Source organism: Micromys minutus (genome assembly GCF_963924665.1).
Source record: "Micromys minutus genome assembly, chromosome: 19".
NCBI lineage: Eukaryota > Metazoa > Chordata > Mammalia > Rodentia > Muridae > Micromys > Micromys minutus.
The window spans coordinates 15,892,383-15,998,835 of NC_137954.1; the positions used below are offsets into that span (position 1 = coordinate 15,892,383).

A 106,453-nucleotide genomic window follows, 5' to 3' on the forward strand; every position below is an offset into this window, starting at 1 on the left:
TACTTAAGTGACGCTAAAAATTTCACCAGAGAATTCCTACAGCTGATAAACAACTTTATCAAAGTAGCTGAATATAAAGTTAACTCAAACAAATCAGCAGCCTTCCTCTACTCAAACAACTAAACAAGCTAAGAAAGAAATTGGAGAATCGACACCCTTCACAACAATCACAAATAATTTAACATACCTTGATGTAACCCTAACCAAACAAGTGAAAGATCTGTATGACAAGAACTCTGAGTCCTTTTCCGATCAAGCTTTGGAAGGAGAAACACACATGTAGCCTCCGCTATGGACGGGGTTCCTAGGAGGTTGGCAGGAGCAAGCTGTTAGCTGATGATTAGAGCAGAAGATTCTTCACCCAGCCATTGGGTGTGCATTTTCCATCAGCAGGGCTAAGGTGGGCAGGAGAAGAAAGAGAGCAGCTGGGAGCAGCTGGGGCAGTTTTCAGCTTGGCAAAGCTATCCAGGAGAAATGGGCAAATTGAAAGTGAGGCCAGAGGCAGCCAGTCTCGGAGCTAAACAGGGAGGGATCAGCGCAGGCCACCCTCCAGGAATGAGGTGAAGGACCCTAGGGGCTTTTGCCAACCTTACACCCACCCACCTCAGGTCAGGGCTAAGCCACGTTCCATTCTCACTTACAGGAACATTCTTGAGTAGAAAATTCTCAGAATGTACTGACTGATGCTTGCTAGGCAATAGATTTAAAGGTCAAAATGCTTAGCCAATAAGTTTGAACTATAATCTTGCTGATGTAACCTGTGCCCCTAAAGAAAGTATAAAAACTGTTTGTAATGTAATAGTCACATGGGGTCACCTCGAAGGACTGAGGGTCGACCCGATGTGCCAGAAAATAAACCTCTTGTTTTTGTATCAAAAAAAAAAAAAAAAAAAAAAAAAGAACTCTGAGTCATTCTCACATGTTATGGTCTAACACAAATTTAACAGAATTTGTGTAAACTTATAATTTCCACCAATTCAGTCTCAGTGTTTAGAGTTTCATCATGGAGTGAGTAACTGATCATGTAGCAAGCGGCCTCCTGACAACTGTGCATCTGCTTTTTATTAGGGGAACAGGAAATAATTAGGAACAGTTCTTAAAACACAATCTAAGAGCAACTGGTTTCCAGTTGCTGCTATAACTCTCAGGATGTCCACAGGACTGCACTGGAAGATACAATGTCTTACTTTTGTAGCCTCTAAAAGTAGCTATGATCCTTAAGGCTTTTCCTTTCTTTTCTTTCTCCTTTCTTTTCTTTTCCTTTTCTTTTCTTTCTTTTCATTTTGAAGTGTTAATGGCAGCACTTCCCCACAATCCCATCTCTCTTTCTAACCCGGTTATCTTCATCTTACCCCCTAAGGACTTAGTAAATCCCTTTATTGTAAGTGCAGCTGATAAACAACTTTTATTTCACCCATAGTCATAATTTCTCATGCCATAATCCCCCATCTTGATCAGTGGCCTTGTGGATTCTTATATGGATATGGTTAGGGACCATGTTTGTACCTACCAAAGACCATGAGCCAAGAGCAAATAAGTAAATAAAACATGAAGGATATAGGAGGAGATGACAATGGATAGACTAGAAGAAATTGTAGTTTTAATAACAGTAGTGGGAACATACAAAGTGGTGTGTTGGACAAAATTGTACAAGGCAAAAACAGCCCCTATTTGCTATTCTTAGTTCAAGTATAAGCATGTGTGTGCATGCACACACACACACACACACACACACACACACACACACACATATGGAGAGAGAGGGGGGGGAAGAGAAAGAAAACCTCCAGGATTCTACTGTAGCAAAACAAACCAAGCAAATGACATATTGTTTCTAAAGCTTTTCTATGGGTGGGAAATAGTCCAAATTTCTCTCCTCTAACTCACATCTTTTAACATGTCTGAAAATTCTCCCTGAAAACTCACACACCAGGGTGAGTGCAGGGAGAGTTGGCAGGCTGACAAACTCAGCTACTCCCCAGGCCCAGATCTAGGGCCTTGAGGCCACCCTAACATCTACCCCATCCATGAGCTGCTGGAACACATGAAGCCAGTCCTGAAGATCCAAAGCTGCAGGATCTCCATGATACAGAGAAACAACAGGGGGAGGCCTTGGACCAGACTGATGAGTCATTGCAACAAGCATTTGCAAGTAAAGACGTGTAGACAAAAAGAGGTGTGTGTGGCACACCGTGACACATTAAAGCTTCTACGATGAGGTAGCTTGTCCTTTTTTTATTTTTATTTTATGGGGGGGGGGGTTGCAGTGGTGAATGGCAGATATGAAGGGATCAGGGGATGAGTGGAATTGGGGTGTATGATGTGAAATTCACTAAGAATCAAGAGAAAGGGTTTTAATGTTTTTCCCTGAAAATTTCTAAAAGGATGAATGTAAGTTGCAACATTTGCTGCTCTTGCTAAGAAAAAAAAAAAAAAAAAGACTAGTAGTGATTCAAACATGCTCTCTTCATAAAAGTTTATACATGTTGGTTTAGGCTGGTTGAGAGATCACATGGAGCTGGCAAGATGGCTCAGTGGGTAAAGGCACTCAGTACCAAGCCTGACAGCCTGAGTTCAATGCCCAGACTCCACATAGTAAAAGGAGAGAATAGACATGCGCAGATGTCTCCTGTGCATGCGTACACACAAATGTGTGCATGGGCTCTCTCTCTCTCTCTCTCTCTCTCTCTCTCTCTCTCTCTCTCTCTCTCTCACACACACACACACACACACACACACACACACACACACACACGAACACACAATACATTGTAATCAAATTTTACAGGAAATATTGCCTTCAGTGCTGCAGGGCTCAGAGGGAAGGTTGAGAAGCCACCACCTGCACTCCCTGTCTGTCTAGCTGAGTGAGATTTCTTGGCTAATACTCCATGCAAAATGGCCGTTTGGAAAGTAAATCTCCCTGGTGCCTTACAATCAACTTTTCTCATCTTTTTAAACTTATCTATTGGGAAATCACTGTGAAAACATATTTCACGGAAATGATAATCAGATCCAGTCAATACCACATGGAAAGATATAATAGCCCAAAGTAAATTATTCATTTCCCGGCCTTTTAAAAAGTGTGCTGAAGGCGCCTTTGACAGCTGCCTCTGACTGTGAACCTCAGTTCTTCCACTGCACTGGGGCATGCTAGAATCTCTACCACTCCTGCAGTGTGGTAGCTGCTCCTGCTTGCCCCTTCCTCTCCTGTCTCTATCTGTGGTTGCTTTCTTATTTTGGTTTTGCTGGTGAGACTTCCTCAAGCAACTTCCTTCCCCTTCTCCTTGCTGTGGCAATAGTAACTAGGATACCAAACTCGTTAGAATTTTCAGCAAAATGAGGTTAAAGAGAATTCTAATGAAGGACTCTCTCATGAGTAAAGTATGTGAGGCTTAGGACAATAGTGACATTGTGCATGTGACTGGGGGCTCTGTCTGGGACCTGTGGCTCTCTGGCACCTATTTGACTATTTTGGGGCTATTTTCAATCTATTTTCTATTTTAGTTCTGAATAGGTTAGTATGAGATAATTGTACTTTGACAAAACGAAACATGGCTATATTTACAAAGTGCCATATCTCAAAATGGTATAAAAGAGGTATTCTCAGCTCTAGAATCAAACCTCTCACCAAAGCCATGCCCCTTCTAACACATATATGTTTCCACATAAAACCAGGGCTGTGAACTATATAGTCCAGTAGGCTAGAACTTAGCATGTGTGAGAATCCCCATCTTTCCATGTTTTTTCTAGGGTATAGCCAAGCTCCCAGTAGTAGTTAATAGCAGATCATCTATAAAATGAAATACTGTGTAACTACAATCCATAAATTATGCATTCATTCATTCATTCATTCATTCATGCATGCGTACATACATACATACATACATACATACATACATACATAATACATATATAGAGAGAGTGGCTATAAACTGATCACTGTCATAGCTGGAGGCAGGAGAATTGATAGAAAATGTTTCCTTTTGGTTCCTCAGGAAAAACAGTCTGAAATACATCTCACAGGGCCTCACAGGACATCCCAGCAGAATCTAGCACATTACTCTCTGGTAGTTATAATTCTAAGTGTGACTGTGGCAGGATCTAAAGTCACCTAGAAGAGAAGCCTCTGAAAACACTTGTGAGGGTTCCAAAGATTGGGTTAACTGATTTGGGGAAGGTGGACCCTAAGAGTAGACAGTACTGTTCCATGGGCCGGGTCTTGGATTGTATGAAAAGGGGAATGTGACCTGGGCCCAAGATATATGTCCCTTTGCATTCCAGATACAGAAGCAATGTGACCAACTTCATACCGCTTCTATCTTCACGCCATGATAGAATATCGTCATCTACCTTCAAGTATCTTCAGACCATGAGCTGAGGTGAATCTTTCTGCCCTGGAGTTGCTCTGTCAGAATTTCTGTCACTGTAAAGACAAGAGTAACTAAGGCACCCTAGCATTTTCTCAGTCCATCCTGACCTTTCTGTCATCTTTCTTCCTCCAGTATCATCCTCCTGGTTCCTGGTCCTGCATCCAGCAGCCCATTATTCTACACAAAAGCCTTTGGCTTGGGTTTTGCTTTGCAGAACAACAAAACCAAAACACCATCAAGCAAGCATGTGGTACATAGATCCGTATTATCCATTGAAACCACAGGGCAAGACCCATAGGCATCAATGGACCACAGAGCAGCCACTTGCCTCTGGACAGCATGATTTTGAGAAGGATACAATCCAATTGTTTAAGTTACTCTTCATGAGAGCTTTTGTAGCCTGAAGCAAGTGTGATTGTTTTTTTTTTTTTTTTTATGTTTGTTTTTTTAATGATACACAGATCCATCAAAATCTATTGGGGCATGTTTGTTCCCCCAGAAGTGAAGGCCACAGACCGGCTTCTCTACATGTGTGTGAAACTCGGAGCTAAAAGTCACACAGATTCTGGTGACACGGTTCCAGACTGCAGGATTGCTGATATCAGAGAGGAGATTTGGAGCAGTGGAGGAAAGAAGAGCCACACAGCTCTTTTGTACATTTTACACCCCGCAATTTTTAACTTCTTATAACAACCTGAAACATTTTCATTTGAAGAGACTAAAAAAAACTTGCAGAAACCCTGGGACAGTTAAGCATATGCTGTTTTCTGTCATTTGTAAGAACATAAAACCAGTATAAACAAGGATCCATTAGAAACTTGACAAACTCTATTGTCAAACTGCCCAAACAGCCTCAGAGAGACCACCATAGGTCCCACTGCTCAAAACCAATCACAAGTGTGCTGAGAGAAGGAGGAATCTAAGAGCTCTGATTCAGTTGCTGTGACCAGGGCCCCAAACACTTAGAAGTCCCTCCAAAATCCAACTCAAATAAGCTCCATAAGTTTAAAGAATAGCACCAGAACATTATTTGCTTTATAAGCACAGTTTCAAAACAGGCTGGTCCACTGCCCTCCTGTCCATTTTTAGCACTTTAGATAGTTAGAAAGCACTGGCGTTCCCCCCAGTGGGCAAGTACTAAGGGGAGAAGGCTGCATGCTGAATCAACCTCAGCATACAGGCTGGTGAGAAAGAGCCAGGGACAGAAGGGAGGGCGATGCAGAAAACAGGCAGGATGCTGTGGCATTAGGCCACTTGGTACATGAGTCAGTCAGAGCACATAACTGTACCATCATTGTGTGCTCCGGTTAGAGATGACACGGAGAAGTAAGGTGGATTCAGCTGGGGGGGGGGTGGGGGGGATAAAAGGCTGATGACAGTTCTGAGCAATGCCACTGGGATCTCGAATGACAGTTGTGCAGGGTGGGGAGGGACGGCAGAAGTAGAACCTAAGGAAAACACTAAAAGGATCCTATGTTGCTATGGTCAGCATCTATGTAGCAGCTCAACCTGACATCTGCCCAGAAGTACAGAGGCAAAACTTCAGGGTTATTTATTGTAAAAAAAAAATCTGTCACACTCACCACATGCTATGTGCTTTAAATTCATATTGCATCTAATTCTCCCCAAATTCCTGTGAGGAGGAAAAACATTTTATTTGTGAAGAAGCAAAGTAGACAAAGAGATAGATGAATGTGAGCTACCCGGCCTCTGTAGAACTCCACTCTAGCTGCCATAACAGAATGGTACAAACTGGGAAGATTGTTTTCTGCCATTTTGGAGGCTGAAAGACAGAACAAAGTGTTGGCAGCCTTGGTATCTGCAGAGGCTTCTCTGATGCCTCAGAGAGGGCCACCATCCTGCTGTGTCCTCAGATGGCCTCTCTACTGTGTCCTCATGGAAAGTCACCATCTTGCTGTGTCCACATAAAGCCACCGTCTTTTTGCGTACTCATAGAAAGTCATTTCTGGCCTCTTCTCCTCCTCTTTTAAAGACACCCAGTCTCATCAGATTAGGGTCCTATCCTGGTGACCTCGATGCATGGTTATCATCTCCTTGCAGGTCCTATTAACAAACCCACTCACATTAGGGGCTGGAGCTTCATGCATTTGAAGAGGAAGCTATTCAGGAAGCAACTCCCATGATGAAATGGAACAAGTACAAGCAGGTGTGACTGACTGCTTTTACTCCTTTGTTTTAATACACCTTTCATTGAGGTGAGTTTTAACTTATGGCTAAGTTTGAGATCATTTGTTGTAATTTATACATGTGTGCACACATGTGGACATCAGGCACCTTCCACAATCACTCTCCACTTTAATCACTGATGGAGTGGATGTCCATGAAGGATGTTTTGGTATGACCAAGCCAGATCAGTCAGTCAATAGGTCTCAGAGAAGGGAGTGAAGATTGAAAAGAAAAAGACCATCAGACAACACTATAATATGACTCCAGCCAGTGCTGACGCTGAAGTGGGTTTATTTTTCTTCAGTCTGCTTTTATACCTTTCTAGATACATACAAAGAATATTATCAGTCCTAAGGTGTGAACAAAGTAGTTAAAGAACAAAGAAAGCATAAACAGAGGTCCCATGATTATTGTATCCAGAGTCTTAACAAGACCCACCAAGATAGGGCTTCCTAGTCCTAGCCCAACGTCAAATTCCTGCCAAATTCCTAGAAATGGGCCCCAAAGCTGTCCACATTGGTGAGCCCTCAATCCACTGATTCATCTGGTCTAGATAGCCAGCTTATCCTGGGGATCCCCATCTCTGTCTCCATAGTGTTGGCATTGCAAATGGGCCACCACTTTCATGTGGGATCTTTACTTTCCAGTGACCAGTGCTTTATCTGTTCTTCCAGCTCCCCAATCCTAAGTGACATCTTACATATGCTCGTCCACCCATCCCCCATTGCTATGAAGAATGTGGCACTGCACAGGACTCTTACCCTTGCTCTCCCCCAGATCAGCAAGAGCTGACACTGGCAGATTTTATGGCAGCCAGAACCACTATAGATATGATGCCTACACCCAAAAGACTTAATCTCAAGCTCCCTCCACCATAAACGATGCTGGGGCTCCTACCTGGGCCAATTCCCTTCTTCCATCCCCTGTTCTGGAGCCTGGGAACTCAGCTCTTGCAGACACATTTCCCCATGTTTTTCTCTATTCCTTCCATCTTGGGTAGGCTTCCTATTGTGATAAAGCACCATGACCAAAATCAACCTGGGGATAAAAGGGTTAATTTCAGCTCACAACTCTCAGATCAGCCTTTGTCACTGAGGGAAGTCAAGGCAGGAAACTGAGACAGAAACTGGCAGAAGAATCCATGAAGGAACCTTCTAATGGCTTTCTCAGACTGCTTGTTTTTTACGCAATTCAGAATCATCTGCCCAGGGAGAGTTAGCGCCACCCACAGCAGGCAGGGTCTTCCCATATCAATCCTCAGTCAAGAAGATGCTCTACAGACTTGCCTTCAGGTATTCTGACTAGGGTATGTCTCCTTCCCAGGTAACTCTAGATTGTGTCATAATGACAATGACAACAATAAAAAGACAAGACAGAAAAAAAAAAAAAAAACCAAAAAACAAGCTGGACATTCTTTGGACAGTGACACCATGACTCTAATTCACTTCAGAAAGATTCGTGGTGGCTAGATGATCCACTTTTTGTCTTCTGAGCCCTCCGGTATCCTGAATAACCAGTTCCCTACCTTCAGTGCCCTCTGCCTTAAACATTCTGCCTCTTTCTCTTTTCCTGGTCATTCTTTTCTCTATGCTGACCTTCTCCCTAATTGTTATGATTGGCTGAGAAGCCGGGGCACTTGGAAACCTACCACGGAGCTCATGGCGGATGCTAAAAGCTGGAGAACTTCAAGGTACAGCTTTTCCCCAGGGACTATAAGGTGCTGTGTTGACCCTTACACTCCACGGGGTGGCATCTTGATTTTCCACATTGTTAGCAACCTTTACCTGATGTGTTCACTGTAGATGGCTCACCTGTGTCTCAGCTGGAGCTTTGAACACTATAAAGCCTAGAGATACCTTTACTATGTTTTTCCCAGCATCGACTGCAACAAAAAGCTATGAGTGGATTTCCCAAATTACCATGTCTTATTTTCTCTTTACTTTTAGTTTTTTTCTTGTTGATGTTGTTAGCTTTTTGTTTTATGATTGTTGCTGGTTTCATTTGTTTGTTTATATATCCCAGGCTGGCCTCAAACTCATTATGCAGTGGAGGATGACCCTAAACTTCTGATTCTTCTGTCTCTATCTCCTGAGTGGGGCCATAGGTTTATGTCAGTCTGGGAATGGAACCCAGGGCTTCAGGCAGCCTAGGCAAGCACTTTACCAATTGTGCTAAGTGCCGTCCTCCAAGTCGTTTTCCAAAATCTCTCTCGTCTGTATAAAATAGCTAGGGGGAAAGAAGTGTGTATTCACAAGGAGTTTTCAGCAGCCTGTAAAGATTGGGCTAACCTACTGAGAGAGGAGAGAAAGAAAAAGCTGAGACTTAACAAAGGCGACATGCCTGTTCATTCCAGTTACTGCTCATCTGCATACATGTGAAGTCCATGCAAGTGGATTCCCAAGCCTGCTGTGTAAGCACTTCATCTCTGGTCTGGCTCTACGACTAAGCATTGCCTTTACCTCCGAAGGCAGGCAGCATAGAATGGTTCACAGTCCTGTGTGCCCAGGTCTCCAGAACTGCAACAGCTCTGAGTTAAATATTCTGTCAGCCTGGCAAGGAGCCATTTGCCTGTCCATACTGCAGAAACAGGGGAGCAACTTCCAGGCAGTAAAAGGGAACCTGACAGTTCCTATCTTTCCTGCACTATGTAATAAATTACTTCACTCAGAGAAGTATCACGAGATGACCTGGCAGCTAAGTTGGGGGAAGTAACTCCTAAAAAGAAAAAGAATCCTGTTAGACACGGAGCTTTTCTTGGGAGCCACAGAGCTGTCCCTTGCTGTCTGGGAATAACGGTATCGGCATCTCAAACAAAGGCAACTTCTCAGAATTTAACAGTCTGGGGATTCTTAACTAGATTTGGTTTTCATGGGGGAAAGGCATAAATTTAAAAGGGGGGCTAGGGCCTCTGAAGAAAGTCACAGTAGTAAAGAAGCTCACTATTCAAATCAGAGAATCCAGGCTGTCAAGCAACTCAGCTCTGCCTCCCAAACCCAATGGGCACACAGCAGTCTCCAAGATCTGGGATTTTCCCACAATGTGCCAGCAACCCCAGAGGTCCTGGTGAATGCTGGGGCCAGCTTTTAGATCTTGAAAGGTAAGGTACAAAGAAAAAAATGGAAGCAGGAGGCTAAAGAGATGTCTTGGTAGTTGAGAGTACTTGTTCTTCTTGCAAAGGACCTGGGTTCAATCCCAGGACTCATATGGCTCACAACTATAAGTAACCCCAGTTCCAGGAAACCCAACAGGTATGCGTGTGGTACATATACATGCTGCCAAAGCACTCCTATATCTAAAGTAAAATAAATCTCTATTTCTTAAAAAAAGTGGAAGAGAAGCTTCACTCAAAACTTAAAAGCAACATCATAACATCTTCAAGGTACGCGAGATAGGTTCCAAAACACACTTTCTGAGACAAAGATGTTAAGAATAAAGAGTCACTTGTGTTGGGAAATTGTTTAAAGGCAAAAAAAAAAAAAAAAAAGAAAAAAAAAAAAAAAAAAAAAACCCTCATGAAGAGAATAGTACTACCATGCAGGGGAAAAAAATATCTATCCAAAAAGGGGGGTGGGGTGGACTTGGATGTCATAGCATCAGATAAAGATGACTGACGGTGGTGGTGCCTGCCTGTAATAAAAGCACTTGGGCAGCTCAGGCAGAAGAGTTCTGAGTTCCAGTACATCTGGATTATACAGCAAGATTCTGTCTCAAAATGCCTAAAACGAAACCAAAAGCATTGCCTAAGTCTCTGATTCACGTCTCCTAAGCAGGGAGCTGTAAGATAGACTTCTACCTTAACGCTTACTTCTCCTTTGTCTTAGCGTTCTTTTGCTTGAGGAGACACCATGACCACAAAAAAAAAAAAAAAAAAAAAAAAAAAAAAAAAAAAAAAAAGCTTTCTCTTTTCTCTTATAAGAGAAAACATTTAAATGGAGACTTGCTTACGGTATCAGAGGTTTAGAACATTATCATCCTGGTTAGGAGCATGCCACCATGTAGGTAGACATGGGGCTGGAGAAGTAGCTAAGAATTTACATTCAGATCTCCAGACAGCAGGAAGAAAGAGCCATTGAGCCCTGCTTGGGTGTTTGAAACCTAAAAGCCCAACCACAGTGATGCACTTCCTCCAACAAGGCCACAGCTCCTAGTCCTTCTCAAGCAGTGCTACTTCCCGAGAACTAAGCATTCAAATATATGATCCTCTGGGGCCATTCTTGTTCAAACCACAACACTGTTCCTCACCCAACTTGTGCCTTTTGGTGTTGTCTTTCTTCAGCGGAATCTTGGGCACTCAGACTTAGTCCAGGAAAGAGTGTTTCTTTGAGGTATTCATAGCACATCCCAGACGTGCTTGCTGATTTCGATCCCAATGAAATCGATAAATGCTCCAACACATAATGACTCCTGATAAAACTTCAGTCACGTAGAAATTTCTCTACAGCCAACCCGATACCATATATGGTAAACTGTCCCCTTTCATGGTGGCTATTTACCTTCTGTGGGCTGGATAACATTTTTTTTTCCGAATGCTGACTTTCAATGTTTCAATCAAAATAGCCATGTTTTTAAGCTAGACCCCACAAAAATGTTTTTGATCTTCTAAATTTTGTTCTTGACTTTAATGTTTTATCTTGTATATGGAAAAAGGATAGGAAGAGTATACCTCAATATCCAAGCAAACTTCCTAAAGCACGGATTGCTTGGGCCATGCTTCTGTTAGTAATCCACAAAACTAAGGAAGTGTTTTTACCCAGACCCTGCTCTGGTCACAGTAGAGCTCAAGCTCACTGAGGAGAATTCTGTGACCAGACCACACATTTTGCAGTTCCCACCCCTGTTGCAATAAATATTAAAAAAAAAAAAAAAAAAAAAAGCAGCACCCGGTTCCCGTGGGAACTGCTCCGTGCTCCTGTGCTTACCGCCCTGTGCTCCCGTGCGTACTGCCCCATGCTTTCCCAGCTGCCTGTGACTCAGACCGTCCTCGAGCGCCTCCAGAATGGCACCCGCCACACCGCTTTCACTCACAATTCTCTTGGCAGGTTGTTACCACACCAGGCTCACACATCCCAATTCCAACCCTGCTACCACACTTTCTCTTGAACTCAACAAAGTGGCCACACGAATGAACACACCACACGATACTTCTGATCTAACTGATAAGACATAATTTTCCCATCTAGACAACACAAAATCCTGTACACACCCATCCCTTTAAAATATTTGTAACAACCTGTATTCTATGTGTAGGGGAAAAAAATCTTAACATCTGCTTGCATGGTTGCTCCTTCTGCTTCTCCTTCTCAATTCTCCCTTCCTTTCTAAAACTTTGTTTCTGCCCATCCTTTCTTCTCATCCAACCACAGGCCTCGCTTTATTCTGGACCTGCCTTCCTGCATAAAGATGTCATCTTCACACCCCTGACTGGTGGATGGCTGGGGAGACAGCTGCAGTAATACCTACAACTGCTTGCAAGGTACAAGGCATGTGGCTTTGTTACTCTTCGTACCAGTAGGTGACATGGCCTTCTCTCCATCTTCATCTGAGATGCCTTTGTGATTTGCTTTGGACAGTAGAATCTGGCGGAAGGGCCCCAGAGTGACGGCTAGGCTGAGGCCTCAGGAAGCCTTGGAAATTCTATTCTATATTCATAGAGACCTAAGCCTCTGGGTAAGGAAGACCAGGTTATTCTACCAGTCATACAGAAAAGCACCAATTTGCCTGGCTGACACCAAGCTAAGACAGTATGGTGTGGTCATGTCAGGCCATGCATCCCATCCAAGGCCAGTCAGTTTCTATAGAGAAGAGCTTGGCTTTCTCTGCTCTGTCCTGCATGTGGGTCAATGAGGACATTACTGATCGTGGTGGCTATTTTTAATTGTCAACTTGACTAGATGTGTAATTACCTAAAACCCAAATGGCCCAGCATACCCGTGAAGAATGTTTGTTTGTTTGTTTTATTAGTTAAATCATTTGAAGTGGGAATACTCAGTTCAAATTCAGACCTTTGAGGTGGAACATTCGCCTTTAATCCATATCTTTTCAGGTAGGAAGATAACCTTTAATCTGGACCATAGCTTTGCTGGCAACCTATATAAAGTACACGGAAGAAGTAAATTTGCTCTCTTAGCCTGCATGCTCTCACCTTGAGTGCATTCCTTCACTGACATTAGAGCCTACTTCTTTGGGATTCTGATGTGTCCTGAAGGCCAGTTGAGACATGTAACCTCATAGACTGAACAATGACTGTATTCTTGGAACTTCCACTAATCCTATAAGACTGGCATACAGCCATTGCTGGATTATCCAGACCACATCTTAAATGCCAGTCTAATAAAAAATATATATGATATATATATATATATTATTTATACATAATAATACATATATGCTCTATTTTTCTAGAGAACCCTGACTAATACAGATTACAGGTTTTGGTACCAGGATGTTTCTGGAGCAACAGATATATAAGAATGAATTTTTTAAAAGTATCTGGCATAGTCTTTCCAGTTTGCCAGCACTTAAAGTTCCTGAAGCCTCTCCAGTTACTGAAGTCTCTCCCAGAGTCTCAGAGAGTGCTGAAAGCCCATGGTGTGAACTATTTTATAAATATTTACAAATGCATTTGATTATCCTGATTCACCAGTTATTGAGAGACAACATATTTGCTGACTTTACATATAAAACTTTTGATGTTTTGTGGAAAAATTTTTTAAAAAATGATGACGCTAGTCAATCACATCTCTGGATAAATTGGCAAAGAAAAAGAATGAGCTCTTTGATAAAATTAACCAACTTCTAGCATCTCAGAATACACTGAAGGATAAAATTGTCCACTTCCAGATGCTTGTAAACACTAAAGGTTTCTGGGTGTGTTCTGGAAGAGAATCTTCTCTCTAATAGCCACAGTGCTCATTTTGTAAAAAATCAAACCAAAGCCCTCATTGTAAAGTTGGCTAAATTTACAGAGAAAATTCCAGTCTTATCTGGTGTCAGCATTTAAAGTGGATTTTAAGGGTATGGAATTATGGTGAAAGGAACATGATACTGGATCAGGCTGAGGTTATTGATATGGACCCATTGAGTGGAGATTCTAGATTTAATATGGAAGCTCACACAGGGGGGAAAATGTCAAACGTCTATTTGTTTGAATGGTTGGCTAAAGCATTTGTCAAAAGATGACCTACTGAAAAGGAGTTAGAGATGCCTGATATCCCTTGGCTTCCTGTTGATGAAGGGATTTTAAGGCTCAGGGAAATTGAGATGTTAGAGTGGGTCTAATCCTCCTTGATGGGAAGGCCTCGAAGACATGCCCTTAACTAATCCTATAAAACACAAGATGGAGAGAGGGGCACCAGCACATTAAAGAGTTTTGCTGTTGCCCCTTTTTTTGTGCAAAGCCTTAAGGTTAAAGATGCTACTGCTCAGTTGGATGGATTAAATGCAGTGGTTTTAATTTGGCCCTAAAGTAAGCAGGGTCCAGGTGGCAGAGCTGAACCGAAGGCAAGGCCATTGCCGTTATTGTGAGGGGCAGCATGACAAAGCAATGTCAGCACAAGGCAGAGTTAATTTATTGACGGCATGACTTATATGGACCTTTGGTTCTGGCTAATCAATCATGGTGTTTGCAGGTGTGAAAGAGATAAAAAACACTGGTGCATTTTTTGTCTAACCTGTATAAGCAGAAAAATTATCAAGCATATGAAAGAAAGGCCAAATTGAATCAAGGCAAAAGGGAATCTCAGCTTGTGAATCAATTTCCAGATTTTAGCCAGTTTTCAGACCCAGAACACCTTGAATGAAGGTGTGGCTAGGTTTTCCCCAACGAAGGACCTAGATAAATGCCTAATAGTTTTAAGATTGGCCTTTCCCCAGCCCTGTCCTAGAGGAACATTTTACAAAAGTAACTGTACACTGGGGGAAAGTAAATAATCAATTTTTTTGGGGCATCTATTGGATTCTAACTCTTAATTGATGCTGATTCTGGAAGACCCCCCCCCCCCAAAAAAAAAAAAAACATGTGTCTCTCCATCCAGTTAAAAATAGGGGCATATAGATGTCAGGTGATTAGTGGAGTTTTGGCTGAATTCCAACTTGCAGTAGGACCAGTGGGTCTCTGAACTCATTCTGTGGTTATTTCCCCAGTCCCAGAATATATAATCAGGATAGATATTATTAGAAATTGGCAGAATTCTCGCATTGGTTCACTGATCTATGGACTGATGGCTATTATAGTTGGAATGGATAAATGGAAGCCTTTAGAGTTGCCTCGGCCAGGAAAAAATAATGAAACAACAAGACAGCTTAATATTCCTAGAAGAACTAAAGAAATTAGTGCCATTATCAAGGACTCCAGAGATGGAAATTTAGTTTAAAGGGATTTTTATTGTCTCTTACACAAAAATATCATACTGGTTTACTATATTGATGACATTGTGTTGGTTGGACCAAGTGAGTAGGAGGTAGCAACCACTTTGGATGTGTTAATAAGATACATGTTCCAACCACATCTCCCTTTAGCTCTCCTATCTGACCAGTGTAGAAGACACATGGATTATGAAGGATAACTGTTGCCTATCAAGATCTCAATCAAGTAGTGACTTGGATTGCAGCTGCTGTACCAAACGTGGTGTTCTTACCTGAACAGATTAACACATCACCTGGCACATGGTATGCAGCTATTGATCTAGCAAATGCCTTTATCTCAGTACCTGTCCATAAAGACAACCAGAAGCAATTTGCTTTCAATTGACAAGCTCAACAATATACATTTATGGTTTTACCTCAAGGATATATTCACTTTCCAGCTCTGTGTTACAGTTTAGTTAAAAGATCTTGCTTATCTCTTACACAGAAATATCACATTGATACACTATATGGATGTCATTATGCTGATTGGACTAAGAGAGCAGGAAATAGCAACCACTTTGGACTTGTTCAGAATACATGTGTGCATCAAAGGATGGAAATAAATCCAACCAAAATTCAAGAGCCTTTTTCCTCATGAAATTCTTAGGAATCCAGTAGTTTGGAGTACACAGAGTTATTCCTTCTAAGATGAAGAATAAGTTATTGTACTTGGCCCTTCCCATCACCAAGAAAGAAGCACAATCTTTATGGGGCCTATTTGAATTCTGGAGATAGTACATTCCTCTCTTAGGTGTGTTACTCTGGCCATATACCAAGTGACTTGGAAAGCTGCTAGCTTTGGGTAGAGCCTGGAACAAGAGAAGGCTCTTTAATACATCCAGGATGCTGTGTAAACTGCTCTACCACTTGGAACAATTTGACCCGGCAGACCTGATGGTTTCAGTGTCATACAAAGATGCTGTTTGGGTACTTCTTCAGGCCTCCATAGGTGAATGAGAGAAGATACCTTTAGGACATTGGAGCAAGGCTCTACCCTATCTGCTAAGGGTGACAATGACTATTCTCACTTTGACAAACAGCTTTTGACCTGCTACTGGGCTTTAGTAGAAACTGGACATTTGACAATGGATCATTAAGTTACCACACTACTTGATCTGCCCATCATGTGCTGAGTATTATCTGACAACCCACCAAATCATAAACTAGGGTGTGCACAGCAGCAATCCATTATCAAATGAAAATATATGCTTTGAAGGAGCATCCAATATATGGTATGGCCACTCCTATAGCCAAGATCCATAAATCCAGAAATTAAGCTGTGAAAAGGATCCACATGTATCCCCCCACCATCACCCTTAGTGTTTAACTTCCTGTTCCTGTGACCTTAAGTTCTGCTGGCCTGGAAGTTTTAGTTCCAGAGTGAGGAGCATTCCTGTTAGGAGCCACAACAAACATTCCATTAAACTAGAAACTCAAATTTCTCCCTGGCCACTTTGGACTTCTAATGCTCTTAAATTAACATGCTAAGAAAGGAATAACAGTGTTAAAATGGTGGTTGATCCAAATAGATCACCAAGGGGAAATTGGATTGCTTCTCCACAATGGAGGTAAGAAAGATTATGTCTGGAATGCAGGAGATCCTTTAGGGTGCTTTTCAGGGCTGTATCTCCTGTGATTAAAGTCAATGGGAAACTACAAAGACATAATCTTGGCAGGGTGACAAAGGCCACATTCCCTTCAAGAATGAAAGTATGGGTCCCTTCTCCAGGAAAGGAACCTAGACTCTTCTAATGGTGGCATTTGTGCATCTGAGTTTGAGAAGATTGTAATTCTGGATACTGACATCTGCTCTTGTCTTTGTTGGGTGGGTGTTTTGTTCCTTGGTTTCTGTGGTCTTCTCTGGTTCTTAGGAGAGTGTGGTTGCCCTGTGCTACCTGATAAGAAATTCTTCTGAGATCCTGATAGGTGTCTGGGTTCCAGATAAAATATGTTTCAAGAAGCTTACCCTTAGGAATGGGGCTGGGTTAGGAAAAGGGGTTGGGGTGGTTTGCAGGGAGGAAGAAAGTAGAATGTCCTATCAGGATAAGTTTAGTCCCCTAGTTATGGGACCATAGAGTGGGAAGAAGCCACAGTAGGTAGTCTGCTACAGAGCTGGGGTTGGAAAATGGTGGATTAGCGAATGCGACATGTCCACTTGAACAACTGAGGATTATAGTTGCCATGAGTGCTGCTGTCATATTTTGTTAAGAATGTTGTTAATGTAACTTTTATTCTTCAAATGGAATTGCCACCTCCAAGGTTAACTGCCTCAGTCTACTGACATAGGCCTAGTCCTGGAGGCTTCTAGCCTCTCTGCAATCTTATCTAGGCCTAGAATGTTTTCAGCCTCTGAGACTTATTGCTGAACATGTTCACGCTTTCTAGTTCTTTCTGGGCTCTGGGTGGCTGGATCAACTCACCTGGTCTGGCTCAAAACTCTTCTCCAAGCTGGCTGATTCAAACTGGCTTCTTTTAGCTTCTCACTGAATTGCCTTGCTTGGCCTCAAACTAACTCTAGCAATATGTTCAAATATCTGGCCCCTTCTTATTTTCGGATTCATTCTGTCTTTACTTGTGTTCTAGCTTTAACCTGTCTCTGTAAAACTCTTCCATAAAACTTCCTCTGAGTCCCATGAACTGATTGACAGAACTGACTAGAACTCTAGACCTGCATGCCCTGTCTCCTGAGTGCTAGGATTAAAGACATATAGCACCATGCCCGGACCTAAGCTTTTCTGTACCTGAAAATTGTTCTATACCACAATGGCCTTCACCTCAGAGGTCTATTTGCCTATGTCCCCTGAGATTAAAGGTATGTCCTTCCAGTTGGATCACACAGACCTATAAGGTTTTTGGCTGTGACTTCTTGTCAAAGTAGCTATGCTCTGAATTAAAATTCCTCTATAGAATATGTTTGTATGGATATTTATTATGTAATGTAACATTGCTTAAGAGAATATAAGTGCCCTTCTCTAGAAGATCACATGGGCCTTTCCCTCTACACTTCCTCCCCCCAACTCATCATTTTACCACAGCCGCCAACACTAGCAAGCATTCTCTAGGAACCAACAGGCCACATCAGACAGGGCTAACTGTAGGTTAGGCTACTGTAGGTAGCTAACTGTAGATCTCACTGCTCCCTTTACTCCCCCAAATCCAACCCTCTAGTCTCATCTCTAGCTCTGCAGCGGACCACAAGAAGGCCTTCCTTACCCCCCTGTTCCAATATCCATTACATCACACAGATCTTCCCCTCATAAGCTTCCCTTCCCCAACTCACTGCTTTATCCTAGCCCTCAACCCCAGCAGGCATTCCCTTGGGATAGCAGGACAGTGTCGTCTAGCCAAGCCTGACAGAGAAGCAAGTAGTCCAGTGAAGCAGTTAGATGAGCTTCAGATTATCACCCTCTCTCCATTCCTTCAAGTCCAACCTACTATTTTCATCCCCAGCTCTGTAGCAGACCACCTCCTGTGACCCCTCCTCAGTCTCTGGACTCATTCCTAGGAGAATAAACAGATCCAGATGGGACATCTGCTTTTCTCCCTCTGTGGACCACCTCAGCTCCTCCTTCTACCCCAGCCCAATTCCTAAGGGTAAACTCCTTGAGACAAATTTTATCTGAAACCTCCTGTGGCCACACCTATCTCAGAAGAATTCCTTACCAGGCAACACAGAGCAACCACTCTCCCCTAAGAATCAGAGAAGACAACAAAAACCAAGGAACAAAACACTCATCCAACAAAGACAATGCCAGATATTAGCACCTAGAATTATAATCTTTTCTAACCCAGATGCCTAAATGCTACCATTAAAAGACATCAATAACAGTCAGGACAATATGTCTCTACTAGAGCTCAGCCACTTCATCACAGCAGGCTCTGTGTATTGGAACATAGCTAAAGACAGGGAAGGAAGGAAGGAGGGAGGGAAGGAAGGAAGGAAGGAGGGAGGGAGGGAAGGAAGGAAGAAAGGAAGGAAGGAAGGAAGGAAGGAGGGAGGGAGGAAGAAAGGAAGGAAGAAGAAAGGAAGGAAGGAGGGAAGGAAGGAAGGAAGGAGGGAAGGAAGGAAGGAAGGAAGAAGAAAGGAAAAGAAAGAGAGGGAGAGAGAGAGAAAGAAAAGCTTAAAATAGCCTTTGTGAGTTTGATAAAGGTCTTTAAAGAGGAAATTATAAAATCCCTTTAAGAAATCTATGAATGCACAAACAGTGAGGGGAATGAATAAAACAAAAAGATGAAAGTAGAAATAGAATTAATACAGAGAATCCAATCTAAGGGAAGTCTGGAAATGAAAAACACGGGGGCTAGAACAGGAATCTCAGAGCAAGTTTCTCCAGCAGAACGTAAGAGATGGAGGAGAGTCTTGGAATTTGAAAACATGATAGAAGAAATGGAATACCTTGGTAACAAAGAAAATTTTGAGTCTAAAAATTTGTGGCATGAAGCATCCAGGAAATATGGGATAGTGTAAAAAGTCCAAATCTAAGAGTAATAGGAATAGAAGAAGGAGAAGAAACACAGGTCAAAGGCACAAAATTTATTTTTGGCAAAATCATAGAAGAAAATTCCCCTAATCTAAAGAGGGATCTGCTTATCAAGGTAGATTTAGCATACAAAACAACAAATAGATTGAACGAGAAAAGAAATTCCCCTCAGCACATAATAATCAAAACATTAAACATACAGAACAAAGACAAAATGCTAAAAGCTGCAAGGGGGAAAGGCCAAGTAACATATAAAAGCAGGTCTGTTAGAATTACACTTCTCAGTGGAGGCTCTGAAAGCCACAAGGTTCTACAAGATGTTCTATAGATTCTATGAGACCACAGGTGCCAGCCCAGACTATTATACCCAGCAAAACATTCAGTCACAGTAGATGAAGAAAACAGACATCCGATAATAAAACCAAGAGTAAGCAATATCTACTTATAAACCCAACTCTCTAGGAGGTGAAAAAAGGAAAACTCTAACCTAAAGAGATTAACTACACCAAAAAAAAAAAAAAAAAAACCCATAAGGAATAAATAATAATCTAAGACCAGATTAAGAGAGAAAACACAGACAGACAAACAGACACACACACCCCACTACCATCACAACAAAGTAAGAGGAATTAACACTGTTCATTAATATCTCTCAATATTAAGAGGGCTTAATCTCCAATAAAAAAGACACATACTAACAAAACAAATGTGGAAACAGGATCCATCTTTCTGTTGCATCCAAGAAATGCACCTTAACATCAAGAATAGACATCACTTCAGGGTAAGCACATAAAAAAGGATATTCTAAGCAAATGGTCCTAAGAAGCAAGCTGGTATAACCACTGTAGTATCTGACAAAATAGACCCTACACCAAAACTAATCAGAAGAAATGGGGAAGGAAAAAAATCATCAAAAAAAATTCAACAAAATTACATTTCAATTCATAACATCTAGGCACCAAACACAAAAGCTCCAAAGTTTGTCAGAGAAATGCTACTAAAGCTTTATTGACCCTCACACATTTAGAGTGGGAGATTTCAATACCCTACTCTTGCCAATATACAGGTCGTCCAAACACAAACTACACAGAGAAATCCTGGGGCTAACTGACTAATTAGTTAGTCCAAATGAGCATTACAGGTAGATACAGAACATTTCTTCCAAACACAGAAGAATATACCTTCTCAGCACCTCATGGAACTCTCTCCAAAACTGATCACACTCTAAAAAAGTCTCAACAAATACACTAAAGTTGAAATAACACCAAGAGGAGTTAGAGAACACCTAAACCACAGGACCCTCTAAAGCAACGTGATGGAAGCTTGTACGAACTCACAGAGCATGCACAAGGCCTGCATGAGTCTGCACCAGGTCCTCTGGATATATATTTTGGCTTTCAGTTTAGTGTTTTTATGGGATGGCCTCAGTGTGTGAATGAATGAGTTTCTGACTATTTTTCTTTCTCTGGGGATCTTTTTCTTCTTTTTGCTGGCTTGTTTTTTTTTTTTTTTTTTTTTTTTTTTTTGTTTGTTTGTTTGTTTTTGTCCAGTTCCAATGTTAGTTTTTGTTTTGTCTTACTATATTTATTTTAGTATTAAAAATATTTTCAAAATAAAGAAGCGATATTAGTGGGTATCACATTTAAGTTGAGATAGAAAAGAATGTTCCCTCAAGAGACACTATCACTATTCAAAATTTATAATACATTTGCAGTCGTACGAATGAAAGTTCTATCACGGTAGGTATAATTATGACTGGGTTAAATATATAATGCATTTGTTATTGTCTATGGAATAGTTATATCATGTTAGTCATAATTATAACCTGGTTACTATGTTCATTGGGAAACTAAGCATGACATAAGGAGATAAGGTTGTGTGTCAACTTGACAAAGAGTGGATTGGTGATGGCTGTTCATGTTTATCAGTTTGGCTACATCTAGAAGTAATCAAAACCCAAATGGCTGTGCACACTTGTAGAGGATTTTTTTTCCCTCGATTGAATCATTTGAAGTGGGAAGACCCACTTCTAATCCAGATCTTTGAGGTGGAAGATTCACCTTTAATCCATATATTTTTAGGTGGGAAGATAATATTTAATCTGGGCCATAGCTTCTGTTTTAGCCTACATAAAGGATATGGAAGAAGGCAGCCCTTTCTCTCTTTGCCTGCTAGTTCTCACACTCTCTAGCAAGTTCATTCTTTCACCAGCATTAGACCCTACGTGTTCTGGATTCCAGCATCTACAGGAGACCAGATGAAACATCCAGCCTCATGAACTGAACCACTACTGGATTCTTGGACCTTCCATTGGTAGAAAGCCATTGTTAAACTAGCTAAACCACAGTCTGTAAGCTACTCTAATAAATCTCTTTTGGATGGATGGATAGATAGATGGATAGATAGATAGATAGATAGATAGATAGATAGATAGATAGATAGATAAACAGACGGACAGACAGACAGATACTTATTCCCTAAATTCTGTTCATCTAGAGAACTCTATTACATTGTTTTAAGTGGTTTGCTGCATAATAGAATCCTAACTAAATACAAGCCTTACATACAAATGATTAAATTGTGTAAAGATACACAGAATTAACATATTAAAGATAAAATACTTGATCCAGAAAAGCATGATTTTAATATATAAATATAACAGATCAAAGATTAATGATGGCCCACTATAGAGATACTACCCTAATACCCATGCTTTCTTTTTTGGTGGCAATGACTCAAAATATGATCCTAGACTAGCATTATCAACAATTTATCAGAACCTGTTAGGCATGTGAGTTTTTGATTTCCTACTAAATGAGAAACTAAATGAGAGATGTAGTCCAGTATTCCATATGTCAGCACATCATATAGGAAATTCTGGTGCATGCTATAGTTTGTGAGCCTCTGTTCTATATAGCAAGAAAACTACTGACATTTAGTAATCATATGCGTCTCCCTAGATGAAGATTAGGTAAGAAGTCAGGGAAGTTGACAACTACATTCTGGCCAATAAGAACTATATAGTGCTGGAAAATAGGACATCTTTTCACTACATGCTGGCAGGAATTCAAATGTGACGACTAGAGCCCTGGAATCCCTCTTAGGGCATGAAATGATCTTGAGGACTGAACCCATGCATGTCTGAACAACAAAGGAGTCTGGGACACTGGCTCTATAGGGAGTTGTCACATTAGCTGTGGACTGACTGACTCTAATGCTGTTTTATTTGCCTGTTACCTCAAGTATTGTCTCACATAGTTAAGATGAGAGCCTATTGTTCCTTGTTAATTAAGTTAGTCTCTATTCCCCTTACTTCCTGAGATATTCTTTAATATAGGAATATTTTATTTTCTGTACTTGACACAAGTTATATGTTAGTATTTTTGTTGTTTCTCTAGTTTTATATTAACTGTGTCTATACTTGACCTTAAATTTTATACGGGCAGTTTGTTTCCCTTATCACTGAATAACCCAGTATCTGAAACTCTTCTGTCCTTACAAGAGAGGTTCAATGCATATCTGCCAAGTCCACTGGACAGATGGAAGGGTAAATACAGTCAAGGCAAATTTTGTCCATGTTCTAAACCCTAATAAACTGAAGAAGCTTCCAAATAACCCTTTTGTTCCGAAACCCCCCACTACCCACATCACACTTCCATTCTACATTTTACTCTGAACACGAGACAACAGTAACAGTAACTAGCAAGTTTAGATGCCTTAAAATATGTTTAGGACAAACTGCAATGAAGCAGAGGCTACCTACAATGATGGTTTTCTTTAAACTCTCAGCTTCATCAGAGAAGAAAAGTCTAAGAAACTGTGAGAGCCAACATAGCCTAAAGAGACAAGGAAGCAGGACAAGATGGATCCTGGCCCAGAAAGTAATATTAGGCAAAACTCATGACCTTTGGCAGAAACTACAAAGTTTAGGCAATAATTCTCATGTAGTCTGAACCGGCTCATCATGACAAGTGTTTACCATTAATGATGGTATGATCCTAGACTAGCATTATCAGCAGTATGTTGTCAAAAGGGAAACGGTGGGAATGCCCTCTGTGGGGCAGAGAGGGAACAAATGAATCTCAACAGTACACTTGTTCAGCTAGTTTAAAACTGTCCTCAAAATATAGTTTACTGGGGCAGGTGAGATGGCTCAGTGGCTAAAGATACCTGTCACTAAGCCTGACCACCTGAGTTTAATATCCCTGAACCCACATAGAAGGAAAGAACCAACTCCCATAATTTGTCCTTTAACCTCATTCATACCATGGAATGAATATGTGCTCACACATACCAATTAACAAACAAGTGTAAAAAAAATGGGTTTGCTGACAACAGTAGGGTACCACAGACTATGACATAATTACCTTGTATAAGCATATATTCTCATAAAGACCAATGTATGATGAAACCCATTTCACAAATACCGTAAGTTCTATTTCCCCAAGTCCTGAGGGCACGTGCCTAAACATTTCCTCTAAATTAAATGTATTTGATCCAGTCATTTACATAACATGAATCAATTTCTATGCGCCAGCCAGGGACTGAATTTCAGTGACTCTGTAAGCAAAATTCCCAGAGTCAAAATTTGGAGGGAAGAGGAGGCTTGCACCTGTCCACTGAAGCTTAAGCATGTGCTATTCTAAAATATGTCATATCTCCACGTTGGCATCACATGTAATCAGTCGACAACTAAAGACAACAGGGCTTCACATCTAACTAGAAGGAAGAATTAGTTACAAGGAGGGTAACAGATAGTACCTATTGTTAAGAACAGATAAATCATCCATCAAAGGCTAAGAGCATTTCATGAGTGTGTTTGACACATCCCAGGTGCCAATATAGCAAAGGCCAAGTAAACCCCTTTTCTATGCTAAGAGAACACTTTCAATTAGCAAAAGTGTGTCATAGATCCCTCTAACTACACCCATTGTAAATTTCCATAATTTGTGATTTAGCTGCTGAGCCAATTCTCCAGCCTCCTGTAACTTATATTTTGGCAGGACACAGCATTTTCTTTACATGCTATCATCCTAAAAAAAAAAAAAAAAAAAAAATGGTACCACCGTCTGTCAAACTAAAACTCCTGCTTTTTTAAAAAATAGTAATGTGGTAACTCATACAGAACGACATTGGTATCATACTTTTGAAGACACCTTCCTGCAAAGGGTATGTTCATTGAGTTTGACTTCTCAAGTCTGAATGTCAATGGGAAGTACTCAAACTAAACAACCACACAGAGAAAGACCAAAGTGTAATGGACCAAGTGTACCCTGCTACCACAATTTAAAATGCTGAAATTGTACCTAGTCCCCAATATAACAGCATGATAAGGTTATGAGGTAAATTAGTCATAACGGTGGGATCCTTGTGAATGAGTGTGTGGTCTTATAAAAGACGCCAGAGATTTCTCTTTGCTTGTGAGGAGACACCATGAGGACATTCACACTCAGATGCCAGATCTGGAGCACTTGACTTTGGGCTTTCTGAAGCTTCTACAACTAAAAGAAGTAGGGTCTTTTTTTTTCTAAGATTTCTTTTTATTTATGAGTACACTGCCGATGTTTTCAGACACACATTAGAAGAATGCATCAGATCCCATTACAGATGCTTGGAAGTGGCCATGTGGTTGCTGGGAATTGAACTCAGGACCTTTGGAAGAGCAGTCAGTGTTCTTAACCACTGAGCTGTCCCTCCAGCCCGAGATGTAGAGTCTTGAGTCAACCGACTCATGGTGTTTTGTTACAAACGATGGTGCTTGTTGTTATTGTAGCCCAAGCTGACCAAGCCACAGGGAAGTATTTACATCTGCGATTTTGTTGTAGTGTGTGGTTTATTCTTGAAAGTTCAGCTGAGACCCAAACACATTCTGTCCTTCTTACCTACTCTGTGTAGACCATTTTTATACTCTCTCATGAAAGGCAAAAAATTTTCCTAATTCCATTATTCTACAGCTACCTATGTGTGCTATGGCACCCAGCTTTTCCATGGGTGCTGGGGATCCCAGAATGCATAAACAAGCATTTTATCTGCTACACAATCTCCTGAGCCTTTAATAATTAAGTCTTTAATAAGATGACTAAGGCGTGTTTGATAACTGTTCCTGGTTGTCGGTTTGATTACACCTGGGATGAACCTCAGAAATGGAGGGCTCACCTGTGATCCAGATCTTGAGGCTCCTTGACATGGGATGATGCATCTTTTGATCTAGATCTTGAGGCATAGTGGCCTTGAAAAGCATAGGCCCAGGCAAGATAGTATACATTTTTAATCCCGGGATACTAAGGCAAGCAGATCTCTTGAGTGCAAGGCCAGCCTGAGACAGAGCAAGTTCCAAATCCAGACATAGCAGTACACACCTTTACTGTGGTCCATACCTTCTTCTGGAGGCCTTCATTAGGGCAATGGAAGAAGGCCTTCTTCTTCACCTGCTTGCACTTACTGGCCGGCACAGCTGTTGGAACCTACTTCTTCAGGTTTCCAGTTTATACAGAAGACCAGCTGAATCACCTACCCTCATGGGACTGAGCAAGTACTTGATTCTTGGACTTCCCAACCACAGTTGCCCATTGTTGGGTTAGTTGGACAGCAGACTGTAAGTCAGTTTAATACTTTCTTTTAATATATAGAAACATGCCATAAATTCTGTGACTCAGGAGAACCCTGACTAATACAGTGTGTCTCAGGTAAGACCAGAGATTAAAGCAAATTTTAGAAGAAAGTGGGGGAATAGTCATTGTTACCTTAGGCTGTCTTCTTGATGCAGAGTAACCCAAGACAAGAGAACCTCAACTTAGGAATTGAATAAATCTGGTTGGCCTGTGGTCATGTGGTTCATGAGACAATTTCTTAATTGCTGATTAATGTAGGATGGTCCATCCCATTGTTGGGTGTGCCATCTCTAGGCAGGTGGGCATGGGCTATATGAGAAAGATAGTTGAACAAGCCAGTAAGAGTGGCAAGTCAGTAAGCAACATTCCTCATGGATTCTCCTCTCAAACTCCTGCCTTAAGTTTCTTTCTTGGTTTTCCTTGATCATGGACTATAACCTATAAGCAGAAATAAATCCCCCTTTCCGCAGAATGTAAATAACTTGCTTTTGATTTTACAGGAACCCAGTTGAGAGACTTTGAATTTTTAAAGACATTATATGCACACACACACACACACACACACACACTGTAGCTGTCTTCAGATACAGCAGAAGAGGGCATTGGATCCCATTACAGATGGCTGTGAACTACCATGTGGTTGCTGGGAATTGAACTCAGGATCCCTGGAAGAGTAGTCAGTGTTCGTAACCACTGAGCCATCTCTCTAGCCTGAGACTGAATTTTTAAAGACACCTTGAACTTTTAAAGTGTTGAACTTTTAAAGAACTGTGCATTTTAAAACGGGACCATTTTTTTAAAGATTTATTTATTTTATTTACATGAGTACACTGTAGCTGTCTTCAGACACACCAGAAGAGAGCATCAGATCTCATTACCGATTGTTGTGAGGCACCACATCGTTGCTGGGATTTAAACTCATGGCCTCTAGAAGAGCAGTCAGTACTATTAACTGCTGAGCCATCTCTCCAGCCCAAGGACTATGTTTTATACAGTGTTATTAATATTAGATCTTGTAGTCAAACAAAACGTTATGGTTTAAAGTGCTATGTTTATGTATCAAAATTGACAAAGGGAGAATATCATAGTTAGCTCACAACTGAAGAGTTGCCTAGATCAGTTTGGCCTGTGTCTGTAAGGCTTTTACTTAATTATTAATTAGTGTTGGAGGGCCCACTACACTGTGGACAGTGCTATTCCTAGGCAGGTGGGCCTGGGCTATATGAGAGGTAACTGAACAAGAGACCAACAGCCCTTCAGTCAGCAGCATCCTCTGTGGTTTCTGCCTTGGCTTCCCTTACTAAATGGCTATAACCTATACATGGAAATAAACCCTTTCCTCCCCAAGTTGGTTTTGTCCATGATGTTGATCACACCGACAGAAGGCAAACTAGGACAGAAGTTAATTCTACAGGTTCTGGGAGAAAATTTCCAGGGAGAAAGGAAGAACTGGAGTGAAGACCCACTGGTAGATATACACACTGTACAACTGAGAAATGTTCAAGAGGCCAGGAAGCGTGAAGCAGAGGGTATGAGAACTCAGGAGGAGGAGAGGTGATAGGGCTTGTGGGCCATGGCCAACACTGCCTTTTATTCTGCATAAAGCAGGTAGTGGGAGTGTTAAGTAGAGGAGAGCCGTGATCTAACTGTTCTGAGATTTATTCTGGCCACTGCGTTGAGAATAGAATTGCTGTGTGGCCAAGACAAAAGGAGAAAAAACCTGTTAAGGAGTAATTATAGGTGAGAGATGCCGCCGCCGGCCAAAATAGTATGAACGGTGGAAGGCAGATTCTGGATTTTGGATATGGGATATGGGATATAAGCAACAGAAAGGAGCCAAGAATGATGCCAGGGCTTCATTCCCAGAGGTTACCACACTAGAGTTATCATGAACTGAGGGCAGGGAATAATGGCTTAAGAATGCAAAGAGAGGCCAGCTCCAAAGACATATATCATAAATGTAACATTATATGGACTGAACAGGATATATATGTGTATGTATATAGAAACATCTATATAACCTATACCTTATATGTACACACATGTACTTACCTTATATATGTATATAAGATGTGTCTGTGTGTGTCTATGTGTGTGTGTGTGTATATATATATATATATATATATATATATATATATATATATATATATATATATATATATATATACACACACATATACACATACACATACATATACACAAACAAAGGTAACATCAATTAAAGAAGCCATGGATGTGGAAAAGAGCAAGATGAAGCTACATATATGGAAGACTTGGAGAGAGAAAAGGGAAGGAAGAAATGGTGTAATTATATTATAATTTCAAAAATTTTTTTGAAGAATGCAAATAGCAAGACATGAGCAAAAAATACAAATGTGGTTGCCTGGCAACCTTCCATTGGCACTTTTTGGTAAGACAGAGCAAGCACAAGGAGAGTGGGTGTCTGTGAACTGAAAGAAACTCTGAGTTCAGCAGAGGGGCACATTTCAGATATGCTCACCGCTTCTTTCCAGCACTCCTGATGTAACAGCAACACTGCAACAAGAAAAATTTCTGTGGCTAAAAGTGTTTAAAAGAATTAGACTCTGAACATGAAAAACTTCCAAAACTGCTTAAAATTATTTGCCTATTCTTGTCTTTCTTATATATTGCCCAAAAATAAAGTTTATGAGTTTAAAAGTCTATACAAAAAATATAGACGTTTATCAATAAACATAATCTTGGTGACAAGAACCCATGCCACAGTTGAAAGACAGTTAACATTTTCTTGATACAAAAATAGCCATTTAACTGGATACAAAGTTAAGGTAATACCTACTGTCTTAGCTAGGATTTTACTGCTGTGAACAGACACCATGACCAAGGCAACTCTTATAAGGACAACATTTAATTGGGGATGCTTACAGGTTCAGAGTTCAGTCCATTATCTTCAAGGCAGGAGCATGGTAATATCTGGGCAGGTATTGTACAGGAGGAGCTGAGAGTTCTACTTCTTATCCCAAAGTCAAACAGAAGACTGACTTTTAGGCATCTAGGATGAGGGTCTTAAAGCCTATGCCCACAGTGACACACCTACTCCAATAAGGCCACACTTCCAAATAGTGCCATTTCCCAGGTCAAGCATATTCAAACCACAACACCTACTACACCCTGTCACCTCCAGAGGGTCAGTGTGTGCACCGGATATGGGTCTTTTTTATTTCACCCTCAAAACAATCCTGTGATGCCACTGCCATAATTTCCCCCTTGAGGAAATTTTAGACATCTTCTGTATGTTCTATATGATCTTTATACTTTAAAAAATGTCAGTTGTTATTTAATATAAAAATAACATATATCGAAGGTTTGGTTTCAAACCACCCTATTAAAATTAATATTGCATAAAGCAAATTCCACACTTTTCTTTTTAATTTCCAAGTGCAAGTTAAGAGTCATGTTTACACAATGAGTATGTCAATTCACTGTTTCTAAAAATAAAAAATGGCATAGCTTTAGTGGTTAATCTTAATAGATGTGATTTAAAATGAATACTAGGCATGGCCATGAGGAAGTCTCTAGATTAGGTTAGCTGAGTTGAAAAGACCTACCCTAAATGTGGGCTGCTCCTTTCTCTGGGCCAGGGCCCTAGACTGAATATAAAGGATACCGCGAGCTGAGCACCTTTGTTCATCTCTCTCTGCTTCCTGACTGTGACTATAACACAACCTGCCACATGCTCCTGCCCCCTTCAGACCACTTCTCTGATATTCTAGACTGAACCTTCCAGCTGTGAACCAAAATAAACCTCCCTCCCTTGAGTTGCATTGGCCAGGTTTTTTTTCTTTTCTCTCACAGAAAGCCAAGTAATTGGTATAATACATTAATTTCAAAGTAGTTCATTGTTCAAAATCGCTGATCGACATTGGAGTCTTTATCGAGTAGGAATCTTTTTGCTGGTAGATGCTGGAGGCTAATGACTGGTAAGTTGGTTGCTGAACATTGGGTGGATACAGAAATTTCTTCAAATAAGATGTTAGTAAAATCTGGAAAATATTAACTTTTCTTTCCCAAACTACTTCTGTAACCTGTGAGGTTGTTTGATAGCATTTCTTTGTTGACTCTTCCAAATGACCCAGATTGGCCTTGAACTGCAGAATAGCTAAGGGTAACATTGAACCCCTGATTGTCCTGTCATCTTTCAAGTGCTGGAATTACTACAGGAGAGTGCCACCACACCTGGATGTATGTCTGTATAATTGTATATTATAATTATAAATGTATAATATATTTTATATGACATACAGAAATATAAAACAAGTATAAAACTACATATGTAATTTAACTACATATACTTTTTACAAAGTAAAAGCCAATATTGCCAAACCCTCTCACTGCTTTCCCAACTGAGGTTAGATAATATTCAAGTGTGTTATCACTCCAGCATAGCTCTCAACATCTTCACCATGAACAAGCTTTTTAAATTGTTTTGTTTAATTTAATTTATTCACTTTACAGCCAGATCCCTGCCCCCACTCCCAGTCACCCCCTCCAATCCCTCCCCCACCAGGATAAACTTCTTGGGATAAATCTCTTGAGACTATTTTCTTTGCCCATTTGTAAGAAACAACTCATCCATTATACTCATAAGATTGTAGTAGCTCAGTTCCATTTCCAGGCTCTAGGTTTTGCTATTTCCAATATACCTGTAGTGATTTCCTTCCTGAAAGTTCAACTGCCTCAATGCTGTCTGTGAGGACTTTGCTCATACTGGTGGAATAAATTCACACTAATACTGATTTTCTCTTCACTGGCTCTTTATTTTACACCTAATAACTTACTGCTTCATCATGTTAACACTGAAAATGTCATCAAAATTGATAAGTACAGTTTGTGTCTCTGACACAGAATTATTATAATTCATTTTGGATTTGGAGGAAATTTTAGTTCTTATTGATTTGAGTAATCCATTATGGATTTACTGGGTACAAATGTTTTTAAAAATATAAATATATACTACCAATGTATTTTTATGTATAACATTATGAATGCATAAACCATATATCTGTCACTTGTAATTAAAATCACATTCAAAGTTAAAATCAAGGGATTTTAAAATTCTTTTTTCGGATGGATCAAATTTCTGTGAATTTAACAACTATATGTGTAGACATGAATAGAAGACATGGTAAACATGGACATACTTACTCCCTTCATAAATAAATAGAAATGAAATACCCATGGTATTCCTATTATTCCTAAGAGAAATGCATGTGTATTCAGCAGGTTTGTGGCTCTTTATTTTCATGTTTGTGTGCCATAGAGTAGCAAAATATAGCAACCTTGCTTTACTCTTATTGTATAAACTTTACAATAAATAAGCATAGAGGGGTTTCGGTTGCTATTGCCTAGATCCATCAGTGTAATTACTGTCTATGTATTTGGTATGTTTCTTAAATAGTAAAACTAGAAATCGAAATTATTCCTAGATGTATGGCTACAGAATAGCTGTTGTGTTAGCAGACATGAAAGCACCAGGAGCCTCTGCTTATCTTCATCTGCGGCTGTTATTACAGGCAGTGGTGAGGGCTCCGATGTAGGTGCTGGGAACCGAGGCTGAGCACACACCCTTACTGCTCCTCTCTGGCCTGAAGCAAAGCAAACTCCCGGGAAGTTCAAACATTTCTCCTGCAGCTTCTCCACTTTGCCCTTGTAGAACTGAAGAGAGGTCGAGTCTTACTGTGTGTCTTGGCTAGGAGACTCCTGGACTGGTTCCATTGTACCTACTGCTTAGCTGTTTGGTGCAAGAAGCCTAGCGTTCAGCCTTTCCTGGCTTTTCTATGCTGTCCTCCCTACACTTAACAATGTCTAGGTTTTGATTTAAAGCAGGAGATGCAGCATTAAGTCTTCCTTTCCCTATGATACCTTCAGGGTATGGTTTCAATGTTGCTGTGTCTCAGGGACTGGTGAGGCTGGAGGAGAGAAGGATACAGGGGAACAGCTGCTCTCTGAAACAGTCTAAATACAATGTTTATTGATTGAGTTGACCAATATAAATAAGTTCATGACACCCCCCCCCAAAAAAAAACTCTGATGGTCACATCACAGATCATGGTTGTAGTTTATCATAACAGATAAGATAATAATGAAAAAGTTGGAAATACTGTGAGAATTACCAAAATGTGACCCATAGTCAAAGACTGAGCTGTTGGAAAGATAACATGGATACATTTGCTCCATATGGGGTTGCCACACACACACACACACACACACACACACACACACACACCTTCAACTTGAGGGATCTTCAAAGCTCAGTAAAATAGGTGTAGTACACTGAGAAAGCCTTGGAATTCCTGACCTTTCAGAATTCTGAGAACAAAATCCTTAGTGAGGGTCTTCCCTGTCCCTTCCCATCTGTCACCCCATATCTGGATGCTCTCTCTACTTAAGTCAGCCTCTCCTGTCTTCAATGGTTTTCCTCCCCTCTGCTCAGACCAAAAAACAGAGAACGGCTAAATTAGGGCTAAAGGGGATATTAAGGCTAAAAGGACAAAGAAAACCTTGCTCCTGGCTTTGAGGTACTTACAGACTATGGGTTAGAAAATTGTATGAAGGCTGGAGAGATGGCTCAGTGGTTAAGAGCACTACTGACTGCTCTTCCAGAGGTCCTGAGTTCAAATCCCAGCAACCACATGGTGGCTCACAACCATCTGTAATGGGATTGGATGCCCTCTTCTGAAGATAGCAACAGTGTACTCATATAAATAAATAAATAAAAAGAAAGATTGTAGTCATCTGAGAGGAGGAAACCTCAGTGGAGAAGATACCCTCTTAAGACTGGGCTGTGGGCAAGCCTTTAGAGCATCTTAATTGGTGATTGATGCTGGAGGACCCAGTCTATTGTAGGTGGTTCCCATCCCTAGGGTGCTGGTCCTCAGTTCTATAAGAAAGCAGGCTGAGTAAGCCATGAGGAGCAAGCCAGTAAGCAGCACTCCTCCATGGCCTCTGTATCAGATCCTGCCTCCAGGTTTCGCCCTGTTTGAGCTCTTGTCCCGACATCCTCAGTGAGGAACCACAATGTGAAAGTGTAAGTCCAATAAACCGTCTCCTCCTGAACTTCTTGGTCATTTTTTTTTTTTTCAGCAATAGAAACTCTAAGAGAGAATCTTTCCAGTACGACTCCCTGGCTGTAGCGACCCACTTAGGGAGTGTTTCAGCTACAGCTTTTCACATCTTGTATGATGTAGGCCACGAGAGCATATGGTATTTATTTAATCTTGAACTAAAGATGGTAGACCAGGTTATATAAAAGTTCTGAAGATGATTCAGTTCCAGCTTCCTGTGAAAAGCACAAGAAATTCTGACACACAGTTACAAAGGCATTCTACTGGTCCAGCTTAAAGCCTCAGCTAAAAACCAAAATGCTTAACACCATGCCATAGACTATAGAGGAGACAGTAACATTTACAGAGCATCAGACAGTAATGTATTTGCAGGTTTGGTCCATGAACAGTCTAATCCAAAGGATCATAGATCTGTTAGAAAGGCTGTTTCTTACCTTCATTCATATTTAAGAATTTATGTGCCTAAGGGCCTCTTATCTTAAAAGGACCTCAGAACTGGGGGTGTATCTGTTCCAACCAATAGCTTGTGATTGAACAAACTTTTTTACACATTTGTTCCCTTGTTTGGGAGTGAGGTCATGTGCCAACAGTAAATGTGGCAGTCAGGGGACGAGTCTGTGGAGTCAACTGTCTCTTTCCACTACTTGGACTCTGAGGTTTGAATTAGGCTCATGACAGCAGGTGCTTTTGCAGGCCAGACTTTCTCGTGAGAAGTGTTTGGATCTGATTCCCAAATGTGAGGTCCTTATACAGAAGAGGCATAGCTCTCAACATCTGGTTGTTAAGAAGCTTCTCAGAAGAGGAGACATTGTAGTTTACACAGCATATATAAACACATGCATCAAATCACTGCCATTTTGGACACACTTCCTTTACAGAATATATCAAACAACAGAACATAAAAAAAATTAAGCAGATTAAGAAAGATCTGCACAGAAAAGGGGCATTTACCCTCAAGACTCTGTGTTTGAGGTTCTTACTCTCACTTGCAGGAAAGTGGGCAGATTAAAACCATTTCTTTTCAGTTCTAGGAATGTTTTTCACAGCACGGTGACTAGAATTAGTAATAATGTAACATACACTGCAGAGAAAGTCTTAACTTCTCACCACATTTTTTTTTAAAAAAAGAAGAATGTTGGGTAATGAAAATGTTAACAGCTCATTGAATCAATTCACACAGTTTATATACACAATCTTTATTTGTCGGTCATACCCTCAAATATGGGGGGAAATCCCAAAAAAACATATAATGCTTTACAACTTTATCATCAACGGAAATAAAGTTTCAAAGTAGAAATAGAACAAAAATGAATTTCTCCCTTATTAGAACTAGACCTCTGAACCCGTAAGCCGGCTCCAACTGAATGTTTGCCCTTGTGAGAGTTGTCACGACTGTGTTGTTCCTTCACAGCGATACAATCCAAACAAAGACACTGACTATTTGATGTTTTATTTATATACTGAAAGAAATCTCCACTATTCTTAAACATTCTCTGGTGTTTCTGAAATACATCCTGTGATAAATTGCAGTTCACATTGATTGATATAAAGCACCAGTTCTCCAATCCAAGTAAGCAATCGATGTGGACTCAGCTCTCGGCTTTATTTCAGGAAATATGGAGAAAGCCTGAGACAAGAACCTCTCCCTCTCTTCTTCTCTCTCTCCCTCCCTCCCCTCTCTCTCTTTCTCCCTCCCTCCCTCCTTCTCTCTCTCCCTCCTCCCTCTCCCTCCCTCCCTCCTTCTCTCTCTCCCTCCTCCCTCCCTTCTCTCTCTCCCTCCCTCCTTTCTCTCTCTCCCTCTCTCTCCTCCCTCTTTCTCTGTCTCTCTCTCTCCCTCCCTCCTTTCTCTCTCTCCCTCTCTCTCCTCCCCCTCTCTCTCTCTCTCTCTCTCTCTCTCTCTCTCTCTCTCTCTCTCTCTCTCTCTCTCTCTCTCCCTATGATTACTACTAGCTGTGGGTATTTGACTACCAGCTTCAGACAGAACAGCATGGTCAGAAGCGGAGGCATGTACAGGATTATAAAACGGGAGACCTGTTATCATTGCAACATCTCAGGGTCACTAACACTGTTTGCTCATGGCTTTCTAGAAAACAGTACCACTTTCTTTGGCTTCTTTCCAGATGTCTTAGCAAAGGGACCGGGTGGAGGAAGAGAAGCATGTCGTAAACAACTGTCTTATGTGGCTGGTGAAATGAAAATTCATTTAATGAACAGGAAAGCTGACTGGGAAATAGCCACCCCCTACTTCACCCTGGTCTTTCCAGTGCCCACCAGAAACGCAGCCGTGTGTAAGCCATGCCCGGCAGCGGAGTTGCAGACAGGAACTCTGAACTCTCGGACTTCCTGCTCGGTGCCAAGTCCTTTCTGAACCTGTTACACAGCTGTCCTCGCTACTTGTTCTCTTTCCCCTGCAAGAATTGCCTTGGAGATTGACTATAATATCATCCAAAATACTCATCCTTTCTTTCTCTGTGTGAATTACATTTCCTCTTCCATGATATTAGACTTGCTCTTGCGTTGTATGTCCCTGTCTAGTGGAACTCAGAAGTGACCATGTGATTTCCTTTGGCCAATGATGTGTCAATTCTACATATAAGCTTAAGAGGCCGATTATATCATTTATCTTTTTCCCTTCAAGAAATTAATAATGTCTTAGACAAAGGCAAGATCCACTGGCCTGGATTTCATTATGAGAGCAGCAAAGAAGAGAATTACCTACGTGACAGATATGTTGGGTAAGAAATAAACCGGTAACATGAGTTGTGGAATACTTATGTAATTCGTTATTGCATTATAGCCTAGGGTGACAAATTTGACCCTTGTTTCATGGGTCTTTTCTCAATTTACTCCCTGCTTTGGGGTTGCAAAGCTCCTAGTAGCTTCTTCAAAGGAAGTTTATGATCAGCAAGACCTTGATGTCTGAAAGTAACAGAATGTTGGACTTGAGACAATACCTGAAATCATTGGCTATTTTCTCCCATTTTCCAATGCTTCTATTAAAAACTCCAGCTCTGGGCAGGGCGGGGGATACATATCTTCTTCTGACTTTTATAACTCTATAGGTACACACACACAGAAATACACATAATTAAAAATAAATCTTTTGGGGGGAAAAGTAAGATTGAGCTGGAGAGATCACTTAGTATTAAGAACACGTGCTCCCTTGCAAAGAACCGGGGTTCAGTCACTAGCACTCACACGGTGACTCACAACTGTCTCTAACCCCAGTTTCAGGGGATCTAAAGCTCTCTTCTCACCTCTAGAAGAGGCACTATATACACATACTGAATTTATATACACACAGATAAAACATTCATACACATAACATAAAAATAAACAAAATTTAAAACCAATTAAATAAGGAAGAACTGGGCACTACAGTGGCCCAGTGGTGATCTGTATGCGTGACCAGGACTTTACAACTGGACATCACTGAAGGGAACCGGGAGGTGTCCTTCTCTCACAACAGAGGGAGTATGTCCACTGCCAGTACTTTACTAGCTGAATTCATACCTTTCAAGGGACTGCTCCTTACCCATCCTTGTGTGCTCCTTTCCTGAATCTGGGAGCGGTTTGAAGGTGTGGCCTCCAGTTCCTTTTACAAGCTCAAGCACTGGCTTCCCACTCTGCCGGGGATCTGCTGTGTCTTTCCTCCATCCCCTTCCAATCTTCCAAATGAGAGAAATTATCTCACGGGCTCTTATTACCTTTCCTGCTCCCCTGTTAATGGGAGTGGGGTTTGCATTATCTTCTAATTGACAGTGTAACTAATTAACACCAACTTAATGGCTTAAAAACTAAAATGTTTTTTACTTAAAGTCCTGGAGGGTTGAAGTTCAAAATTCATCTCATCAAGCTAAAACCAAGATAGTAGTAGGTGGGTCTGCCCACCTACTGGAAGTTCTACCAGACACTGTTTCTATTGGCTTTTCTAGCCCTTGGAAACTGTCTGAATTTCTTAGTTCATGGCCTCATGCTTCATCTCCAATGCCAGCAGGAGAACAAATCCTGATTTTTCTTAACTCCCACTCCTCTTTTTCTTTGTAAGGATCGATGTGATTGTCCAGCCACACATCCCAGGGGAATTGTCTATCTCAAAAAGTCCTTACTTAATCATATCTACAAAAATACTTTCTACCAGATAACATAAATATTTAGAAGTTTCAGCAATTAGGACATGGTCGTCTGTGAGAAACATTCCAGTGTCAGTGTCTGAGGCAGTCACAGTGACCTTGTCCTTGGAAAGTGTTCTGCAGACTCTAAGAGTAAGCTGATGTGGGAGGCGGCTGAATGGCTGGTTCTCTCCTTTGAGGAAGATGGAGCAAGCAGAGAGACAAGGCGCAGCAGACAGTACATACATGTCCATTAATAATAACCTGAACCCTGGGGCACTGGAACCCTTTTCTTTTGGATCAACATTTGTAGATTGCTGCTGCTGCTGCTGCTGCTGCTGCTGCTGCTGCTGCTTATGGGGCCATGAGGATCCTTGTCTCCTAGCTGCTCTGAAGAAAGCTTACGTAGTTTAAAAGATACCCAAACTCCCTGTGGAACTCTCCGGTTTCTTACTTCGTTTTTCTTCATGGATAGATGAGGTTTTTGAAGCCTTGGGTTTGTACAACTGTATCTTCAGGGAGACCACTGCTCTGCCTCACACAAGGTCAGAAAAAGCAGAGCAAAAGCACGTAATCAATCACTTTGCTTGACCAGGAGCCCAAATCATTAGTGTCCTGATCCCAATTATAGAGACTCTTCTCACATTTATTTCTAATATAAATATACGAAGAGCACAGAAGTCACGATAGGAATAACCTATTCCTCAATAAAGCCCTCAAGCCCTTCATGAGATTATGACTGGTCCCCAGAAATGTTATTATAAACCCCACTAGTGCTTGGGGAAGAAGCTAACAGTTAAAAATGAGAAGACCATGAACAAAAGTGGAAAAAGAAGTATGGGACATGAAACTATGTGTTTTTAAAAGACGTACATGTAAAGATTCTGAAAACCATGCATTACTGAGTAACTCGGTGCTGTGAGCCAGCAGATGAGGATGAGACAAGATGGAGTGAGGCAACACATTTTTTTTTTTTTTTAAAGCGACTTAGAAGGCTAGAGACCTGGCTCGATGATTATGAGCGTTTCCTGCTCCTGCAGAGGACCTGGCCCCACACAATGCTCCACGTCTCCTGTCGTTCGAGTTCTAAGAAATCCTGTGCCTTCCCTGAACCTCCCCAGACACCAGGCACACATGCAGTGCATACACGTACATGCAAGAAAAAGAACCATATGCATAAATTATTTTTTAAAAATCTTTTTTAGAAAAATCATTTATAGCTCCAAGTTCTAAACTCAGATCTTAATTCTCGAGTTCACAGTCGGGTCGTCTACAAGTATTTGCACAGAGAGAAGAGGAAACTGAAGCCTAAAGTCCTTGGCCATGAGCCCACAATTTGAAAGCCCAGTAGCTAGAAGACAGCTTAAAGAAAAAGAGCTTCACTATTTCTAGAATAGGTTGACTGTTTCTCAAAAAGGTGGGACTAGTCTGGCCATAGAAAATGTGAAACACCTTAGTATGATTGCAGATATTCTATAAAAATACCCCTTCCATTCGTTTAAAAAGGATTTGCTAAACTCTTCCTATGTGCTAGCACCATGCTAGGCACGAGGGATATGATGAATAAGGCATGTGTGTGTGCTGGCTGCCCACACAGAGTTCAGAGTTACTAGACATTAGAAAACGTAACCATGGCAGGGGCTCTGATGGGAATAGACTTCAGGCACCTAAGCCAAAGTAAACTGCTGGTTGGCAAGAAGCCAGGGGATGGATTTTTAGGTAGGGGCGTCTCTCTGTCAACAACACCACTCAAAACTCAACTGAAGAGCAGGGACTCCTACAGCCAAAATGGAGGAAGAACTTGGGAAGAGGGTTGCAAGGAGCCTGCTTACTTTGCTAGGAAAAGTGACAGGATCTCTTGGAGGTCTTTCGTCTGCTTCTACCATCAAGCAGGGGGAAAGTCACAGGGCTCACTTGAGAAGACAGAGTCTCAGTTACTATGGTTCCTCCAAGTCATGGGATCACTTTGCTTGCTTCTCAAAGCAAGCTTTCCTTTCCCCAACTCCTGCTGCATTTATGGGCAGAGCTTGGTGCACACAAGTGAAGAGCACAGACTCTGCAGATAGACTGTCACTTGCCAACTCTCAAGATCCAGACATACTTCCTCTGTGACCTCTGGTCCTTCATCTGTAAAGTATTCCCAATATTAATATTTTCTTTCACTCCACTGTTATGACAAGCAAACGAGATAATACATTTACAAGTGTCTGGAGCAGCAGCCGGCACAAAGGAAACATTCAGTAAGTCTTTGTTACCATTACTGTTTTTAATTGCCAACCACTAGCCTTTTAAACATTTTCAAGGATAACGGACCATTTCACTTTAGTTAAGGCATTGTTCTCAGTTGGAGAAGCGTCGGAGGAGGCAATAGTGCCTGCACATTACCATCTGAAATAATACTTGAAATAATACTGCAAAGCAACCAGAATCTTGCTGATCACTTCTGCAGTTCTGGCTCTGAGACATGAGAAGTCCAAAACACTTCAGTGAGGGCTTATCTTTCACATTTTATGGGATGGAAACAAAACTTCTAAATATAACCAGCTGTGTCAAAATCAGGTCCCCAAGAAGGCAACGCCTTGGGAGAGCCAACAGGATTCTGGCTGCAATACAGAAACCATGGATGTGCCCAGGTCAGGCATGATCCGTCTGAAGGAGACCTGCTGTGTGTACCAAATGGCCAGAAGGTTCAAGTTTTAGTTGCATTCATTCAACAAATATTTGAGCATCACCTATGTTATTAGCCGCTCTTTAAGAAATGAAAGATACAGTAGGAACTGTGGAGTAGTGTATCCGGGAGAACGCAAACAATAAACAATAACTGAATTAACACAGAGAATGCTGGGAAACAAGGGCACTATGAAGAAAAAGAAAGCCAAGTGTTGCGTAGCTACTGAAACACAGCCTCCAAGAGCTGGGAGCTGCTCATAAGATTCAGGAGGCTAAAGAAACATAAGGCTTGAGGAACTCAGAAATTTCTAAGATTCGCAGGGCCGCTCCACAAGGTTCTATAAGCAGTGAACAGGTATGGGGGTGTCTAAAGCTGCAGCTGTCAGCCACATTGGGGTGCTTCTGATGATGCAGTTGCCTTCTGGTTACTCCTATAAGTGCTTGCTTTCTCTCCCCCCTCTGTCTCTCTGTCTCTGTCTTTCTCTCTCTGTGATGAATATTTGTTCACAGACAAAAATATCTAAAAACTAGATTCCCCTCCCAGGGAAAGTCATATAACAGTGGGAAAGGGAGATAGGGAGAGAATACAGCAGAAGGGTGGAGATGGGAGGAAAGAAGGAGGCAAGAGTTAGCTCCCTACAGTAAGTGCAAGGATCTCTCGGTGGAACACAAGCCCAAACCCTGAGGATAAAGAGAGAATATTCTACTTAACAGCTAACAGGCATATCCAGGCATGACGGGTATTCCTGGTTGTCAACTTGGAATGAACTACAATCTGGAAATAGAGGGCACACCTGTGATCCAGATCTTGAGGCTGGAAGACAGGCTTCTGACCCAGATCTTGAAATGGGATGACACACACTTTTGATCCAGATTTTGAGGCCCATGCAAGGTAGTATAAGCCTTTAATCCTAGGAAATAGAGGCAACCAGATTTTGAGTTCAAGGCCAGCACTGGTCAGAGCAAGCTCCAAATCCAGGCACGGTGGTACACATCTTTAATCTTGGTCACACCTTCTGCTGGAGGCCTATATAAGGATGATGAAAAAAGGAAGGCTTTCTTCTTCACCTGCTTGCACTTACTGGCCGGCACAGCTGTTGGAACCTACTTCTTCAGGATTCCAGTTTATACAGAAGACCAGCTGAATCACCAACCCTCGTGAGACTGAGCAACTACTAGATTCTTGGATTCCCATTGTTGGATTAGTTGGGCTGCAGACTAGTCATGCTAACAATTTCCTTTAATGTATAGAGACATTCCATAAGTTCTGTGACTCTAGAGAACCCTGACCAATACACCAAGGTCCAAATAAAATTAACAGAAATCACCACGTTATATGATGATGGCCCTGGTTGGGTGAAGAGCACATGCTTATCTCCTTGGTTAGGCCAAGGGACATGCTGTGTGTGCCCAGAGAATTCTCAGAATAGGATGCTGAACCACATCACTCAGTAGCATCTTTCTCGGGATTGCTTCCATTTTCCAGTCTTTCTTGTTTTTCCTTAAGAAACCTAATTTCACTTTGTTAACTCCTTTGTTATGGCTCACATCCATGTGAGACAACAAATTCAAGGCTCATGTTCAATCTGCTGACCACTGATCATCTTAGTTCTCTGGGTTGAGCCAGCCAGCACCAAGAAAGGCCTTATTATTCTCAAAGATTTGTCTACATTAGGATGGTGGGTTTGAATAAGAATGACCCCCCCCCAGGGGGGTGGAGAGTTAGCTCAGCAGCTTTAAGAGCACTGACTGCTATTCCATAGGTCCTGAGTTCAATTCCCAGCAACCACATGGTGCTCACAACCATCTGTAATAGGATCCGATGGCCTCTTTTGGTGTCACTGAAGACAGTGACAGTGTGCTCCCAAACATGAAATAAATAAATCTTAGAGAAAAAAAAAAAATGGGCCCCATAGACTCATTTGAATGGTCACAGGAGTGGCACTATTAGGAGGTGTGGCCTTGTTGAGGTAGGTATGGCCTTTTGGAGGAAGTGTGTTACTAGGGGTGAGCTTTGAGGTTTCAGAAGCCTAGGCAAGGCCCTGTGTCTCTCTCTTCCAGCTGCCTGAGGATCTAGATGTAGAAGTCTTTTGTTCCTTTTCCAGCACCATATCTGCCTGCATGCAGCTATGCCTCTAGCCAGGATAATGGACTAAATCTCTAAACCTATAAGCCAGCCCCAATGAAATGTGTTTTTTTTTTTTTTTTTTTTTTTTTTTTTTAATAAGAGCAGAACACAGGGAATTAATCTGGTTGAGGATTTAGCTCCAGAAAAAAAAGGAACTGGAACAACAAATTCACTGTAAAGAGCAGAAAAATAGTACTAAAGCTGTAAGAAGAGAAAGATGTCAAGGGCTTTTGATATTCCTGGGGTTTTTACCTCTAATTCTCAATCATCTCACCTCTTTCTCCTGTGTGTGTGTGTGTGTGTGTGTGTGTGTGTAATGCCGTAGGATCGTGGAGGATCAGGGCTCAGACTATCCCAGCACAGATAGAGGAGAATCTAGTTGTTGACGAGTAGGGTTAAAAGGCAAACTGGTAAAAGAAGAGGGAAGAGTGTGTTTAGAAGAGTCAAACAGCATCAAATGCTAGGATGGTCTTGTAAATGCCAAGAAGCAAAACCACATAGAGAGGAAGAATGGGACAGTTCAGAGCCACTGCAAACGGAAAGGGACGGTAAGAGACAGGTGGAACTCTGAGAAAGGCTGAAGGAGGAAGTTTCTATATTTTTTGTATTGGCCACACATACTGTGTACTCTAAGTGCCAAGGTCAAAGGACAACTTGTGGGAGCTGGTTCTCACCATTTATCATGTGGGTTCTGGCAACTGGCCTTAGATTATCCGGCTTGGTGGCAAGGGCCTTATCCATCTCATCAGTGCCACAAGAGTCTTTTTAAAGCGAGGAAGAGGTGTTAGCATGCTAACAGTTCTGGTTAGAAAAGAGAGGAAAATGAAGCTACTCCTCAGTGCAGTGTCTGTGGGAAAGCAGGAACAGATAGGACACACAGAATGAAGGCAAACTCAGTGTTAAAAAAAAAAAAAAAAAAAGTCAGTAAGGGCCGGAGTCTAGCAGGAACAAAACTATAGGAAGAGGGCTGAACGGCTCAGCAACCAAAAAGGCGAAGAGCTGGTGGTTAGGGGCAACTCAGAGAGCGGTTGCGGTAGCTTTGGGGCTACGGAAGTCACAGTCAAGTCCCAGGGTACAAAAGGTGCAAGTTGCGCCGCTGCAGCATGCCACCACTGCAGAAAAGGCCACACAGGATGTCGCAGGCAGGTAGGGTGAGGGTGTATTTCAAGTGTTAACAGCATCATGGGCCAGAGCGGATCATTTCTCTGGCCTCAGAGGGAGGACAACGTACCCAGGGGCCTCTGGCTATCCGCAAAGCGGAGCCGCATCCCGTGTGCCACGTGTGCCACACCTTTCTTCCCAGCCAAGAACCAGCTCGGCCCCGTGCAGATAGTTCTCGGGAGACTCCCCCGGCTGGCGTCTGCAACCTTCCAGCGCTGTCCGAGGGGCCCTGGGCCCTTGCGGAGCGTCAAAGTTCCCGGGCGGTCTGCTTCCGCCGCGGGATCAGACCGCTTGGGGGTTTCCAGCAAGTCCCCGCCACCCCGGGAATCCCCCCAATCTGGCCACACACAAACCCCGCTTCCTCCAAACCCCCTCAGCCGGCGTCCGAAGCCTCCACCCGCCACAGCGAGGCTTGGCTTGGTTCCTCCAGCCCGGGTCTCAGCCCGCCTACACCTGCCTTCCCAGACCCAGCCCTTCGCAGTCTCCGAAAGAAGACGAAGGCGCTCGGTAGGTTCCGCTAGCAGCGCGGGGGGCGGGGCCTCTCGAGCGGCTCCGGGTCGAGCTCGGCTGTTTCCGTGAGTGGCCGCTGCGCACTCGGCACTGGGCGGCGCTGGCTGGCTCCCTGGCTGCGGCTCCTCAGTCGGCGGCGGCTGCTGCTGCCTGTGGCCCGGGCGGCTGGGAGAAGCGGAGTGTTGGTGAGTGACGCGGCGGAGGTGTAGTTTGACGCGGTGTGTTACGTGGGGGAGAGAATAAAACTCCAGCGAGATCCGGGCCGCGAACGAAAGCAGTGACGGAGGAGCTTGTACCACCGGTAAGAGGAGCAGGAGGAGGAGGCAGGAGCCGGAGAGAGCCGGGGGGACGGAGGGGGGCCGGGGAGGCGCCGGACACCCGCGCTCGGGGCCTTCCCCTCGCAGGAGGGGCCGCGGTAAAGATGGAGCCTCCGCCCGAGCCCCACAACACCGCCGCCGCTCGCAGCGAACAAAGAATAATGGCGGCGGACTGGAGCCAGCGGCGGCCGGGCGGCAGCGACTCTGCCTGCAGCCAGCGGCGGCGCTCATGGCGGGGGGCGGCCGGGGCGGGGTGCGAGCGAGCGGGCGGCCGGCCGCGGCAAGCTGGCGCCCGCGTTCCCGCCGCCGGGCCGGGCCGGGCGCGGAGCCGGAGCGGAGCGGAGCCGCCCCGGGGGAGGCCGCCCGCCCGCCGCCGCCGCCGCCCCCCGTTCCTCGCCGCAGCCGCTCGCCCGCTCGCTCGCTCCGGCTGTGCCGGGCTGGCCGCCCGGGCCGCCGCCGCCTGGGTGCCCGTGGGGGGTGGAGGAGGAGGAGGAAGAAGAAGGAGACAGTTGAGGGCAGAGGAGGTGAAGGTGCTGCCGCCTTCGCGGCGGTGCCGGCTCGGCGAGCCGCAACGTCCGACCCGCTTTCCTCTCCGCTCTTTGTGCAATAAAAGTTCGAAACCCAAGGTTTTCTCTGGTGCTGTATTTTATTCTTGCCCCTCTCCCCTGCTCCCACGCGGTTGGAGAAAATGCTGTTTTCTGCCCTAGGCTGTTTTAAGGGTTTGGGGTTTTTTGTTTTGCTTTTTCTTTCTTTCTTTCTTTCTTTTTTTTCCCACTGTTTCCCTCACCCATCGGTTTTGAAGATGAAGAACGACTCAGTAGTCATGGAAATACATTTCTTTTGGGAAGGAAAGAGGTGCTAAGAAAACATCTTTGTAATAGCATTTTGCAGAAACTGTTGGGATCTTGTAAAAGGGAAGCTGGTGTTTGAAAACAGTTTCGGTTTTAACCCTTTCCAATGAGATAATAATCACTTGAGGTCAATTATTCTGAAACCTTCTTAGAAACGAATATTAGGGAAGCTGCTTTCCATTTTATATCATTTGAGGGGAGGCAGTCCTGCCAAGGTTTTTTGAGTCATCCGAATCGCCCCTTAGCCTTACTCACTACAATGCTTCTCACACACTTCTGGCTCAACTAATGGAGAATTGATATAATTCTCACTCTGAAAATAGTCACTGAAACTATCCAATATCCATTATATATTGCAGTGGGTAACCAGACTGAGGTTGACAACAGTTTAAGCCAGCAGGGGTTGTGGCGGTCCCTTTTTTCCTTTCACCTAGAACATCTCTCTGCAAAGGGGACTGTTAAAAGTCATTGACACCTTAAAGATCGAAAGACGTTTTAAAAGGGCATTGCAGTGTGACCTATTTAAACCTGCCATATCAAAGTTAAGAGTTTGATTCAAAGTTAAGCAGCTGTTTGCTTCACGGCTGCCTTCTAAAGACCTAGCACAAAATACCTTTGGGCCATCTGTTGAAATCTTGTACCCCCATGGATCATTTTCCAATTGAAAAGCAAATCCCCCACATTTTAGTTGATTTGAAAGGTGCACAGATTTTTGGGTTTTGGTTGTTGGGGTTTTTTTTGGGGGGGGTTGGTTGTTTTTAAACAACCAGTTACTGTACAATTGAATTGTGATTAGTTCATACAAGGCTTTTAGGAATAAATATTGATTGGTAGTAGAACCATTGTGTTTGATTTTTCTGTGTGTCAGGACTGTGAAACTTGACAGTTACATTGCTAGTCTTTAGCACTTCAACTTGCCCATTGTCAAGAAAATGAAGATGCAGTAGAAGTGTTTCCATAGGATGGAGAAGACGATTTTATTTCCACACAGTGAAGAGGTTGTACGTGGTAATGATGACGATAAAACAGTTTTTTCAAAAGATTTCCTACAAGCCAATAGAGATGATACTTGAAGATGATTCTTCCCTTGTGTGAATAAAAAAAAAATTCTTTATGTGTCCTCTCATCAGTGTTGACCAAAAGATACTTTATTTAAATTTTATTTATGGGATCTTTTATGGAGAATCAAATTGATTCTCAGCAATTGCAAATGAAACTTGGAGCACTTTTTGTGTGCATTAATTTTCAAGCATTGATCTGGAACCTGGCGATGACTCTGTCTTGCAGAGGTCAGTGAGTTATAGTACCACGCACTTCCCTCTGCGTCCTCCTTTCTGTCTTTCAGTTAGTTACTTCTTGATGGACCTGCATTTGGAAAGCTAAAGAATTATTTAAAATAACTTACCTAATGGATACTAAATGTTTCTTTTGGAATTTAAAACTAGTTTTAAACACTTTTGAACACAATTTCACACAAGGGCCTGAAGAAACAGACCTAATTCATAATACTCTTTTTTTCTGCTTTCAGACACTCATTCATCAGCTCTGTAATTAAAGATTTTAGTTTTCTTAGAGAAGAGTAGTTTTGCCGCTCGTAAAGCACTTGATCTTGTTTGTGAGTATGTTGTTTGGTTTTTTTTTTTTTTTTAATCCCATACACCTTTTTTTTCTTAAGCAGTGGAAAACATTGTTTACCTGTGATAATGTTTACACAAACAAGTAGGTTGGCAGATACAGCCATGTAAATTCACCTCTTACACATTCATGTGAATATCTTTCTTGCTGTATTACTTCTAATGGTAGCTTCATTATTTGGAATAGGTAGAGCTCAAATCTGAGCTTAAGATTATGATATCAGAAAATAGATAATTACAGCAGTTTATTCCTCATGCATGTGTGAACTTGACTGCCCTGCTGAACACTTGACAGTAGTCACTGGTGAATATTTAACACAGTGAAGGAGCATCTGTTTGGGAAACCATGGTGTGGGTTTGAATCCTAGTCACATGCCTGCATTTGGGGAGTTTTGTCACCATGGGATACTGCTTTCTCTGCTTCAGTTTCTTCATTTGTAAAGTTAAAATAATAGCATATACTCCTGGAGGTTTTAAGATAAATAGAAAGTACTTTTTCTAAGGTGGGTTTAGCTGTTCATCTTAGCTTTTACCTTTTACCTTTCGAGCTTTCTGTGGGTGTCATAATTTCCCAAAACTTACTGTGTTTAATACAGTTGGCCAGAAAGACCAACAAATCCAATGATGAGTTTTACTGTCTTTACACTCAAGGGACCATTAGAAAATAATCAAAGGAAAGAGAACATTCTTAGTGAGCTGGAAAGGAGTCCGTATTTTGAGATTTTTTTAAAAATTTCAAATGGCTATAGTACAAAATGTAAGATATAGTAAAATATCCTATATTCTGTGCCATCCAGTGTTGCCCAATGTTTTCAGAAATGCTCTGTCCATATACAAGTAAACACATGTATCTCCCTCTATACCAATAATAGCATCCTGTTCTCCTTTACCTATTTGACACTCATTTCCCAGGCTACTTAGAGTGACTCAGCAGTTGGTTTGCATAAGCATGTAGAGACCGTTGTAGAAAGATCTTTAAATTGTATATGTTTATGTGAATGTTTGAATGTATGAATGGGCACAGTGTCTGTGTAGGAGCCTAAGATGGTCAGAAGAGGACATTGGCTCCCCTGGAACTGCAGTTGTGAGCCAATGTTAGAATTTAACCACTGTGCTGTTTCTCCAACCTGGACCTTTAAAAGAAGAATGTATATAGTGATATATTTAAATTTATTAACCTTTAGTAAGCTGTTCTATTTCTAGGTCATGCACGACCTTTTAAATTGTAATGCCAACAAGCTTGGTATTAGTTTATTACTTTAATACCAGCACTTGGGGTAAAGGCTGCTGGATCTCTGAATTCTAGGCAAGTTTTGTCGATTAAAGTAAGTTCCAGCAAGGGCTGAATAGTGAAACCTAATCTCAAACACAAACTTTACTTAAGTAACACTCATTTGAGTAAAAAGCAATGGAATAGTTTATGAGAGGAAGGTGAGGTTTAATTTAAACTGCCTTATTTTTAGCTCTACTTTATAAAAGCTTTAGTTAAAAGATTGAAAATTGAGATGTATACCAGGACAAGCAAGCTATGAGTTTAGACGGACTGAATGCTTCATTAAAATTCTTACCATCCTGAACTTTCAATTGCTACTTTGACCAAAAAAGTATTGGAAGTTTTCTCTACTGGTTAAAGAAAAAAAAGAATGTTTAGTTTAGTCCAGTGTTTTGTTTTCTTTAAAATGGAGACTGGTTCTTTTCTTTTTATTTTGGTTGTTTGAGGGGGGTCTTATATAGTCTAGACTATCCTAGAACGCATTATGTAGCTTAGGCTGACCTCAGACTTGAAGTCATTCTGCCTTAGCTTGTAGCCTTTTGTGAACTAGTATTACAGTACTTAAAATTTTTTTTTCTTGGTGCGATTAATCAGTGAGTTTTGTGTTTCTTGCCTCAATAGAAAACAATTAGATTGACGCACATCTATCTGTCTCCCGGGAATCACACTGTAGCGCTTCCTTTTTTAATTGTTGAAAGCCCCTAGTCATCTGAACTATGTAAACTGCATTTCAACCCCAGCACTGAACACATCTCAGTAGCTCTGTTTCCTTCTTGGCTCTTCAAAGCAGCTTAAAGCTATAGTAGGTTTTAAATATACACAATACAGATTTTCTAAACTGCATCTCACTGTTTTCTTTTAGTTATTAATTAAAGCTGTCAGGATAGAGTTAATTGTATGGTTAAAGGCTTAAGTTAAGAATGACAGTGTTCTGGGTCATGCAGGCTTTAGACTACTCTTACTGTTCCTTGGAGGTTTCTTAGTATTATAAAATATTAACATGATACTTTTACCTGCTGCATAATTAAGGTGTACACAAAGTGTTTGTATAGATTTGGTAAGAATAGGGTACATGTTTGAAGTTTATAAAGGCAGGTGACTTGTGGACATTTGCAACCTATCAGTAAGGTAGATGGTTTCTAGGTGTCTTTGGGTCTTCCTACAGTTTAATAATTTGTTTGAATTTGTTTTTGTTTTATTTTTGTTTTCCTGATTGGGCTTCTCTGTGTAGCCCTAGCTGTCCTGAAACTTGAGAACAAGCTGGCCTTGAACTCTGAGATCCACCTGTTTCTGCTTCCCAGATGTTAGGATTAAAGGCATGGCTGATGTAGAATAATTGTTTTATATACACAGATGCTAAGTTTATTTTAACAAATAAAGTAAGTGTAAACTTACTTCATCTTTAAATGTTAAGTCTTAAAGTTCAAATGAAGATAGCCATTCCATTTAGTTTTCCCTGTCACTCAAAATGTATTTCTTCCCTTAATATGTGCACACTCTTGTTTTAGGTTCTGCTTTTGTTTAGCTTATGTTCTCTTTTCTTAATTCTTCCAGACAAGTTCATTTAAAATATATTTTATTATATTTTGTCTAGATTTTTGATTATCTATTAGATTACCTAAATTGTCTTTGGTATTCTCCTTCATTTTAGGAGATAAACTTATATATAATTTCTGCACATATTAGATAGTCTAGCCATGATTAATTGTCTGGAACTAAGTACTTAACTCTTAAGGCTATTTACATAATACCAAAGCAGTAGTTGGGACTGGTCATATGGCTCAGTGGAGCACTTGCCTATTATGAACGAGGCCCTGGGTTTGATCAAAGCAAGGTTTGTTGAGGTGATCTAGAGGACTGATAGTGAATTTTTTTCTAAAAGGAGAAAAGATTGATACTTGGTTCAAGAAGAGTGAACTGAGTGGGAAGATAAAATAACTACTTATTGTTTATGGAGTAAAGGGTGTATCTTAGTGTTGTCTTATGCCAGTAGTGATGGAAGTGTCTTTCCCAAACCATTAATGGATCCTTTTTGAAACTAAGATTTATTCAATCAGTTTTAGTTGTATTCTAATAACCTGGTTATTTACATGCGAGAATCTGGTTGTAATTATGATATAGATCTAACAAACAGTGTTTAATTCAGCCAGGATATAACGAAATATTTTCCAGAAATTTATTCCTGCTTGTTTTAGCAATTGGCGAAAAGAGACTTGAAAAGTCTTTTATTTTTCATCACCAAAGCGATAATTATTGCTTATTTGAAGCATTTTTATTCTTCTTAGGGTTTTTCTTTTTTGTGTGATTTTGTTTATTTGTTTTGAGACAGAAAGAAGTCTTCCCTTGTGAATTGGCTGTCCTGAACTACTTTGTGGACCAGGTTGGCCGTAGACTCAAGATATCTACCTACCTCAGCCTTTTGTACTAGGGTTAAAAGTGGTATCATTTTATTGAATCAATAGAAGCCTGTAGTTTGCTGCAAATAATAATAGTGATATCCTGCTGTTGTGTGTTTCAATTTATCAACCTACTTTGTTCATGGACCATTTTAATGATCATCAATTTATAGTTGGTAAAATAATCACCAGAAAATTAATTCAGGTAGTTATGAAAATAATTCCTGGGTTATTGAAGATGTTTAAATGCTATAAGTAAAAAAGCCCAAATATGTCTCCTAGCCACAAAGAATTTGCAGCACCACACTGTAGGGTATGTGATGCAAGGACACGGCTCTGCCGTCACAAAGACCTGTAGAGTTTAGAAGAGGAAGTAATGCACATGGGGATCTTGATGGACAGGTAGCATTTAAATGGAGTACTGAAATGTTGTATAGGTAGAAGTAAAAAGAGTCTACAACCAAAGGAGGACACTGAAGGAGAATGAACTGGGCATGTGCACAAATCGGTAAAGAGAATGTTAGATTAGCTACAGAGTGACATTCTAAGGAATCCTGAATATGAATCTTCATGGCACAAGTTTCAAATTTTATATGAGAAGCAAATATGTGTGTATTACACATATATAAACACACACACATATGAACAATACAATGACTGTCTTAGAATGTAATTTTTGTACTTCCAGTGTATTGTATTATAAAGGACACCATAGCTTTTCAATCAACCTTTTAAAAATGTTATTATATATAATCTCCCCACTTGGTAGGTACAGTTTTATGACTTTTAATGTTTTTTTGCCAGTTTTGCATCTACTGCCAAGGTCAGCCCTGGGACATATTCACCACCTCAGAAAAAAACCAACACTCCTTAAGCTTCCCACACAGCAGCCCAAGACAACTACTTATCTGCTCTGTGCTTTATTAGTTTGTTTTTGAACATTTCATATGAATAAAAGCACACAGTGTGTTAGCATCATGGCGAATTTCTTAGCATAATGTTTCAAAGTTCACCCATATAGTATTTATCAGTATTAATTTATGTTGCCAAATAATAGTCATATTATACTCAATGCTTTACTTATTAATTCATGAACACTGAACTTTTTGACTGAGTTATGCTGATATAAACATTTTTATTTCTCTTATATACATACCAGGAAAGAGAGTGTGGGGTTGTGTGCTACCTCTGTCACAGCTGCTTTAAGGATCTGCCAGGTCATTTTCTAGCTACTGCACATATTTTATAATCAGTGTATCAGGGGCTTAATGTCTCCATGTCCTCGCTAATACTTGGTATAGTCTGTCTTTTCCGTTATGTTCTTTCTTGTCTTGATGGTTTTGATTTGTATTTTCCTAACGGTATGGGCACCTTTTCAAATGTGCTTATTGGTCCTTTATATATTTTTGAAAATTGTATTTATTTGGATCCTTTGCCTTGCCTGGTACATGATTTATATTTTTCTCTCCCATTTATCAATTGTCATTTCATTTTTTTTTTGTTTGTTTGTTTGGGTTTTTTTTTCCAGACAAGTTCTCATTATATAGCTCTGGCTGGCTTTGAACTTGCTCTATAGACCATGCTTACCTCAAATTTACAGAGATCTGCCTGCTTTAATCTCCTAAATTCTAGGATTAAAAGTATGCCATCACGCTTGAGGTGTGAAATTTTTCATTTTTATTTCTGGTTCATCAGTTTTATTTTTCTTCTGTTGCTTGTACCTTTAGAATTTTTTTTCTAAATGTCACATTTTTTTCTCAAGTTACTGAAAATCCAGCAAACAATAGCATTGCTTAATGAAAAACAGGTAAATGAATGGATGCAAAACTATGTTCCACTTCCTTCTCCATTAATCTAGGTCCTTATGCTCTTTTTGGAGTGACTTAGGTAAGAAAGTGAAGATAAAAAAACCCAAGAAGTGGCAATTTTGAATATAACATAATAATTGGCTAAAATTTTTAGTAAATTTATGATGTCAGAGTAAGTATAGTGTATTACATAAACTACTTGGGAAATTTATATAGAGAGACATCTATAGACGTGAGGAAAATTTCAGTGCATTTGTTTGTTTGAAGAAGACTAAACTGGTCCTGTGGAGTGTAAATGATGTACTCGCTGTTATAGGAGAGTGCTTGTTTTTTTGTCCCATTCTATCTGGAAAAAGTCTTCAAGGATCTTGTTTTATTAATAACTCCTAAAGTTTGTCTCCAAGCAGTATCAACTTTAGTTTATAAATAGCTCACTTGGAGGAAATATTCTAGTATAGGTCATGGAAAATGCCTTAATTTTCTTAATCAGATCTTTATTAGTAGAGAGTTCATGCTCCCACCCCCAATTTCTTATATCCCAGTCATTTCCAAATGGATGTGCATGCTTTTCAACAACTTACCAAATAGTAATGCTTGTTTAGAGGGAATGTTTATAGATGCCCAGGTCATAACTATTAATTTGTCTCCTTTGATACAATATTTCATCTCTAACTGGATAGTAAACTAGGACATTCTTACATGTTTTAATCTGCTACTTCCTGGTCACCCATTGTGCAGGAAACACAGAACATTTCTTTAGTAATTTATTCTTTTTAGGGCCATAATTTTGACAGGAAGGGTTAGCAGTGGTATCTTTTAGAGTTGTACAGATTAGAGGAAGCAGACAAAATAAGTTTACTGTAATTGTTGATTTTTCTTTCCCTGAGACAGGGTTTCTCTGTGTAGACCTGGCCTTGAACTCAGAGATGAGTCTGCCTTTACCCCCTGAGTGCTGGGATTTAGGTGTGTGCCACCAAGCCCAGCTTAATTGCAGGTTTTGTTCTTTTAATAAAGAGGAAGCTTACTTTTTGTAGCTTAAAAAAGTCTTCTGTGCTTTGGATTTTCATTAATCTTTATGTTTTACACAGTGTATCTTCCTCTAAAGCCTAAGCATAGTGCTGAGGTTGTGTTGATCAAAATAACTTCTTGAGAAGTCAGTGTCACGGTAGTAAAGAAGTATGTCTCCGTAGAAGGTTGGACTTCATGTTGATTATTTCAAGACCAAAACACTGAACTTAAAATAAATTGTCTCTCAAAACTGTACATAAGAAAAAATATTCTGTCTGATACTATAGTAGTGGATGCATGGCATTACATATTTGTCCAGATTCAGTGTGTAGTATCAAGAATAAACCATGATGTGAACAAATAAATAAACACAATAAAAATATATAAAGTTTGTATCATTGTCTACATTCTATTTATCAGCTTTATAGAATATCCATGGTCTATTTAAAATGTAGCCTGCTATATCTTTCATTTTTTTCATTTGCTGACTGTCTGGTAAGCAGCATATTAAAATGACTTGCATATTTCTCTTCTGTAGTTTCATTGTTGACTATAAAGACAGTTCTCTGCTTTTATAATATTGAAGACAGTGAGGGTAGCCCTGAAGCCTATAAATTCCTTACAGACCTCACAACATCTCTAGTTGTCTGGTTAAAGCCAGAATGTGAGTTCTCTACCCTTTACCCATCTTGCAGTCCCACCTGAGGGAGCTGAGTTTTCATTGTTCCATATTTGACTTGTAAATATTTCATCAAGAATTTCAAGACTAAGTTCAAAATCACTAACACTGCTGCTTAAACTTATAGACCTCTTAAAAAAACCCACCACCAACAAAATCAAAACGAGTAGGCATTCAGTGTCCATTGAATGTAGTCTCACACAGTCATTTAGGATTTGCTGACCACCTCAGAAAACTAAATATTTAACTGCAGGTCATACATAGCTTTGGGGTCCTTACATTTTGAGTATTGAACTAGTTTATAATGCAGAACTTAAAACTGCTTCCCTCTCTTTCGGTTGAAAACTACTTTATAAAATTAACTACTTGTTGAAGGTATGTAGTACTTTTTATTTTTAAAAAATGAGTTTCTGGGGCTGAAGAGATGGTTCATCAGCTAAGAGTACTGGATGCTCTTCCAGTTCACAACTGTCTGTAATGAGATCTGTGTCCTCTTCTGGCAAGTACCATATATACACACAAAACACTCATATATAAATAAAAATTTTTAAATGAGCTTCAAGATCCATTTGTAGCACTTTACATGTAGACATTGCCTAAAAGGGTCGGCTTTCCTAAAAGGCTCAGTGTAAAGAGCTGTGTGAGGTGGGTGTTAGTAAAGAAAGTTCACTGGAACGAGGTGGGATAAAAATGTTGCCAGAAAAGTGCTGTGGTTTGTTGGGTAAATATGCTTGCTGCTGGGCTTGATGGCCTGAGTTCAGTCCCAGGAACCTGCATGGTAGAAGGTAAGAGTCCACTACAGAAGCCCTCTGAGCAGCATACTTACACATGCACGTGGTAGATAAGACACTAGTACCATCATTAAAGATGACTACATAGTGCTGTAGAGTTGCAGTTGCTTACCAGGTACCAGAAAGCTTGTTTTTAGAATCACGTGTAGTCTCACCTTAAAGAAAATGTTTCCAGTACTGTAAACACAAGACAAAAAACTTGGATTTGATGTTTGACAGCTAGCTTGTTGAAAGAAACTATATACGAGATAGTCATGTCTTTTAAGTTACACAGTGTTTATATAAATCTCATAACATCTTGCTAGCTTACTCTTGCTGAATATTTGCTTGAGAACTGTCTTTTTCTTAAGCTGTTCTACATGTTAAACTGGTTAACACTGGCATTCCAATAACCTGGTAGTTACAAAACTACAGTAAACCATCAAATACTGAAATACACTTTCTCTGGTTAAGCAAACAAAGCAGGGGATTTAGTCAATACACTGCAGTGTTGCTATTTTCTGTCTTCATTTGGAGTAGTAGTTCACACTGGTGTTTATTTTTGGCATACATTGTCAATGAAAGGGTAAAGACTGAAAAGTCTCCCTTTGCATCTGGAATTTACTTTGTGCAACACGTGTTTGGGTACCTGCAGAGGCAAGAAGAATGTGATTTCCTGAAGCAGGGTTAGAGGTAGTTGTGAACCAACCGCCTGATGTGGGTGCTGGGACCTAAGTTTGATCGCTGAAGAGTAACAAAGACCTGTAACTGATGAGTTGTCTCTCCAGCCACTAGAGTTAATTTTAGTTATTACATTACAGTCACCTTCATATTACGTGTCTTGCCTTTGTTATCTAGAGAAGAAACTCTTTTTTTTAAAGATTTATTTATTTATTATATATGAGTATACTATAGCTATCTTCAGACACACCAGAAGAGGGCATCAGATCTCATCCCAGATGGTTGTGAGCCACCATGTGGTTGCTGGGAATTGAACTCAGGACCTCTGGAAGAGCAGTTGGTGCTCTTAACCACTGAGCCATCTCTCCAGCCCCCGAGAAGAAACTCTTAAGTGTAGATTCATTCTCTGTTTGAAAAGGGTCTTAATTAGGACTCAGAAAATTTGAGAAGAGAATTTAATAAACTTGATATAGATAGCATTTAGTTTACCTCATTGTCTGTCTTGTTCTTTCAAAATATACGTACAACACTTCCATTTTGTTAGAACATAATCAGTCTGACTTAATCTCAGGTTAAGACAGTTGAAGTTAATAAGTATTAAGTTGGGTATGTTTGTAAGTTAGCATACATATGATGACTGAATACTCCGTTTTCTTACCTGGTTTCAATGAAGGGATGCCATATTTACCACCAGGAGACTATTAGTCTCAGAAACTTGGAACATTGCTCAGTTTCTTTTGAAAACATACATTTCAGATCTGATAGATTAGACATGCAAAATGTCTAATGGCAAATGTTTCAAGGTGAACAAGAAAGAACTGCAAGGGGACAAGGCAGAGGCGTACAGCTGTGAAACATCTGTCACACAGAACCTGAGCTTTTGCCTCTCGTCAGTGACACTTCAGAAAAGGAGCATATATCAGAGGTGAAAGGATGAGCTGACAATGCTTTAAACTTCACAAAACTCAAAATAAGTACAAAAGAACTAGAAACCATTGTACCCCATGTAAGGCTGGTTATACTTCTGCAGAACATGTTTGCGTGTGTGTGTGTGTGTGTGTGTGTGTACATACATGTAGGTGCCTGTTGAAGCCAGAGGTGTCAGGTCCTTTGGAGCTGGGGATAGCTGAGTGTGAGCTGCTTGCTAGACACATGGCTGCTGGAAAACAAGCAGTCCTATGAGTGAGCTACATACACTCTGACTGCTGACTCATCTCCCTACCCAGTCAGTTGTTAAATTATGTGCTCAAATATACGCCTTTTGCTGAAGTTGCCCTAGAAACTTGAGTTCTGTTTATGTGGTTTCTTTAAATCCTTGGAATTTTAAGAGTTGAGGATGAGTTATGATCTAATTCCTACACTGAAAAATCTTTTCCTCATTTTTAACAAGTTATTTCCATTCTAACAAACAGCACATGTTCCATTAGTTAGAAAAGCATTTCTTTGAAATCTTATCTCACTTTAAAAGAATTAAATTTGAGTTTAAGGGCTTTAATAGCCAGGTTATAAGGAGATTTGATTTGTTTTGTTTTAAGATTTATTTCATTTTTAAGTATGTATGCAGGTGTAAGGCTGGGCATGTTTGTGCAGGTGCTAACAGAAGCCAGGAGATAGCCTTGGATCCAGGGGTTGGAGTTTCAGTTTATTGTGAGTTATTATTCCACTGCCTCCGGTGGGTGCTGGGAACTAAACTTAGGTACTCTGCAGGAACAGTATGTTCTGCAGAAAAAGTAGACACTGTTGACAATATCCAGCCCCCTGAACATAGATTTATTTCTCAAAAACTTGTAGAGTGTTGAAGATCTTAAAGACTGAGGTTCTTAAGAAATTCAGAATATTTTAGGAAAAAGAAGCAGAGGTATACAATCTTCTTTCACTTAGTGATTGTGAAAGTGGCAGTTTGGCTTTCTTTGGTAAGCTTTAATTTGCAGTTTGATGGCAATTTGTGTTAACTTTGTGTAGACAGATAGGGAGCCAGTGCTGCCAAATTTATTTCCGGTCCAGCACACTTCTGTGTTTGTGCTACTTACGGGAATTTAAATGCTAGCCTGTTAGACAGGTTCACTCGTCACCCTTCAGAATACTGGATAATATGCCACAAATAATATTGCCACTATTTATACTTGGCTAATTTTCCTACACACTTCCACCCTCTGATGTAGCATTTTATTTGCCTGTTTTCTTGTTCTGTTCCTGCACAGCAGAATGCAAGTTCTATAAAAGAAAGTTGTTTACAGTTTCACCCAATAACTTGAACAGTGCCTAGCATATAGAAGCATAATGCATATAATGTAAACTGATCAAATTTAAGCCTATTGTTAGTAAAGTATATTAATAAAATTATTTTGTTGTGAATTAGCCCATTGCAATTTTAAAATTCTAAGTCCAGTAACTTCAAGAGTTATGGTTTTAAAAATATACTTATGTACGTGGTGGGGGTGGTAGTGATGGCGGTTAGACTTTGTGGTGTCCATTTGGCTTTCTCTTTCTACAGTTCACGGGCTTCCTGGGATTAAAAGTCAGGCTGCCAGGATTGCATGGCAAAGCACCGTTACCTGCTGAGCTGTTGCCTCAGTACCAGGGACTAGTTTTTTGTTCAGGAACTCACAAATTGTTTCTGATAGGTAATTCTGTACCTGGATATGACACTGGGTTAGAAAAACTGAAGACCCTTCACATGGTGCTTCACAGTCTGTTCTTTCCACACTAGGAGACAAACAGGTGACATGAATGTGCCTACTTCAAACGTCAGCTCAGGCCAACTGGAAAGATGGTGTTGTAAGAAAGGAGAAGAGCAGGAGTGTTGGAATGGAGTCCAAGAACCTTCTCACCTGTCGTAGTTCTTACCAGCACTGTCTTCCTGGGAAAGACACTATTTATACCATTGCCCATTTGGTTGGCATCCATTTAAGCTAAAAGCTAACCATTTAAGACTGATTCCTGCCCCAAATAAGGGTCAGTAGTCACCACAATGAAGAGGTAATAAGATGCCAGCAGTTCAGTTGAGGACTTGTTGCTATTGGAAATAACCATAGTCTCCAATGATAGTAGTTCTCTAATGAGAATAGTATCTAGTTGCAGGGAGGGGATGTGAAAATCATAGCCCTGTTTTGACTGTCTGCAGCTATGACTACTTAAATTTTTCTGTTCTCTTATTATGGTTTAGAATTTCTATTTTCTGAACCAAAAACTCTAAAGGCAAGTAGTCTCAGGCTGTTCTCAATAGAAACAAGGGCTATGACCCATCTGTAGACTACCTTTGATCAAATGGTAGAGTGAAATTATGTGTGGATGGCAGCATAAGTATAAATAAGTAAATTAACAAAAATTTGAAGTGGTGTGGCTTGGAATAAAGTCTTTTAAAATGATCGTGTATATTTTATCTGCAAAGGAGTATTAAGGTGTTCATTTAACTTTGTTCCACATGCCATTTTCATTCAAGTCAAAGATGTAGATAAGTTTTGGGATAGCCAATTTGTTTCAGTTGTTTTTGTTTTGTTTTTTTTTTAACATTATGTTTTTATTAAATTTTTTTACTATAACAGGTATGATAATTTTGTAAGTTTTTATAACTAGGTTTTTTGTGGTTTTTTTCTTTATTTGCAAATACAGAGTGAACAGTGCAACCAAAATAAGTACTTTTACTTTAAAAACAAAAATGTGATGGGGCTGGAGAGAGAGCTCAGTAGTTAAGAGCAGTGGCTGCTCTTCCAGAGGACCCAGGTTCAATTCCCATCACCTATATGGCAGCTCACAACTGTAACTCCAGTTCCAGGGGATCTGACACTCTCACACAGGCATACATGTAGTGAAAACACTAATGCATATGAAAATAAGTAATTTTTTTAGGTGAGGTTTGAGAAAATGTTAGTGGGTCTCTCCAAATCACAGTTGAAATAGAATTTTGGTTCATAGCTCAGAAATATTCATGATTTTTGATATTGGTGAGTATTTCTTAAACTATACAAACACTCTTGAATCCCTAAAAGCAAAATAGTCTCCAACTAGTAATGATATTAAAGTATGCAAAAAGAATACCAAATGATGAGACTTGCCATCTTATAAAAGATTTTGTAGATATTTCCAGCTTAGTGTTTAATTCCCCAAATCCTTTTTATGGCCACACTTTGTTTTTTAATTATAAATGAGATTCTTCTGTATGTAATGTCATTATATTGTAGGCAGAGGTTTCTTTTTACTGCATTAATTCTTTTCATATCCTTTCTAAAAGTAATGTTTCTAGTTTTGAGGTATTAAAATCTATACCAGATACCTTTGAACTACTTTTTTTGTAAACTATTGTGAGTTTCATATTGATTCATAGTTGCGTTTTGCATGATATTGTGGTGGTCTTGGCAGTTACTTCTCCCAGTGCCTCAGGAGCTTTATAACTGTTCTAAATAACCATGTTGTCAAGTCTGGTGATCCTTTTTGCTTTGTCATCTATGTTTTATGGATACTGATATTTCTAACTTTTTATATTAATTTCTGAAATGGCATTTTATCTTCAACTTAAAGTATTATAAATAATGACTTGTTAAATAAGGATGAATGTCTATTTTGATTAGTTTTAGAGTCGTTTGGTAAAGCATTGAAATTTCTCTGGTATATGAGAGATAAGTATAGATATCACTCATGATAAATTCATTTTTGTCTGGTAATATGTAGGCACTGAGCTATAAGAGGCACACACTAGAAGTATTCCCCTTTTTCTTGTCCCCAAAATTATTTAGAAATGATTGCTTCCCCAGTTATCTGAAAACTTCCTAAAATCTGCATATAACTACTGCACCTAAGAGCTCTTGTCTCTTGATTCTTGCTGCTGTGAGGTGCTGGAACACTGCACAGATATGCAAAACCAGGTCCAAAGGTGCTAGAGTCCAACATTGACCTACCCATTCTTTGTGTGTGTGCATGTAGTGTCGTGTTGAGTGAGGAGTGAACACCATGACCTTCTTGGTGTTTGAAGTCTCTGATTAGGCTCTGGCTTTTTTTATTAGTTTTTTTTTTTTTTTTTTTTTACCTCTGTGGCCCCCCTATGTGGGCTTTTGATTTGCCCTGTCACCAGTTACATGCTAGGGAGCAGCTTACAGTTGCTCTTCTTGCTTTGACAGGATGAAATACCTAGAGGGATCTGAAGCCAGAATCTCAGACCTGACTTCACTCCTGCTTTCTCCGTCCTTTCTGAACCTAACTGGTACAGCTTGGGAAAATCAGCTTTGATGCCACCTTTGGCCTCCTCAGTAGTAAAGGACCAATCAAGAGAGGGACCATTCCTTATTTCCTATTAGGAAGAAACACCCAAAGAAGACTTTGTATTTTTTTTTCTTTTTTTGTTGTTGTTGTTATTTGATGTTACTAGAGTTTATAGCTAAGCAGATTTGAGCAAGTTGAGTAAAAGGTCAGCTGCATTCTGTTTTAACTAGATCACTAAGTACATTACTAACCCAACCCAAGTAGCCTATTTATATAACTTGAAATTTGCCTTTAAAGTAACGCAAGTACAAAGCACTGTAGTGCTTGTAACGCTCTTCCATATTATTGTAGGTAACTAAATGACCATGGAATCTGGAGCAGACAACCAGCAGAGTGGAGATGCTGCTGTAACAGAAGCTGAAAATCAACAAATGACAGTTCAAGCCCAGCCACAGATTGCCACATTAGCCCAGGTATAAAACACATGGAGAGTTTGCAACTCTCTTCTAGGAGTAATACGTTTCCAAGAGAATTTAATTTTTAATAAAACTATACATAGAATGAGCTTTAGGATGGAAATTTTCTTAAGAATATCAGAATTCCTGTTCAGTATTAGCATTAGCTTATGTTTAAAAATGAAAGTAATGATTAATTAACATATTAGTAAAATGTATCATTAAACATTAATATAGTATGTGTAGTGACATGATTCAGAAATAATTACTTTTTTATTAATAAATGAATTGGCCCTTTCAAGACAATGACAGCTGCCTTGTTTTTTATTTGGTTTTTTTAATTATTATTTTTGTTTTAAATACCACACAGTCTTATTTTGGGACCTGGAGGTGCAGATGATTTGGAAGCCTTAGTTTATATATTCTAATACTAACAAGCAGAATAAACAAAGCAGTCGATGTGTGAGTCAGTCCTAAGGGCAATAGCAGAGTTCTTTCCTGAGCATTTGAAAGCCATTCATCTGGTTTAAGTGTCCTGTCCTTAAGGCTGTCTTCTCTGTGTTGGCTTTACTGCTCTCATCTGTTTTTCTTTATTAACATCTTTGCTTAAATATTAGTGAAAACAGTGCTTAAGAAAAAAACCAAGTAAATATTAAACCTGCTATGGTAAGAATGTGGTATTTCCTTCTCCCATTTTTGGATCCAGAATGTCACTGTGTAGCCCTGGGTGGCCTCAATTTCACAGTGATCCACCTTTCTTTGGATTAAAGATGTGTAGTACCACACCTGGCTGTTTTCCTCTTTAAAGTGAAGGCTCCCAAAGAAAACTAATCCTGGCAGAGCTTTGCTTTGCTTATCTTCAGTTTCTTCAGGAGTTAAAAATCTCCAGTGGAAGTGGCTGATTAGAATAAATCCTGGGAAACAGGACTCACCACAGCTGGGATGAGGGTGGGAGGGAGTCAGATACTGGAGCTGCAGGCCAAATAGTCAGGGTGAGCAAGCTTGTCCTATCTTATAAGAACAGGGGTTCCCTGGAGATCTCAGGAGTAAGACATGAGTTTAATAGATCAGATGAGGCAGCAGCACTTAGTACAGGCTTAGTAAAACAGGCCCAGAGAAACTGGGGCTCATCTGCTCACTTAGCTGAGTTGTCTCCTTGTGATGACAGTCTTCAGCATGTTATCCATCTGCTCACCATAGTCTATCCACCTTGGTTGTTCCTGAGGTGACTTTATAAAGTCACCTTAGAAATTCTTTTTGTTCTCATGACTTTTTCTTAGAAAAATTGTATTCTTGATGAAGAATGTAGGTATCATAATTTTGAGAAGATTAATAGGGGTAAGAATTCTTGATAAGACATTTTCTTTGGAAGTTTTCTATGGTCCATTTAGTGCTGCTTACAAATTTTTAGAAGAAATTTCATTTCTTATATCTGATATGTTATAAAATACCTTAGATCTTACAATGAGTACTAATAAATTAGTTCATTTTTTTCCCTCTGTATTCAATGATCTTTTTTATAGTGGAAACTCACCCTCTGTTTTAGGACATTCTTTCAATTAGTTGTTGCTGGTTTTGTTTTTCATGTGTGTCAGGATCCTTGTGATCCAGGTGTTATGCTTCTGGGACTGGTTTTGTAGTGGTATTGTTTTGTTTGTTCATTTTCCTTGCAACTTTTCGATCTTTTTGCTCTACTTTCTAGGAGTGTATTCACTCCATCTTGCCTGCTGAATTCTTTAAACAGTTCATTTACAAAACATGGGTATTTTTTTTAAAGAAGCCATGCAACATTTTTTTAGATTTATTTTATGTATACAGCATTCTGCCTACACTTATCCCTGCAGCCCAGAGAGAGCACCAGATCTCATTGTAGATGGTTTTGAGCCATCTTGTGGTTGGTGGGAACTGAATTGAGGACCTCTGGAAGAGCAGTCAATGCTCTTTTTTTAAAAAAGATTTATTTATTTATTTAATGTATATGAGAACACTGTATGTGTCTTCAGACACACCAGAAGAGGGCATAGGATCCCATTACAGATGGTTGTGAGCCACCATGTGGTTGCTGGGAATTGAACTCAGGACCTCTGGAAGAGCAGTGAGTGCTCTTAACCGCTGAGCCATCTCTCCAGCCTGCAGTCAATGCTCTTAACCACTGCCCTGGCTGCTGAATTGCTATCATGTTTCCAAGAGTGTTCTTGTTTTTTCCCTGGGTAGTCTTTTGGTATTTTCATAGTATCTTGTGTTTTATAGTATCCTGAATATTCTCAGAATAAGAGATTTGTTTGGGAGATTGTTTTGCCTTATTTGGTAGTTATTTTGAGTTTCTATTTTTCACGTGGCCATAACTCTTCATCTTCATTTCCATTTGCTTTAGTCTCCATCTTTCCTAGTAGAGGCATTCACTAAAATTCTTAATACTCTGTGAATGTCTGCTCAGGATTAAAGTAGAGGGAGACTAGGGTTTAGGATTGTAGCTTAATGGTAGAACATGTACTTAGCACATGTAAAGCTCTGGGCTCATGCCCTAACGTTAAGTGAGTCATAGACAGATATAAAATGACTAAGAAGCTACTTTGGAAGCTTTGTGGATATATTTGTAGCCCAACAGCTCTAAACCAGGAACTTAACTGTAGGATAGTAGTGGTCTTAACTGTTAGTACCTTGGATCTTGAATTTGACCAGGTCTCACTAATCCTCTGTTTATATATAAAGGGCCTCTAAAAGTTTCACTAACCCTCTGTTTATATATAAAGGGTCTGAGAGCCAGGGAAAGAAGAAGGCTGGGGTGTCACAGTGACTCTCAGTAAGCCTGGTATGATGTGGTTAAGACCCATTATCTGTGTAATTCTGCACTGCTCTCTCACAGCGGGCCAGACTTCTCTGCTGCAGGATTGAGAAAGGACTCATTTGTTTAAAGAGTTTTCAATGTGCCCTTTATCTATTTCCAGCCCTTCTCTTTATGCTTCCCTTTACAGTGCTGGAGATCACGAGCATCTGCATCTTTGTGGTACAAGGCAGGCTCTCCGTCCTCCATGATTGAACCATCTGTGGCCCTCTTAACTTGTTACTGTTGACCCCTCTGTGCTCCAGCCTCCAAGACTCCACTGCCTCCTTTCCTAGTTCCCTCACTTACATGATTATGCATATAGAAGTGAAATCAGCTTCATGAACTACAACTCAGAATCCAGAAGGGAACATGTTCAGCTTACTATTAGGCAGCCTTTCAGCATGTAAGACTTAGAATGGAATGTGTAGTTGACCATAGATTTTAAGAAAGCTTTTCTCCTTTCTTCTTGTCCAGTTACAGTTACACTTTTTAGGTTATTCATCTGAGTTTCTAACAAAAACACTACACTTATAAAACATCTTTTATTTTTTGAGCATTTGATACATGTATATATGTGTCATGTTTCTTACCTCTATACCTTTTTACTCCTGCCAGACCTCTTTCGAGATACCTTCTACTTTGTTGTCTCCTGGTGGTTGTTGTTGTGACCCAGTGAGTGTGATTATGAATGCTTATATGAATGTGAGTGTGGAGTTACATAACAACTTGTCAGTGGCTGTCTCTCTCCCAGCAATCATTAACTGCTAATAGTTCCTCAGAGAGCTTATGAAGTCCTACCTCCATCCATGGTAGAATGTTACAGACCCCATCTTATACATGATTCATACAGGAAATCAGAGTTGTAACAGTTTAGTGTAATAGCAATGTCATGCCCAGAACTCAGTTTTCCAGCATTCCTTCCCATCCTCTATTAGAGCCCTTTTAACTCCTCTCTTAAATCATTCCCTGGGCCTTGAGGAAGGTGTATCTCATAGATGTTGACATAACCTCCTGCTAATTCTGACTCCAGATAACGTTTTCATGCCATTCTTTTTAAATAGTAGGAAAACATTGTAAAGCTAAGGAAAAGTGATTATGATTTTGTCAATGAATAGGAAGGGGAAGAAAGCAAGTAGTAAAGGAAGAAAGATAATATTTTACTTTTAGAATTTAAGGTTTAAAATACCTGTGGTTTTGACCATGAGAATGTATCATTTTAGTTTATTAGGAGAGTGCATGATTATGTAGGCTGGCCTCACACTTGGAGTGGTAGTCCTTCCTCAGCCTCCTCAGCCCTGGGATTACAGATGTTTAGTTAGCACCACACACAGATGGGAATGTCAGACTTTAATAAATTCAAGCAAAAAGTAATAGTAGGGCTTTTCTAAGCAATAAATAATTAAAGATAATGGACTGCTATGTAGCAATATTTTTAGTAAGACTATGTAAAGATAATTTATATTTTAAAACCAAAGAATAAGTTTCATGGTAGTATGTTGTAAAAGTTGAATTTGTCTGTGAGTCTTGAGAAACATCTTTCAAGCTTGTCTCACTTTTGACCAGGCCATATGCTTTCCAAGATTGTGAATGTGGTCCAACACATTTGTAAATGACATTACAATGTCAAAAGATAGGACACCTGTGATAAGAGAGTGCTTGCCTAGAGTTTGATCAATGGCACAGAATAAAAATAACTAGAATGCAGCAAAAATGCCATGGTAGTTCTGCAAGATATGGGATTTCTGGACAGGCCTTATCGGACAAGCTTGTGATAGCAGCTTCTTGAGAGTCTGAGTAGGGGGATCATAAATTTGCGATCAGCCTCGGTAATCAAGTGAGACACTGACCTAAAATTGGGAAAAGAGGAGGGCTGGTGCTACATTTCCATGTTAGATTACTTGTCTGCTTTGATTTCATCAATGACTGTCATGCACACATGAAAGAGGGCTTCTTTAATACTTCATGTTTAGTTTATATGTCTATGTAGACTTAAATGTGAGGAACCTTGTTGAATAACTAAGATAGAAATCACTGGATTAGCTTCTAATGTTCACCCTTAAAGGAAGCATGGAAGAAGTCACTGATGTTGTAATTGCTTCAAATACGCAAATAGCTTTCCTGTGGAATTTAGATGAGACACTCGGCTCATGATAACTTTATGGCTGAGTCTTTCAAACCTGAGGGGACAGTGTCCTTAGTTTCCTCTTAAGATCTGTCATTACAAACAGGACAAAGTGCGCAGCTCTGCAGATAGTCCTGGCACCACATCTGTAGAACCAGGTAAAAGGAAACATGACTCAAAGTGACCAGAGAAAATAGGACAAATACAGAGGGATTTCGTGGCTGTCTAAGGAAAAGAAACTTCTAGTTTTAATCTGTGTGCTAAAGATAACTTGTCTTCAAGAAATCTTTCCTCCAGCTTCAATCTTGCTGGGTCTACTTGTAAATTCACACCTTTCACCACAGTCCCAGCTCTCCCAAACCCTGTCCCTCTTTCTTTCTGTCTCATCTTTAATTCCTCTCTTCAGACAGCCATTCAGTAATCCCTTGATCTGCCTGTAGGTGTTCATACAAGTTGCTTCTCGGACCTGTCCTTACTACCTACTACCCTATTTCTGGCTCTCATCATCCTGCCCTAATTATAGTCTTTCTCATGGTACACCACCTCCACTTTTCTCTCTGGGAAGTGCATATCTATCATTCAGCCACTAAAGTGATTGATCTAAAATGCAAACTTCAAAAAATTTCAGTACTTCTTCCTATATTCTCAGAATAAATGAGGTTTTGTGTTTGAGACATAGCTTTGAATGGCTCAGGCTGGCTTTGCTTGGACTTTACAGCAATCCTTCTGCCCCAGTATCTTTGGAATTACAAACCAGTGCCACTTTTACAAATTAAAACACAAGGTTTTTGTTTGTTTTGAGACAGGGTCTCACTACACCTCTGGCTTGCCTGAAACTAGCTATCTCTGCCTTTCAAGTGCCAGGCTTAAAGGCATGAGATATTAGGTCTGGCTTGAAAGCTTTTTTAATCTGACATATAGAGAGGTGTGGGGTCTTTTGTTTGTTTGTTTTTTATTTATTTCGTGTATAGTACACTGTTGCTATCTTCAGACACACCAGAAGAGGGCATCAGATCCCATTACAGATGGTTGTGAGCCACCATGTGGTTGCTGGGAATTGAACTCGGGACCTCTGGAAAAGCAGTCAGTGCTCTTAACCTGAGCCATCTCTCCAGCCCTAGACCATTGAAGCCTTTTAGAACTTCTGTTACTTTTTCTCTGTTTCTGACATTAACAACAGTGTGTGTCTTTTCTCCATTTTACATATATATACACTCACATATACATACACATGCATACACATACCAAACACACATGCATGCACATGCACTACACATACACATGAGTGTACACACACACACACACACACACACACAGGTCAATAACTGAAAGCAGGGTCCTATATCTTTTTTTTTTTTTTTTTTTTTTTTTTTTGTGGTTTTTATTATAACATTGTTCTATCTTAAACATGCTGGAACTTAGGAACAATAAATACTATTTGATAGACAGGTAAATAAATTTAGGAGCCCCTGAGATTTGAATCATTGAATCAAAAGCTAGTTTCCTTTTAATATTCTTTCAGCTCTGCTCCTTTATTCATTCAAAATGAAAACACGCCTTAAAATTCCTCCCGTTACCAGATTAGTGTTCTTATGAATGGGAGAAATTGAAAATTTTAATTACAGTGCATGTACTTTCTTGTTAATGAAAAAGCATACTGTAATTAGTCTAAAGTAGTATAATAAAGTCTTTTATTTAGAATGTGTTGTTCCGAACTTAGTAAGTCCTTATTGCCCAAATTGGAAAAGTTAAGATTTTAAAACACGGTTTAACACCAGGGTGTTCTGAAAACTTTTGTGCTTAAGGCCAGCATGTCTGCTGTTAACCTTGGGTGAATCAGTCTCAGCATATTTTTGTCATTAAGTAAATATAATCCTTATTACTCAGCTTTTAATTTAAAAAGAGAGAAAGAAAACTTGGATACAGCAAAGCAGACAGGAGAATGTAGAGCACCATATGAGTGGGATGTTCATCAGCCGCCAGAGGATGACTGGGTTACATGCTTTGAAGCTCCAGGAGATAGCTGGCTCTTAGTAGGTGCTTTGTTTTGTCACCTGGGAAGGGCTGATTTGTAGGGTTTGAACTTTTTTAAAAAAGTATTAAATTGTTGGTTTCTTGAACATTGTTAAATACATATTGAGCAGGAAGGTCATAGTTTTGCTTATTAGAAGTCACTTTATATTAAACATGAGTAGTCCCACAAAGGTTGCTGTGGTGGTCATTGCTTTTCGTGTTTTCTACAGGTATCCATGCCAGCAGCCCATGCGACTTCATCTGCTCCCACTGTAACCTTAGTACAGCTGCCCAATGGACAGACAGTCCAGGTCCATGGGGTCATCCAGGCGGCGCAGCCATCGGTCATTCAGTCTCCACAAGTGCAAACAGTTCAGGTATGTGTGGAACAGATTCTCTGTGTACTTTAACAACTTGTTTATAGCCATTTCTGTCTCTTTTCATTAGTTGTGAAAATAAGGACACATCTAGTTTAGATTTATTTTACTTGATAGTACAGGAGTATATTGTATCTGCATAGTTCTGTTATATATTCCAAGTCAGACCTTAAGAGAATTAACTTTTTTTAAGCTTCAAAAGAAAAAGCATTTATTTAGAGAAAGACAGATAGTAAATACATGTGATAAATGGAAATGTTGGGGAAGACTATAGGACTGATGTACCTCAATTAAGGAAAATCAACTTAAAATGAACCTAAGTTTGTATGGGGGAAGTTTGTAATGATAAAACTTAATTAATAACCTTATTCAAGATAGGATTTGTACTTGGAGATCACATCAGACATCATATTACCTATTGAGCTTTTAGGTAGAGTATATAACTGAAATAATACTATATTCAGAAGGTATATAATAAGGATCATTGATTATATCACATATATCTGAATCTTTGGAGTTTGCTCCTTTGGGGTAAAGGGAATAAAGGTGCTCTGGTTGCCTGAAGATAACTACAGAGGTCTAGGGAGCCAAGAACAGTAACAGGATAATTCTTTGCAAATCAGCTAATTGAAGGAAAAAGCAAACAAAGACTGAACATTCATGCAAGTAGGCCATAACCCCAGCCTCCCATTTCATATTTTTTACTTCACAGTCTTCCTGTAAGGACTTAAAAAGACTTTTCTCCGGAACTCAGGTGAGTCCTAGGTCCTAGATTTGAAGAAAAATTTTTTTAGAAAGGATGGTGAGAAATTATTTATGTCTTTGTCCTTCTCTGTGAACATGGAATTGCAGGGTTTGGGTCAAACTCCATGCCTCTGTTGTACTGCCTACTGCTGAGTCACTCTCGGGTCCCTAACAGCTCTCTTCCAGCCCGTAGCCCAGAACTGCATTTCTCACTCTTCTGAGAAAAGGAAGCTGAACCTCCTGAGGACTGGACAGTTCAATGAAGCCTAACTGCTGAAGTACTGTGTGGCTAGCCAGAGTATGCCTCTCTAAAATTGGGACCTGGTGACCCCAAGAACTAAGCAAACCTAATTCGTTTCTGTCAAACTTCTTTCTTTCCCTTCTTTCCATACACCCTTTCTACTGTTCAGAAAAGTTTCAAGACTCAACAAGCATCTATTTTTCTCCAGTGTTTCTTATAAGATGTATGTTTGATTTCTCTTGCTCAGCCTTGGCTGTTTCCTTCTAGAGGAGAACTGCCGTGCTTTCTTTGTATGGTAGCCAGAACTGATTGATACTTGTGCAGAGGGGAAAGGTGCTTCCTCCTGTGTCCTGGAACCATTCTGTTACTGTCATTATACCCACATTAGGTTTCTGATGCCAAGCTATTGAGTTGATTTAACCTCCTCTACTCTTTTTTCTTCTTTTGTGCTTCTGGTTTGCTTTAACACTTATAGGATAGAGAACTGTTGTCATATAAAATCCTATAGTTACCAATTTCCTGAAGATACTAGGAATGGACCTTACTAACAGGCAGTGACAGCATTAGCCAAATCAAGGCCTGTTTTTGAGAAACTACGTGATAAGAAGTAGTCCTGTGACTTAGTTTGTTTTTTATGGAATGCCACCTCACCATCCTCCATATGATCTAATTCCATGCCTGAATTCTCTAGAGCTTGGCTTGCTAGTCAAGAGTTTTAGAGACCAGACCTACTTTGGATAATAATAGCTCAAGTGATGTTGACCGCAAACAGCCCTTACTTTCCCTTTCATTTACAGAAAGTTCTTGTTATTAAAAATTAAAGTTAGGCTACAAAGTATGTATTACAGTATTTTAATTAATAAAATAATGGCATTTAATTGTTGCCTTTATTCTTATTTTTAACCTTAGGGCAAAATAATTTAAACTCAAGTATTAAATGTCCTTAACTTTGATAGAAATCTGGGTTTGTCTTTTCAAGAATAGCATTTTTATCACAGTGAGCTATACTTATAACTTTAAAAGTCCATGTTTGAAAAAGTTCTAGAAGCCTGGACCATATGTGCTTCTTTTTCATTAAGTACTCTAAACCAGGAGAATGTGTTGAGCTTTGATGATTATTTGATCAGCTAGCAGTGGTCAGTGTTAATAACTAGGAAGTAATGGATTAAAATAGGTCATCAAACAGGGTCAAAGTATCCCTCAACCCTCTGGATGGTAGAATGCTAGTGTTATGTATAAGGTTTCCAAAATATACAAGGTATGCATCTCCTAGTGGGAGACTAAGGATAGTAGGACTTGATATAGTAATATTAGAGACTGAGCTGTGGTAATTTAGTATGTGTAGTATGCATCTTCTCTTTACTGCCTTAATTTATTCTTACATGTATAAATCACATCTCACAGATGATGTGAGATTCTTGCAAAAATGACGGCAGTTTCACAGTGTATTCAGGGTTAGTAGTGGCACTTACCAGTTTGGGCCACATTTCAATATAGTGCTGTCTAAATGTACTAAAAAGGATTCATAGACTTAATGAGAGTAAATTATTGCATCCATTTCTTCAACAAATTTCTAGGTGCTATCAAAGACTATTGATCACATGCTGTGTGCCAGTCATTGTTCTAGGTGCTATCAAAGACAGCAGTGAACAAGCTACATCCCTGTTCTCATGAGGATCACATTTGAGGGAAGAGAGACATACTGTGAGAAAATAAGATGTCAGGTGAGGATAAGTGTTGCAGAGTTAATAACACAGGGGAAAGGGCAGAGCAAGATGCAGAGGGAGTGTGCTGTCTCATTGAAGGTGGTTGGGGAGCAGAAACCAGATAGCAGGAGAGGCATCTAAGCCAAGCCAAAGATGTGGAAATGAGGATGTTTGTCATTTGAAAGAGTAGCATGTTCTTGCTGGTTACCTAAGTAAAGAGAGGGAGAAAGGGGAGGAAAGCAATGGAGACACTCAGTGTTCATAAATGGATACTTTGATGTGATGGAGACAGAGGTAGAGTGTACCACTCAGTGGATCTGTTCTCTGGCTGTCATACAGCATTGCTGTGTCTGAATTAAGAATAGGTAGTCAGTTTGGGGGAGTTGGGAAGGGTATTTGGTTTTTGTTTTGTTGGCTCAAGACAAGTGTTCCAAAATTTCTGATCTTCTTGTTGATGGCAAGCAAGAACTTTGAAGGGATATTTTACCTAATAGAAATTCCTTCGTACTATCATTGGGGACAGGGGCTTTAGCCACAAATGAAAGGATTATTACTTTTTAGAAGAAATTCTGGAGAGAAATTTGAAAATGCTTTCTTAACGTATTTCATGGTGAACAGTTTATATTTTGTACTCAATCTTTAAAGACTTAGAGTTCGCACTATCTCAGCCTTAGGAGCTGCTGAACTTTGCTGCTAAGTATGAGACTAGCTGGGCATGTGGCCACATTTTACACACTAGCATGGGTAAGCAGAGTTGAGAGAGAGACAGGAATGGATCTCTGAGTTAAAGCCCGGCCTGGCCTACAGGGCAAGTTTCAGGCCACTTGGAGGTTTACGTATTAAGATATTGTTACATAAAAGGAAAAAAAAACAACATATCTTCTTGCTAGAGTGCAATACAATAACTGTACATTGGATATATCTTAACACTTACCTCATTGATACATGGAAATGAAAATAATTATTTTCTAAGCACAGCTAAAAGGCACTTAATTTTGTTAGTCTCTATGCTTACTTAGAGTTCTCTTTTAAATTGGTAGATATCCAGCCACGTTTCCAAAAATGCAGGCCTAGGTGGGCAGGTTAAGTATTACTATATAGGCCGTCCTCAAAGGCTTTGCATCAGTGCTGGGATTAAAGGCATGTACCTCCATGCTTGACTTGAATCACTGTTGAAAGATGTTAATGATATTTTGGGTTTTCAAGACAAGCTTTCTCTGTGTAGCCTTAGCTGTCTCAGAACTAGGTCTGTACACTGTGTTGACCCCTGGCCCATTAGAGATAATGCCTGCCACTACCTCCTGAGTGGTGGGATTAAAGATGTATGTCACCACTGCCTGGCTGTTAGTGATCTATTAATGAAGCACATTTAATGACATTGTTCTTACTGTTAGTGAAAAACTTAATTCTACTTGAATATATTATTTAATATTTATCCTATCCTAAGAACTTTTAATATAAATATTGACATTTAAAATTTACAAATAAACATATATGCCCATATGAAATTTGCTTATTGTCTGCATGTATCCTATACAAGATGTGAATGCCTGGTACCTACTGATGCCAGAAGGAGGGTATTCTGAGGATTGGGTTAGACATGGTTGTGAGCTTCTGAGTGCGTGCTGGAAATTGAACCCCGGTCCTTTGGAATATCAGCTGGTATTCTTACCTGGTTGCCATTTCTCCAACAACCGTTGTCTTATTTGTAATGGAGATAGATCAAGTTTGAAGATCTGGGCTCTTTTGATCCATTGAGTGAAAAGTTATCTAAACCAGGAGTCTTAATCCCAGCCAAGCAAAACACTTTAAATTTGCAAAGGATTGTATAGTTTTAATAATGTTTTATCATTTCTTAATTTCTAGTCACTTTATAATTCCTTTTAACTTTCAAAATAAAAATAAATAATGGTTTGGGTTTTGGAAATGTCCAGACTACTACAAACAACCAAAGGTAAAAACCTGCTTAAGGAATTTGGGGAGACAGACATGGACATGACGGAGTGTGAGGACAGAGGGAAGGGTTCTATTACTGGAATGTGATAATTATGAAACCTGTATTAGGCTTCTAATTTTAAATGATTAATTTCTTACATTTATCAATAGTTATAAAATTGCATCTTGATATTTTTATTAGTGTCAAAATCACGTATCCTGTATGATTTGTCTGAATACATGAGACTTCATTTTTCAAGAGTAGCTTAATTCACAGCAAAATTGAAAGTTACAAAGTTTTCCCATGTATTCCTGGCCCCCACATGCATAGCTTCTTCCATGTTAACACCCCAATTCCCCAGATTGCTACATTTGTTAGAACTGCTGCCTTATAATCTAAGCCCGAGTGTAAGATGGTTCTCAGAGTTGGTATGCTTTATAGCCATGTGGTTTGGGTTTTTCTCATTTCAGTTAATTCTTTCTGTTTCAAATGGCAAAATCTTTTAGATTAGAGAAAGGCAACAAAATTCATTGAGTTGGTGTAGGAAACAAAGTTACAACTAAAAAAAAGCAGAATTTTATTTCAAAACTTATCTGTACTTAGTTTGTTTATTTATATATTTAGATTTTTGTTGAATCACAGCCCTGGTTGACTTTGGACTTATTATATGGCATGTAAAACCTTGAAGTACTGATCCTCTGTCTCCATCTCCCAAGTTCTAGGTTTGTACACATCAGGTACCATACTTACTTTCATATGGTGCTGAGGGTCAAACCCAGGGTTTTGCTCATGTTAAGCAAACACTACCAATTGCACTACCTCCCCAAGGAGTGGCAGTACATACCCGTAGCTCCAGCATTTGGAAGCAGGGCTAGGAAGTCTGAGGTCAGCCTAGGTGACCAGCAAAGACTATCTGCTTTGTCTTTCACCCAGGTAAAAATATTAAGATGGTTGTAAGGATGGGGTATATCGTGTGTGAGAGTCAAGCAGAGGTAGAAAGTCAAAGAGGAGCGAAGATTAGCCAAAATAAGTACATTTGCCACAGTAGTGCCTACTATGCAAGTATTTACTGGCATTGACTTTTCCTTTTTCTAAGTTCTTTTTTCTTTTCCAGGCTTCTGATCTTTTATTTATTTGTAAGAGCATTTATATAGAGACACTAGAGTGATCATTCCTTATTTCTCTCTGCAGTGAGCATATCCGTCATACAGCACTGTCAAAAGACATGAGTGTCCACTCTACAGTCCTTGAGCCTAGATGCATGCTGAATTCCTTTGGAATTTCTCTAATCTGTCTGAATATGGTTTTGTATGTTACTGTTGTTGACTGTTTTGAGGTGATGCTAACACACAGGCCCCCTTGTCTTGTTTAAGTCTACTTCTCAGTGTGACAGCATCATGTCACATGGAGGAATGCACACGAGGCCCCTGTAGTTTACACTAGAAAACTTGGTGATGTACATTACAGACTATGGATCCAGAGTGATCTAAAGTGCTGTTGCTGTGACAGCACTGACACCAGGGCCACCAAGGTTTTAATGCTTGTGGTGTCTAAAATGGACGTGCTGACTGCGAGCAGGGGCCACACTCCTTAGCTTTGTGGCTCATAGAGTTGCCTATCCTGCTTGTGTATCAGCTCTTCTATCTTCTTCAGTAAACATAAGCCCAGCACTCAGCCAGCACCTGATATTTACTGTATGAAATAGATGACTACATGGAGGCATTAGTATAAAATTTGGCACATAGTTATTAGTAAACTAGTTTCTGCCACCCCACACAGTATATCCATTCACCCTCATTCTCCAGTCAAAGGACCCGTAACAAAGAAATGCATAGCTCATTCATTGCCTTGACGGTCTACTCAAGAATGCCAACTTTGAAGCATGCTTACATATAGGAGAGATAGTTTACTTACATGGAAGAAATGTCAGTGTCTGTGTTAGAGCTACCATTGCTGTGATGAATCACCATGACCAAAGAAGCTGGGAGAAAAAGGTTTATTTGACTCACACTTTCACATCACTGTTCATAATTGAAGAAATTCAGGACAGGAACCTGAGGAAAGAGCTGATGCAGAAGCCATGGAGGAGGTGCTGCTTACTTGCTTGCTTCCCATGACTGCTCAGCCTTCTTTCTTATAAAATCCAGGACCATCTGCCCAGGAATGGCAACACCCATGATGGACTGGGCCCTCCCCATCAATCACTAATAAGAAAATACCCTACAGGCTTGTCTACAGCCAGATCTTATGGAAGTATTTTTTCAATTGAGGCTCCCTCTTCTCTGTATATAACTCTAGCTTGTGTTAACTTGACATAAAACTACCCAACCGTCTACTATTTGGTAAAGAATCACTGACTTACTTACACAAATGTAAATCTGTGTTTGCACAACAATTATAGGAAATTTTATTATTATAGACTTAGGGCTAACTCATGCCCAAAAATTTATTTTGCTTGGCAATTCTGTTCTAACAAGTGCAAGAAAGCATTGCCATAGTGATATATTCAGGGTTGATTGGGAGAAGTCGGAAACATTTTCTGGATAGATGTTCTGTCTCTGTGGCATCATTTGAGTCAGTAGGAGATGAATTTGAGTGGATGGTTGTCTCTGTTAGTAATTGAAGCATGTGTAAGATTTATTTATATATATATATATAACATATATACATTCCTTGTATTGGACTTAAATATTTTATAGGAATTAAATTTGATAGTCAAGATAAAGTTATTCTTTGTTTTCAGATTTCAACTATTGCAGAAAGTGAAGATTCACAGGAGTCTGTGGATAGTGTAACTGATTCCCAAAAACGAAGGGAAATCCTTTCAAGGAGACCTTCCTACAGGTATGTGATTTAGTAGTTTATAGAGTCAGAGAGTTTGAAAGACTTAGCACTTGGCAGATAGAGATGTCAGGACACCGGTAAAGCTGCCCCAGCAAGTACTTTGCATATTATTTCTCTTGAGTTACTTCTCAAATAAGCTGATGTTTACAGTACAAAATAAGACTACTTACTGTGGTTCTTAAACCTGTGGTTTGTGATCCCTGAAAACCATTGGAAAAACAGATGCTTACATTATGATTCATAATAGCGGAAAAATTACAGTTACGAAGTAGCAACGAAAATAATTTTCTGGTTGGGAGTCACCAGAATATGAGGAACTGTATTCAGGGTCATAGCAGTAGAAAGATTGAGAAGCACTGTTCTAGCAGTTGTCGGACAACTTGTTCTGTTTTTTGTAGCTGTGCCGACTTCTGCTCTTCCTAAAGCTTGGGATAGATACCTTTGAGTGTTAGCATCATTCTCGGTACACTGTTGCTCTGCTTAGCTACACATGTACAGGCAATTTTTACATCATGGTCCTTAACAAAGAGCTATATTTAGTAGTTTTCAGGATAATACTTTGCTAACAAGTTTGAGTTCAACTGTGATGCTACCTACCTAATCTGTGCTTTGCCTTGAAGGAATGTCAAAAACAATTAGTACATATATCAATTGGTTCCATATTAAGTATATCAAGAAACAGCAAACTTACTAATCTCATATGCTTACTTAAGAATTCAATAAACTTCAGAATTTTACAGTTACCTTCTGTGTTAGTTTAGATTAAGCCTATTTATGTAATTTTCTATTTATTTTTAGATTTATTTTGTGTTATATGTGTGGGTGTTTTGTCTGTATGCTGTAGTGTGCATGATGCTAACAGATGTCAGAAGATACTGGACCCACTAGAACTGTTATACAAGGTCATGAGTCACTCTGGATGCTGGGAATCAAAACAGGTCTTATAGTAGAGCAACCAGTGCTCTTAACCACTGAGCCTTCTCTCTAGCCTTGCTCCTTTTTAAGAAAAAAAAAAAAAAAGGTAATTGATGCCTTACCTTCTTCCACGTACTTATAGTTACTACTAAGCTTTTTCTCTCCTCACCCAATTATAAACTCTAAATATTATAGGTGAATTAATGTTGAGGTCTTAAGAAATTTTATGTTGTAGGATATATGTCATAGACATTTATATGTATAATCTTTTCTATTTGTTTTTATTTTGTGTGTGTGAGTGTTTGTATTTCTGTGCACCATGTGCATGAAGTACCTGCAGAAGCTAGAAATGTCAGGTGTGAGCTGCTAATGGTGCTTGGAATTGAAGCCATATCTCCAGCCCTTCTCTTTTGTTTTAATACAGCATGTGTTAGATTTTGAGACATTGGAGTATGTCTCATGTTAGTATATAATGCCTTTGATCCTGAAGCAAATTCAACAAAGTATTAAAAAACAAGTCATATGACTTTTCCTAAATCCTATGCAAATCATAGCTGCCAGCCAGCCAGATGACTCCAGCAGATAAACATGCTTACTCAAGCTTGGTGACCTGAATTTCATCCACATAAGGGTGGAGAGAAAGAACCGACTTCACAAAGTTGCTCTTTGACCTCCACACATATACCTCCTACTACATACACACTTAAAAAAGTCAAAACAAACCCCACAAAAATACCTGCTTTATGTGTGCCTTAATATTTTTCTGGCCAAAATCCTAGCAAATGTTATTTAAACCAACCATGCTTACTAATCAAATGAAAGTGCTGGAGAGAAAACATGTAGAGAAAGGGTTATAAAGGATGCTGTTACCTTACAGTTAGACTTTCACACGGAGATACTATTTATATGAACTTTATGAATTCCTGAAATGTAGCCTTTATATCTAGATTATAACAAGTTATTTAACAGACACTAATAGCATGTTTGCAAGGTTACAAAAATGAAATTGGTTGATTATACAAAATAATTTTATTGGAACATCCTATCATTATAAAGCAGTTAATTTGTATACAGCAGAAAGGTGCTTCATTTGGTCTCATGTGGCTTGATATTTTCACTGGGTAATTGTTCTGAAAAAACGGAAGTCATGTCTGTCAGATTTGCAAATGGTTGAGCCATAAGGCTTAATAAATTGTCTGGTGCTAGAAGCATGAGCACCTTGAAAGATGACAGCAGGCAAAGGAAGTGGGCTGAGAAAGATTGGGTGAGACTGTAGTGATAACTGTAAAATCTCTTATAAAATAAACCAGTTTCTCAGATATCTGATTCTGGATTTATTGATGAAGAATTGATTTGAAAAAAGTTATTTATTCTCACTACCAGTGTGCTCTAGAACAAACAGAACTAGAATGTGAACAGTGTCTTAGCTGTGTGCTTGGGTTCTCATACAAAGGGGAGCTGGATTAGATTGTCAGACTAAATTGATAATGTTTCAATTTCAACCATAATACTAAATAAGGAATATTTCTTCATGATACAATTTATACACAATACAATTTTATATCTATAAATATTTAGAGCCAGGCATGCAAGGTATGTGACTGTAAACCCAGTACTTGGGAGGCTAAGGCAGGAGAACTGTCTTTTTTTTTCCCCCAACCTGAGATTTGTAATAAGACACTGTCTTAAAAACCAAAATAAATCAGGTGGTAGTGATGAATGCCTTTAATTTTGGCACTTAGGAAGCAGAGGCAGGTAGATCTCTTGAGTTTGGAGCCAGCCTAATAATCTATACACAGAGTGACAGGGTGAGTTTTAGGATAACCAGGGCCACACAGAGAAACCCTGTCTCGGAAAAAAAACAAAACCAAGTACCTACCTACATACATACATATGAAGTTTGGAGGGGATGAGAGAGATGGCTCTTCTAAAGGATCCAGATTCAATTCCAGGACACACAGCATCTCACAGCCATTTGTAACTCCAGTCATAGGGTATGCAGTGGCCTCTGCAGGCACCAGGCATGTGCACATAAAACACCCAAACACATAAAATAAACCAAACCCAAATGCATAAAATAAAGCAAAACAAAACATGTCGTTTTATTTATTATCCTCACACACAAACACAACACCACCACTCAATTCTTGAATTTGAAGTTCCTGCTTTGTTTGGAGTTTATTCATGTGGTTTTTGCCCTACACATTAGCAGTTTTCTAATCTTTACTTACATGTAGTGAAGTTTTTTTTTAATTAAAATAGCTCCTTGTTTTTCTAGGAAAATTTTGAATGACTTATCTTCCGATGCACCAGGAGTGCCAAGGATTGAAGAAGAGAAGTCAGAAGAGGAGACTTCAGCCCCTGCCATCACCACCGTAACAGTGCCAACCCCGATTTACCAAACTAGCAGTGGGCAGTATAGTGAGTAATACGTTTTTTTATTATAAAAGTGAGAAGGAAAACTGTTAGATTCTCTTTAAAGACATGGTAAATGCCAAGGCTTTTGCTGCCAATATTGTTTGCCCTCCTGTCAGACATTATTAAAGAATTGTTAAAAGGCATTTATGGGAATGTCACTTTTTTTTTTTTTAACGCTGTCTTGCCTCCCGCCATGTCTCTTACATGATTCAGGCATAAGTTACTATTTTTAATTTTAGCATGATGCTGGCTTGCTAGCCTGTAACTTGTATTCCAGCTGTACTTAAAGTAGATTCCTAAAGCAAAAATTTTAACTTTTCAAATACTGAAACTTTTGAAATTATTTATAAGGGAGGGAAATTTTTTAAGATTTGCTATTTTTATTTATGAGTATGTGTCCCTGCATGAGTTTATATGCATCACGTGTGTAGCAGTTCTGGGAACCTTTGGATCAGATCCTTTAGAAATAGAGAGACACCAAGCCTAAGACCTCTACAAGAGGATAAGAGGATTAAGCATTCTTAGCTACTACATCATCTGTCTGAACCCCAGGGATGGTGTTTTTGATAACTGTCTTTACTGTCTATGATAACTGAGCTAAATAAGCTTAGATGGATTAGTTTCCCTTAAATTGTTGGTGGCTGTATAAGGGTACATCCTTCCCACCCTCCCCGCCTCCCCGTCTCTATGTCAGTCTCTCTCTCTCTCTCTCTCTCTCTCTCTCTCTCTCTCTCTCTCTCTCTCTCTCTCTCTCTCTCTCACTCTCACTCTGTGTGTGTGTGTGTGTGTGTGTGTGTTTAGTTTAAGTGTTCAAGATGGTTCTCTAACATTGTACAAGACTTCTTTCTCCTCCAGCATGAACATACTGAGGGGTCTAACATATTCCTGTCCTAACTGACTACCTCAGGGAGTCTCACTTGAACTAAAAAAGATGATTTTTAAAAAAGACATAGAGGAGCTGATGGGGAAAAGTATTGGATTTCCTACCATTCCCTTAAATGTACTAGTACTTTGAGTTTTTTTTTTTTTTTTAAGCTTTATTCATTTTATGTATTATCCTTTTGTACATGCATGTGTGCCTTTGATGAAACTGATACAGCATTATGTTCTTGATTTTTCCTTTCCACTAAGAAACAACATAATAAATACTCACATGTATGGCAAACTACTTATTTTGTAACTTGTTTGTTTAAAAAAATTCTTTTATTTTATGGGTATGAGTGCTTTGTCTGCATTGTATATCAACACTACATTATGTAGTGCCTGTTAAGGCTAGAAGAGGGGATTGGATCCCCTAAAACTGAAGTTACAGGTGGTTGTGAGCCACCATGTGGGTGCTGGGAATTGAATTTGGGTCTTTTGGAAGAGTAGTCAGTGTTCTTAACCTCTAAGTTATCTCTGTAGTCTTATAATTTGTAACTTGTAAAATTAACATGGTTATCAAACTTATAGGGTTGAATTTATAATATCTATAAACTGTAAATCTCTTTCTCATTCTTTTCTACTAGGAAGGATTATATCTATTCCTCCTTTTTCATTCTATTTTTTCCACAGCTACTCTGTACAGAATCTCAGCTAATATAATTTAAATTATTTAAGTTAAAATTTAACATAATTATATTTTCTTGATCATATTTCTTGGTAGAAATTTTACTTAGAGATAATGAGTTTCTTATTTTATGAATTTGTTTTTGTCAGAACTATCTTACACTTTCAAAGTAATCAAGTGTACAAGTAAATATTACAGTTAAAATATGTTTAAATCTTAGATGAGACTTATATTTTCAAAGAATTGTCATATGTATGTGTGTGTGTCATTTTATTTAATGTTTAAAACAACTCTACATCTGTTACATAAAAGCAGATGTTTTTAGGTTTCCAGGAAAAATAACAAAATCAAATGATCATAGCAGAGTAGCCTCTATCTTTTCTTGTGTAGTTTTTTCCCTTTCGTTCACTTTGAGCCTGTTGCTCTGTAATTCAGAAAAAAGTAGAGTGTTAATTAAATACATTTGAATCTGCAAATTAATTCTATGAGAAATGAAGATTTGATTTTCTTAACCTTCTGATTCTTTAAAGTCCTCTTTCTCCCACCCTCTTCGGGTATCAGTGTTTATGGATGTTTTCTTTGGGCACCATATGTGTGCAGTGCCTGCAAAGGCTTGAAGAGGGCGTCCAGTCCCCAGAACTAGTTGCACATTGTCATGGGCCTTCCTGTCGGCGCTGGGAATGAATAGAACCCAGGTCCTCTGAATGAGCAGCCATTTCCCCAGACCTTCCCAAGAAATCTTACAAAATTAATTGTAGAGTAATTCTTACGACAGTTTTTAACATCTAAGATAGTAAAATATGGGATTAGCTAATATAGGAAGATTATATATGCTAGTATGTTAATTTCCAAAAATTTATATCAGTGATTAAATAGTAATCATGAACTCATAGCTCTTGATTGAACAGTGAATTATCAATTTTCTGTGTACATACCTCTCAGGATGGTATAATTCCCCAGAGCTCACTGATAACCCCAAACTAATTCACTTCTGTTAAACAGTAACTTATGGAGAGCTCAATTGATAGGGTGCATTCCTACATGTGAAGGTTTGATTCTCAGCACTTGCCCATGCATACACAGACACTCTCTCCCTCCCCCGCCTCTCTCTCTCTGAAATTGCTCAAGTAAAATTACAATTTTTAGTCTTTTTTGGAAAACCTGATCCTTAAATTTACTTGAGGAGTAAATCATATTTTTCAGTTCTGGTATCTAAGGATTATGTATTCCAAACAAGATAAGAACTTACCTTTCAAGTAACTTTTTCTGTGTACTGTTGTGTAAGGGTGATTTGGATGAGTGCTGATTAATTTTCATTTGTCCGATAGTAGCTAGTGCACTTACTCATCGAACAGTCAGTAGAAGTCTCTATGAAGACTCAGACATAAAACTAGATGCATGTAAGGGAGGGTCTTGGCTCTAATTTTAAACTTTATGAGACACTCATAATAACTGAGACCCAGGGCATTTCACGTCTTTCATTGGTGAGATTTTTGGTGGGGATGATGGGTGTTAGGTGCTAGAAACTGAACCCAGCACCTTGGACATTATTGTATTACTGATTATTCTTTTTCTTTTCTTAAATATTTTTAATTTTATTTATTTATTTATTTTGAGGTGGTATCATACTGTTTTTCCCCAAACTAGTCTTAAAATCATAGCTTGTGATTTTTTTTTTTCCTTAGTTGCTTGAGAAGTATCATGAGTTCTTTGACATGGCTGTATTAAGTGCACTAGTGACAAGTTTACAAATTGCTCTAAGGGTTAGAAAATATAATGGCCTTATTAATCATACTTTTAACAAACATTTATTGGGTGCTTTTATATTAGTCAGTTTTTGACCTATAAAAATGTACTTAAAATTAAAGCAGCAGATAGTAAACAATGTATAAGGGAGTTGGCAGTGCTGTAAAGAAAGTATCGTTGTAAAGCAGGACCTCCTCGGAGTTGAAATAAGTTCAAAAAGAGTTTGAGTTTTCACGTTTTATATTGTTACCATGCATTATTTATTGAGTACAGTTTATAGAGAACACTTCTCTCATAGAGAGTGGATATGGTTTCCTGAGTACACAGTTACTTGAAGATACCAAGTCTTTCTTGGTGATGTTATTTTCTAGAATAATTTCTCCTATATTATGCTTTGCTAATTGCATGGGTTTAGTGTGTTTTAAAAATCTTATGTGGTATTAATTAAACTTGTAACAATACAATTCATTGGGTTTTAGTTGCCATTACCCAGGGAGGAGCAATACAGCTGGCTAACAATGGTACCGATGGGGTACAGGGCCTGCAGACATTAACCATGACCAATGCAGCTGCCACTCAGCCGGGTACTACCATTCTACAGTATGCACAGACCACTGATGGACAGCAGATTCTAGTGCCCAGCAACCAAGTTGTTGTTCAAGGTAATAGAATTAAGAATTCATACATATGGTACCTTCTTTTAAAAATTAATGTATATACTCATGAAAAGTAAGTATATTGCAAAGCACTACTAAAATAGTTTTCTTCAGTATAGATTCAGATAATAACAATTTAGGTATGTATGTATTTAATACATAAATAAATATTTCTCATGAAACTTCCCATTATTCCCCTTGGATGAAAATGTCATGGCATAAAAACAACTATCTTTTAGCTTAAAGGAGTGATACCTGTCTTTAATCCGTCAGCAGTCAGGGAGGGAGAAACAGGGCCGTGAGCAGAGAGCTGGGGGAGCTGTGGCTGGGCTGCATGGCCCAAGTAACACCAGCTACTTTCTTCCCACACCATCGTTTGCTCTGTCACCATTGAAGAGGTTGGTGGGTTCTGCTCTCTGTCTTGTTTATGTGTTCTGCTTTTGTTGCTTTTTAAAAAATTTTTACTTAAAAAGAATATAGAGCTTTTCTAAAGTCATCAGTTTTGATTTTAGATAAAAACATTCCAAAAGAACATATCTCATTATGCAGATTTTTGCTCTTTGGAGAACAAGTTGTTCTTAAGTCCTTGATGGACTGGAAGATTTTTTTCCCCCCCAAATTTTTAGAATTTTGGAGAGTGTTTACTATTCTCCATTAATTCATTGAACAGTTCATAGTTTATACCAGATTAAAAATTTATGAAAATAATATTTGCTTCTAAAATATTTTGTTAATAATAACTAATGTTGCCTGTGTTAATGAGAGTCATATCCCTTCACCATGGATAACTTTTGAATCATACCAAAATCCCAAGTAGAACATCTTTTGTTTAGCAATTTCTAATACATTTATACTATATATCTTGTTACTAGACCAATGATATTTGAAAAAAATATTTTGCTTATTAGTGGGAGTAAAACACCTTTTCACTTTACATGCAGGTACTCAAAAAATTGTAAAGCAGGATGTCAGTGACTTTGAATTCTCAACGTCAGTTTGAATATGGTAACATGTTTAGTATATACATTTTTGTCCCTCAAACAATATAATTGGTATTTTTCATTGATGTGGATGATTTTATAAAGACCTTCAAAATCTCTCACATAGTTCTAGGGTATTTATTTATTAGAACATATTATGACACTGTTTTCTAGAAGCAAATAATGGACAAATGGTGATTTTTTTTTTTCACATATGGAGATTGTATGGTTAGGAAAATCCAAAGCTGAGTGAGGTAGCATACACCTTTAATTCCAGCACTTGGGAGGAAGAGGCAGAGGCAGGTGGGTCTCTTGAGTTCTAAGCCAGCCTGGTCTACATAGTGAGACCCTATCTTAGAAAACTGATAAGAAAAAAAAATCCAGCTTTTACATATTTAGTTATTATCACTTATATTAAGATATATTTACATATACCATGATTGGCATCAAATGTCCAATTTTTTCATACTTTGAGTTTTATTCGAATTAGAAATTTATAATACTTTATCATATGCTTATTTTCTCTTTTATTTTGCTATTTTATGAAAAATCATGGTCGTTTTTATGTCGTGGCAAGAGTCTACCTACTGAGACTTTTTTTTTTTTTAATGTGAATTAAATCAAGGGAAGACACTGAGGCCTATATCTAGGAGGATTATCTATGCTGGGCCCCACTTTCCTTTTAGACTTAAGGTTGACAAGCATGTAAACCACATAATAGATCTCCATTCCAGGGAAACATAATAGAAGACCCAACAGAGACACTGAGGCATCCTCCCTGTCCATGTAGTAATAGTACAAAAACTTCTTTTTAGTTAGAATCATGTTTCCTGTTTCCCTTTTAATCTAACACGTGTTTAGATCGATTGAGACACATTTGAATTTTATTGTAGTGTTTCTGTGTCTTATACCTTGTTCGCTCTTTTTTGCAGCTGCCTCTGGCGATGTACAAACATACCAGATTCGCACAGCACCCACTAGCACCATTGCTCCTGGAGTTGTTATGGCATCCTCCCCAGCACTTCCTACACAGCCTGCTGAAGAAGCAGCACGAAAGAGAGAGGTTCGTCTAATGAAGAACAGGTATGGATATTCCAGACATTAAATGCTATGTGTCAACTATGTCTCTCCTGTGTGTTACTTCTGCCAACAGTAGATTCTGTGCATTGATTTTTTTTTTTTTTTTTTTTTGTCTTGCTGTGTGGGCCAAAGTGTCCTGGAATTCTTGATCTTTCTGCCTCTGTGAGGGCTGGGATTATAAGCTTGTGCTACCATGCTTGGCCTTACGGGCATGTACTTTCTTACTTAGAGTAATAATTTAACATCCAAACACTTTTAAAATAGAGTAATTCTAAAAAATATGGTATTCCCGACAAAGCCTTAATGCATAGTTAATGTTAATCTTGAGAAATTAAAGTGTTACATAGCAGAAGCTAGAAAACATAGGTAAAGCCTTTCTTAGAAATGTATTTGCTTTTAGATGTTTTTGGATGGTTTTGCCATCTAAAAACAAATGGAAGTTATTAATGTTGAAATGATTAAAACAAAACAAATAGTCTGAGGAGGCCACTCATTAGTTAGTGTTCACCACACAAACAAGAACTCTGGAGTTCAGATTCCCAGAACCCATATGAAATGCTTGGCAGGGCCCTGTGGTTCTAGTCTGATGGCAGAGGTGGGGTTCCCAGGGCAAGCTGGTCTGTAAACTCTGGGTTTAAAGAAACCATGTCTGAAGAGTAAGCTGAAGCAACATCAAGGAAGATAGCCTTCATACACTCAAACATGGGAAAAAATATCAAGGGGCGGTGATACGGGAGGGAGGTGAAAACTAAAAGAGAATCGAGGTGTATAAAGATATAAGCTATTTGAAGTTGACAAGATTTTCTTTTTTACCCCAAGTGTCTAAATAATATGATAAGGTAAATGAGACAAATTGAACTTAGAAGATCTAACTTAAGTCTTGCATTCACCCTTTAGCTATGATTCTGGAAGAACACATTAATATTCTAAACTTGGGTTTCTGCCTTTGAGTAAAATAAGGTCTCTCCTTGCACCCAAAGCTCAGCTCTTGGGGCCAGGTAAGAAAGCACATGGTCTCTGTACTGTTTCTTCTCTTCAACAATTTCATGTTTGGAGGGTCAGCATCATTGTTCTTGAAACAGTCTTAACTGTCACAGTCTTAGTAAATTATATCTAGCTATGAAAAAGGAGAAAGCCATTCTGAGATATTAGGAGAAACTTGAAAAGAAGCCTGGTGACCTTTATTGTGCACCAAACAGCTATAAGCAGTTAAGTTATAATAGAAATGTACTGCCTAAGTCTTATTTAAATGTATTTGGAAATATGAATTAAATTACACATTAATCTGCTCAGTTTTAAAGTATCTGTTAAGAAATAGTTGACCTTTTCTAAAATAAAAAACAGTATTTAAGAAGTCTCAAAGACCTAATTAATTATAAAATTAAAGACAGCAGTAAGGAGACACAGGAATCAAATTTTTTAAAGAATTTGATATTATGTCTATGTAATTTGGTTCCTCTTACAGAGAATGACAGACACAGTGGGTCCATGTTCAGGGGAGGCAGCACTAGCTTCCTTCTTCCTTCCCGTCTGTGCAGTACTGGGGTTGTCCTGAGGGCCATGTTCATGTAGACAAACCCCGACCACTGATTTATACTCCACCCAACCCTTTTACAATTTTCACAGCTTCAGACAGGGTCTCGATGCTACCCAGGTTGATCTGAAGGCACTCTGAGAAGCAATGACACATACCACTCTAGCCCATCTCTGGGGTCCTGGTGCAGAGCTTAGTTTCAATAAAAAAAAAAAAAAAAGTGGCCAGGCTGCTTTTCCCAGTCTTTCTGTCTCAGTTTCCTGAGTAGCTGAGATTACAAGCCTGTACCAGCCAAGCCTACTGACATTAGACCTTCTTAGCTGCCCAGAGCATTGCCCGCTTATAAACACTTGTAAACCACAGTGCCACTTTTTCTCCATTTCTCAGTATTAGTGTTCTGAAAGTTACTCTGACAGAATCCCTGAGAAATCCACTTAAAGAAGAAAATAATGTACTTTGACTCTCAGTTTCAGCAGTCCTGGTTTACTTGGGACCATTTATTTTGGCCTTGCGATGAGGCAGAACATCATGGCTAGTGGCCTACAGTGGAACAGAGTGACCCACGTTTTAGCAGACCAGAGGCAGAGAAAGAAAAATGTGTCTGGAGACTGGTCTCATACAATGGAAAGAAAGTGACTCCTGTGTGCTATGGCGTATATCTTCCCTCAGTTACCTCCCTGCACATAGAGAAATGAGTAAACGTAAAGGGTGATACTGTGGGAAGTGATAGAAAACAACGCTCACTGACCTAGTTTCGACAGGTCTAAGTACCTGTACAGACAGCACATGTAAACATCACATGTGCTTGGACCACACTGGTATGAATGGGTGAATGTAAGTTGTTTTAAGTGATTGGAAATTACGGCATAGCCTCTCAGGGTGTAACTTAATGACCCATTTCTCTTCAGCTAAGTTCTGCTTCTCAAGTTTTTTCATACCTTCCTATGCAATTATGAACCTATTAGTGGATTAATCCATAAATGAGGTCATGATCCTTATAATTGAGTAACTTCTCAGAACATTGTATTAGTAGCTAAGCGTTTCCAAGAGCATTCCAATGAAGCCATAATCCACTCTACTGCGATCAAGAGCAGTTTTTAAGATAGTTGCTTACGTGAGGTCTACAAAGGTGCCTGATTTAAAAGCAGGGACTGTAATAAGATACTTTTGCTTAGATTTAGTTACACTCTCCGTCAAAGGGAAGTTTCCCATACTCTGAAGGAGTTCTCTTTCCTCTCCCCATGGTACTTTTTAAGCTTTCCTAGACTCTGGCTTCTGTGACCATATCACTAACATGTACCTAGAAAAGTGCAGGCTTCCCATACACCTGGGCAGTCTAGCATACTCTTCTCTTTAATCGGCCAACGTTTGCATGCTCAGTACCCTAATCTACTCTGCTTTATTCTAAGTTACAGTGTGTGTTAGGCATTAACCTTCACACACAGAAGATAGATCTCTATCTTGTATAGGCAGATAAGATCTTATTCCACTCTACAGACGAGAAAGAAGGAAAATACCAGAGAAAAGCTAAATAAGCAGTCAGGTGTCCTATATTTTAAGAAACCTGTGTCTGGTGACACATGAGGCTGTTGCATCCTGCTGTGCCTCTAAGCAGAGTGAAATACACTGTCAGGATACATGACACCAGGAAATAATGGTAGAATGCTTTCCTGGGAGATCCATTTTGCTCAAGAAAAACAAACTCCAATTTTAAGAGGAAATAAATTCAAAAGAAATTACTACTCTAGCAGTTACTTTAAGCCATATCTCCAGAATCACCGTATCAGTCAGTGCCTTTGTTACTACAAGTTCTTCAGCCGACAAATTAGACTGTCATCCACCAGAATAAAAGTGTGCATTGAACACAGCCCATCTCACACTGAACTGGGGAGGAAAAAGTTGAGGAGCCCCAAAATTCTACAGTGTGCAAGTTGTCAGTTATTCCAAGTGAAGTAACATTTTGTGTTACTACAGCAACCATCGTAAACTCTCAGCGTCTTAGAACAACATGACCTCTTCCTCTCATAAGTTGTACTTTGTCAGCTCCAAGTCACTTGCCATGGCTTTTCTTCATATCATCTTCCTTACCAGCTGCTTCCTGGATCCCCACTGAATGAGAACAGCTCTTTCAAGACATGGGGAAATGTTGCAGTGGGAATAGGTCAGGGTGTAAAGATCAGACATTTTTTTCAGGAGTTGGTTCTCTGCTTCTACCTTGTTTTGAGGCATGGTCTCTCATTTCTGCCCCTGCACTGCATTAGGAGTGCTGTAGTCAAATCCAGCTATTTGTGTGGGATGGAACACAGTTACACTTGTGCCCTAAGACATCTCCCCAGCCTTCCTTTGGTTTTTAAACCATAGGCTTTGTCTCTGGTGAAAACTATATCCACTTGGGTCCACTGGCTACAACTCTGGGAAGGACAAGTAAAGTCAGTGGGCGGTGGATAGGGAATCTTTCTAGAGAGGGGATGATTATGAGAGTAATACAGTTTACTGCCCTTGCTGTTAGATAGCCTACAGTGTAGAGCGGGTTTAAAGGGTTTTCAAAGATGGAGGTAAGAAACCGTTAAATACATTTCCCCTTATTAAATGTAAAAGCCTTACTTTTTGTTGTTGTTGTTCAGTGAAGAACAGAAGAAAAATAGCAAAGTAAACATTAAACTGGGAGGTTTTAATAATGTCAGGTTAGAGTCGATATGGACTGGAAGAAACAATAAATATGGTGAAAAATAGGAAAAATTTCAAACAATATGAATTTAATCTGACTGTTACAGTTCACCATTAAAAATTAAAGTATTTTTATGGAGATTAAAATGTTCTTTGTAGAAAAAAAAGCAGATTATGTATTTAATTTTTTCAAAACAGTACAAGTAAAAAGCAAGTAAAGGATGCTTGTTATAAATAACTTAGAAAGCATAAGCAAAAATTTTAATTGCCTCTAACTGATCCATCTAAAAATACTAAAATCCTGCCTTTCCTTCTCTTCCTCTTCCCCTCTGTGTTTTGTCTCTCTCTCTCTCTCTCTCTCTCTCTCTCTCTCTCTCTCTCTCTCTCTGTGTGTGTGTGTGTGTGTGTGTGTGTGTGTACATGCATACATTTTGGCATATATTTAGCCTTTTATTTGAAGTACTTTTAGGTTTATAACAGATGAGAAAAACTGAGCTCCAAGCCTAGCAGTAGTAGATAAAGATAAAGGATCTCTGAGTTCAAGGCCAGCATGAGCTACACAATCAGGGCTACACAGAGAAACCTTGTCTCAGAAAGAGAGGGAGGGAGGGTGGAAGGGAAGGAAGGAAAGAAAGAAGGAAAAGTAAGTTGTTTTCCTTCAGCTCCATCTGAACCATTACATGGCCAGAGCATGTTATCAAACCTAAGAAACTGCATTGCCTGATCTAAGGAAGGTTTTAGGAAGTGTCTACACCGCTGAGTCCACAAGGGCAGCACTGCCATTATATACAAGACAGCACTTCCTAGAACTCTTCCTCCCCTCTTCTGAGCTTTGTGGGACTTGTTATAGAGGTTTTACTTAGAGCCAAGCACTCAACACTCATTTATTCACAACACTTCGGTCAGTTTGGAGCCTCTGTATTCACTGCTGCACACTGCATAACAAGCTTCTCAGACCCAGGTCGAGAACAGTGCTAGTCAGTGGGTATGGACAAATATTGGAAGACAGTTTTGTAGTCTCTGCCCATCAGGAAAACAACAGTACTAGGCTGTCACTCATACCCCAGTACCTGCCTAGGGACTACATCCTTCCAGGACATGAGCATTTGAACATGTTTACATTAACAGGCATGAATTTCCTCCTGTGGACCAGGCCTTGAATCCAATCAAAAAGCAGTTTGTTCCCTGCTTATATAGCAGTCACACCACTGTTTCACATACCTGTGGGCATGGCATATCTTGCTAAGTAGGATGGTGTAGCTGGCCTTTGCTACTTTGTATTCTTTTCCTACCCTTTATCCTTTCCACTCAGTACCTCCATTTTACCCCATCACTAGATAGGAGAGAAAGAAAAATAGAGGGGAGAAAGAGAGGGAGATCTGAATCTGATTTCTTCTTTGAGCACAACTACTGGGAAACTGCAGCCAACTCCCCTGAAGGACCACCAAACCACACCTCTCAGGGCCCTAACATTTATGCACCTTCTGAAAAGTTACCTCCAGCTTTCAAAGCCGTGAGTCTGCTAGAGTATGAGACAAATGATGGTGAGCTACTACTGACAGTCCAAAGCTGCCCAGTCCCTACACCTGGGATTCAGGTGAAAGCACATTCTATAATATTTCTGTAATTTTTAAAGAAAACCAGAATTCTTACTACAGGATGGTATTGTAGTATGCAGGGTCTACCCTGGGTAAGTCCACTAAAGGTTTTTCTTCTCAGGGATCAGCATAGCACCATCAGCATGGTACAAGGCAGGCAGCACAGATGAAGTTTCCAGATTAGTTCTAGCTTAGTTTACCTGTGTCCAGCAACTAAAGTGTTTTGTGTTTTTAGAGGTAGTGTGACACTTAGTTATATTAAGCAAATAAGAGCAATGGCAGTAGCCTGTGTTGTGTTGGGAATCCTTGAGGTCTGTCTGACCAGTAACTTGTAGGGAGGTATCTTATTCCTAACACTGATATTTTCATTTAATAACCCACATCTTCTGGAAGCAGGATTGTCCACCCATGCATGCTGTAATACCATTCCACCAGGGAAGATGAACTACAGGTGTTTGTTGTAGTGCCCCAACTATTACAGGAGCAGTGACTTCTGGTTAGATATGAGGCCTGCTCCACAAAATGGATTAATGCCTTGCATTTTATGTTGCTTTGAAAAATACCTATGGAAAGTTTAAAGGGAGGTAGTTAGCACTTTGGTTTGGATTTAGAGGTTTAGTGACTTGTCAACAAAGATCTCTCTCTTGTTTTAGGCCTGAAGTAATACAAAATATTATGCCAGTACAAACATGTGGCTGAGGCTGCTCGCCTCATGGCAGATAGGAGTAACAGGAAGGGGTCAGGACTATATGATATCTTTCAGAAGCATATCAAAAAACCCACTTTCTCCATTTATACTGCAGTCCTGCCACCTCCCAATAGTCTATAAGAGTTTGAATCCATCAGTGAGTAAAAGCATTAAGTCTGAGTCATCTCTGAATATACATCCTCACAGACAGATGAACATGGTTATGATGTAGCAAACCCTCCTCCTTGTGCCATAAAACCAGCAACAAGGCACAATTGGTAGTTTCTGTGTAAGTAAATAAGATATTATCTAACAAGCTGATGTTGTGGTACATGCCTGTAATCAATGCATTTCAAGGTTGAGGTAACAGGGGCAGAAGGTCTAGATTACATAGAGAGACCCTGTCTTCAAAAACCACCATAAGAAGGACCCTTTACTAACCATTCCTACGCATCTTCTCAGTCCAATCAGTTTGAGAAGCAAGATTGGGTATGCTTCTTCTGGTTTTAATTTTCTATTACAGAGCATTCTTCACCAGTCTTTTGTTCCTTATATATATGCCCTCTAGAAAACATATAATTAATACATTGCCTAATTAAGTAGATCAGGGATTAGCAAACTGTGTAACCATGGATCAAATCTTGCTTAGAATCAGTTTCATTTATCTTTGTCCATTGATGAGCTCATAGCAACAAACAAAGTAAAATGTTTACTATCAGCTATTTCATAGAAAAATTTTGTCTTCTGATTTTTTTTTTAAAAGATAGATGTCTTGTGTGTGTGTGTGCAGGTCCTCCTTAAATATGTTTATAAATGAATGTGAAGGCTAGAGCTTGGCAACAGGTGTCTTCCTGTATCATTCTTCACCTTAGTGTTTAGACAGGTTCTCTTACTGGCCCAGAACTCACTGATTGGATAGACTTGACTGGCCAATAAGCTTGGGAGATCTGCCTGTTTCCACCTGCCCAACATAAGAATTATAAACCAATGTTTGCATTCATCCATAGCTTTTACGTGGGTATGGGGGCAGGCAGTCTAAATTCAAATTCTCATGGTCACATAGCAGGCATTTTATTGATTGAGCCATATCCCAATCCTAGACTATCCAATCTTTTGACATTACAACATGACATTGTAATGTTCAGATGTGTTGGTATACATTCATAACTACCCTGGGACACAAGCAGCCTATGGGTCATAGGTTGGACAGACATCTGTTACAGAATATTTAAAAACAATTGGAAAAGTTTAATATGTTTACCTTTTAGCTCTCTCCCCCCCCACCACCCCATGATTTAGGCTGATATATTTTTTTTCCCTTAAAAACAATTATGTTTATTTCTTTCCGGCTTTGAGAAAATATTTGATCACATTTAAGATAGTTTTGCCTCCCTTTTGTTCTGTCCTCAGTTTTACCTTTGATTCCCAGAATACTATGTTACATTTCTTCCGTTTCTCTACTCTTTTACTCCATCACATTTATCCTTATCATTAATTTTGAAAATGACTTAATAGCTGTTTTACTTAGGGTTTTATTGCTGTGAGCAGACACCATGACCAGGGCAACTCTTACAAGGACAACATTTAATTGAGGCTGGCTTACAGGTTCAGTCCATTATCATCATGGAGGGAACATGGCAGCAACCAGGCAAGCATCATGTAAGAGGAGCTGAGAGTTCTACATTTTCATCTGAAGGCTGCTGGCAGAATACTGGCTCTTGGAAAAGGGTATTAAAAGCACACACCTACTCCAACAAGGCCACACCTCCCAACGGTGCCACTTCTTGGGCTAAGCATATATAAACCATTACAATAGCATTTCAAATAGTTTTTTGTCTGAGATTTCATTTCACAATGTTAGAGACTATGACAGCCCTTGGTTATTTTCCTCTTGTTTTTCAGTATATGTAATTTCTACAGTCCTGTCTTCAACTCTCACTTCTGTTTATAAGATGAAATCAGAGGTATTTTTATCCCTGTTACTGTTAGGTACTGCCTTACTGCTGAGCTGGCCCTCTGGTACACATAGCATGTATCTTTTATGAGACACTGGCCTATGTTATCATAGTTATCTGTGTTTTCTATTAGACATTTCCAACATCTGGGTCATAGTTGATGAATATGTTTGCTTATTTAAATCTGTCTAGTAATTTAAAGTCAGAATACCAGGTCATTTCTTTAAGCCTCGAAGCAGGCACATTTTCTCCTATGTGGAAGGAGGTCATTGCTACTGTCTAGTGAAGGAGTTAGACTGTTCTGTTAGGGTCACTGTCACTTCATTACAGAACAGTGGAATATGGAGAACTTCAGGAGTGTGCAAAACTAGCTTGTTTTTAGGGTAAGGAACAATTTCCAGAGCATTAGCTGTTTGATTTAATTTGGTATCATCTTTCTAAGGGCTTACATAAGGGTTTGTATTTAGGGCTATTTTCCAGGAGTGTCTGTTCTGATTAAGGCTCAGTCTTAGGCATTTATCTCTCTCTTAGTCTCAAGATTATGAAACTTCTCTAAGAGCTGGGCCACCCTGTTTCTCTCAGCTACAGTGAATGCTCGAGTAAGGCCTGTAATGTTGACCTTTCCTTAATTTCTTTAAACCTTCCTCAGCCAGGGTATGGTGGGCTCCTGTAATCCTAGCACTCAGGCCAGAGGACTGAAATTTTGAGGCCAACCAGGTCTACTCAGCAAGACTCTTGAGACAGAAGAACAGGCTGTTGTGCACATAACACATCCATTTCTTGTTTCTCCCACCCAGCTGCATGTCTATACCACATAGGACTCTTAGGACTCTATCTACATCCTTTCCTTACTGCCTGATGGGGTTCCTAGAGAAGAAAAGAACAAGAACATGCAAATTGCTACCGTCCTCATGCTCTTCAGAGGTTAAAACTACCGTTCTCAGCAGATACCACTTAAAGTGAAATGATAAAACACATTTACTGTTATCTAGTTGTCTCTATCCCAAGTAAGGATGTGTTTTGATCTCCTTAAATTTAAGTAACCTTCTCCATTGCATAATTTGCAAGGGAGACACATACACATACATACATACACCTGCTTCTATTACAAATGATGGCCTGTAGAATTGCGGTTTTTCATGTTTTAAAAAACTAGAATATTTTTACTTTTTTACTGCTAGGGTTATTGAACAATAGAGAAATGTTTTGAATTTATGAGTTTGTTTTGAAAAATAAATTTTTATTCTAATAATTTGTTAAGATTTTTTAAATGTACAGTTCAGGAATAGTATATATATTCCCATCATGGTTTAACAGAGTGCCAGAACATTTTTATCTTTCAAAACACTCAATGTGATGGTCATGCCTATAATGCATGTAGACACTACCCACTTAACTGAGGTAGATTTGCTGTGAGTTTGAGACCAACCCAAGCTATGTAGTAAGTTCCATGCTAATCTTGAGATAGGATGTAGAGTGAGATCCTATCATCCTATCTCAAAACAAGAACTCCCAAACCTCCTCTGTATTAAACAATTCCCCGCTACCCCCATTCCTATCTTTTGGCAGACACATCAGTCCTCCTATAAAATTTTACTCTTGCCACCTTAGAAGTAGAATTCTACAGTTTTGTCTTTTATGAGTAGCTTACTTCCCAAAGCAGTGTCCACTTTATAGCACATACCATAGTTTTCTTCATAAGGCCAAGTAACATTTTATTGTATATAAGCACCTTGATTTCTTCATCCGTTTGTCAAGGGACACTTGGATTGCTTTTGTATGTCTTGACTCTTGTGAATAGTGCTATAGACACAGCTGTACAAAGATTTCCTTAAGAGAAATATATGAGATTGATGAGTTGTTGCTTAATTCTGTTCCTAATGCCACACATACACCCCATTCTGTTTAGTCAGCCTTGGCAGAAATTGGACCTTTTGTAAATGCTATGCATTCTACAGGTTTGCTCAGATGTAGCAACTTATATTGTCAATTGTAGGTAAAGCTGCTAGCCTCTGTACATCCTTTCAGTTAACAGTGTCTTATGGTAGTGATTATCAATTTTAGTATAGCTGTCCTAATAGCTGTGAAGTTCTATCTTGTGGTTTTGGTTTACATCTACCTAGTTATTGATATTGAGCACCTTTTCATGTACCTATTAGCTATCTGTATATCATCTGAGCCTGTGCTAAAATTTTGTGTGTGCATTCGTGTGAGTGCATGTAACCCTTTGCTTGATGTCAGGTATCTTCTCCAGTCATTTTTCACCCTGCTTTTTTGTGAAAAGGTTTCTCATTGAACCTGGAGCTTGACGGTTAGCTTGACTGGCTACCTGGCAAGCCCCAGGGACCTGCCTGTCACTGTTTCCTTTCCACTGGGATTACAGGCACACACCCTGCACCTATGGGGGTCATATTTATGTAGCAAGTGTTTTACCAACAGAGCCATCTTCCTAGCCCAGTGCTTATTTTTTAAACTGGTTATTTTGTCAAATTGTAATTATTATTAATTAGTCATCATTATTAAAAATATTCTCATTTTAGTCTGCCTTTTTATTATTTTATCTTTAAATGTCTTTTAAAATGTGATGAAATCCCTGTTGTCTGTTTTGATTGTTTACAGTGTTGTACACAAGAAATCACTGCTAAGACAAACTTGAGAACTATTTTGTTGTAAAAGTCTTATACATTTAGGTCTTATATTTAGATTTTGAGTTAAATTTTGTACATTGTAAACTTACTTCATTATTTTACCTGTGGATATTCAGCTTTCCTAGCAGCATGTATTTGTTTTTACTCTTTGAATGTAGTGTTACTGTGGTATGTGCACACTTGCATGTGCATTTGTGTGCTCAGGACTTTCCTTTAACTGCTGTTTAACTTGTTCTTAATATTGATTTATAAGTGCATTGCTTGCATGGATTTATTGTTATAATGTGTATAAGTGTATTAATTGCATATTAACTGCAAGCATAGTGTGTGTAGTGTCCATAGAAGCCAGAAAAGAGTGTCAGATCCTCTGGAGCTGGAATAAATAAGCACCATGTCGGAGCTGGGAATAAAACCCAGGTCCTTCGCAAGAGCAGCAAGTGCTTCTGACCACTGCGCCATTTGTCTGGCGCCTCCAACACTGATTGTGGCGTTGTTGTTGTTCTCCCTTTTACTGAAATGGATGTTTCTCTCAGATAATATATTCTGATTAGTTTTCCTCCCTCTACTCCTGCCCACTTCCACTCCCTTTCTGACTCTCATTACAACACAAACAGGATTATGAGGGATTGTAGTAGAATAAAATATAAGATTAAAAAAATAGGAGAATTGGGGCTGGAGAGATGGCTCAGTGGTCAAGAGCACTGACTACACTGCCAGAGGTCCTGAGTTCAAATCCCAGCAACCACATAGTGGCTCACAACCATCTGTAATGGGATCCAATGCCCTCTTCTGGTGTGTCTGAAGACAGCAACAGTGTACTCATAACATAAAAGAATAAATAAATATTTTTTTAAAAAAATAGGAGAATTGGACAAAACAAACAGAAGGGGGAAAGCCCAAGAAAAGGCACAAGAAATCCCCTCATTCACACAATCAGGATTTCTGTAAAATCACTAAGCTGGAAGCCATAACATATATGCAGAGGGCCTGGAACATACGCAGACCCTGTGCATGTGGTGTCAATCTATGAATTCATTTGTATGTTGTCCTGTTGTTAGAGGGCCTTGGTCTCCTAGTGCCCTCAGTCCCCTCTGGTTCTTACACTCTTTCTGCCTCTCCATCTTCTGCAGGGTTCCCTGAACTCTGAGAGGAGAGAGTTGATAAAAATATCCCAATTAGGAATGAGTGGTCCAAGGTCTGTCACTGCATATTCTCTGCTGTGGGTCGTCTCTGTATTTGTTACCTTCTGCTGCAGGAAGTAGCTCCTCTGATGCTGGCTGAGCAAGGCACTGATCTATGAGTGTAGTTAAATGCTATTATTTTGTTGCTACTTGTTTTAAAAAAGAACAGTAGTGTTTGGATTTACTCTAGGTTTCTGAGCCATCTAGTCTCAGATTTATGTTGACTCAAGGAGTGGACCTTAAGTCAAATCAGATACTGGTTGGTTACTCCCACAGGATTTGTGCCACCATTGTTCTAGCATATCTCATAGGCAGGACACCATTGTAGTTAGGAAGGTTGTGGCTCTTTTGATGTTGTTTCTTCTTTGGTTGCTTACAGAGTACCTTCCTGTACAAAAGATGTTAGAATATACCCAGTAGGCATCAGCTTGACTTTTTTTTTCTCAATATTTCTTTGAATTAATTAAACAACTTTATTTTAAAAAACAGAGATAAATGCACATATTTTAAAAGCATTTTTGCATAAAACTATGAATATATTTTTTTCAGTACTTGATTTTTTTTAAAGGTTTGATAGTATGCATTAAAATCTTACTAGTTACAATGAGCATAAAGTACATATAAAACAAAAGGTAACATTGAAATAGTCAGAGTCAGCTTGACTTCTTCATAGTCAGTGAATGAGTAGTGTAGATGTTGGTTTCATCAGTGAATTACTACTGTCAGTTTGTGGAGAGCAGGGCCAATGGACTGAGTTGTTTGGGGTATTCCTATGGGGACCACTTTAGCCAACAAGTCAGATGTAACCCAATTCCTGTACTGGAGGCTTTATTTAGTGACATTGTCCAGGTGGGGTTCTGTCTGTCTCAGTAATTGGCAGTTTCATGTACATTACCTTCATATATGTATTTTAGGAAGCTTCAACTATATTCAGTTTCTGTACTACTCAAATAGCCCATAAACTTAGCTGTCTCTCTTCTCCTCTCCCCACTTGATATTTCTGTTCCAGCCCTGCCACATACACACATTGGCGCACACATACCTCTCCATCCATCATAAGTTACTCTGTTATGCTTCCCATATGAGATTTATTTGTCCCCTGCACACACAGTCCCTTACTTCCATACCAGGCTGCTGTGGTTTTATGGATTATACCTTAGTTATCATTGACTTAATAGCTAGTATCTATATATAAGGGGATATTTATATTTCTGGGATGTCTTACTCAGGATGAATTTTTTTCTACTTCCATCCATTTACTTGTGAATTTCTTTTTTTCTTTTTTTTAAGGGCTGAGTAATAGTTATAAACATGTCACATTTCCTTTATCAGTTCTTCTGTTGATGAACATCTAGGCCATTTCCAGTGTCTGGCTATTAGGAATAGAGCTGAAATGAACATGGTTGAGCAAGTGTCTCTGGTAGGATGACGTGTCCTTTGGGTATATGTCCAAGAGTGATACGTCTGGATCTGGAGGTAGATGGATTCTCATCTTCCTAAGGAAACACCACACTGATTTCCACAATGACTGGGCAAGTTTGCACTCTCATCAGCACTGGGTGGGTGCTTCCTTTACTCCACATCTCCACCAGCATAAGCTGCTGCTTCTTTTATTTAATCTTAGCCATTCTGACAGGAGTAAAATGAAATCTCAGTGTGGCTTTGATTTGCATTTCACTGAGGATGTTGGACATGTCTTTAAGTGTTTCTCACTTGACTTTTTTTGAGAATTCTCTCTATCTATACTCTCTCTATATCACCCCATGCCCTTTTTTGTTTTGTTGTTTTTGGTTTTCTTTGGTTTTTCAAGACTAGTTTTTCTCTGTAGCCCTGGCTATCCCAAAATTCACTGGGTAGATCAGGCTGGCCTTGAACTCAAGAGATCTGCCTGCCCTTGCCTCCAAAGTACTGGATTTAAAGGTGTGTGCCACCATCACTCAGACCCCATTTCTTGGTTGTTACTCGTTTTCTTGATACCTAGGTTTGTTTTTTTTTTTTTTTTTTTTTTTTTTTTTCATTATTGGATGTATAGCTGGTAAAAAAAAAATCTTTCCGCGTTCTGTAAGTTGCCTTTCTGTCTGAATGATGGTATCCTTTTGGTGGTCACAAGCTTTTCCATTCATGAGGTCCCATTTATAAATTATTAGTCTTAGTGCTAATGTGTTTGTTTTGAAAGTCTTTACCTGTGCCAGTAAGTTCAAGGCTCTTCTTCACGTTCTCCTAATCAGGTTCAGTGTGTTGGATTTTATATTAAGGCCTTTGATCATTTAGAGCTGAGTTTGTGCAGGGTGAGAATATGGATTCTTCTGCATGTAGGTCTAGTTTGATTGGCACCATTGTTGAAGATGTCTTTGTTTCAGTGTGTATTCATCATTAATTGGGTATCCATAGATGTGTGGATTTATGTCTGAGTCTTTGAGTTGTTTTGATTAGTGTGTCTATTCCATGGCATTACCATGCTGTTTTTATTAGTATAGATCTGTAGTACGGGATGGCATCAGGGATAGCAAGACCTCCCGTAGTTCATTTATTATTCAGGGTTTTCTGTGTCTCCATATGAAGCTGAAAATTCTCCTTTCAAATTCTGTGGAGATTTGTTTGGAATTTTAATGTGGATATTGCTTTTGCTGTGGTGGCCATTTTTACTGTATTAATCCTACCTATCCATGAGCATGGGACATCTTTCCATCTTCTGATATCTTCAGTTTCTTTCTTAATATCTTAAAGTTTTTATTATATAAGTTTTTCAGTTACTTGGGTAGCTACCCCAAGATATTTTATATTACGTAAGGCTGTTGTGAAAGATGTATCCTTGATTTCTTTTCAGTCCATTTGTCTAGAAGAGTTACTGATTTTTGTGAGTTAATTTTTGTACCCACCAGCTTTGCTGAAAGTTCTCAACTATAGGAGTTTCCTGGTTGATTTTTTTTTAAATCACTTTAAGTATACCATCATACCATCTCCAAGTAAAGATACTTTGGCTTTTCTTTTCTTATTTGTATCCCCTTGATCTCCTTCAGTTGTCTTATTGCTCTAGCTAAATTCAAGTACTATATTGAATAGATATGGAGCAAGTGGACAGCTTTATCTTGTACCTGATTTAGTAGAATTGCTTTGAGTTTCTCCATTTAAATTGATACTGCCTTTATTATATTGAGGTATATCCCTTGTAATCCTGATCTCTTCGGCACTTTGTGAAGAGGTGTTGGATATTTTATCAAAGGCCTTTTCTGCATCTAATGAAAATATTTTGTGATTTTTTTTTTTTGTTTGTTTTTTGGTTTGTTTATATGATGGATTACATTTATGTTGAGCCATCCTTGAATCTCTGGAATGAAGCCTAATTGATCAGGGTTAATGATCTCTTTGATGTATTTGTGGATTCAGTTTGCAAATATTTTATTGAGAATTTTTGCATTTATGTTTATCATGGGAAATTGGTCTGTAATTCTCTTTCTTTGTTTGGTCTTTTTGTGGTTTGGATATCAGGACCCAAATAAAAAGACTTGGACAATGATTCTGTTTTGTAGAGTGTTGTGAGAATTATTGGCATTAAATCTCTGAAAGTTTGATAGAATTCTATATACTAAAACCATCTGATTTTGGTGTTTTGGTTTGGTTTGGTTTTTAGATTTTTACAATTTTACAACGGTTTCTAAGTATGTCCTTATAACTCTCTGGATTCCCTTGAGTCTGTTGTTATGCCCCATTTTCATTTTTAACTTTGTTAATTTAGATATTATCTCTCTACCCTGTAGTTTGTCAACTAAGGGTTTGTCAACTTTTAATGATTTTTCTCAAAGGACCAACCCCGTTTCATTGATTCTTTGTTGCTATTTTAATGATTTTGGCCTTGAGTTTTACTAATTTTTTCCCTCTACTCCTTTGAGGTGTGTAGTGAAAATTCTGGAATTTTTGGTTTCTTTGACAAAAATTAAAAAAAAAAACATAGAAATATTTTTGTTCTAATCCCAGGTGTGGCGATACGGGGCTGCTTTAGACTGTCCACAGCAAGCAATGATTTGCTTCGTGCTCTAGCAGAGGCACGATTTTTTGCCAACTACAGATAGTTTCTGTGACTGTGTGATGTTTGGAATTTCCTCCTGTGAGTATTTTGTTCCCCATTCTAAGAAGGACTGAAACATTCACACTTTGGTCTTCCTTTTTCTTGGGCATTTATAGCTTTTGGGCTAATAATGTTTTTATCTGTAGATTTTCCTCAGCTTGGGTTTCCTTTATGGATTCTGTTCCCACTTTCAGGTTCTGAGCTGTTTTATCCCTTCCATTCCATTGCTTGTTTGGGACTTCATGGGTGTCTTTAGGGGATTCCTTCATTTCTTCTTTAAGGCCCTGTATCACATTGGGAAGGCTGTGTTAAAGTCTTTTTCTTATGTTTCAGCTATGTCACAATAGTCCAGCCCTGCTCTGGTAGGTTTGCTGGATAGGTTTGGATCCATTGTCCTGGCTGTTACTATTTTTATGCTGACATCTAGGCATCTGGTTTGAGAAGAATGTAATTCTAGATCTTGATGTCTGATCTGTTTGTTGTAAGGGTGATTTATTCCTTGGTTTCTGTTGCCCTCTGGTTCCTAGGAGAGTGTGGTTGTTATGTTGCCTAGTAGGAAATTCTTATGGGATCTGACACATAGTTGATGTAGGATGGTCCTAGAGGTGGGGTGTTCAGGGAGGAGCAAAGCAGGGTGTTCCACAGGATCTGCTTAGACTCCTAGGAATGACCCAGAGTGAGAAGTCACAAGAAGTAATCTACAGAGTAGGGGTGAGACTGGGAACTAGACTTGGAGGAATGCAGGGAGAGGTGAGGAGATGGAGACAGGAGGGAAACAGAGGCCTCAGAGGTGACCTGCCGCATAGCTAGGGATTGGATTTGGAGGAGAGGAAGTGTAGGTGAAGATCGGAAATGAGTCTACCTGTGTCCCTGGTCAGTGGCATGTGGATTCCTAGGGAATTCCTGTTGGAGTTGGGGTCTGGGGTAAGGCATTGAGTTGGAGAAGGAGGTTAGCAGGAAACCTCTGCAGGTGTTCTGCTGCAGAGCTGGGGATTGGATAGGGAGGGGGAAGGAGATCTGCAGTTAACCTACATACTTCCCACCAACCTTCCGTTTTTAGTCTTTCATTAAATCTGGAGCTCAAGGATTGAGCTAGGCTTTCTGGCCAGTTCATTACATGGATCACGCTCCCTTCTGTCCAGCACAGTGTTGGCTTTTGTCAGAGTGCTAAGCATAGGAACCTAGTCCACTGCTAGTGCATCTGGCACTTTGCCTGCTGGGCCATTTTTAGGTAGCTGAAAGAATGTTTTCTACATAGTGCGTGTGCACGTGTATGCAAGCAGGCGAATAAAGAAAAATTAAGTTCTCACTTTCAACTATGTGGGATTCAGGGGTTGAACTCAGGTTGTTCAGCTGAGCAACAAGGGGCATTACCCACATGCCATCTCATCAGGCAACCTCAGCATCACTTACTGAGGTTTACTGTATGGTAATACTGAACATCTGTCTTCTCAGCTGTTTCTCTAGGAAACATTCTGTCCTGAGTTAGTGAAATGGAATTTATGAACATAAATGTTTTGTGTTTTTCATTTTTAGGGAAGCAGCAAGAGAATGTCGTAGAAAGAAGAAAGAGTATGTGAAATGTTTAGAGAACAGAGTGGCAGTGCTTGAGAACCAAAACAAAACATTGATTGAGGAGCTAAAAGCACTTAAGGACCTTTACTGCCACAAGTCAGATTAATTTGGGATTTAAATTTTCACCTGTTACGGTGGAAAATGGACTATGGATTGGCCACAACCAGAAAGACAAATAAACATTTATTTTCTAAACATTTCTTTTTTTCTATGCGCAAAACTGCCTGAAAGCAACTACAGAATTTCATTCATTTCTGCTTTTGCATTAAACTGTGAATGTTCCAACAACTACTTCCACTTCTGCCCGCAAGAGATGTGCAGCGCCAGGAATCACGAGGAGACTTCTGCCCTTCATTTCCACCGCCCTCCAGAAGTAATCATTTGCTTATTTGTAAATTGTTGGGGGAAAACAAGGAAAATGAAATCTTGGCTTTCTTATTTTTGTTTTAGGTTTTTTTTTTTTTTTTCTTTTTCTTTTTAATGATTTCAAGGTTTGTGCTGAGCTTCATGATTGCCTTAGGGACAATTACTCGGCCTCCTGAGCTGAAGTAGTGTGTGGGACACATGAGGAAAGTAAGGTGCGATGAAGAAGTATTGATTGCCAAATTGATGTTCTTACACTTTCATTGTGAATTATGTAAAGCTATTAAAGACATCCTTTAAATAAGGATCTTAGTATGGTGTTGAGGAGTAAACTTTCTGTATGCTCTTTTCTTCAGTACTGATGAGTTGTCCTTGTCCTGAGAAGCATTCGGTATTAGCTTCAGCCCTCCATAGGGCAGTTGCTTCTTAATTCAGTCCTGTGTGTTCAGCAGTTTGAATACATTAAAAGAAGTAACCAGCTGAGTGGAAAGCACGTCATTAGACTTGGAGTTAAAAATCATAGTATAAAGCTTGTTCTGATTAGTACCAAGTCTTAGTGAACAGGTGCTGGCCAGGAAGGCAACTCCTTGAGGTATATAATAAGGTTTTTAATAAATAAAAACTTTGTCCTTGCTTTCAAAGTCCTTATACTCTCACTTGTTTACCTGAAAGGCTATTTCTAATTCCCTGGTGTTTATGCTGTGCAACCAACAGGAACATTTTCCAGATGTCCAAGCAGGGTGCTTGCCCTTAGAGAGCACTAAGTTGACAGCCTTTTCTATATTCACACTTTGATCTGAAAATCTCTCAGATTTTTTTTTAATCAAATAAGTTGCAATGATGTGATTCTAGAACATTGTGTCAACTGCACACATGAAAGTAATTTTCTTCAGGTATTGGAGTGTGTACTATGGTACAATATTTGGCAAAATACTTTTTTGTTTCCTCCCCAAAAAAGGTGGTACTGCTTTAACTATCCAAAAGTTGTTCTGTTTCTTCTAAGGACGCTGCCTATTTAAATCTAAACTCAGTCTGCATTTATGTGTAGCGCTGTTTCTGATAAGACTTAGTAATAACTTTTTTTCATTAAGCCTGATAAAATCTAAGAGTTACCTCTCTAAAAGACAAATATGAGGACAGTGGAGGCTGGCATATTAGATTACTTCATGTTTGAGTTGGGATATCAAGAAAACTAATGTTAACGTCAGTATATATATGAGCCTAAGATGTTTGGCCCATTTTTAAAATAAGACTTTAGGTTGTTATTTGCAAATGTTAAATGTTTATAACAAACCGTTGTCTTTTTTCAAGGATGAACAGTTTGTAAAGGAACATCATTCTAAGAGTTGAGTGATGTAATAATCCTTAAGTCTGGACAGTTCACCAGATTCTCCAGAAGGCTTTCAAAAGACTAAAGTTTGATGTTTGTCCTGCTGAGCTTACTGGGAAAGAAATAGCATAAAAACTTGTCTGTACCAGCATGTAGATGTGTCGTTTGCTAAACTTTGTGAAACAAAAACTGAAGCAGAATCAAATATGTTAACAAACTGGAATTACCTCACATTAAATCAGAATGTCAGCTTGAGCATTTGAAATATCACAAGTGGAAAATTTGTCAGCTGTGTAGAAGTTGTAATCTCTAAGTGTCTTATCTTCAGCAGTGAGGCTTTCTACATACTGAGGAAACTGGTGGTCTCCTTAACCCTTTAGAGACCAAGGCAGTCTCAGTCATACTTACTAGTTGGATGGATATTAATTTACAGAGGCCTTCCCCTTTATGCTTGGAGCATGACTATACTGGTTTGACACAAGTTACTTAATAATGTGAGAGTTTGAAATTCCGGTTCATACAGAAAGAATTCAAGCCTCTTTAATGCAAGCTGGATGTTTTTAACATGAGAATTAGGGGGAAAAAAAAACTTGTATTTGAGCTATGTGGAGAATCTTTATTAAGAAAATGACATAATTTTTTAAAAACTCATATATCCAAGATTGTATGTGGCCACATTACTGGTAATGTTTTTCTCTTCATATTGGCCAAAAGGGAATGAAAATGTCATAGGAATCTGTACATATGCTACTGATTTGCCTAGAAAATAGCAAGTTTGGTATTGCTCACTTTGCATATATAGTGGCACTTTTATCTATAGGACAGATTAACTCTAATAAAAATGAAATGGGGATGGGTTTATTTTTGATATATTACTCTTCTGAGTTTTCAAGCTTTGATAGTGTTTAACTGAAAAATGGTTTAGAAAGGGCTAGATCGAATATGTTCATATTTAAAAAATTGATATGAGATACAATTTAAGTTCTTTATCAAAAGCAAGTACCATATTAGCAACCATCATATTGTCCTAGGTGCTGTGCTTGTTTAGATGTTATAGAGTGGGTGGGGAAGTGGCATTTTGTAATATATGTGTACATATATACATACATACAGTATATCATCTAAATGCTCTGAGAGCTGTTATGTCAGGAATGCTGAGTATTATAGCGTATTGAGGTCAGATGAGATTCTACTCTTCTGTGCACTCTCCTGCATCTCTTCTGGTGTTTCAGTGACTGTATTACTCCAGCACTCACAACTGGGTTTCCTCTTCCAGTTTTTTTTAGGTTTTTTTGTTTTGTTGTTGTTTGGCTTGATGCTTTTGAGTATGGTACCAGTCACTTGAAAACTCCTAAACCCCAAAGCTTTTTTTCCCCCCTGCTTTGTTTCTGGCAGCTATAAAATTGGTAAGAACATTTTGAAAATAGCTTTCAAGAATCATTTTTGGCAAAAACTTCTGGTGTTTCATTTGAACAGGGATTTTTGTCAAGATGTGTTTTGATGGTAGGTCAGCAAGCAGTGCTAGTGTCTAAAGCACAAAACCAGTCAGGCAGGCTGTCCTCTTGACTGAAGTTTGTCTCTCAGGACTCCTCCCTACTGTTTTCGACCATTTAGGGTGACATGGAATCATACAAATATTGGGGCTTAGAAACAAACATTTACATAACCCGGAATGCTTTTACTTACTTGAAGTGACTTTAATCTAAATGTCGTCTTTCCTTTTTAGGAAGTTTTAATTCTTTGTCGACTCCAGTCAGCTAGTAACACAAGTTGGTTTCTTTACCAGTAGCTGCTTCCTTTTCAGTTCCTTCTGGAGGCTTTTGTTTTGCCTTTGTAACACTGAAAACTATTGGCATATCATTCTCCGGGGCCCAATACAAAGGT

At 39.4% G+C, this 106,453-nt stretch overlaps 1 protein-coding gene across 2 annotated transcripts; it reads left to right on the forward strand.

Annotated features, from left to right (window-relative positions):
- Positions 1-43,918: 43,918 nt before the first annotated feature.
- Positions 43,919-104,048, forward strand: CREB1 (cAMP responsive element binding protein 1). Of its 2 annotated transcripts, XM_080933388.1 has the most exons (9): positions 43,919-44,043; positions 60,707-60,828; positions 68,003-68,149; positions 68,862-68,903; positions 75,520-75,620; positions 78,814-78,956; positions 82,728-82,910; positions 84,817-84,967; positions 102,838-104,048. In XM_080933388.1, exons 2-9 carry the CDS (start codon positions 60,715-60,717, stop codon positions 102,980-102,982), a joined length of 1,026 nt encoding a protein of 341 aa, XP_080789514.1. In that variant the 5' UTR covers positions 43,919-44,043; positions 60,707-60,714; the 3' UTR covers positions 102,983-104,048. The 2 variants fall into 2 exon arrangements, with proteins under 2 accessions (XP_080789514.1, XP_080789513.1); XM_080933387.1 differs by lacking the exon at positions 68,862-68,903.
- The last annotated feature ends 2,405 nt before the right edge of the window (positions 104,049-106,453 follow it).

What these genes read in the sequence shown, in the direction of transcription:
- CREB1 (XM_080933388.1), top strand. Translation starts at nt 60,715, where the DNA reads ATGACCATGGAATCTGGAGCAGACAACCAGCAGAGTGGAGATGCTGCT. An exon ending in AACTAGCAGTGGGCAGTATA is followed by an intron (nt 78,957 to 82,727) that starts GTGAGTAATACG and finishes ATTGGGTTTTAG; the next exon opens with TTGCCATTACCCAGGGAGGA. An exon ending in CAACCAAGTTGTTGTTCAAG is followed by an intron (nt 82,911 to 84,816) that starts GTAATAGAATTA and finishes TCTTTTTTGCAG; the next exon opens with CTGCCTCTGGCGATGTACAA.